This window comes from Oryx dammah, unplaced genomic scaffold (genome assembly GCF_014754425.2).
Source record: "Oryx dammah isolate SB20612 unplaced genomic scaffold, SCBI_Odam_1.1 HiC_scaffold_12, whole genome shotgun sequence".
Classification (NCBI taxonomy): domain Eukaryota; kingdom Metazoa; phylum Chordata; class Mammalia; order Artiodactyla; family Bovidae; genus Oryx; species Oryx dammah.
This window is the reverse complement of record NW_024070196.1, coordinates 55,055,186-55,177,081: the sequence shown is the minus strand read 5'-3', so window position 1 is coordinate 55,177,081 and position 121,896 is coordinate 55,055,186. Positions and strand designations below refer to the sequence as shown.

Sequence of the window (121,896 nt, the reverse complement as noted above, 5' to 3'; positions counted from 1 at the left end):
AGGCAGAAATTGGCAGCTTGGCAAAGCAACCAGCAAAGCAAGATCAGGTATATCCTGCCTTCAAGAAACTCACTTCAAGTGCAGGGTCATAGGTTAAATTAAAAGGATGAAAAAATATATACAAACAATTTTTTAAAGACAGAAATGACTGTAGTATCAGAAAACGTAGGCCTCAGAGCAAAGAAAATTACTAAAAACAAAGACATTACATAATGAGAAAAGAGTTCATCAGGAAGACCTAACAGTTTTAACTATGTACACATCAAACAGTAGAACCTCACGATACATGAGAGGAGAAATAGAAAAAACCACAACTGAAGTTAGGACTTCAACATCTTCCTCTCGGCAATAGAATTACTAAAAGAAAATCAGCAAGGATACAGAAAATCTGGACCACGTGGTCATGCAACAGGATTTAATTGACATATATAAAAGACTCCAACAACAGTAAAATAAACACATTTTTTTCCTAGTGCTCATGGAATACTGACCAAGGTAGATTATATTCTGGTCCATAAGACAAACTCAGCAAAAAATGTTAAATTGTAAAATGGTCAAGGATATAAGAGACAATTGAAGAACTATTCCAGATTGAAGGGACATGATAACAAAATTCAGTGCCTGTTCTAGATGCAGTCAGGACCTACCTATTGGGACAGGGAGCAGCCTTTGAACAGGATCTGTAGGTGAGAAGGCAGTGTTGCATCAAGGTTATATGGGGATTACATAGGAGAGTGTTCTTGTTTGGAGATAATACAGGAGAATTTAGAGGGGATAAAGCAACACATCTGTAGTTTATATTCAGGTGGTTCCTAAAAACTAATGATAATGAGTTTGCACACACATACAGACATTATAGAAAGAGAAAGAGAATAATGAATTAATGCAGTGAAATGTTAAAAGGTTGAGAATCTGAGTAAAGGAGATACGGATGTTGTTTTTGCTGTTCTTCCAACTTTTTCATAACTTTGAGATTATTTCAACATAAATTATTTTGAAACAGTGAAAGTTAAATATATATATATTAGCAAAAGCTGGAGAATTCCATTCACTAAAAGAAACACAAAGTAGATTCTTCAGACAAGACTCATGTAGTTATAGATATTTCAACAATCCAGTACTTCTGCAAGGAGAAATTAGTAGGCCAACCAGTGGAACAGACCCACATGTATTTAGATATTTAACTCATGACAAATTATCAACAGTGCTGTGTTAATCAGATATTTACATGGAGAAAGAATATTGGCCCCTTCTCACCCCATTCACTGCATATCCCATTTTCACAAAGGATGCCATGAGATTTAGATTCACAGTCAGGAGATAGACAGCATCCTCCCCACTTCTTTACTGATCAGAGGTTACCATTGTAGCACTTCAAGCTGTGGGCAGGATTAAGAAATTGTACCTTTGGCATGGAAATCAGGGTTTCAGGATAGGACCAGCAACAATGGGCTACCCCCAGATGGCTGCACAGCAGAGTACCAGAGCTAATGGGTTCAAACACAGGAGACTCGACATAGTGACTGAAGCTGGCAGACCTACCTGCAAGCTTATGTGACACACCACCAGAGTCTGCCACACTGGAATGGAGGATCCCTCGCCATAATCTGGAAGTTCTGGGTACGTGGGTAGAGGCAAGGGCCAGTTGGCTCTTCCTGTTCCAGTGACTCCAGTTGAATTCACAGGAACACAAACCGATGAGCTCCCCTTGGTCTGGGTTAGGTCTTATCTATTACTACCTCCATATCGCCAGTGCCTGGCATAGGGTAAGTGTATTGACTCAGGCTGCTGTAACAAAGTACCGTAGACTGAGAGGTTTAAGCACAGGAATCTGTCTTCTCATAATTCCAGAGGCTGGAATTCCTTTGTTGGTGGGGTTGGTTTCTTCTGAGGTTTTCCTCCTTGACGTGTAGATGACCATCTTCTCCTTGTGTTTCTACCTGGTCTTCCCTCTGTGTGTCTGTGTCCAGATTTCCTCCTTTCATTAGGACACCAGTCATACTGGGTTAGGGCCCACCCTAATGACCTTAATCATCTCTTTGAAGACCCTGTCTCTAAATACCATCCCATTCTGTAGTCCTGGGGGTTAGGACTTCGACATATGAATTTGTTGGGGGCAAGGCACAAAGCAGCCCATAATAGTAGCCATTTGAGACTCTATGCTAACTAAATAAATGAATGAGTGTCTCTGTCTCTTCTGTGAGAGAAGGTTTCAAGCCCAGTTGCCTGAACTGAGAGCATGTGGGCATTTATGACTGTCCTGGACCCTTCCTGTTCAACCAGTGAGACAAAGTAGAGGGTGCAGCTGTCCCCAATGGGACACCAGGGAGCCAAGCTACGTGCTGATACAATCTACTTGTTAGGGCTACTGCCTTGATGTCTTCAACTTTGCAGCACTAAACGTTGAGGCTAATTTTCTAAGTGCCAAGGAGGCTTCCAGGGGTCAAGTTAAGTCACCTTTGGAAATTAACCCTTACTATTCCCCAAATTCTGTAGAAAACATTTAGACACACACAAAAACCACGCTAATAAAGACTTTCATTGTCAAGATATGTGGTAGAACAAGCTGACCTATAGCCATTATTTTTATTTATTTATTTACTTTTTATTGAAGGATAATTTCCATGTCAATACAACCATTATGGCGAGTATCCTAATTTCAAATACACAATTCAGTTGTCTTCACATATATCCTTGCAGTCATGGGAGCACATGCCCAAATTTTGGTAACTGAGAAAACTGTGGTAAAGAACCTGGAGAGTAAAATACTAAACCTGGTCCTACTCACCACCTGTAAATATGCATGCTTTGAAGTTAGTCATCTCACCCGTCCCTTCAAGTCTTAAGGTTGCTTGTCTCTAGATACCCTTCAGTTCAGTTCAGTCGTTCAGTCGTGTCTGACTCTTTGCGACCCCATGAATTGCAGCACGCCAGGCCTCCTGTCTGTCCATCACCAACTCCCGGAGTTCACTCAGACTCATATCCATCAAGTCGGTGATGCCATCCAGCCATCTCATCCTCTGTCGTCTCCTTCTCCTCCTGCCCCCAATCCCTCCCAGCATCAAAGTCTTTTCCAGTGAGTCAACTCTTCGCATGAGGTGTCCAAAGTACTGGAGCTTCAGCTTTAGCATCATTCCTTCCAAAGAAATCCCAGGGTTGATCTCCTTCAGAATGGACTGGTTGGATCTCCTTGCAGTCCAAGGAACCCTCAAGAGTCTTCTCCAACACCACAGTTCAAATGCATCAATTCTTTGGCGCTCAGCCTTCTTCACAGTCCAACTCTCACATCCATACATGACCACAGGAAAAACCATAGCCTTGACTAGGCGGACCTTAGTCGGCAAAGTAATGTCTCTACTTTTGAATATACTATCTAGGTTGGTCATAACTTTTCTTCCAAGGAGTAAGCGTCTTTTAATTTCATGACTACAGTCACCATCTGCAGTGATTTTGGAGCCCCCAAAAATAAAGTCTGACACTGTTTCTACTGTTTCCCCATCTATTTCCCATGAAGTGATGGGACCAGATGCCATGATCTTCATTTTCTGAATGTTGAGCTTTAAGCCAACTATTTCACTCTCCTCTTTCACTTTCATCAAGAGGCTTTTTAGCTCCTCTTCACTTTCTGCCATAAGGGTGGTGTCATCTGCATATCTGAGGTTATTGGTATTTCTCCTGACAATCTTGATTCCAGCTTGTGCTTCATCGAGCTGAGCATTTCTCATGATGTACTCTGCATATAAGTTAAATAAGCAGGATGACAATATACAGCCTTGACGTACTCCTTTTCCTATTTGGAACCAGTCTGTTGTTCCATGTCCAGTTCTAACTGTTGCTTCCTGACCTGCATACAGGTTTCTCAAGAGGCAGGTTAGGTGGTCTGGTACTCCCATCTCTTTCAGAATTTTCCACAGTTTCTTGTGATCCACACAGTCAAAGGCTTTGGCATAGTCAATAAAGCAGAAATAGATGTTTTTCTGGAACTCTCTTGCTTTTTCCATGATCCAGCGGATGTTGGCAATTTGATCTCTGGCTCCTCTGCCTTTTCTAAAACCAGCTTTAACATCAGGGAGTTCATGGTTCACATATTGCTAAAGCCTGGCTTGGAGAATTTTGAGCATTACTTCACTAGCATGTGAGATGAGTGCAATTGTGCGGTAGTTTGAGCATTCTTTTGCATTGTCTTTCTTTGGAATTGGAATGAAAACTGACCTTTTCCAGTCCTTTGGTCACTGCTGAGTTTTCCAAACTTGCTGGCATATTGAGTGCAGCACTTTCACAGCATCATCTTCCAGGATTTAAAATAGCTCAACTGGAATTCCATCACCTCCACTGGTTTTGTTCATAGTGATGCTTTCTAAGGCCCACTTGACTTCACATTCCAAGATCTCTGGCTCTAGATTAGTGATCACATCATCATGATTATCTGGGTCATGAAGATCTCTTTTGTACAGTTCTTCCGTGTATTCTTGCCACCTCTTCTTAATATCTTCTGCTTCTGTTAGGTCCAGACCATTTCTGTCCTTTATCGAGCCCATGTTTGCATGAAATATTCCCTTGGTATCTCTAATTTTCTTGAAGAAATCTCTAGTCTTTCCCATTCTGTTGTTTTCCTCTATTTCTTTGCATTGGTCGCTGAAGAAGGCTTTCTTATCTCTTCTTGCTGTTCTTTGGAACTCTGATACCCTTGCTCCTTTATATTTAAAAAAAATCATGGCTTTTATACTCATTTATCGCTTCATATTTTAATCATTTATTATTTTGACCAAGATTTATTCATTCAGTATTCTTTCATCTGATCAGTATTACTGATTGTTTACTATGTGCTAAGCATTGTTCTAGACCTCATGTACAGCAGTGAAAGGAGGTTTCTGCTACCATGAAGCTTATGTATTAGTGGGGAAGATAGATGCTAAGTAAATAATAGCAATAATAATTGAAAAAGTGTAATTGAAAACCATGTGAGGATCAGAGATACAATCCAGCTGAAGGGAACAGAATATGCAAAAGCCCTGAGGTAAGAACAAGAGTGAAAGGATATTTGTTCTTGTAAACAAGTAACTTCTCCATTATTCCTTTCATGAGTTTAGACTTGGATCATGGCTACTCTTAAGCTTCATCCTCTAACTTGAAGCATCTCAAGTCCTCTTGATAAAAATAACTTTGTCTTTTTTGAATTCCCAGTACTTAACACTTATCATGCGTCAGGTACCCTGCTAGGCACTTTATATGCATTTCCTCCTTTAATCCCTACAGCAACCTTGTTAGGGATGGTACCATTTTACAGGCAAGAAAACAGGTTCAGAAAGACTAGATGACTCACCCGAGATCACTCAAGAAGGAAGTGAGAGACAGGGATTTGACTCATCCAGGCATGTGCCATGCCACTTCTGGCTACACTCTGTTGGCTACAACCATTATCCACCATCTGAGGTACATGACCCTTGACCTAAAACAGTGCCTAAATTCAGGGAGGCTCTGAGGGAGTCCTCAGGCTCTTCTAAGGAACCTTTCAGTTCTGCCAGTTTATTGGTTCCAAATGCCTTTTGGGACCAGAGCCAGGTTGACTTCATCTGCATCTGAAGGGAGGATTTTTTTTTTAATAGAGGTGCTAAGGTTTGAACCCCAAGGCTGAAAAATCATTTGCTTCTTTAGGAAATCTCCCTCAGGTGAGCAGCCAGGAAAAGGTTAGGTTTATCCAGCCTGACCTTCCTGATGTAAGCAGTCTGTGCTTACAGGTAACTTTCAGAAAGTGGAGAATTCATCACACATTATTTTGCTAGTCCTAGTATTGGGGAACCTTCTTTCTTCTTTGCCTGAATTCTGCTCTTCCCAAACTTTGGTCACCTGAAGAAAGTCATCCGGTGTCAACCAATACTATATGGCTGAAAATTCTTATAGCTGATAATTTCACATCCATTTCCTGGAACCGTGCTTCTTTGTCTGGTTTTTGTAAGGGAAATAAAAGCACAAGCAGAGCACCTTAGAGTACAAATCATAAAACTGTTTTTGTGTGTGCGCCTCATTATCTTCAAAACTCTGTGTGCCTCATTATATTCACTTTGCAAAAAGATCAAAGGCACAGAAAGAGAAAAATGGAAAGAGGAACAGGGGAGGAAGCATCTGATAGAGACAGAAAGAGAAAGAAGAAAGATTAGGTCAAATATGGGCTCTACTGACTGTGGTTCTGAATTTTTAAAACCCACTTTCACTCTTGCTCAAAAGAACCATAGAGAAAATTTTCCCTTACCAAGGGCAGTTTGTACCTTCATTGGCCCAAAAGATCCAGGGAAGTTTTAATCCTTAATGCACAAAAATTCCCCAAGAGCCCAAGAAAAGCTTTTTTGCTGGATTGTGATAGAAAACCCACTCCTTTATGTATAATTGAAGACATTTAGGGCAGCATTACAACCCTTGCTGCTTATACACCGCCTCCAAACCCTTGCTAAAGTGCAGCTTTCCCAGGAAGCTCTCTTAAGCAATTAAAAATGGTTATTCTACTGCCTAGAAAGAGTCTGAGCTCATCCCAGCCTTTGCAATTTCAACAACACATTAAGGAGTCATTCACTTCACTTGTACTCATTCTACAAACTTTTCTCAAACTGTGCTTGCTGAACATGGAGATGAGGCACATTACATTTTTTTCCCAAGATAAATAGTGAAATGATTATTTTTGATAATTTCCTCTTAGTTTCTCCAGTTGATTTCTAATTTGCCAAATGTAGGAGGTAAAGTTGTGTGTGGTCTCTACCCACCTCAGGAAAAATTTGCTTCTGAAATTTAATACTGGAATCTGCATCTTCCACATAGAAGATTTAATTTCATTCATAGCAAATGTTGTCCTGAAAGGGGTGTTAATTTGCATTTCATCTCTGATAAGCACAATTCTCCAAAAATGGAAGGAAACGATGGTTAGACTTTGTAGTTCAGAGCAGTTTTATTCAATGTGTGATCTACAAACCAGAAGCACCAGAAGGGCCTAATATTTTATAGAAATAAAAAAGCACTGCTTCAGAGCAGTGATAACCCAGTTAAAGGAATTTTTGCCTCCCAGAAAGCACTGAAGATATTTCTGGTTGTCACCATTGGAAGTGAGGATCCTATTGGCTTCTAGTGGGTAGAAGCCAGGAATGCTTCTCAACATTCTTTATGGCACAGGACAGTCCCCACAACTAAAGAAATATCTGACTCAAAATGTCAATAGTGCTGCCCTTGAGAAACCCTTAATTGGGATAGTAAATTGGAAATAGTGGGGTGGGAGTGAGGAGAGTAAAAAGAAAGTGTTTCAAGATGATAAACAATAGAAGTAAAAGAGAAAGAAAAATATTGGCAAGAGAGTCATGGAACTTGGGCTGTGATCATGGGGGCTGCATGCCCTTAAGGAAGTCATTTACTCTCTGTTTCATTTTACACATTTTATAAATGAAGGGAAAGATTGAACCAAAAGAATGGGATTCTTATCCCTAAGATTCTTTTCAGAATAAATGCATTATAACTTAGGCAGTATTTCTCAGCTAAAGTTATCCAAAGATCACCTCACTATGTTTGCTGTCTCTGGCATCTTTGCACTTAAAATTTTTACTTTAATGTATTTTTCTATTTTTAAGATATATTTTTAAAGGCAGTGTTATGTCACTGGTCATTAATTTATAGCCACTCCTGCTTGTCTTAACTGGAAGTAGGCACCATTAAAAGAAATTCTGGCAAACTAGAACATCTTTTCACGTTAAGCAATTATATTTCTTTTGTGGGTTGTCATGTCTTCTGCTCTTATGTATTGGGGTCTGATGAATTTGTATGAGCTTGTTATATATTAAAGATATTAACCTGTTAAAAAAAATTAAAGCAATGTTATTAAAGTCTAGCTAGACTGAGAGGCTTGAAGCCAGCCCTGGCAGAAGAATAAATGATGTTTAAGAAAAAGAGAGAAAATGTCTACAACCAATGTGACTAACTATAGAGAAAATACAAGATAGATAAATTATTAGAGCCAGTAAGAAAGTTCAGCAAGATTATTGTGTAAAATAACAACATACAAATAGCAGTAAAATTTCAACATCCCAAGAGCTACCAGTGAGAAAATGCATTAGGAAAAAATATATCCTATTCAGATAGCAACAAAAAATGTACTGTGCCTAGAAATAGACCTTTATAAGAAAAAAAGTGTAAAATATTAGATACCCAAAAAAGATCCTAGATAAAATATAAACTAGAGAAGACTTAGAAATGTTATCGTTTTTTGTTCCTGTCCATGTAATATATATGTATGTGTTTCAGAAGACATTAAAAGTGATTATGAATTTTCTAAGCCAGTTTTACAAATAAAAATTATGAGGAGGGTTTACCATATTTTATCACATCATACAAACTCATAGCATTAAAAACCTGAAGTACTAGTTTAGAAACTTGCTATCAAACAAACCTTCAATCATAAATGATTTGGGGAAACTAGCTCATTATTTGGAGAAAGCAATGGCACCCCACTCCATTACTCTTGCCTGGAAAATCCCATGGACGGAGGACCCTGGTAGGCTGCCATCTATGGGGTCACACAGAGTCGGACACGACTGAAGCAACTTAGCAGCAGCAGCAGCAGCAGCAGCATGAGAAAAGTCATGGCCTATAAATAAATGAATGTGTGTGGTTGTGTTTCAATAAAACTTTATTAACAAAATAAACAGTGAGCCATATATCCTCAGGCTGGATGTAAAACACTCCAAATAATCTACCAGGTCAGAAAATAGGGTGGGAAAATGTGAGGAGGGTCTCTAGAGTTCAACAGAATGTATCCAGCATCTCTTCTCCAACCACCCCATCAAAAATATGAAGCACCCCACTCCCCTCAGAGATACAGAGAAGAAGCTAGTGGTTACCAATGGGAAGAGTGGCACAATGGAGGTAGAGAATGAAGAGGTACAAAGCACTGTCCATAAAATAAATACGCTACAAGGATAGATTGTGGTCTTCCCTCATAGCTCAGTTGGTAAAGAATTTGCCTGCAGTGCAGGAGACCTGGGTTCAATTTCTGGGTCGGGAAGATCCCCTGGAGAAGGAAATGGCAACCCACTCTAGTATTCTTGCCTGGAGAATCCCAGGGACAGAGGAGCTTGGCAGGCTACAGTCCATGGGGTCACAAGAGTCGGACACGACTTAGTGACTAAACCACCACAAGGATATATTGTACCAAACAGGAATATAGCCAATATTTATAATAACTCTAAATGGAGTATTATCTGTAAATATTTTGTATCTCTGTTGCACACCTGAAACTAAAATAACATTGTAAATCAACTGTACTTCAATATAATATAGAGGGTAAGAGGCAGTGGGAAGGCTCTAGTAAACAGTCCCATGACTTGTCATTGGCTGAGTCCTTGCCAGGAAAGAAGAGGGATCTTTCTTCTTCCTGTTGGGCTCTATTATCTTCACAGGGCATGAGAGCTACTGCTTCTGGCCCCCCACCTCTGTTTAATTGAAAAGTAAAGTGAAAGTTTTTGTCGCTCAGTCGTGTCCAGCTCTTTGTGACCCCATAGACTGTAGCCCACCAGGCTTCTCTGTCCATGGGATTCTCCAGGCAAGAATACTAGAGTGGGTAGAGCCATTCCCTTCTCCAGAGGATCTTCCCAACCCAGGGATCAAACCCAGGTCTCCTGCATTGCAGGCAGATGCTTTACCATCTGAGTCACCAGGGAGCCTTATTTTCAGAAACTATTTAATTGAAGTTTCTGATTATTTTTTATAGCAGGTTCATCCATGAGTTGCAGAGTATAGTCCAAAACAGAGCATTCTTATATATTATCAGGATATATATGTCATCCAATCAGCAAGGAAAATGATGGGATAGATACAGTTCTCTGGTACGATGGAGGATGAATGGGAAAAGGATTGTATTTTAAGTCAGAGAGTTTGTGTTTTATCCCCCTCCGTCGTCATGTGGCTTTACAAATTAACAGTCCATAATCTCTCTCCCCCTCATATTCCCTCTCCCACGTTTTGCTCGTTTTTGCCCCCTTGTAAGAGGATCAAAACTGTTGGAAATTTGAAAGGTAAATGATTTTCTAATCATATTAGCCAAAAAGACACAGTTCTTTTGTAGCAAACTCCTGAGACCACAGCAGTTACTTTATGGCTAAAGCAGGGTAGTTGAGACTAATGCAAAATTTGGCAGCAAGCACACTGGACTTCTTACCCATTCCTAAGATCTGGAACCTTTCCCTTGCATTGTCACAGATCAGCAGATTCTCAGTCAACATCTCTTTCTTTCTTTCTCTACCCCCCGCCTTACTCTCTCCCTCCCCTTACTCTCTCCCTCTCTCCTCCTCTCTCTCTCTCCTGTTTCTCTCCCTCTCACCTCCCTCCCTTTCTCTCTCTCTCTTCCTTTCACCTTGCTTCCCTCCTTCTATAATATTATGGAATCCTAGTTCTTGCCTGGAGAATCCCAGGGACGGGGGAGCCTGGTGGGCTGCCGTCTTTGGAGGTCGCACAGAGTCGGACACGACTGAAGTGACTTAGCAGCAGCAGTAGCAGCAGACATAACTAAGACCAGAAAGCATACATTCAGCATCACCCTCATTGAGTATTGTAGTTCTGGGGATCTGTCTAGCATTGAGAAGTTGTTCTTTGAATACATCTCATTTCATCTAATTTGAATCATCTCATTTCTGTAGTCCATTTAATCTGTGATTGTTTCCTTGGGCTAAACTTTAATTTTACCTTTGGTACATATCTTATACTGTAATTTCTGAGCCAGCAAGTCTGAGTTTTCTCTGCCTTTCAAAGACAGGTATCTACCCTATAAGGTCATGAGTCATAAAGAAAATGCATAAATGCAGTTTAACTCTCTGATTTAAAATGCAAAGACAAGCATCTACCCTATAAGGTCATGAGTCATAGTCACAAATGCTGGTCACTGGGTACAGAAAATGTCCGTGACAGCATTTTCCATGTTTTGTTTAGTAACAGAAACCCACTAAAAATAACATAAATACCTGATTATCAGGAAATGGTTACCTAAGTAGTAATCCATCTAATAGAAAATGATGCAGACTATGAAAATACCTGCAAAGAATGTTAAGAGTGATATAAAATACATGCATGTAGAAAGAGAATTAGAAGGTAATAATCCCTTATTTCCATGGTGGTTAACATTGGATGGTAGGATACAGGTGATATTTCTCTTATTTATGCTTCCATTCATTTCCCAACTTTTCTAGAAAGAATATATATTACTTTTACATTTGGAAAATAAAACTTTTTTTCTGAAGTCAAAAAGGGTAAGTTGCTACATTGGGGTCCAGAAGGCTAGAGTGAGTTCTTTCCCTCTTCTAGACTGGCCACTAGGAAGTCACTTTCTTCTCTCCTTTTAAAAAAGAGGAGGTATTGCTACATTATTAAGCAATCAGCCAGTAAGGTTCAAGAGTAATAAATTGACCTCTCAAGAGAAAATTAGTGAAGCTCAGGAAATATGAGCTAGAAACCCCTACTGAGTGGTCTAATGCATCCCTCAAGAATCAAGGCCATATACATTACACTTTCTGGTATGGGCACTTTCTTTTCAATCTAATTGTAAATATTTGAAGTGATTGCAGTTTCACTGCTACATTTTAGACCAGTCAACAAGCTATTAATCCATCTTCCCTGAATAGCATATTATAACTCTAGCAAACTATAGAGATGTCCAACTACCTCTATGACCTGGACAAGCTTGCTGAACAAGTATCCTAGACATGGTTCAAATCCTGGCCTGGAGGCCTGACCTCCACTCAGCTATAACGCCTTTCACAAGACCCTTTACCCGTCTGTTCTTAGGTTTCCTCAGCTTTAAGAAAAAGAAATCTCTCAACCTAATTTATAAATGGAACTGTAGGGATTAAGTGAGATGATGCATCTAGGGAATGCATTGAATGCGCACAGTAGGAAATGTTTGGTGACTCCAGAGTGTTGGACCAGTGTTGAGCAGTTGTTTTCTTGACAGAGGAGATGGGCTATTCTGAGTCAACAACCAACAATCTTTTTTTGTGTATTTTCCAGGATGACACAAGTGGGTTGGAGTGGATGGTGCAGTTCATGACCTTGAAGCAGCAAAATTCCATGTGGTGCCCGATCCTTGGGCTTTGTTATTCAGTCGCTAAGTCGAGTCCGACTATTTGCAACCCCATGAACTGCAGCAGGGGCTTCGTCACACCCACTAAATTCACCAGCCTCACTTCACAAATACAGCTCATACAGCCCCCACTGGAGCTTTTTCATTGTTGATAAGAGCTGTAACTGGAACAGTGGCCATGGGGATGGAAAAAGAGGATGGGGTGAAGAGTTGTGTTTGAGATGGAGCCAGTAGGGTATGATGAATTGTTCGTGTAGAGGCTGAAGGAAAGAAAAGAATTATGCTTTCAAGTTCCTAATGTGGATGACCGCATGCACAGTTTGTTGAGTGAGTATCTGTCGAGCACCTACTTAGGGCCAGGAGCAAGGCCTAGGAGACACCACAGTGAACCAAATGAAAAAAGAAAAAAAATCTCTGCTCTTGTGAGTTTGCCTTCTACTGGGGGAAACACAATAAATAGCAGACAAATAAGACAGTCTCTGGTTGTGATACCTGTGATGAAGGAAATAAACAGGGTAATAGGATGGTGAATAAGACTGTGGAAGTCTGCTTTATTTTTTGTTATTGTTGCTGTTTTATTAATGAAGTATAATTGCTTTACGATGTTGTGTTAGTTTCTGCTGTTGAACAAAGTGGATCAGCTACATGTATACATATATCCCCTCCCTCTTGAGCCTCCCTCCTATGCACACCCGTTCCACCCCTCTAGGTCATCACAGGGCACCTGACTGAGCTCACTGTGCTACAGCAGCTGCCCTCTAGCTAGCCGCTCTGCACATGGTCGGGTATGGATGTCGGTGCTCCTCTCCCAGTCTGTCCTACCCTCCTGCCCACCCTCCCCGTGTTCACGTGTCCATTCTGTGTGCCTGCGTCTCTGTTCCTGCCTTGTAAATAGGTCCATCTGTACCATTTCTATATTCCACATATATGCATTAATATATGATATTTGTTTTTCTGACTTCACTCTATGAGAGACCCTCGGTCCATCCACATCACTATGAATGATCCAAGCTCATTCATTTCCATGGCTGAGTAATTTTCCATTGTATATATGCACTGCATCTTTTTAATCCATTCATCTGTTGGTGGACATGGAAGCTGTGGAAACATGATTTAGGTAAGACGGTCAGGGAAGGACTCTTTCAGAAGATAATGGGTGATGGGTCCTGAAAATGAAAAGGAGCCAACAGATGAAAGGGAGGAAGGGACGCATTCCTGGCAGGAGGATCAAGTCGAAGACCTTGGGTTAGAAAAAGGCTAGATGTACTCCTTGAGAAGAGGGGGGGGAAAGTCCTGTGTAACTGGGCAATGAGGAGAAGATTGACTACAGAGGAGGTTAGAGAAATGGGCGGGACCCATTAGCCACAGACCAAGCCTTGAGACGTAGGTTCTTAGGGAGGACACTTTAATCTTTGATAGGCTGAATATGAGGCACCAGAGGGGACCTAAAAAAGAAAGATCCAGGCCTACATCCTGAGAGCTAGAGATGGTATTGGGATTTGAGAAAATGTTCAGTTCCATCAAAATTACTTGGGATTGTTCTAAAAATACAGATTTCCCAGGCATTCTAAATATAGATTTCTGGGGTACCACTCTGAGAAATTCTAATTCAAGTAGATCTTGATCAAGATCTGGAAATCATTTTTCAACACTCATAGGTAATTCTGATCCATTCATTCAAGAACTATTTCTTGCATCCCTAGTATGTGCCAGGACAATTCTAAGTTCTGGAGATACAGCCCTGAACAGGTTACAGAGCTTATAGTCTCAAGAAAGAGTAGACAGCAAGTAAGTACACAAATAAATTACAGTAGGAGAAGGCAATGGCACCCCACTCCAGTACTCTTGCCTGGAAAATCCATGGACGGAGGAGCCTGGTAGGCTGCAGTCCATGGGGTCGCAAAGAGTCGGACAGGACTGAGCGACTTCACTTTCACTTTTTACTTTCATGCATTAGAGAAGGAAATGGCAACCCACTCCAGTGTTCTTGCCTGGAGAATCCCAGGGACAGGGAGGCCTGGTGGGCTGCCGTCATGGGGTCACACAGAGTCGGACACGACTGAAGTGACTTAGCAGCAGCAGCAGCAGCAGTGATAAATGTCACCCCCCCCCCGCAAAAAAAAAAATCTAATATATAATAATTATGGGGGCCTACACTAGATGAATGTAAAGAGAAACTCTGTCTCTTTGAGGAAGTGACATTTCAGTTGACAGATAAGAAATAAGGAGGAGCACCCATGTGACAGTCTCAAGGAAAAGCATTCCAGGCAAAGGTTTGGTTGAGAACTCAGTAGGTGACTCTAATTCTCTGGCTTATTCCTACTTGATTAACCATCCAAAATGGGGGAGAAGACATGGTGGGAAAGATACTGTGGTATTTTCCCTTTTTTAAAAAATTGTAGTATAGTTAATTTACAGTGTTGTTTCAGGTATACAGCAAAGTGAATCAGATAGATATAGATACTCCTTTTCAGTATCCATTATAAGTTAATGTGATATTGAATATAGTTCCCTGTGCTTATACAGTAGGCTTTTGTTACATTTATCTGTTTTATATATAGTAGTTTGTATATGTTAATCCCAAACTCCTAATTTATCTCTCCCCCAGCAATGGGATCTCCCGCTATCCCCTTTGGGAACCATATAAGTTTGTTTTCTATGTCTGTGAATCTGTTTCTGTTTTGTAAATAAGTTCATTTGTATCATTTTTTTCTTAAGATTCCCCATGTAAGTGATGTGTGATCTTCATATGTTCACCCAGAAAGCTATGCTAAGCACATCTTTATTACAAAATATAGATATGTGCCAAGTGTTGACACAAAGATGAGCAAGGCAGTTCCCTCTCTCACTGCCATCCAGTGAGGGAGGTAGATATTCAAATCAGAGAGGGCCACGCAATGAATGAGAGCATCTGAGACCATCAATGAGTTCATGTTCTGAGACGGTGAATGCATACTGCTTCCTCATCTCATTTTTCCATGTGATAATGTGAGCAACTGCTTTTGAGACTGTGCACACTAAAATTATTTGCATTTCTTTGTGGTCCTGCCAACTCAGACTAGTTGAATTTTTCATGAATTGTTTACAGCAAGAGATACTGGGTTTGCGATACTAAACCTGTCTGTGCTCAGTCGCTTCAGTCATGTCTTTGAGACCCCATGAACTGTAGCCCACCAGGCTCCTCTGTCCATGGGATTCTCCAGGCAAGAATACTGGAGTGGGTTGCCATTTCCTCCTCCAGGGGGTCTTCCCAACCCAGGGATTGAACCTGTGTCTCCTGCATTGGCAGGTGGGTTCTTTACCACTAGCACCACCTGAAAAGCCCTATAATAACTATATTTGGGGGAAATATCCTAATAATAGGTAAAATTTATTGAACACTTAGAATCTCCTGACTTGACATGCAGTCTCATAGTCTTTAACAATATCTGTGATGAGGCAGGGACTCTCATTATTCCACTATCATCATTATTTCTTTTGGACGAAAACATTGGCGGTCAGCAAGGTGAGGGAATTTTTCTGAGGTCATTCAACTCAGAGATGATGATTTCCCCACTGCATCTGGTTTGGAACCCCAGTTCTGGTCCATACCATCTTTCATGAATTGCTCAGACTGCTGATCTATCTCAGCTACCCTCACTCCAGTTCCCAAAGTGGATCCCTCTCTCTCCTTTCCATCCCAGGTAACCACTTGTGTTTGCACAAGTTAGATCTACCTGCTTCTCTCTCCTCCAAGTGGAAAAGTGGAGAGGAGAAGGACTCCTTGACGGCACACTTGGGAGTAAGTAGAGGGTACCAGGATAGGCCCTGCCTGGTTGGTGCCCGCTGCCTGTTGACACACCAGTCTCCAGAGGCCCCCTCAGTGATGTTAGGTGCCCCAAACTGAGCACCTTGCTCCCTGCCTATCTGTTGGGGAAGATAAATCAGTGAGGCTCAGTGTTCAAACTCTTAGAAGAAGGATCATAGAGCAGGGAAAGCAAATCATTAAAGTCAAGAGGAAGTAGTAAGTCTGCTACCTCCTGGGTAGGGCTGGGTGCTCAACTGGATAGAGTTGGGTCACCTCCTGTGATGCTGAATGAACTCATATTCAACTGCTTTAAAAGAGGAGCTGGTCATCTTCAGCCTTAGGTCAGTTAGTCTGCCATGTAAAGGGTCTTCCCTTTCCCTTCCCTGTAAGACTCCTAACCTGTAAGTCTTTGTGTCTGCTTGTTGGCCCCCGAGTGTATCCTCAAGGGGTGCCTTTCCCCTCTTTCCCTGGCTGGCTCCCTCTCTCCTCCCCCGGTGCCTACCCGAAGCCCTCACTCGCTCCCTCCCTCCAGTGCCGGAGGCTCTTGGCTCGGGTCCCTGAGCCCAGGCAGGTGCAAGTGGAAGTCGCAGAAGGGGTGAGATTACGTTTCCCTGGAGTCCTGCGCCACTGGCTTTTCAGCGACTCGCCAGGAGCCTGCGGCCAAAGCCCCAGACCACACCGACTGTGCGCTCTTGCGCCTCCCCGCACCGCCGACCTCGCCCATGTCTCAGTACGCTCCCAGCTCGGACTTCAAGAGGGCTTTGGACAGCAGTCCCGAGGCCAACACCGACGATGACAAGACCGAGGAGGACGTGCCCAAGCCCCAAAACTACTTGTGGCTTGCCATCGTCGCCTGTTTTTGCCCCGCGTACCCCATCAACATCGTGGCTTTAGTCTTCTCCATCATGGTGAGTAAATTAGGACCCGCAGCAGCCAGGCACAGAAGACCCTAGCGGCAGGACCCCCTCGTGGGGACTCCTCACACTCTCCGCTTTTCACCGCTCTCTTCCTCACTGCCTGGGGCACCGGGGCTTTTCTACCCTCTGCTCACCTTTCTCAGCCTCTCCACACTCTCCCTCCAACCATCAGCGCCTCCTTTGTGCTCCCGGTGGCGCTCAGAACCCTGAACAAGCCTCCCCCGGGCGGCTTTCCACTTCTAGCAGTGCTGTGCCTTCTCTCCAAACCAAGCAAGTTCTTCCTTGGACTTTCCGTTTTCCCTTCCGCCTCCTCCGACATTCTTGGGCACCCATCCACTTCTCAACCTTTTTTTTCTGGAGCCTCAAAGCACACCACTCTAACAGCAACAGCGCTCCCGTTCTCTGAGCGTGCAGACTCTGCGCCCTCCTTGCTTATCCCTTGCCCCGGGTCTCAAGAGGCAGCACCGTCTCTATTTTTTAGCACATACTCTTGTCTTTGCTGCGCCTGGGGCGCCACCTGGGCCACTCTCTGAGGGTCCCTAAGCGCTTCCCAATGTCTTCTAGACCCCTGGTCCCACATTTGAGCGCGCCCTCTCTGGGACACCAGTTCCTTTGCGCTTCTTCCTCCGCCAGCTGACCCTTCCTCACTCTCTTCCGCACCTCTTGGTCCCTTTATTCCAGTGAGCTTGCTCCCTCTCCAGGCATTTCTTCCGTGCACCCTGTGCCGCTCTGTCCTCTCTTACCCCAGCACGTAGTTGTTCATCTCTCACTTGCTGCACAGGGACCCTATCTGCACCTCTCTTTAGTTCAGTCTCTCAGTCGTGTCAGACTCTTTGCGGCTCTCTGAGCCTCTCCTGCCATCCCCCAAAGACTCCCGGGCGCCCCTCCAGACCTGGGAATGCACTGGGGAACTCCTGCACTCCGTGCAGCTCGCCCTTTGTGCTGACCTCTGCCAACTCTGTGGCTCTCTCTGTAGTAGAAGCAGCTGGTGCTACTTCCTGAGCTCACTTCCACTACCGTCTTCAGCTGCCCAGGTAGGAGCTCTGTGAGAACCCAGGGGGGTGAGGAGCTCTGGCGAGGTCCTAACCTTATTGACTGGGGCAGCTGGCCCAGGACAACCCTGCAGCGAGCTCCCTCCCCCACCCACCCGCCTCGCCAGACCCAGCTCCACAGCCGCAGACCAGGAGAGTCCCAGTAAACTCCGTAAAGATCAAGAGCCTCTACCCGCTTCCCCTCTGCAAGTCCGCCCACAGTTGCCCATGCCTGGCACTGTGCTGGCTTCCTGGGTGCACACAGAGGCCTCATTTGCAGTCACAGCTTGCCCTCTCTCATACCCCGTTTGCAGGCTGTCTGCACCAACATTCAAGCGTTCAGCCGCTGAACTTCAGACTGCCTGAGTTCAAGTCCTAATGATCTCCAGAAATCACTGCATCTCTCTCCACCTCAGCCTCTTTGTCTGTGAAGTGGGGATAACCACAGCGATATTTCTCAGGGTTGTTGTATTAATGAGATAAAGTGGGAACCTCTTGGCACAGGGCCCAGCATGGTGGTGCTTTTAGATCTTTATTCATATGTCACTTGCTGAGAGCTTCTCTGATCACTGTTTTAAAATCAACCTCCCTACCCCCCACACACACACTCACAAGCTCTGTTCTCCCCTCCCTGTAATTTTTTGCTCAGAGTACTTGTTTCTGTGTAATATATTATTCCATGTATTGATATGCTTATTGTCTGTGTCCCCTCATTAGAATATAAGCTCAATGAGGGCGGGGGTATTTGTTTGTTGTCTGTTTTTTTGTTGGTGTAGCTTCACCTAGAAGAAAATCTGGCTGGTGGTAGATGCCCAATAAATATTATGAAGTGAATGAATGAATGAATGAATGTATGAATGGTGTTAATGGGTCACAATGTCTGTTCTCCTTCTGCTGCTTTATCCCATGCTGGAACCCCGGAACCACCATATCAGTTTCCTTAGGACCAACCAGTCAGTTTCCTCTCTTCCTTCCTCTCCTGAGATATCCGGTCCTGGATGGTTCTTTGCAGCAAAGCAGGAAGGGGAGATTGTAGCAGCCAAATTCTCTAGGCAGTAGCAGAGAACTGACTGGTGTCGGTGCCCACACGCTATCCTGGTTTATTAATGAATCAACAGCCAATTTACTCCTTTCCCAGTGCCAAGTAGAAAAGTGCCTGCAGAGGCTCCCCCTTCCCCCCATCCCACATTCATCTGAGATGAGCTGGAACTCCAGCTGGTGGTGACAGGTTGGATGCTAATGATGCCACTTGGTGTGTCCTGGGGGATTAGACTTCTATGTGCTTTGAATAGAAACCTTTTTCTGGCCCTCCTATCTCCATTCCCTCCCGCAAGACTTTTTCTCACTAGATTTACAGCAAGAGACCATCCTGTTGTCAGAAAATAGATATTGGAATCAGAAAGTTGACTGGCTGAATTTCATACCTTTTTTTTTTTTTTTTTTTTTGCTGAAGTATAATTGCTTTATAGTGTTATATTAGTTTGTACTGTACAACGAAGTGGATCAGCTTTATGTATACCCTTTTAAAGTGTTGGCTTCTTCATCTAGAAAATGGGAATGTAAAAAGCATTTTAAGAGGTGGCAAAAATGTAAGGATAAAAGAGAGTAAAAGTGTGTTAAGCTACCAGTGTTGCACTTGATACAGGCAATAACTGTCAGACAGATGGATAGATTTGGAGCCTGGAAACATCATATGTCATGTATGAAAACAAATAGAACGTCAAACTAAGCTTCCTACACCCTCCAAACGGTGCTCCCTCTAAGGTACTGGAAGCATTTTCCCTTTGAAACAGTGCAGAACTCATTTTGACAGGTTTCATAATAAAGACTCTAAAGGATAAAGAAGCAGCAGAAGGGTTCATGGGAGGAGAATGGCTGACCAACTGCCAGGTGTATGCTTTCCCTGGGGAATCTGGTGATGTTCAGTCCTGGCTATTTTCAAATCTCAGTCATCTGTAATTTGTGATCAGTTGGGGCACTAAATAGTGGTGCCATTCCTCTGGAGGTGCTTGGAACTATGTGGGAAATATCTGTGTATATCAGTGATTTGGGGCACCACATGCATTTGGGAGGGAAGGGCTAAGAATATTAATATCCTACAATGCTGGAGACTGTCCTCCTAATGAAGAACTGACCCACCCCAAACATCAATAGCACTCCAGTCAAGAAACACAGGGAGATAATGCAAACTGACATAAATATTGACAAAGCTCAATATAATTCATTCCCAGAACTGTAAAAAGAGCCAGGAATCTCAAAACAATCAATATCTTTATTTATTAAATCAAGTCTGAAAAGCCTTCTATCAAATTACAAAGTTGAAGTAGGTGCTAGGGAATCATAAAGCCTCTTTGAAAAATACACATTTGAGAAGAGTGTTCTTCAAGCTGTTGGCACCTGCGGTCTTTCCACCATCCCGGGCAGAACTAAGGGAGTACTGGGGGTTGTGAGGAGTTCACCACTGAAGAGAATTGGTATAGTATGGCTTGTCGTGTCAGAATATTGGTGGGTCAAGCATTGCCAAAGGCAGGGACATGGAAATCTTTGCTTCCCCAAGTATTAAAAGTCTATTTGTTGAAAGTGCACTTAGGGACTTCCCTGGTGGTCCCAGTGGTTTCACCTTCCACTGTAGGGGGTGCAGGTTCCATCCCTGGTCAGGGAGCCTCAGAGCCAAAAAAATCAAAACATGAAACAGAAGCAATGTTGTAGCAAATTTTAAAAATGGTCCACATCAAAAAAAAAAAAAAAAAAAGGAAAAAAAAGTACACTTAACCTATACTCAGTTTCAGGGACATATATCTCGTGAATTTCCTGCAGGCTGGATCACTCCTAGCCCATATTACACATGTGAATTTGAAAAGAGCACCCCTCCTCCATACAGATAGGGTACATGACTTGAGAAGTAGAGCCCAGAGTGGTTTTAAGGTCTCATTCGTTGTACTCCTGCCCATTCCAGGCTATCTGTTTATTCCATATGAAAGATGGAATGTGGAAACTGTCCATATGACTTTTACCCTGGAGAAAGATGGGTTGTTCATTCAACAAATATATATTGAGCACTGTTACTAAATGCCAGGCTCTTCCACACTTCCTGGGCTTTCCTGGTTTCTCAGAAAGTAAAGAATCTGCCTGCAATATAGGAGATGTGGGTTCAATCCCTGGGTCAGGAAGAGCCCCTGGAAAAGGAATGGCTACTCACTCCAGTATTCTTAACTAGAGAATTCAGAATTCCATGGACAGAGGACCCTGGCAGGCTACAGTCCATGGGGTTGCAAAGAGTTGGACACAACTGAGCAGCTAACACTCCAGGCATTGGTATACTCCTTTACCTTTATCAAGTGATAAATAAGATCAGCAAGGTCTCTCCCTTCCTGGATCTGCAAGAAAAAACTTGCGAGAGTGTTGGCAAATTTCGGTTGAGATCTCCATCTATTAATATTAGTTTTGTAGCTGGAATTTGCTACCTGGTTCAAGAGACCAAAAGCAAGTCCATGCCAAGTCTCCATTTTTATGATATGATACAATCTTTTGCATAGGTGAGCCAATTTGGTCACTCTAAGTATGAATATATAATAGCTAGTGAATTTTAATTAGGTGAATTATAAACCTTCTTTCAATAGAATTTCTTCCTCACACCCACAGAATCTGTCCAGGTACCAGACAGTGAGGTTCAAAGCCTTTTGTGCTTTTTGCTACATCTGTAACCTCATGCAACTGTTTCAGTCTTTCTGAGGCTTGATTTCTTAATCCTGTAAAACAAGGCTTGCGAGGGTACCAAGTCAGGTACTATTGTGGAAATTAAATAGTAAAGTTTAAATGATTTCATGGCATTATCTAAAACCCAGCTAGAATTTAGTATTAAAGATGATGTATGCATATATTTCAGGGATACAAGCCATTACCTTTTCCAGTAGCTTTTTCTATTTTTATTGAGACTAGCGAATTTGATTAAAAAATAAAAGCAATGACAAGCATTTACAGATGTGTCACTGGAATAAATAACTGCTGTGATCTAATGGTAAACATTAATTACAGCCATTCAAGATCTCAAAAAGAAATCTGACATATACCTTTTCTTATAAAGCTATGGGAGGGTGTGCTCCCCTAATACAAGGAAGTAAATCAGGGAACATAAAGACAACAGATCAAGGAAACAGCTCCAACACACCAAAAAAAAAGGCAAAGAGAAATCCTCAAAACAAGGCAGCAGGTTTCATAAACCAGCAGAAGATGCAGTTGATAATGGATGATCAATCTGAAGCCATCGTCATAATCCGTTATCTGGTCATGGGCTGACACAGTAAGCCACAGCCCTGCCCAGAACCTGACCACACCTGCTCTATAAGACAAAGTCTGTGGTCAAAAAGAAAGTAAATATCCACAGAATGAAAGACCAAACTGGATATTCTTTCCATCTGACCCAGGCTCCACTAGGGCTTGTCCATTGAAACTGGGTTTCAACTGGATTTTCATAGGTTCAGAGGAGAGCTATTACTTGTGTGGGGTTTGGGGGTTTTGTTTGTTTGTTTTCAGTAATTAAGGCAGAGTTTGGAAATAACAGATCCTGGTTCAAGTAGCTTACTCAGGATGCTTGCCATCACTTATAAGTTGAAACTAAGTATTATAGTTCATTGGGTCCTCAGTTGATTTTTTCGTTCTGTGGCTCTTTCTACATTATTGTCAGCTAAGAAATAGAATATCAATATTATGGACACCTGTGACTTATTCCTTATGAATTCCTCCACTTGAAGCTCTGAAGAATGTTAAGATGGTTTCAGATGACAAAGACCTTGCCTGAAGCATGTTAGCTTTGTTGGACAGCTTTGTTATAGATACCCATAGATTTTAGATATGCACATGGCCCAGGCAACCCCTACCTTGATGGCTGCTTTCATAAGTTTCCCCAGTATGTGGCAGAGGGTGGCCACTGACATTTGGAATTTGGGAATATAGATTTTAAACTGCTATTGGGGTCCTTTCAATAGATCCTTTCAATCTAATAAGTCCTAGATTATTAGAGGAACAAGATGTTAATCTGTGTGTTCCTAGAAAAGAAAACACATTTTGAATGTCATTTTAATTTACTGATAAAATTTTATAATGACTTTCTCATAACGTAATATGGGAGCTATAAAAACAAGATTGGCCACTAATGGATGGTTGTTGAAGCTGGCTTATGGGAACATGGAGATTTGTTGTATTGTTCTGTTGATTTTTAATATGCTTGAAAATTTACATAGTAAAGGTGTTTTTGTTGTTGTTGTTAAAAATATAAAAAAGAAAGAAAAGTCCCTCCTAGAGTTGTTAAACATTGCCCAGGTAACAAAACAGCAGCTGTTAAATAAGTTGGCGAAACGTGCCATGGCTGAGATGCAGTTTGTCATGAATTTATAAGCAAACTGCATCTGATTTATAATGAATTTTAATGGTGACTTTGGAGGACACCTTTAAATAGTCCTCAAGAGAAGGCCAGGTAGGAGGTCTCATATCCTAGAACAGTGCTTTTCAAAATTTAACCACTTGAGGTGCTTGTTAAAATGCAGGTTTCACTCCTCTTTCAAAGTTTAGCTGGAAAACCGCCTCCTTTGTAAAGTCCTTCTTGATTACCCTCTTGCCCCCACCCTAAGCTGTGTCCCCTCAACCTACACTTTGAGTAGATTTCTCTCAGGGTACTTTTCCTTCTCTGCACCAGTTTGTGTCCATGAGCCTCTTGAAGCTGCACTGTTGGCTGCAGCACTTAGCACAGTGCTGAGCACGTGGTTAGTAAGTAACGTATATTTAACGGATGGATGGATGAATGAGTGAATGGCCCCAGAGGCCTAAATGTGTTCCTACCTTTATCTCTGAGGATTGCCTTCCCTTCCCCTCTGTGTTCTGCATTTCTGCCAAAACTTTTTTGAAAAACATCCAGGAAAGTCAGGCTAATGCCAAGGGTTGCTGAGAAGTTAGCCAAGGCTTGCTTCCCAAGGATAGTTTTCCTGGCTCATCTGGCACCCACCAACATCCCCAGACCACAGGCCAATGGACCCACCTTTGGAAATTGGTTTCTGCTCTCAACTGATTTTCTTCCATTCAAAGCTGTTTTTCCAGAAATATGATGCTTTCAGTGCAGGAACCTGAATATACCTGAAGTTTCCATTTTTGCAAGTTCAAGAATTAAACCAGATTTTCTGAAACCATGCTTTTCAAACAATCGATTCTGCCCAGTATTAACAAGTTTATTTTTTAAAAAGGAGTAAGGCATGTGGGAGGGGTGGATTGAGAACACAGATACTAAGTTAAGCGAAAGTGTACTATTTCCTTTCCTTGGGAGTCTCCTGAAACCTTTGACCAACCACTGTTTCTTGTGGCTCTTGGTCAGAAAAATGTAGCATGGTGCATTTACTAAGCATGTTGCCAAGCATCTTTTGATTTTAAGGACACATGTTTTGTGTTCCACAGAACACAAAAATACTGTTCTTGGTGATACAGTGGTTCTCCTTTTAATGAGTTGACCCACTATTGATAGAACAAGAATGGTGTTCCCTCACTAACGTTCTTGTCTAGAGACCCACCTCTCCACCTTTTTCCCAGCAAAATTGGGGTTTTTTTCCCGATCAGATCTTGTCCTTTTATTTTTTTTTTTGTTGTGGTATAATTTTTTTTTAATTAATTTATTTATTTATTTTTAATTTTTACTTTACAATTCTGTATTGGTTTTGGCATAATTGATTTATAAAGTTTCAGGTATACAGCAAAGTGATTCAGTTTTATGTTTGTGTATATATATGTGTATGTCTGTTTGTGTATATATGTATATATTCTTTCTCAGACTTTTTTCCATTATAGGTTGTTACAACATGCTGAATATAGTTCCATGTACAATATAATAGGTCTTTGTTTATCTTGTTTATACATAGTTCACTTCAGTTGCTCAGTCGTGTCTGACTCTTTACAACCCCATGGACGGCAGCACACCAGGCCTCTCTGTCCATCACCAGCTCCCGGAGGTTACTCAAACTCATGTCCATCGAGTTGGTGATGCCATCCAACCATCTCTTCCTCTGTTGTCCCCTTCTCCTGCCTTCAGTCTTTCCCAGCATCAGGGTCTTTTCCAGTGAGTCAGTTCTTCGCATCAAGTGGCTAAAGTATTGGAGTTTCAGCTTCAGCATCAGTCCTTCCAATGAATGTTCAGGGTTGATCTCCTTTAGGATAGACTGGTTTGATCTCCTTGCAGTCCAAGGGACTCTCAAGAGTCTTCTCCAACACCACAGTTGAAAAGCATCAATTCTTTGGCGCTCAGCTTTCTTTATAGTCCAACTCTCACATCCATACATGACTACTGGAGAAACCATAGCCTTGACTAGATGGACCTTTGTTGGCAAAGTAATATCTCTGCTTTTTAATATGCTGTCCAAGTTGGTCATAGCTTTTCTTGCAAGGAGCAACCAAGTCTTTTAATTTCATGGCTGCAGTCACCATCTGCAGTGATTTTGGAACCCAAGAAATAACGTCTGTCACTGTTTCCATTGTTTCCCCATCTATTTGCCATGAATTGATGGGACCAGATGCCACGATCTTAGTTTTCTGAATGTTGTATTTTAAACCAACTTTTTCACTCTCTTTCACTTTCATCAAGAGGCTCTTTAGTTCTTGTTTACTTTCTGCCATAAGAGGGGTGTCATCTGTGTATCTGAGGTTATTGATATTTCTCCTGGCAGTCTTGATTCCAGCTTGTGTTTCTTCCTGCATGGCATTTCGTGTGATGTACTCTGCATGTAAGTTAAATAAGCAGGGTGACAATATACAGCCTTGACGTACTCTTTTACCGATTTGGAAGCAGTCTGTTGTTCCATGTCCAGTTCTAACTGTTGCTTCTTGACCTGCGTACAGGTTTCTCACGAGGCAGGTCAGGTGGTCTGGTATTCCCATCTCTTTCAGAGTTTTCCACAGTTTGTTGTGATCCACATAGTCAAAGGCTTTGGCGTAGTCAGTAAAGCAGAAATAGATGTTTTTCTGGAACTCTCTCGCTTTTTTGATGATCCAGCGGTTGTTGGCAATTTGATCTCTGGTTCCTCTGCCATTTCTAAATCCACCTTGAACATCTGGAAGTTCACGGTTCACGTACTGTTTAAGTCTGGCTTGGAGCATTACTTTGCTAGTGTGTGAGATGAGTACAATTGTGTGGTAATTTGAACATTCTTTGGCATTGCCTTTCTTTGGGATTGGAATGAAACCTAACATTTTCTAGTCCTGTGGCCACTGCTGAGTTTTCCAAATTTGCTGACATATTGAGTGCAGCACTTTCACAACATCATCTTTTAGGATTTGAAATAGCTCAACTGAAATTCTATCACCTCCACTAGCTTTGTAGTGATGCTTCCTAAGGCTAACTTAACTTCACATTTCAGGATGTCTGGCTCTAGGTGAGTGGTCACACCATCATGGTTATCTGGGTCATGAAGATCTTTTTTGTATAGTGCTTCTGTGTATTATATATAGTAGTGTGCATCTGTTAAACCCAGATTCCCAATTTTCCTCTTTTTCCCCTTTTGTAGCTGTAAGTTTGTTTTCTGTCTGTGAGTCTCTTTCTATTTTGTATGTAAGTTCGCTTGTATCATTTTTCAAAACTCCTACACATAAGTAATAAACGGTCTTTCTCTGACTTCAGATACCAGTATGATCATCTCTAGGTCCATCGATACTGCTGCAGATGGCACTATTTCATTCTTTTTTATGGCTCAGTAATATTTTATTCCATTATATCTATACTTCTGTGTGTGTGTGTGTGTGCACGTGCGTGTGCACACACCACATCTTTACCCATTCATCTGTTGATGGACATTTAGGTTTCTTCCATGTCTTGGCTGTTGTAAGTAGTGCTGCTATGAACACTGAGATGCATGTATCTTTTTGAATTAGAGTTTTCATCTTTTCCAGATATATGCCCGGGAGTGTGGTTGCTGGATCATATGGTAGTTCTAGTTTTAATTTTTTAAGGAACCTCCATACTCTTCTCCATAGTGGTTGCACCAGTTTACGTTCCCACCAACAGTGTAAGAACATTCCCTTTTCTCCACACTCTCCAGAATTTATTATTTGTAGACCTTTTGATGATGGCCATTCTGAGTGGTATGAGATTATACCTCATTGTAGTTTTGATTTGGCATTTCTACAGTAATTAGCAATGTTGAGCAACTTTTCATGTGCCTCTTCACCATTTGTATGAAAGAAATATCTATTTAGATGTTCTCATTTTTTGATTTTTTTATATTGTGCTCAACATATTTGTAATGGATCTCACTAACCAGACTTTTGCTGATGGTCTTCCTCCCTCATTATCTTTTTTCCTACAAATGGAATTCAGAAACTTGACTCTCTTGTTTCTTTTATCCCTTATCTCATGGGTTCTATTCCCTGAACTAAAGGACACCCTCTATAGTTACCTCCCTCTTCTGATAATTTCATTTGTTCTTTGTTCTAGATAATTTTGACACTGTGGTATTGCCATTATTATTATTATTACATTTGTCCAAAAGTATTTACTTCTCAAAGCATTTTCACATGGATACAATTGTATGTGTTTCTCAAAATTCCAGGGAGATACACAAGAAAGCTATTATTTCCACTTATCCATGAAGAAACAAGTCTTGAAAAGGTGACCCTAGTGGACAAAAGTCAAACATGACGGTCATCACCACCATAAAATTCACATTCTGGCCTCTTGAAGCATTAAAATCAGATAGCTAGGTTTGCCCTTTGATAGGAACACAGCTTTGATGTCCTGAGAGCTTTTTCTTTGAATAGACTTGCCCCATCCATATAAGAAGCATTTGTATAATACTCTCAATCAAGCCTGGCAGAATTTCTCTCTACTTTTATTTTAGTGATAGGCAAAAGGACAATTCTTCACTTGTCCATGAAGATATTTATGAAGAGCAACAGCCCAGAAGCCCAAGAAGATGACAGACCATCTTGAATGGATGAATGGTGATGATGAGGAAACATGCCTTATGATCTAAAAGTCTAGTCTTTGAATCCCCAGCACTACCTTTAGGCGAAGAAACTTAGGAACAAGCAAAATCAAAACAAATTCCAGAGCCCTCTGAAAACTCAAGCATTATTACTAAAAATGTTTACTGAATGCCCATATCCATCAAACTGTTTTGATGGAACATTATATCTAGGAGTCTGGAATCTAAGACAATATTGATCTGTGTAAAGTGAATTGTTACACCTGGACATTTAAGTATCTCAGATTATGTTTAGGCATTGATGTTAAGTTTGCACAGGTATGAGTGTGTATGTATGTGTGTGTGAAAGAGAAGAGGGAGGGAGGAACAGAGAGGCAGAGAGACTGAAAGGGAGAAAACCTTACTTACTTAGCATTGGCCAAATATGTACCAGAGATAAAAGGATAGTGAAGATGAGGCTGGTTTTGAAAGAGGGAATAGATGTTTTAAAGAAAAGAAAACACATTCTAAAGTTAGGATTTCAGTATCGGTGACTCAGTAGATCAAAATACTGGCATAGTCACAAATAGCAAATAAAATGTTAAATACCAGAAATAAACATAGGAAATAAGCAAGACCTATACAAAGAAAGCTTCACCAAGAGATTAAAATTTTAAAAAATTAAATGGAGAGGCATAACATTATATATTAGATGTTCATCTGAGCATTAGTGATGAAATGAATTATAAAGCGAGTTAATAAACATGAATCATGGTGCCTGGCTCAGGGTAATTGCTCAATTAATATTTGTCACTGTTGTGGTTTAAATGTGAAAAATTGAAGATGGAGATAAATAGTGATTCCAACAGAGGAGTATGACTAAGTAAATTATAATACATTCATTTAAAACATAGAATATTTTATTAGAATCATGTTTGTGAAGAATTTTTATGATACAGGGGAATGTTGAAAGTAAAAGATGAAGTGGGGGAGACTATAAAGTAGTACACACAATAAGATTATGCTATCTTTATCAATTAAAAGTGTTCACACATCTACATGTATAGTATGGCTGTGTCCCTTCGCTGTTCACCTGAAACGACCACAACATTGTTTATCCCTATCCGTTCTCTGTGCTTAGTTACTCAGTTGTATCCAACTCTTTGCGACCTCATGGACTGTAGCCTGCCAGGCCCTTCTGTCCATGGGATTCTCCAGGCAAGAAGACTGAAATGGATTGCTCTCTCTTCTCCAGGGGATCTTCCCAACCCAGGTCTCCCGCATTGCAGGCAGATTCTTGACCATCTTTTTTTTTTTTTTTAATTTATTTTAATTGGAGGCTAATTACTTTACAGTATTGTAGTGGTTTTTGCCATACACTGACACGGATCAGCCATAGGTGTACATGTGTTCCCCATCCTGAACCCCCTCCCGCTTTGCTTCCCCAGAGTCTTGACCATCTTGAGCCACCAGGGAGGCCCTAATATTTGCAGGATACCTGGTAAATCTTGGTAACCTTTGGCTATTATAACTTCAGATTTTACTATAATAAGTTTTTACTCTGTTTCCAATTTTTCTATAATGTTTAGATCTTATTTCTAGTCTGAAATAAGGATTTTCCTAAAGATACTGCAAATCTTTAGCAAGAAGAGGGAAGGTGTGATAGTAAGTGAATTCTTTTCCACCTTGAAAGGTGGTTCTACTTCTAAATCATTTGTTCTTATCAAGCTGAAACTGTCAACTCCATTGTTCACGTAAGACAAATTTTTTTTATTCTGATGTGTTCTAGTCTTGAAAATCTCTAAGGATAGAGAAATCACAGCTTAGCACAGTTTCTGCCCAAAGGAAATGATTGGAAAATATCAGCAGTTTAGTTATTTTGGTTCTGAGTTTTACTAGGTTTTTACCTAAGCAAAAGCTCGCCTCCACTAATGTAAGCCTACTTAAAAAAATTTTTTTTGAGATCTAGTTGGCGTGTAATTTTGTGGAACTTTGAAGTGTGTATTACTCTGATATGATACATTTCTGTATTGCAATGTGATGCCATTGTAGCATTAGTTAACACCTCTATTATGTCACATAATTTTCTTTTCTCATGGTGGGAATAATTAAGATCTGGTCTCTTAAATCTTAGATATTTAGAGTCTGATGTTTACACTACAATATTGTCTATAATCTCTATGCTGTGATTAGGTCCCCAGGACTTAGTTGTCTACCAGTTGCAAGTTTGTACACTTAACGTCTCCCCTGTTCCTCAACTCCAGCCCCTAGTAACCACCACTCTACCCTCTGTTTTTGTGACTTTGCCTTTTTAGATTCCACATGTAAGTGATATCATGAAGTATTTGTCTTTCTTTGCTTGACTTATCTCACTTAGCATAATGCCCTCAAGATCCATCTGTATTGTTGCAAATGGCAGGATTTCCTTCTTTCTCGGAGCCGAATAGTGTTCCGTTGTATGTGTATATGTACCACATCTTCCTTCCCCATTCATCAATTGCTGGTCTCTTAGGTTGCTTCCATGTCTTGGCTTTTGTGACTAAAGTGAAAGTGAAGTCGCTTAGTGGTGTCTGACTCTTTGGACTGTAGCCTACCAGGCTCTTCTGTCCATGGGATTTTCCAGGCAATAGTACTGGACTGGATTGCCATTTCCTTCTCCAGGGGATCTTCCCAACCCAGGGATTGAACCCCGGTCTCCCGCATTGTAGACTGACGCTTTACTGTCTGAGCCACCAGGGAAGTCCTTTGGAGAAGCTTTTGTGACTAACGCTGCTATAAAGATGAGAGTGCAGATGTCTCTTCAGGATTCTGTTTTCATTCCCTTTGGATATATACCCACAAGTGGAATTATTGTACCAGGTAGTAGTTCTTTTTCCTAGTATGCTGTGCAGTGTTGTGCTTAGTTGCTCGGTCGTGTCCGACTCTGCTACCCCATGGACTGTAGCCCACCAGGCCCCGCTGTCCATGGGGATTCTCCAGGCAAAAACACTGGAGTGGGTTGCCATGCCCTCCTCCAAGGGATCTTCCCAATCCAGGGGTCGAACCAGGGTCTCCTGCATTGTAGGCAAATTCTTTACCAGCTGAGCTACCAGGGTGATACAGAATGTTTTAACATTTTTATTCATGTATTTGATAAATACTTTTATTTATTCATTTTTAGCTGTGCTGGATTTCCATTGCTGCACGGGCTTTTCTCTTTGCGGCAAGCGGAGGCTACTGTCTGGTTGCAGTGTGCAGGCTTTCATAGTGGCAGCATCTCTTGTTGTGGAGCACAGGCTCTAGGGTGCACAGGCTTCAGCAGCTGTGGCGCATGGGTTCAGTAGCGGCAGTTTCCCGGCTCTTGAGCATAGGCTCAATAGTTGTGGCACACGGGCTTAGCTGCTCCAAGGCATATGGGATCTTCCCGGACCAGGGATAGAACCCGTGTCTCCTGCATGAGCAGGTGGACTCTTCCCCACTGAGCCACCAGGAAAGCCCTCATGTAGTAGTTCTGTTTTTAATTTTTTTTGAGAACCTCCATACTGGTTTCCATAGCTAAGTCCACCTGTTTGTTCTCTTACCCATGTAGTGAGGGCACCTGATGCTCCTGAGATGAGTCTTTCATGCTTTTGAAGAACACGTGATCTGTAATATTTTTCCACACTGTCTCTTCAGTAAGGATCTATCAAGAGAAGGAAATAGCAGACACCAGAGAGGATGGCTCTGTTAGGTTGTTAGAATAGGAAACAGGAGTCCAGAATGGCAGTGGCTAAAAGACAATGAAGGGAAAAGCCTGCAAAAAATAGATCAAAGGAAGGTCCAAGGACCGGAGTGAGGACCTCAGTAGGAACAAACAGCACTCCTGACTAGCCCAGTTTACATAGGGCAGGCCTAGGGGGAGAAAAAAAACATATAAAAAGAGGAGCCAAAGAGCCAGGGGTCTCTCTCTCTCCCGCCCGCGCACACACTCCCTCGCGCTCTCTCCATGTCTTTTGGGTTGGCATGCCCTCAACCCTCGAGGATGTATTTTCCTTTTTTTCTGAATAAAACTGATCTGTCTGAGAACTATTAACATGGTCTGTCTGAGAGCTGTGACGCGCCGAGGGCTTTAACATCCATCGCTTCAGATTTTTGTTGTGATGAGACAGAAACGAGATTATACTCCCCTGACAGCTCCATCCCTCAGATATCCCACAAGCCCCCAAAAATCTCTTCCACATTTGTGTGTGATTGTGGCAAAGTCTAAGATCCATTATCAATGAGAATGGAAACAGGAGGTAGGAATGTGGCGAATAGATTATCTGCAAGGCCAGAGACAGAGGCAGCCCGGGCCACCAGCCTTCTCCTCTGATTCTGGCTGTTCCTCACCTCTGCCTTCCACAGCAGGAAGCCAGATGCATGGCAGTCAGCTCTGAAGTTCAAAGAGAAAGGCTGGGAGAAGATGAGGGAGGAGAGCTTCAAGTCAACACAAAGAAACATCACTTGAGTGTGTTTGGCACCCTCAGAGAAGGAGCCATAGGACCTGGGAAATTCTCAGCCACCGCTTCTCAAGGGTGGAACGCAGGGGACAGGGATCCTCACAGTTCATTCATTCAACAATGTTTGTGCACTTACTATGTGCAGACACAGTGGTGACCAGGTAGATACATGCTAGCTTTATACAGCTGACGTTCTGGACATCTCTGAGCTAATAGGTTCTCAGTGAACACTGTTCTTGTCCTTGAGAATTCTGAACCAGTTAAGAAATAAGACACAGAAAACAGACAAGTCGTTTGGAGCATGTCACTTCAAATCCACAATCAAAGGGGTCTACTCTGCCCCTAAATTGGACAGGTTATCCAGTCTCCATGAGAACCACAGGACAACCACAGCCATCCCTTGCTTGTCAGATGAGACGGTTGAGGTCTCAGCTCTCTGGCAACTTAACGTATAATTTGGGGAAGACAGCCCATACCAAGTTAGCACATAAACAAAGTCATTTTGGAGTGATAGACACTGTGAAGAGAATAAATAGGGAAGTATGAGAGAGGAGGATTAGTGGGGGCAGGTGGTGAAGACAATCTACTTTAGGAAGGGTGATGGGCAAAGGCTAAAAGGATGAAAGCTAGCCAGCCATAGAAAGACCTGGACAGAGCCAGGAAGTGCAAAGGCCCTGGGGTGGAATAAGCTTTGTGTGTTCCAGGGATGTATGCTATAACATATATGTCATCCACTTAAAATGGATTTAACTCCCCCAGGAAGGAACCCCAGAATAGGCCACAAAATAGAAAGGTCAGGCTCTGTTAGCCAGTGGAATGTCACATGCGAGCTCTTAACAGACCATTACTTTGCTTTGCTCTCATGCCACCCCACTGCCAGACTTAGCATCAATTCTTGGTTTACTCTTCCTTCAGCCCTCATTGCAAACTAGAGCAATTACTCAAAGCTAATTTTGTCCCTGAACTAAGATCTATTTTTGTCTGGATCCCAGTTTTTCTGGGCATAAATGACCTGTGCATTTAAATGGGGCTTACATTAATGTACAGTAGCCCAGGTTTCTCTGGCTTTTTATCCCTCCCTGCTAAATCAACTCCGCAGAATTCCTCTCTGTATTTTCAGATGTTTCTCACATGAAAGTCTAATCTTCTGTTAACATGTGCGAGCCCGGCTTCTGCTTCCAGTGGACTCTAGGATAACTACCAGGCACCCCCATGCTGATTCTAAACCCCACCACCATCTCTTGCCAGATCCCACCAGTTTCTCTAAGCCCCGTCATCAATCCCCTAGAGCCCTCAATGCACAAAAGCTCTGTCCCTAGGTCTTGTTTCTTTAAAAACAATGCAGTGTTCAACTTAGTGATCTTCAGTATATTCACAAGGTTATACAATCATCACCACTATTTAATTCCAATAAATTCTCACCACCCCTAGAAGAAATCCCACACCTATTAGCAGTCACTTCCCAAACCCTTTTCCTCTCAGATCCTGGCAACCACTAATCTATTTTCTGAGTCTATGAGTTATTGTTGGCAACAGCTAATCTATTTTCCGGGTCTGTCAGTTTCTCTTGAGAAATCTGTGTGCAGGTCAGGAAGCAACAGATACAACCAGACACGGAACAACAGACTGGTTCCAAATAGGAAAAGGAGTACGTCAAGGCTGTATAGTCACCCTGCTTATTTAACTTATATGCAGAGTACATCATGAGAAACGCCGGGCTAGATGAAGCACAAGCTGGAATCAAGCTTGCCGGGAGAAATATCAATAACCTCAGATATGCAGGTGACACCACCCTTATGGCAGAAAGTGAAGAACTAAAGAGCCTCTTGATGAAAGTGAAAGAGGAGAGTGAAAAAGTTGGCTTAAAGCTCAACATTCAGAAAACTAAAATCATGGCATCCAGCCCTATCACTTCATGGCAGATAGATGGAGAAACAGTGTCAGACTTTATTTTGGGGGGCTCCAAAATCACTGCACATGGTGACTGCAGCCATGAAATTAAAAGACGCTTACTCCTTGGAAGAAAAGTTATGACCAACCTAGACAGCATATTAAAAAGCAGAGACATTACTTTGCCAACAAAGGTCTGTCTAGACAAGGCTATGGTTTTTCCAGTAGTCATGTATGGATGTGAGAGTTGGACTATAAAGAAAGCTGAGCGCTGAAGAATTGATGCTTTTGAACTGTGGTGTTGGAGAAGACTCTTGAGAGTCCCTTGGACAGCAAGGAGATCCAACCAGTCCATCCTGAAGGAGATCAGTCCTGGGTGTTCATTGGAAGGTCTGATGTTGAAGCTGAAACTCCAATACTTTGGCCACCTGATGCAAAGAACTGACTCATTTGAAAAGACCCTGATGCTGGGAAAGATTGACGGCAGGAGGAGAAGAGGACGACAGAGGATGAGATGGTTTGAGAGCATCACCAACTCGATGGACGTGAGTTTGGGTAAACTCCGGGAGATGGTGATGGACAGGAAGGCCTGGCGTGCTGCAGTCCATGGGGTTGCAAAGAGTCAGACACAGCTGGGCAACTGAACTGATCAGTTGCTGTGGTTATTTCACATAAATGGAATCATACAATTGGTGATCTTTCATGTTTGGCTTTGTCAGGGAGGGGAAATTTTCCCCCTCTATCCCTCTTGAGTTCTTGTGGCTCGCCTAATAATAAAATTGACACAAGTTAAAAAGAGACAAACAACTTTTAATTTGTGTGCACAGAGGTCTTTAGAAGGGGAACCAAAGAAGTGGCCAAAGCAGGCAGCTTTTATATCAGACGAACAGTGAATTTGTGAGACCACAACAGGACAAAGAAACCGTAGTTTTGGGTGCTTAGTTAGTGAAGAATCTGAACAGGATTTTGGCCTGGGTGGTAAATTTTAAAAGTAACAAAGTTTGTTTATACAAGCTTCTCAGCCTGAATTCCCTGTATCTGTCAATAAGGGGTCTTTCTACCTCCAAATGGAGAGCCTGCACCTTTCAGGTGAGAGATTTATTTCCTGCTTCCAGGGAGACAGAAAGGAGGGTCAAAGGGTCCCTCTTGCATTGAGCATTTCTTTAGTAACTTTAATTCAAAAATAATCATTATGCCATTAAAGCATGTTTTAAGGTGACCTGCCCTGGGCCCCAGCAGCTTCTTTCACTTAGTGCAATGTTCTCAAGGTTCATCCACATTGTAGCTTATGTCAGCACTTCCTTCTTTTTAATACCGAATAATATTCTGTTGTATGAATATACCACATTTGGGGTTTTAATTCACTTTGTTGTTGAACATTTGGGTTGATTCCATTTTGGAGGCTATTGTGAATAATGCTGCTATGAATATTCATGTACAGCTTTTATGTGAACATAGGCTTTCCATTTCTTGGGCATATACCTAAGAGTGGAATTGCTGGGTTGTATAGTAATTCTGTTTAACTTTTTTAAGAATCTGCCAGCCTGTTTCTAAAGCCATGGCATCACTTTCCTTTCCCACCAGCAGTGTCTGAAGGTTCCAGTTTCTCTCCATCCTCAATAATACTTGCCACTACCTGTCTTCACCATTCTGGCCATCCTAGTAGGTATCTTGTTGTGATTTCAGATTTGCAGATTCATTTCCCTAAAGACTGATGAGACTGAGCATCTTTTCTTATGCTTATTGGCTGTTTGTATATCTTATTTGGAGAACTGTTTATTCACATTCTTTGCCCATTTTTAATTGTCTTTTTATTGCTGAGTTGTAAGAGTTCTTGGTGTATTTTGCATATGAGTCCCTTATCAGCTCTTTAACTTGCAAATATTTTCTCCTCTTTGGTAGGTAGTCTGGGCCTTGCTTCTTTCACTTGCTTTGTGAACCTTGTTGCAAGGAACTAACTGTGTGTTCCAAAGTTTTTAGGAAAACCCTTCGGTTTTTTTTTTGCTTGTAGCCTCTCTTTCCTTTAGTTTGCCATTTGAACCCTAGGCTGGCAGTGGGTTTCAAAGGCAGGTGCTGAGTAGGTCCAGACTCTGCACTCAACTCCTGGATTCTAATGTTGGCTCCATTCCTTCACCTAACTTCTCTGGGCCTAGGTTTCCCCACCTCTCCAACAGGAATGTTAATGCAGACCTCTCTACATTGTTCTCAGAATTGCATGAGATCTCAATAAAGCCCCACCAGCAACCTGGGTTGTAGATACTAACATCCCCATTTTACAAAGGAGGAAAACAGATTCAGATTAATCCCTCCAAAGCTTTTTTCTCCCTTTGGGTTCATGGCATCCCACTCCAGTATTCTTGCCTAGAGAATTTCACGGACAGAGGAGCCTGGTGGGCTATGGTCCATGGGATCACAAAGAGTTGAACAAGACTGAGCGACTAACACTTACTTAGTTTAGTTCAGTCACTCAGTCATGTCCAGCTCCCTGCAACCCCATGAACTGCAGCACGACAGACCTCCCTGTCCATCACCAACTCCCGGAGTTTACTCATACTCATGTCCATTGAGTCGGTTGTCTCATCCTGTGTCGTCCCCTTCTCCTCCTGCCCTCAATCTTTCCCAGCATCAGGGTCTTTTCAAATGAGTCAGCTCTTTGCATCAGGTGGCCAAAGTATTGGAGTTTCAGCTTCAACATCAGTCCTTCCAATGAACACCCAGGACTGATCTCCTTCAGGATGGACTGGTTGGATCTCCTTGCTGTCCGGGGGACTCTCAAGAGTCTTCTCCAACACCACAGTTCAAAAGCATCAATTCTTCGGCACTCAGCTTTCTTTATAGTCCAACTCTCACATCCATACATGACTACTGGAAAAACCATAGCCTTGTTTCTAGACAGACCTTTGTTGGCAAAGTAATGTCTCTGCTTTTTAATATGCTGTCCAGGTTGGTCATAACTTTCCTTCCAAGGAGTCTTTTACTCATTTACTTACTGCCATATTGAATATCCATCTATCTGTTGTATAACATCTGTAGTAAAATCGGGCTGAGCACAGTTCACATACACACAAATACTGGGAGGGTGGGTTCCATTTAAGTGAAAAATTGTCAGTGACTCTGACTTATGAAGTAAAGGCTAGAGGACTAAAATTCCTTCACAGGTGTTGACCTCAAGCTGAAAATTTCTTGTTCTGGTCATTCAGACAGGAAACCTGTGTCTGCCATTCTAGGGTAGAAGCCCACCCTTCAGAACTCTGACATGGAAAGTTAGATGACTCAGTTTACCCTTTGTTCTGCCAGCACCAAAATAACAGGTTGCCTTGGTTGGTCATAAAATTATGCCGGTCGATTGTTTTGTTTTGGTGTCTGTTTTGCTTTGCTGGTGAAGTTGTTTGGTTTTTTGACCCCATCAAAGAGAATTAAAGGAGTACTAAGTGTCCTCCATTAGGCACTTGAAATGGAGTGGTGAGTAAAGAGAGACATGATGTCTGCCCTCGTGGAGCTCACGGTTACAAATATTCAACACGTCTATAAGCAAGCGAGTGAGTAAGCCTGAGCCACACCAAGAACTGTGTGCTAATAAGAAAAGAATTCATTGTGATGTTAGGAACTGCAATTCAGGAGACACAGATTCAGACGAAACCGGAAGAGTGTTCCAGGGAAGAGAAAGACTCAGGGGCTTGTAAAGGCAAAAGCAGCAAGGTTGTTAAGTGGTCTGGCAGGAGTTACGATTGATTCTGACACAGAGAAGGAAATATCTTTTCCAGAAAGGATGGACTGACATGAATTATTTTAGGGTAAGGGCCTGATGAGTATCTAGAGTTTCTGGAACAGCAGGGAGATGAAAAAAAATGAGCCATTAAATACACTTTGGTAGGGTTCCCATTCCCTTGCCCAACTTTTCTCCTTCATGCTTTTGCCCAGCATTAAGAAAAAAAGACCTCAGTAAAAACCAAAAGTGCTGCTGTTAAGTCCCCTTCTTCCTTGGTACGGCATAGAAGGTACATTTCTGTTACCTGGGACTGGTAACCAAGTGGAGCCTTAGCTGTCACGCTGACGCCTTAGTGGGAAGTTGCTCTTCTGGAAAGCTCCTGATGTCTGATAGTGGTCTGTGATCAGAGGGCATAAATCATGTGTGGGGGATGGGACCAGAAGCCCCTGAGTGGGCCCCACCCCCCATCATTGACGCCCCTTGCCTTCCAAGGGATAGACTTTGTGGCCTTCCGTGGCCTTCAAGGTCTGGCCCTGGACAAGGTTCTCCAGAAGGCCTCCTCCCTGTTCACCTCCCCCCACCCTACCCCCTGCCACCTTTCCCGGCCCGCATCCTCGTCTAGGTCATTTCCTCTGCTTGGAACCCTCTCCTCTGTCCGTCTCATGTGGCCAGTGACTTCTCATTCTTCCTGTCTCAGCTTACATGTCAACTTCCTTAGGGCAGCCTTCTCAGGTCACCCCATCCTAAGTAAGTCCCCTGACCTAGGTTCTGACTCAGCCCTGGTCTGTTTCCTTCAGGGCTCCAGAAAAGGATGATCAAAATGGAGTTGGTATTGCTAAGAAAGCTCTCGAAAATGAAACCAGGGGAGCCACTGAGGAACTGTGACTTCTGCATGTCTCAGCCTGGATGGAATCTAAACTTTGACCACTTATTGTGAAGTTGCAATTATATGGTGCACAGAAGGTGATTAGGTCAGGGCCTGGCACAGTATAGGCATTCCATAAATATTAACTATTTTATTTTAGCTATTTAGTTGAATAAAATTAACTATTTTATTTATATTAACTAATTTATTTTAGCATGATAGTTCATTCTTATAACTATACAGTTATAATAACTATATATTATTTTATAAATATATAAATAACTATATATTATTATTATAACATTCATTTTATAACATAGTCCATGGCTTCACCTCCAACTTTATCTCATATTCCCCTTCCTCTCTCCCTTCCCCTAGTTTTCATGCCTACATTTCAGTCACATCGAATTTTCTTTAGTACCTTGAGCAGAAAAATTATTTCCCTCTCACATTTGCTGTTTTCTCTGCTGGCATCTTCTTCCCCCTTTTTGCAGATCTGGCTCCTTCTCAGGTCTTCAGGTCTTGACACCTGCCACAACTTGAGGGAGAACTTCCTCCCACCATCCCATTTTTCTTGCCTTAGTAAAATTCTGTATTCTTGTTTACTTGCATGTTTTGTTGTTGTTCAGTCACTTAGTCGTGCCTGACTCTGTGACCCCTGGATTGCTGCACACCAGGCTTCCCTGTCCTTCATTATCTCCCAGAGTTTGCTCAAACTCATGTCCATTGAGTCGATGATCCCATCCAACTATCTCATCCTCTATCACCTGCTTCTCCTCCTGCCCTCAATCTTTCCCAGCATCAGGGTCTTTTCCAATGTGTCAGCTCTTCACATCAGGTAGCCAGTGTATTGGAGCTTCAGCATCAGTCCTTCCAGTGAATATTCAGGATTGATTTCCTTTAGAATTGACTGGTTTGATCTCCTTGCTCCCCAAGGGACTCTCAAGAGTCTTCTCCAGCACCACAGTTCTAAAGCATCAGCTCTTTGGTGCTCAGCCGTCTTTATGGTCCAACTCTCACATCCATACATGACCACTGGAAAAACTGTAACTTAGACTATACAGACCTTTGTTGGCAAGATGATTTCTCTACTTTTTAATATATTGTATAGGTTTATCATAGCTTTTCTTTCAAGGAACAAGCATCTTTTAATTTCATGGCTGCAGTCACCATCCACAGTGATTTTGGAGCCCAAGAAAATTACATGTTTAAGTATTTAATTTTCAGTCTTTACCAAAATGTAAGCTCCATGTGGGCAGGAAACAGTGCCTGGCACATAGTTGATGCTTAATAAATAGTTTTGAATGAGTGAATGGCTGGATGAATGAATGAATGGCCGTCCATCCAGGACAGTGGTTCTCAATTCTTCTCAGAATGACCCGAGAAGCTTTTTGAAAAATACCGATGCTGGAGTCTCATCCCCAGAGATCCTAATTCATTTGATCTGGGGTGGGGCTTGGGCACAGGAATTTTCATGGGCATTTTGGGGACATAGGTGATTCTAAGGTAGGGCCACCAGTACAAAGAATGTTAAACATATCCATTTAGAGAGTTTCATCTCAGATCTTCACCTGACAGCCACCCCGTAGGTGATGCTGTCTCATCCAGTATCACGTGGGATGCAGCAAGAGCTCTGCTCTAAAGACCAGAGGGAATGGACAAAGTACTCTCCATATTTTCCTGGCTCAGGACAAGAGATCAACTTTGTCATTGATATAAAGTGTCACAAAGTCCCAGAACATTGCACCCATTGATGTTCAATGCCAATTATTAAAATTTGTGGAATTTTTCTGGATGTCTCCTTCTTGGAAATGTGGCTTCCAGCAAGTACCTGTACCTTCTGACAGATGGCCAGGAGGCTTGGCTGCATGCCCTCACAGCATAGTCATGCTGGTCCCTGCTGCAGCCTTCTTGCGGTTGGGCATAGAGACAATCATCCTCATTTCTGGCTCCCAAACAACTTTCCTGCCAGAGTATTTGCATATCCTGTGTCCATCCAGGGAGGGGACGTATAAACAAGCTTGAAATTACCAGATGCAGTGAGCATGACGTCACTAGTATTTACTACAAGAGAAAGGAACTTGGCCACTTTTCTGTTCCCAAGCGTGCCCTTTGCTGGTTCAAGGCAGCTGACCAAGACCTGAAAGCTCTTTTTAGGTTTTGTAATGACTGTTACATTTTGCCAGCATAAGCCCAGCCTCACAGAAAAGGGAAGAACCACTGCTGGGGACTCTTGAGGCCTTATAAAATATTTGAGGACAACCATTTTTTCTACATGCTGACAAATATTCATTTGACTTACAATGGAAGATAAGAGCTGGAAAGAATCTAAAGGTCTTTCTTTTTAACCTACTTTGCGTGGTGAACGGAGACAGCAGATTGCTATTTAGCACCTTAAAGTAAAGCTACTTGGTTTATGAAATTATGAGGAAGTGTCACAACTTGGAAGTGGACTCTGGTCAATATCCAAATGCCACAAATCTAAATTAAGGGACAACAGACTTGGACATGAGAAAGGGTGTGACTTACAAAGCGTAACATGAGAGAATATCTTCTTTTTTAAATTGAAATATAGTTGATTTAAAATGTTATGTTAATTTCTGCTGTTCAGCACAGTGATTCAGTTATATATATTTATATATATATGTACATTCTTTTAAAATATTCTTTTCCATATGGCTTATCATAGGATATTGAATATAGTTCCCTTTGCAGTAGGACCTTGCTATTTATCCATTTTGTATATAAAAGTTTACATGTGCTAACCCTAAACTCCCACCCCATCCCTCCCCCAGTCACCACCTCCTTGGCAACCTGTTCTCTTTGTCCATAAGTCTTTGTTTCATCAGTCAATTCAGTTCAGTCACTCAGTCGTGTCCGACTCTTTGCAACCCCATGAATCGCAGCACGCCAGGCCTCCCTGTCCATCACCAACTCCCGGAGTTCACTCAGACTCACATCCATCGAGTCGGTGATGCCATCCAGCCATCTCATCCTCTGTCGTCCCCTTCTCCTCCTGCCCCCAACCCCTCCCAGCATCAGAGTCTTTTCCAGTGAGTCAGCTCTTCTCATGAGGTGGCCAAAGTACTGGAGTTTCAGCTTTAGCATCAGTCCTTCCAGTGAACACCCAGGACTGGTCTCCTTCAGAATGGACTGGTTGGATCTCCTTGCAGTCCAAGGGACCCTCAAGAGTCTTCTCCAACACCACAGTTCAAAAGCATCAATTCTTTGGCACTCAGCTTTCTTCATAGTCCAACTCTCACATCCATACATGACCACTGGAAAAACTATAGCCTTGACTAGACCTAGGACCTTTGTTAACAAAGTAATGTCTCTGCTTTTCAATATGCTATCTAGGTTGGTCATAACTTTCCTTCCAAGGAGTAAGAGTCTTAATTTCATGGCTGCAGTCACCATCTGCAGTGATTTTGGAGCCCAAAAAGATAAAGTCTGACACTGTTTCCACTGTTTCCCCATCTATTTCCCATGAAGTGATGGGACCAGATGCCATGATCTTCATTTTCTGAATGTTGAGCTTTAAGCCAAATGTTTCACTCTCCTCTTTCACTTTCATCAAGAGGCTCTTTAGTTCCTCTTCACTTTCTGCCATAAGGGTGGTGTCATCTGCATATCTGAGGTTATTGATATTTCTTCCAGCAATCTTGATTCCAGCTGGTGCTTCCTCCAGCCCAACGTTTCTCATGATGTACTCTGCATATAAGTTAAATAAGCAGGGTGACAATATACAGCCTTGACGTACTCCTTTTCCTATTTGGAACCAGTCTGTTGTTCCATGTCCAGTTCTAGCTGTTGCTTCCTGACCTGCATATAGGTTTCTCAAGAGGCAGGTCAGGTGGTCTGTATTCCCATCTCTTTCAGAATTGTCCACAGTTTATTGTGATCCACGCAGTCAAAGGCTTTGGCATAGTCAAGAAAGCAGAAATAGATGTTTTTCTGGAACTCTCTTGCTTTTTCCATGATCCAGCGGATGTTGGCAACTTGATCTCTGGCTCCTCTGCCTTTTCTAAAACCAGCTTGAACATCTGGAAGTTCCTGGTTCATGTATTGCTGAAGCCTGGCTTGGAGAATTTTGAGCATTACTAGCATGTGAGATGAGTGCAATTGTGCGGTAGTTTGAGCATTCTTTGCCATTGCCTTTCTTTGGGATTGGAATGAAAACTGACCTTTTCCAGTCCTGTGGCCACTGCTGAGTTTTCCAAATTTGCTGGCATGTTGAGTGCAGCACTTTCACAGCATCATCTTCCAGGATTTGAAACAGCTCAACTGGAATTCCATCACCTCTACTAGCTTTGTTCGTGATACTTTCTAAGGCCCATTTGACTTCACATTCCAGGATGTCTGGCTTTAGGTGAGTGATCACACCATCATGTATCTGGGTCATGAAGCTCTTTTTTTGTACAGTTCTTCCATGTATTCTTGCCACCTCTTCTTAATATCTTCTGCTTCTGTTAGGTTCATACCATTACTGTCCTTTATCGAGCCCATCTTTGCATGAAATATTCCCTTGGTATCTCTAATTTTCTTGAAGAGATCTCTAGTCTTTCCCATTCTGTTGTTTTCCTCTGTTTCTTTGCATTGATCGCTGAAGAAGGCTTTCTTATCTCTTCTTGCTATTCTTTGGAACTCTGCATTCAGATGCTTATATCTTTCCTTTTCTCCTTTGCTTTTCACTTCTCTTCTTTTCAGAGCTATTTGTAAGGCCTCCCCAGACAGCCATTTTGCTTTTTTGCATTTCTTTTCCATGGGGATGGTCTTGATCCCTGTCTCCTGTACAATGTCACGAACCTCATTCCATAGTTCATCACGCACTCTATCTATCAGATCTAGTCCCTTAAATCTATTTATCACTTCCACTGTATAATCATAAGGGATTTGATGTAGGTCATACCTGAATGGTCTAGCAGTTTTCCCTACTTTCTTCCATTTAAGTCTGAATTTGGCAATGAGGAGCTCGTGATCTGAGCCACAGTCAGCTCCTGGAGAGGTTCATTTGTGTCATATTTCAGATTCCACGTATAAATGGTTTACTTGTTGTGACTTACCTCACTTAGTATGATAATCCTAGTTGTACTCTTGTTATTGCAGATGGCATTATTTTGTTCTTTTTATGGCTGAGTAGTATTCCATTGTATATAAATGTGCTGCATCTTTATCCGTTCATCTGTTGAGGGACATTTAGGTTGTTTCCATGTCTTGGCTATTGTGACTAGTGCTGCTATGAACATAGGGGTGCATGTATCTTTTTGGAATTACAGTTTTGTCCGGATATATGCCCAGGAGTGGGATTGCTGGATGGTATGGCAATTCCATTTTTTGTTTTCTGAGGAACCTCCATATTGTTTTCCATAGTGGCTCCACCAACTTACCTTTCCACCAGCCTGTAGGAGGGTTCCCTTTTCTCTATACCCTCCATGAAAGAATTTCTTTGTGGCAATAGTCACTCCAACCTGCAGGTGACAAAATTTCATAGAGCTATATACATACCAAAAAAACAAAACAACAACAAAAAAAAAGAGTGCATGTGGAACCTGGTAAAATCTGAATAAGGTCTATAACTGAGTTAATAATATCAATCAACGTCAATTTCCTGGTTTTGACCAAGTACTGTGGTTACTTAAGATATCATCACTAGCCAAAGCTTGGTGAAAGGTACAAGGGAACTCTTAGTACTATATTTGTAACTTTTTGTGAACCATAAACTATATCAAAATAAAATTTATAATTTAGGGGGAAAAGACAATGGGCCAGGAGGTACTGGGAGAGAATTTTGCAACATACATAATAGATTAATGTATATTATTTTCTGTGCTATTCTTAGAGTTGCCACATGTGACTATTGAGTATTTGAAATAGCACCACAGATTTTAATGATAAAAGTTTGGACATGTTGGGTTAAATAAAATATATATTATTAAAGTTAGTTTTACCTCTTTAATGTGGGTACTAGAAAAAATTTTTTATTTTACTGCCCTGGGTCTCTGTTGCTGCATGCAGGCTCTCTCCAGTTGTGGAGGGTGGGGGCAACTCTAGTTGCAGAGCATGGGCTATAGGGCACTCGGGCTTCAGCATTTGCAGCACATGGACCCTGTAGTTGCAGCTCACAGACTCCAGTACATGGGTTTGGTTGCCTTTTGAATTAGGTATGTGGTCTCCATTATATTTCTATTGCGCGGTATTGACTTATAATATGTAAAAAGTTTCTGCAAACATATAATTATCAGACAAATTAATAGACAACTAGACAAAAAGATATAAGTATAAAACTCATTAAGAAGAAATACATTTGGGACTTCCTTGGTGGCTCAGTGGTAAAGAATCCACCTGCCAATGCAGGAGACATGGGTTCGATCCCTGATCTGGGAAGATGTCACATGCCACAGAATGACTGAGCTTGGGTGCCACAACTATTGAGCCTGTGCTCTAGATCCCAGGAGCTGCAACTCCTGAGCCCACACACTGCGACTACAGAAACCTGTGTGCCCTAGAGCCCATGCTCCACAAAAAGAGAAGTCTTCACAGTGAGAAGCCATGCACTGCGACGAAGAGTGGCCTGCACGCAGCACAGCTGGAGGAAAGCCCATGCAGCAGCAAGACCCAGCACAGTCAAAATACGTAAATAAAGGTATTAGAGAAGACATACCCTTGACAAACATTTGTCTGTACATATGTTTGTTAATTCAACATGTATTTATTGATCTCCAGGCATTGTATTTTGGGCAAGTTTTAAATAAACTGAGAAGGCCTCTCTCAGAAGGTGCTGTTGGAGTGGAAATCTGAATAATTTCATCATTAATAAAGAAATGTTGGTTTGAGATTCTTTTTCGCCTGTTAAAACAGTAAAAATAGATTAATAGCATACAGTGTTGGCAAGGTTGTGGAGGAAAGGACACATAAATACTGTTAGTGGGAATGTAAATTTTGTACAGATTTGCTGCAATGCAATTTTACTCTATCTCCAAATATAAATATACCTTTTGACTCTGTAATCCCATTCCTAGGAATCCATCCCAAGAAGACACTCAAATGTGTACAAAAATATATGAATGAGGGTGTGTGTTGCAGCATATTATGTAATTGCCACAAACTTTAAATAGCTGAAATGTTAGTGAGGTGTGACCATTTAAGTGACTAGTACAAAGACATTAAAAAGAGTGAGACAACTATACTTGGAACTTTTCTGTAAGTTTGAAGTTGTTTGAAAATAGAAAGTTACCTACCAAAAGTGAATCATGACAAATTAAGGTTTTTCCCCAAGAATCAAGGACAGTGCAACATTAGGGAGTTTATCAATGTACTTTAAATCATGGCTGGAGAAAGAAAACAGCAGGGAGACAGACCCAGAAGCATGAGTGTGGAAAGCCACCCCCACCCTATAACAAGTGGCAAAAAGCAAGTTACAGAACACAAGTAGTATGCTGCTACTCACATTTTTAACTAAGAGGAAAAGAAAAAACCTCTGAGAGAGAGAATCAAACTAGTTATGTATCTTCAGGCAAATTATTTTAACTTCCCTGTGACTCAGTTTTCCCATCAGTAAAATGGAAACAAAGCATCCGCCTCACAGGGTTGTTATGAAGACTGATGAAATAATCCTTGACAAGTGTCTGGCCCATAACAAATACTCAGTATATGTTATCTATTATCATTATGATTTTTGTCAAAGAAAAACTCAGAGGCCAAAACAATTAGAAAAGAAAAAATTTTACTTGAAATACAAGGAAGTCCAGTCTCAAAATGACCAGCCAGCCAAATACAAACCACAGTATTTAAAGGAAATGAATACAAAATTTCCAAGATTACCAGGTTTTCCGTTAATCTGTTCCTGATTTTAAAAAAAAAAAAAAAAGCAAAACAGTATCTTTCTCAAAAGATTACATATCCACTGAGGAAGGGACCTATGTTTAGGTATCCATGTCACAAAAGGCAAAGATGAAATTGTCTTTGCAAAGCCTTATGGGAAATACTCAAAGGTTTCAATATTGGAAGGATGCAGGCTAAACAGACTAACCTGTTGTTCCTGGTTTATCTCAGTATACAAATTGCTATTTCTCATGACCTGTGGTACATGATGTGCTTAGTCATAATGAAACGAGGAGAAAGTGTCAGTTTTCCTTTCATATTATTCATGGGAAAAAAAAATCTAGAAGCAAACGTACTACCCTGTTATCTTTGGGAAATAGAAGTGAGAAGAGCTTACTACCTACAGTGTACGTTTCTATAGCATTCAAATACTTCACATGTTCACGAATTGCATTCAGAATTGGTGAAAGAACTAAGACGATCATGTAAATTTAAGTATCAAAGTCATCCCTTGTTTCTTTATAGTTCTTCCACAGCAGATGGAATAGTTTGCTTTTTAAGCCCTTCAGAAAAAGATTTATAAACCATGCGTTTTCTCTAAAACCCATTTCTACTGCTTCAATCTGTAGCATCTGCCAACAGACCTATATTAATACGCAGTTCCAGTTGGGAGAGAAAAGAACTCCAGCCAATGAACTGAGGAGGGGGGGATTAATCCCTTCCTGCTCTGTTGTTGGATGATAACCCTGAAGCCAGAGCCCCTCACCAGTGAAGTCCTTTAAAGTGAAATATGAGAGTTCTAAATTACCCCACCTTCATCCCGTCCCCCAATTCCTTACGTTTACCCAGCAGATTTACCCATGGGAAGCCCCTTCTCCAAGAACCGGAGGAAGAAAGGGATTCATAAGAGGACTCTTGGGAAGAAAAGAGTCTACAACTAATATTGAAAGAAGCTTTTCACCTGTTTTTCAAGCTAACCATGGATCCATTCCTGGGATGACTCAACATCTCCTTTATGAGCTCCAGAGGGATTGTGAATTGCAAAGAAAAGGGTTACATACAAGATGCCAGACTGCTAACAGGTGATGAAGGTTGGACAGGATTCGCCCATGTCTTGCACCCCCATGCCCCTTAGCCAGGTCGCCAGCGTGGCTCTGCTGATCTGCAGCAGACAAGTGGCCTGGGTAGCCCCCATCCCCCCTGCGCTCATGGGCAATGCACAGATGTAGATGAACCCTTCAACATGGCACACACTGGCTGCTCTTCCCACTGTCGTTGTCACTGCTGCTGAGAACATGAAACTGGGTTTTCATCCAAACAGCCAGGGGTTGACAATGTTTGGGGAGAGATTGGCAAGGAGTGTCTCATGGTTTTCTTTGTTTTATTTTTCCTGGTTACAGCAGTGCAAGTATATCGCCATGACTAATCTCAGAACTGGGTTTTTGAAGGTAGCATGATAGAATAATGATCAATTTAGGAGGGTCTGAATCTATATAATCTTAAACTGATTATGAACTCACAGTTCAGGGTTCTAGGATTCTATGCAGTGACTTTACTTGTGAAGCCTCTAAAACGTTTCCCGAACTTGGATCCCCAGATTCTATTCTAGCAAGGAGTAGAGATTGATCGCCTATAATTCTCATAGGTAGCCCAGAAGATTCTGTTTCACCCCAAGGACCTCAGCTTTAGAAGAGGAATAAAACAGGCAGTGGCAATTCATAGTAAAAGCTAATTTATTGAGCATAAATTATGTTCTGGACTAATGCTAACCACTTTGCATTCATCAACTCATTGGCTCCTCCAGTATGAAGGAGGTGTTATTACTGTTGTCCTCAATTTACAGATGAGGACTCTGAGGCTTAGAAAGCTTGATAGCTTGCTGTAATTCTCACAGCTGATAAGACATGAAATCTGAACTCAGATCTCTCTGCATTTTAGAGCCCATGCTCCATGACACATTTTCTTGGGTTAAATCTTAAGATGGTGAACATCTTGACCTTGCTCAATGTTAAAGATAGTTGTCTAGACCAAAGGTTTTTGACCTTGAGAAGGTTTTTTAAAAAATACTCTGGCAGTAACCCAAGCAATCCATCAATGAATGAGTGGGTAAACAAAATGTGGCCTATCCATAAAATGAAATATTATTCAGCCTCAAAAAGGAAAGAAGCTCTGACACATGCTACAACATAGATGAACCTTGAGGACATTATGCTCATCGAGATGAGCCGGTCATAGAAGACAACCATTGTGTGAGTCAACTCATATAAAATCCCCAGAGTAGTCAAATCCATAGGGGCAGGACACAGAATGGTGATTGCCAGGGGCTGGGGATGGGGAGGAGAGGTGGGAAGAATGAGGAGTGAGTGTTTAATGAAAACAGAGTTTCAGTTTGAGATGATTAATAACATGATATTTGTACAACGTGAATGTACTTAGTGCCATTGAATTGTACACTCAACAGTGGTAAATTTTATGTCAGGCACATTTTACCACAATTTCTACTTTAAAAAACTGGTGTCTGGCTCCTACACCAGTTAAATTGAAGTCTCTCCAGAATAGGGCTGAACCTTTGGCATTTATTTTTAATACTATCCAAGTGTTTCTGATGGGCACACAGGGTTAAGAACTCCAGAATTAAGGATGCAAGGTTCTGGAGTTCTCCCTGCCGGCAGCCCCTGGCATCATTTCAAGCTCTCACTCTCCCATTCACACAAGAGGCCCAAATAGCAAGACTCGCTGGGGAGGCAAGTCTCCCAGCCTGTTGCTGACTAAGATGGCCCAGATCCAAGAATTAATGGAAGGTTCCGGAAGCAGAAAGCTCTGTGGTTTACTGGGAGTTTCTCTGGCTTGTAATTGTCTGCATATGCCTCATTCCCCTTCATAGTCCACGAAGAAGGGTGATTATTACTGGAGTGCTGTGCTTTCAGAGTCAAGAATAGAGGTTCCCACGGAAACCTGCAATTCATGGCATGGATCGAATCATTCTGTCCCTAACTTACAAATGCAGATTTCCAGTCTTCTTTGGGCTGCAGGGCAGCTTTTGGGGAAGTCTCAGCAGTGGGAGTTATGATAAAGAGGGCTTATAATAAGAGAGAAGGATAGCATCTGACCTTCAGCTCAGCAGCAAGGACTCTCTGAGCACCTCTCCTTTGCCTGGGGCTCCAGGATGCCATCAGTGAACTCATATTCTGTAGGAAAACTGATGTGTTCATCACCCATTCAGCCAATACAGATTTCTTGAGTTCCTACAATGGACCAGACATCTCTCCAAAGGGCACAGAAGATTCTGTGCCTCTGCACAAGGATACCATCTTGAGCCTAGTGATACCCTGCACCATGGAGATGTCTAGAGAAACTCAGAGGAGAGAGCAGGATGGCTGGGAAATTGGGAAGTGGCAGCTGCTACTTAACAATCAGTACAGAAGTTTCCCAATATTCTAACAGCTGTGGAAGCTGTATGAGTAGGTGCTAGGTGAATGACAGTTTGGTTTCAGCAAAAGAGTGAACAGGTCAACCAGGGTCCCTGACCTTCTAGCATAAGGAGCAGACAATCTTTTTCTGTCATAGACCAAATAATAAATATTTTAGGATTTGTAAGCAATACGCTGTCTGTCCCAGCTAATCATTTCTATTGTTATAACATAAAAGCAGCTACAGACAGTAGTAAACAAATGATTGTGACTGTGTTCCCTACAAACTTTGTTTACAAAAATAACAGGCTGGATTTGGCCTATGGGCCATAGCTTGCAGACCCCTGTTCTAATGGATGAGACAGATGTACCCCTTCATCCTTTCAGCATACAGGTATTTACTGCATACCATCTACATGACAGTTATTGCATTGGACAGTGGTATGCTGTGCTAAACAAGGAGATAATGGTCCCTGTTCGCATAACACTTACACTCTAATGGGAGAGGCCAAATCTTTCTTTTCAATATGCTATGGTAAATATTAAGATGAAAGTAATCAGGAGCTACAGAAGAGGAAGTTAACTCAGACTGGGAGTTCAGGGAAGACTTCCTGGAGGAGGTGGTAACCATGCCGCTGGCTCAGATCAGCCTGGGAAGCCATGTCTTTCCTTGTGGGTTGTCATCACCAGCTCTTCCCTTGTGTCCCCCAGGCTCAGAACAGCTATGAGGATGGAGACATTGAAGGATCCAAGCGGCTTGGGAGGAATGCCAAGTGGGTGGCTGTTGCCTCCATCGTTATTGGCCTTCTCGTCATTGCTATTTCTTGTACAGTTCACTTCACTTGGAAGTAGGTAAGCTTTTCTGTTTTTTTTTTTTAATATTTATTTCTATTTGTTTGGCTGCACCAGGTCTGAGTTACGGCACGTGGAATCCATCTGTGTTGCAGAATGCAGGATCTTTAGTTGCAGCATGCAAGCTCTTAGCTGTGGCATGTGGGACGTTTAGTTGCAGCATGCAGAATCTAGTTGTGGCAAGAGGGATCTTTAGTTGTGGCGTGTGGGATCTGGCTACCCGACCAGGGATCAGACTCAGGCCCCCTGTATTGGGAGTGCAGAGTCTTTGTCACTGGACCTCCAGGGAAGTCCTCTAAGGTGCCTTTTCTTGAAAAGCCCACTGGAAACTGCTAGGATAGGTTAGATTGTGCTCCAGTAACAGTCTCAAACAAAAGGGTTTTCATTTTTCCTCACTGCTATTCCATAGGCCACATGGGTTTGTGGAAAGTCTCTCTTCCACACAGTCCCTCAGGGTCCAGACTATACCATCTTGTAGCTGCTCTGTCTGAAACAGGAGTCAACAAACTTCTCCTGTAAAGGGCCAGATGATAAATATTTTAGGCCACTATTAGCATCTCAGTTGCAACTACTTAACTCTGCATTTTAGCACAGAAGCAGCCATATCCAATCTGTAAATGCATTAATGTGGCTGTGTGTGATAAAGCTTTATTTATAAAAACAGGGAGCTGGCCCATGGCGCATAGTTTTCCAGCCTCTAATCTAGAACATGAGGGCTTCTCAGGCTAAGACAGGAGAGAGGAAAAGCCAGAGAATCCTACATGGGTTTTCACTGCCTCAGCCCTAGAGCGATACTTGTCACTTAGGCTCATATTTGATTGACTGACACCAGTCACATAGTTCCACCTAACTGTTAGAGAGTGGGAAATGTATGACAATAAGTGAAACTTTAAGGTAATCACTTGCTCTGCCTTAGCATCTAATCTGCTAAATGATTTCCTGCATGACACTGCATCCAACTTGCCTGACTGTTCTTAGTTTAAGAACAGAAGGGTCTCTACCTATGTTTGGTATTTTCAGTGAGCTCCCATCTCACAAAGAGATGATGTTTCTCTCTGGATCTGAACAAATTTATTCTGATTTCTCCAGCCAGCGGAGATGGGCTCCATCCGCTAGAACCAATGATACTTTCCATCAGAGTTTTGCCAAAGGGCAAAGTGGTTTGATGGACAACCAGGATCTGGGAATGACAAGCCCAGATTCATCTCTGTCTCATTGTGTAACTGCTGGCCAAACAGATAAGAATTCAGAAATCTTTCCACTCTTCTCTCATAGCAGCACTGTTCCTCCAACACCATTTCCCTCAATTTGGGAAGATCAGTCTTTTTGACTTGGTTTCAGGAAGGGGCCCATTGGGTGGGTATGGGAGGGAGGGGGCACCTTTTAGATCAGCCAAGCCCACCTTGGCAACCAAGAGGGTAGTGGATGTCCCAGTGGGTCGATATCCTATCAGACAAGCCAGATCCATGAGCAATCAGGGGCCATTGGATGGAGGAGGAGATATCAAAATAGGAAGTGTCATAAAGGAAAAAATTGATGGTTTTGACCAAGAGAGAGAAGAAAAAGGCACTAAGATGTCAAAAGCACCTCAAAGTGTCTTGCCTACAAGATGGCAAACTGATGATGCTGGCCTATGACGGAGAAGGCAGTTGAAAGATAGATGAGAACATACCCGACTTTCCTCTTTAATAGAAGCATAATGTGCTTGCCTTTGTGAGCATGGGGCCATGGGGTGGAGGGTAACATGATGCAGATTTGGGACCAGACTTCCTGGGCACAAGTACCCCCCTTTACCACTTACTTACTGTGAGACCTTCCGCCAACTGCTTGCCTCCCTCAACTCCAGTTTCTTCCTCTGTAAACTGGGGTTTATAGTTGTACCCATTTAATAAACCTGTTGTGAAGGTTAATAAGATGATGCACAAAATGTGTGTAGGTTGGCATCTGTTCCTTCTCAGTGCATAAAGAAATACAAACCATTTGTTAATTATTACTATGATTATCAACATGACTGGAGGAAGAACCTCAAAGAGTTCAAGATGCTATTGAACTGAGTTCAAGGCTTTGAATAGATGAGCCAAACTCGAAGGACGGTGTTCCAGGTAAATAAGGCCAAGTCCTCGTGTAACTCCCGGGGACTTGTGAAAACACATACTGCCCAGATCAGTGTTTGAGCTAAGTGGTTATAATAATAGCAGCTGACACTGACCTAGAACTCACCATATGCCAGGTAGTGTTCCACGCCCTCACATGAATTAAATCTCACTGAGTCCTCACAACAATCCCAGGAAGTAGGTGACATTATCCCCATTTTTTGCAGATGAAGAAACGGAGGCTCAGAGAAATGAGGCGACTTGCCTGATATCTCGCAATTAATTAGTAGAAAAGACGGAGGGTAAGCCCAGGGTAACCTGGCTCTGGAAAATGTTTGTTGTTGTTGTTGTTTGTTTGTTTGTTTGTTTGCTGGACCAGGTCTTAGCTGAGGCGCGCAGAATCTTCGGTTTTTGTTGCAGCATGCAAGATTTTCTTTTAGTTGTGGCATAAGAAATCTAGTTTCCTGACCAGGTATTGAACCCAGGCCCCTTGCATTGGGAGCACAGGGTCTCAGCCACTGAATTGCCAGAGAAGTTCCTGGAAGCTGTTGTTAACCACACCACCTCACAGCCTCTAAGCCAGCACATCCTTTCTAGTACATGCACTAACAAAGGCCAGTAGATGGCTCTTACTTTGTGGTTAACTCTAGAATTATTTCTATAATGCTGGTGCCTTGAGGTTCCAACCTGCCAGAAGGACATGGTGAGTTCAGGCCAAGGGTAAGAAAATCAGAGGGCTGCAGGAGTGAGGCGGGGAACATATTATACATGCATGAAGCAGGTTGGTCGGGAACAGTGGGGACTGTGGTGACAAGAGGAGCACAGTTTAAAGGGAGCAGCCACCACTCTGCTCCTGCTGGTTGTCACCATTTAGAACACAGACCTCATGGGCCCATTTTCCAGAAAACATTGGAAAGCTGGGTCTTTATTTTAAAATCTCCGATTTTTAGATGTTGACAACCAATTCACACAGTTTAAACACATGATGAGGGCCCCAAGTTAAGTTAAGTCGCTTCAGTCGTGTCTGACTCTGTGCGACCCCATAGACGGCGGCCTACCAGGCTCCTCTGTCCCTGGGATTCTCCAGGCAAGAATACTGGAGTGCGTTGCCATTTCCTTCTCCAGGGGATCTTCCCAACCCAGGGATCGAACCCAGGTCTCCCATATTAGAGGCAGACGCTTTAACCTCTGAGCCACCAGGGAAGCCCAACAAAACAAAAACATACAAAAATCACGCCGGCAACCTGGACATTATCTACTTTATAGAGTTTCTGGTGGACAATTTGGCTTTCAAAGTTCAGTTTGCCTATTAGCTTCCAGGCAAGAAGTTTCACTGGGGACCCAGAAGTCTTTCTCAATAAGAATGTTTCTGTGTGCAGGTGAAGCACTGATGTTTGTATCCTGGTGACTGAGGTTTCGTTAGTAATAGTAATGAAGGCTAGGAGAGGAGGTCACCTCTCCATTGCTTCTCCCTGATGGGAAGTGTTTCACAGTGGTTAGAGCCTGGCCCTTAGCACTCGTTTCGCCAGGACTCAAATCCTAGCTCTACCACCCAGACCACTCTGGCATTTTTTTTAATATTTACTTTTATCTTACCTGTCTATTTGGCTGCACCAGGTGTTTGTCGCAGCACACAGGATCTTCAGTCTTCATTGCTGCATGTGGGGTATTTAGTTGTGGTGTGCAGGATTTTTTTTTTTAAGTTGTGGCAAGCAGCATCTTCTAGTTGTGGCACACAGTATCTTTAGTTGTGACATATGAACTCTTAGTTGTGGCATGTGAAATCTAATTCCCTGGCCAGGGATCGAACCCAGGCCCCCTGCATTCGGAGTGCAGAGTCTTAGCCACCTGACCATCAGGGAAGTCCCATCCTGTTAAGTTAGGAAGCTTCCTGTGCCTCAATTTGCCTCTCTATAAAGTGAGGATAGAATTGTTTCCCCATCTGTATGGTCAGGTTCCCTTTAGCTACTTTTCCTTCTGTGGGATCAAAAAAAGCAAAAATGTTTTCCAGAGTTAGAATTCCATGGAGAAACTAAAATTTAAAAGCTTTATCATGTATGTGTGTGTGCATGTGTATAAGAGACAGTAAGAAACTAGACCTCAGTGAATGAAATCAGTTCTGTTTTCCATTAAAACAAAGAACAAGACCCGATTTCTCAGTAATCCTTTGAAATAAATTTCCCAGCCTGGCTTACTGGAGGAATTGAATCACACTGTGGAATTACTGAAGTAGAGCTTCCCAAAATTTGGGCTGCAGAAGACTTACTGGGGAGTTTTAAAAGAGTTAGACATCTGAGCCCGACCTCAGAGGATTCGAACTCACTGAGTCATAAGCGAGGACTAAGAATCTGCATTTTCAAGCTCCCCACTCCCTCCCAAAGACGCTGCTGCAGGTGATTAGAACACTCTGCCAGACTTCTTTCCTCCCAAATCGAAAAGGAAGAACACACTAATAGCACCAGCCATTAACAGAGTGGTCAGTTTTCATTTACATCAGCAAACTCGTCATCCTAACATGTTATATCAAACTCAAGGCCAAGGACAGGAATCATTTTACCACCCAGGAGGTGTACCATAGAGAGACGCTTTTATAACAGTCGAAACAAGGACCTCCGTAGAGGGGCTGGGAAAATCTGACTTTAGAGAAGGCCTAGCCTAGAGGCAACACCAAAAGCTTTGAGTATGTCAGTTTTCTGTATTTCATTTAAAAAAAAAAATGTATGAAATCTCCTACTATCTTTTAAAACTTGTGAAGTCCTGCCTTTTTAAAAAGGGCTTCCCGTGTGGCTCAGTGGTAAAGAATCCGCCTGCAATGCAGGAGACGCAGGTTCAATCCCTAGGTCGGGGAGATCCCCGGGAAGAGGAAATAACACCCCACTCCAGTGTTCCTGCTGGGATAATCCCATAGACAGAGGACCCTGGTGGGCTACAGTCCGCGGGTCACAAAGAGTTGGACATGACTGAGCACATGTGCCTTTATGTGTGTGTATATATGTATATGTGTGTGTGTGTATATATATATTCCTTACCCTTATTAAGAAAACTGTAACCAATCTCTTCTCTCTCAAATGATTGAAATCTCTGGTAGTTCACTTTCTTGGAACAGATTCAGGTCATGATAGTCTTCACCCAAGCTCATATGAAAGTCTCATTCATCCTAACTTTTTTTCCTTCCAGCTTTATCGAGATTTCATTGACATACAGCACTATATAAGTTTAAGGTGTGCAGCACAATGAGTTGACTTACATACACCATGAAATGATTATCACAGTAAGCTTAGTGAACATGTATCAGCTCGTATAGATACAGAAAGAAACAGAAATTTTTTCCTTGTGATGACAACTCTCAGAATTTGCTCTTTTAGACCACTTTCATATATAACACACAGCAGCGTTTATTATATTTATTGCATTATATATTACATCCCTAGTATTTATAACTCAAGTTTGTAGCTTTTGACCCCCACCATCCAGTTATCCCTCCCCTCAGAACCTGCCTCCAGTAACCACAAATATGATCTCTTTTTGTATCACCTATCCTAATTTTACAGGATATCTCTGTAAGTCATGTAGTGGTTGGAGCAAAGAAAACTAAGTTTGATGACATCAAATCTGTTAGAACTGGGAATTACTGAACTCAAATTTATTCAACAGTTTGGGATAGAATGCTGAGCTGGCAGGAGAGAAGTGCTCTGTTCGTATGGAATCAGAAACTTGCAGTCTCTTGGATTTATCAAATTCTCTGTTCACAGGTTGCTAGGGAAAGTAGAGAAATGAATCACAGAGGTGAAACATTTAAATACTGCAGCCATCTGTTTATTGATCCTGAGTTTTCGCACCCTCAGCCAAAAACAACAAGTCTGCAGACTTTTACTTTCTGCTGGCATCTGAAGATTCAAGCAAGGTTAGGTTATTCTTGTCATGTTCCACAAAGCACAGGTCTCACCTGTGACAGATCCAGCGGGGATGCTTGTGAAAATACAGATTCCCAGACCCACGATCAAAGCTCCGAATGGCCCTGAAACATGCATTATCACAGCATTCAGTTTAGTTCAGTCGTTCAGTCGTGTCCGACTTTGCGACCCCATGATTCGTAGCATGCCAGGCCTCCCTGTCCATCACCATCTCCTGGAGTTCACTCAAACTCATGTCCATTGAGTCGGTGATGCCACCCAGCCATCTCATCCTCGGTCGTCCCCTTTTCCTCCTGCCCCCAATCCCTCCCAGCATCAGAGTCTTTTCCAATGGGTCAAATCTTTGCATGAGGTGGCCAAAGTACTGGAGTTTCAGCTTTAGCATCATCCCTTCCAAAGAACACCCAGGGCTGATCTCCTTTAGAATGGACTGGTTGGATCTCCTTGAAGTCCAAGGGACTCTTCAAGAGTCTTCTCCAACACCACAGTTCAAAAGCATCAATTCTTCAGTACTCAGCTTCCTTCACAGTCCAACTCTTGCATCCATACATGACTACTGGAAAAACCATAGCCTTGACTAGACTGACCTTTGTTGGCAAAGTACTATCTGCTTTTCAATATGCTATCTAGGTTGGTCATAACTTTGCTTCCAAGGAGTAAGAGTCTTTTAATTTCATGGCTGCAGCCACCATCTGCAGTGATTTTGGAGCCCAAAAAGATAAAGTCTGACACTGTTTCCACTGTTTCCCCATCTATTTCCCATGAATTGATGGGACCATATGCCATGATCTTCGTTTTCTGAATGTTGAGCTTTAAGCCAACTTTTTCATTCTCCTCTTTCACTTTCATCAAGAGGCTTTTTAGTTCCTCTTCACTTTCTGCCATAAGGGTGGTGTCATCTGCATATCTGAAGTTATTGATATTTCTCCCAGCAATCTTGATTCCAGCTGGTGCTTCCTCCAGCCCAACATTTCTCATGATGTACTCTGCATATAAATTAAATAAGCAGGGTGGCAATATACAGCCTTGACGTACTCCTTTCCCTATTTGGAACCAGTCTGTTTTTCCATATCCAGTTCTAACTGTTGCTTCCTGACCTGCATACAAGTTTCCCAAGAGGCAGGTCACAGCATTGCTAACCCCCAAAACCTAGTTCTAAGTATTCTAATGTTGTAAAAACACTATACTAAAGCTTTGCCTCCAATGGAGAACATTCTTTTTTTTTTTTTTTAATAATTTGACTGTGCCAGATCTTAGTTCTGGCACTTAAGATCTTTTCTTCTTTGCAGCAACAGGGCCCTTTAGTTATGGCATGCAAATTCTTAGTTGTAGCATGTGGGATCTAGTTCTCTGTCCAGGGAGCAAACCCCCCTGCATTGGGAGTATGGAGTCTTAACCACTGGACCACCAGAAAAGTCCCTAATGGAGAGTAGTCTTATGTATTAATAGGTAGATGTAGGCTGCAAAGTAAGACTTTTTCACATTCCTAAGCCACCTGAAAGAAGCTTCAGGGATTGCTACTTCCCCTGCCCTACCTCCTAGAAAGCTTACACATGTCCCAAGTCTCCTCCTTCTTCTCTCCTGTGATCATGCTCATGGTCACGTGTCTGACACTTGGTTGAATTCAGTGGAACTCCTTTAGCACAAAATCAGTTGACCAAACCTGGGTGTGAGGGAGACCAGTGTTGTCTGCCACAAATACAATAAATGACAACCAGTGGAGCTGCTTCTTACTCGGGGGTAAAGTTATAATGTCGGGGCATAAGGTGAGCTTTGAATAATCAAAATTAATCTTGGACGTATCTATAGGAGGGTGCCCTCCTTGAGAGTCACACAGAGTCTCCTGATCAGCCCAATATAGCCAATGTTCCCTCCAGTGTGGGGACGGATGGTGTCCCTTGGGTCGAACACCAGCTGAGGTTGTTGGCTGTTTAGGCCTCGTGTCATATGTTCAAACACTGGAACCACATTCTGAGCTCAAGAGGAGTCCTATACCCATTCATACTCATAAGCATCAAGCAGCCTGGTGGCCAGTATCTCCATTTCAACAGTTGCTTTTTTCTCTTTGAAAAATATGAATAGTTTATTTCTGTAAGTTAAATACACATACATTGTACTTTCACTGACTTTACATCCCTAGGTGGCCTTGTAGGTACCTAAACAGCCAAGCACACTCCCACCACGTATTAAAAATGCTTGCTTGTCATCCTTAGCAATAAGAGACATCATGTTCCAAAGTTCCATTAAGGAAGAACTTCACTTCTAAGGTTAAGGATCCCATGACTACCTCCTATTAGCAGGTTCAGAGTTAGCAGATATGAACCCATTCTGTACTGGTAAAGCTTCTATATTATAAGGAGACTGAAAAGAGTTCTTCCTGACCTCAGCATATCCTCCCTTTGCATTAGAAGGGAAGTAAGAATAAATATCATGAGGGATAAGAAGTAAGAAGCTGCTCTTACAAAAGCATAAGAGCAAATCTCTCTTATTCTTTGTATTATTGGCTGATGTAAGGCTTCCTTCCTGGCAGTTGTTTTGCACAGATGTGTCTTCAGAGAATTTTTGTGATTCCATGATGAAAAATGGGAAACATTACCTGTTTCCAGATCAAAAAGGCCTTTCTTTGTTGGTTCAGATAAGTTGCGATAAAGATAAGTCAGACCTAAGTCATCAACAATGGAACGAATTTTGCTTTGAAAAGGATGTAAGATGGTGGGATATTGATGAAGAAGAATATTGATGAAGAATAAACATGAAAAAAATGTTCAAAAAAAAGAAAGAAAAAGTTTGATGGAAGACTGAAGAAGTTTTTTAAAAAGTAAACAAAAAAGAGATGTTCAGTCTCTCCAGTAGCCAGATAACTCAACGTAACAATGAAATACTAGATGGCCACACACACACACACACACACACACACACACACACACACACGATAATATCAAGGTTGGTGATAGTGTGAAAACCGGGATACCACACTGTTGGTGTGGAACAGTACATTGGGACAGTCTTTCAGAAGGTCATTTTCTAAAATCTGTGTGCCTACTTGCCCAGCATCTACTTCTCAGTGTCACAAAAAGGCATTTAAAACAGTAGTTCTCCTCCCTACACATGAAAATCCCCAATGCCCAGGGCCCACCCTGGACCAGCTAAAATAGAATCTCCAGTGATAGGGCAGGGCATCAATAGGTTTTAGGGCCCTCCAGATGATTCAAATGTGAAGCCCAGGGATGAGAAGCAAGGATGTGCGATGATGCTCATGGCAGCTCCACTTGAAATAGGGAAAAACTTGAAACAGCCTAAATGTCCAAGAGTGGGAGAACAGTTAAATACACACTGGTTCATTCATAGGGTGGAATACGATACTGCAATTTAAATGTGAAAATACCTCCCTTACTATGGCTTTATAAGGCCCCAAAGGATCTGGTTGTTGCTTCTCCATCCACATCTCCCAGCCCTTGCTCCCTCCCTCCTCCGCTTCAACTGCACTGAATTCCTTCTCTTTGAGCAATACAAGCATGCCATGGGGGCCTTTGCACTTGCTGGTCCCTCTTCCTGGAATTGTATTCCTCCTGATATTTGCATGGCTTGTTCCCATCTCTCCTTGAGATGCTCCTATCTAACTACAGCCGTGATTTAAATATAGAGGAAATGCCTGGAGGGTGCACCCCAAATGTTAACAGTGCTGCTAACCCTTGAGGAGGAGAATAAGATTCAGAAAGCCTCGGGGGCCATGATTGTGCCTACATCTGTATCATTTGGATTTTTGCATGTGCAACATGTAAAACATATGTTTCCAAGTAAGATATATTTTTCAAAAAGAAGCCAGTGCTTAGACTCAAAAGTGTGCAGAGCTGCTAGTCCATGTCAGCACTGGGTGAATTAGAGTACTAGCTGTTGAAGAGGAAAGCCCTTGCTGAAGAGGCTCTATGCTCTCTTCTCTCTCTCTCTCTTTCTCTTCTTTCTCTCTCTCTCTCCCCTGCCATCCCCCTTCCCCCCTCCATCTGTTTGTCTGTCTCTCTCACTCTCACTCACTCTGTCTCTTGTACACACAGAGCCTGAACAGCCAGCAGTCACCTACGAGCATGGAGGATGGACCTCATCCACACACACCCCAGAGGAGTTTTTGAGGAATGGATCCTTGACTTCAGACTGTGAGGATCTTTTCCTCCAGGACTCTCCAGAGGCAGGTCCCTGGCAAATGAACTAAAATCAGAAAGAAGAACAGGCAACAACAAAAAAAAGTCCAAAATTTAGGAAACCCAGGCAGCAAAGCCAGATGAGCTGAAGCCATTGATTTTTTTTTTTTCTTTAAGAAAATCAAGCCTCACTGTCTCAGTATATCAAAAGCCGTTGTGTCCATGTGTGCATTCCTCTTCTCCAGAGATGAGCCTCAGAAAATTTCGCTGCTTTTAACGAGGGAAGAAGTCCAGATCCGGGAGGAGAGGGACGTTTTGGGGAGAGTAAAGGATGCTGGTTTGCAGCCTGGAGGACGTTTGCAGCATGTTTAAAGTCATCGAATAGAGCTGACTTTGTGCCTTGTTTGCTTTCATTTTTACATGTTGTAGCTTCACTTTGGCCTTCAATAGCTCCTCCTCCATCAGCTCCATTCCATCATCAAAGATGGAGATGAAGGAGCTTTCTGGTCTTGCGCCTCAGTCTCGCCTGACTCCCTCCCACCAACCCCTTGCTTGCATCCCCCATGGCTCAACTTGACCACAAGCTCATTTGTCACCTCAGACAGATTCAGACTCTGAGAATGTACTTAGTGGTCAGTCACAGGTACATGGGCATCCTTCCCATCCCAGTTTTGAGAATATACTGCCTGTGTTTAATGAACTTACTTCAGTCTCTCTCTCTCTTTAGCAAGTCTCAGGCAAGATCTTTGATTTTCCTGGATGCAACCTGGAAATGCCACCCACTGTATTTATTTTTCTGTCAAGTGTAAACCCTGTAGGTGTGACTACTGGTTTAACAATGCCACCATTATTCTGCCTGCCAGAACACGCTAACCCCGTGTGCAAGGTGGTACACAAAGATAACTTTTAAGTCATCTGCAGCCACAAGATTACGTGTCACTAAATCACAAAGAACATTGGCATTTTTCTTTTTCAATCCTGATTACATTTCAGAGAAAGTCTCTGTTTAGTGCTCATGGGTCCTCAACACCTTTCTGATTCTTTCGTTTGCTTCCCTTCTTAATAAAGAGCAGACCTCAGATTCAAAGTCTTCTGTTTAGACAAAATTTAATAACTTAGTGGGTTTTATTTTCAGTCTGTGTATTTTATTGCTTTCCATTTATGAGTCTCCACTTAGGAATATAATTTTCTTGTCAAATGCATTTACTTACAAAAAGAAGTGGACTCAAAGAAAATATTAAGTGCTTAATACAAAAGGTGATAAGGGGGTATATGTTAAAAATAACTTTAAAAACTAGTACTAGAAATCATGAAAATAACCTTCCTAAGCAAAAGAAAAGGCAGCTTATTCTAAGTGAATGAACAAGTGTCTAAATCAAAACACCTGAGTTTCAATGCCTTCTTTGCCACTATCTATCTATGCAAGCCAGTTTTAGGCAAGTTTCTTAGCCTTCTGTGCCTCAGATTTCTTCATCTGGAAAATGGAGATAAGAACACCTGCCTACTTATCTCAGAATGGTCAGTATGATAATTAATCACCATGACAGATACGATTGCCCCAGAGGGAGAATTCTAAGTGTTACACAAATACAAATCATCGTTCTTAGATTATTGTGGATCCCAGGCATTTGTTAAAAACCCTGGACCCTCACAAAAAATCAACACGGGTGGACACCAGATTCTCCTTGTCACTTCACCCAGACGTCTGTCATGAGCCAGCACTTGTCCCAGGAGGACATGAACCAGGAATACCAGTTCTCAGCACACAGAGATCCCAGCATCATTCCAGTATATGGATCTTGATTTCTGTTCCACACACCTTGTTTTCTGTTTGTTTGTATTCAAGTTCCTGATCTTTTATCCAAATCAAATGATGTGTTGCTGAGAGGCAGAATAAAAATGGTTTTAAGAAAGCTGGTTTGCCATGGTGCGTACATTGTATTTCCTTGGGGTTCCCAACCTTCTTGACACTCCCATAACCATAACGGGCTCATTCATCCCAGCCTCAGGGAAGACCACAGAGAGGCTGAGGGTTGGACTAAAGAAAAGTGAAAGTGAAGTTGCTCAGTCGTGTCTGACTCTTTGTGACCCCATGGACTGTAGCCTACCAGGTTCCTCCGTCCATGGGATTTTCTAGGCAAGAATACTGGAGTGGGATGTCATTTCCTTCTCCAGATCTTCCCGACCCAGGGATTGAACTCTGGTCTCCTGCATTGTAGGCAGATGCTTTACTCTCTGAGCCACCAGGGAAGTTCAAGGGTTGCACTAGCAAGGTATCAACTCATATCTAGCTTATGGCCTGAAGTGCCCTTCTAGGTGGCACTGAAAGTGTTGGCCCCACTAAAGTCAGAGAGCTCTGGGCTCAAGATGAGGGACTGATTTTTTTTTTTTCCGGGCCCCCAAGTCCTGGCAGAGAGTTTTGATATTGACAGAGTGAGGTGATGGTCTTTTCCTGCAGGGCTCAGATCACTCCTGCTTCACTCCAGAAAGCACAGTTAGAAAATGGATTGGCCAAGAGCCAGGGGACTATTTCGGCAGCCAGTGGACAAAAAAAAAAAAGTCTACAGCAAAGAGTTTACTTGTTCATATAGCTGAAAATAAAAATTTCAGAGATAACTTCAAATATGGCTGGATCTGGTGCTCAGTATTGTTAAGAACATCTCCCTTACCTACTTCTCAACTTCCTGAGCACATTTTGGTTTCACAGAGGCACAGTGTCTGCCAGCATCTTCAGATTTCTTCCTACCAGCTAAGCAATGTCTATGGAAATAAAGTAACTCTGCCATAATAGCTACGACGAGAAAAAGTTTCAATTTGAAGTAATGCAGGATTGATTTGGAGCAGGAACCAAACCATTAGAATGAATACTAGCCATTAACCCACAGGTGTGGCCACCCTTTCGGACACAGAGTGACACAGTGTCCAAGGCTGTGTGGCGCCCTCTCTGGCAGGAAATGAGTCAGGATTCAGCCGGCGAAATGGAGGGTGAAGTCAGCTCCACCCAAACTTTACAGATTGAGAGTGTGGGAAGGGTAGTTTCCCAAAGGAAAACCAAAGTGCTTTTTACCAGAAGAAAGAGACAGATGCTGAACAGAAAAAAACCCCAAACAACCACTCTCTGCTTTAAGTCGGCTGCTTCTTGCTATGCCTGTCACAAGCAGGGTGAAAGACATCTGCTGGCCTTCTGGACAATTTCCCCACTGTGCTGTCCCTCGCCTCCATTTCCTCATCAGATCTTTATTGACAGAGCACCTGTTCAACCATAGAGACTGTGCTAGACTTTGGAGATTCCAATAGGATAGAGACCCTTGAGTACAGTTATCGGGCTAGTGGGGAGCAGGCACATAGAGAAACAGAAGGACATGTGAGAGTGCCAAGGCAGAGGCAAGGAACGGTGTCATGCAGTCCCTTGGCAGGAGGGAGCACTGACTGTCTCCGCGGGTAAAGCCTCAGGGAGGGAATGTCCCCGACCCGCTGATCTGTGCTTTGCTAAGGGTGATATGGCTACAGCCTTTGAAGTGGCCATGTCTTTACCCTCAAGTTACGGGCAGAAGCAGATGCAGACATAAAATCGCTGGCCTCAGCTCCTGGATCAGCAAATTATCTCTGGCCCACACCATGACAGCTGCATTCAGCAAAATAGCGTTGTGCGTGTATCTTGATATGTAACCCTAGATCCAGGCTTCTAAATATAAGGGACTGTCTTGGGTTGCTGATTTAAAAAAGAAAAAGAGCATTCTAAGACAGTGTCCACATTCATTAGTTACTGCAAATCCTTAAAAAAATTATTCATGGATGTTGAATATTTGAGCCTGGAGAGTTACTCTATTAAAAATAGGTCCCTGGATCAAGACACTTTGAATTCCAATTTGACAAATACAAAGATGCTTGATACCCAGGCATCACCCATCCATCCCTAGAGAAGGCCACAGAAAGAAGAAATTCCCTTTCCAACAGATTTATTGATTATTTATTCCAACAGAGATTCATTTATTGAAGGTCAGGAGAGGGAAGTACAAAGTTGACTCGGTGCTTGTGTGTGTGTGTGTCAGGTAAACCTGAGTTTCATCTTGTGTACCTGTTCTAGACCTCAGATGAGTGGTCAGGTCAGATCTGTGATGGTCCAGTCAAAGTGTCACAGCCATACGCTGGTTCACCAAGGTGCCCTGCCCTTTAGTTTTCCCAAGCCATCCGCTCCTGGCACCACCGCCAAGTGTTGATTCCACTGGGTGACATGGAATCCCATGTATGGGGACTGCTTGTGCTCTGGAGCGAGGATATTGACAGGAACTCAGGAGTGGCCAAGTCCTGCTTCTGTAAAGGTGATAGGTAGCCTAACGGCCAGCGCTGAAAGAGGACCTAAGACAGATCCCAGCATTTAGTAGGTAAGGTAAATATTTCTTAAGCCATTACCAAAGCTCGTCTGAATGATGACAGTGGTCTTCTTAGAGGTCTTCCTGTGTGTTTATCTCTGATTGATGCTGTAACAAAGACTATACAAACTTGGTGACCTAAAAACAATCCACATTTATTTCTTATTTATTTATTTTTATTTATTTGGCTTCCCTGGTGGCTCAGATGTTAAAGAATCTGCCTGTAATGCAGGAGACCCAGGTTCAATCCCTGGGTTGGGAAGATTCCCTGGAGAAGGGAATGGCAACCTACTCCAGTATTCTTGCCTGTTGGGCTCCAGTCCATAGGGTTGCAAAGAGTCAGACACAACTGAGCAACTAAGCACACACACACATTGGTTCACTGGGTCTTAGTTGTGGCATATGGAATCTTCAGTTGCAGCCTGCAGGCTCTTTTCTTAATTTAATTAATGATTTATTTATTTTTGGCTGCGTCGGGTCTTCGTTGCTGGCTTTCTCTGGTTCTGGTGAGCAGGGGCTACGCTGTTGCAGTGCACGGTCTTCTCACTGCAGTGACTTCTCTTGTTGCAGAGCTTGGGCTCTAGGGCACTCAAGCTTCAGTGTTTGTGGTGCACCAGCTTGGTTGCCCTTTGGCATTAGACCTTAATCTAGTCCTGCATTGGCAGGCGGATCCTTAACCACTGGACCACAAGGAAAGTCCTAGCATCTGGGCTCTTAGTTGCAGCGTGTCAGATCTAGTTCCCTGACCAGGGCTGGAACCCAGGCCCCCTGCATTGGGAGCGTGGAGTCTTGGACCACCAGGGAAGTCCCACAGTCCACATTTATTATCTTACTGTTTTGGAGGTTAAACATCTGCAGCAGATCTCACTGGGCGAAAATCAAGCTGCTGGCAGACTGGCATTCCTTCCTGCAGGCTCTCAGGGAAAATCCCTTTGCTTGACTTTTCCACCCCCTGGAGGCCACCCTCATTTCTTGCTTCCTGGCCTCCTCCCATCTTCAAAATCAGCAAAGGCCACTAGAATGTTTCTCAAGTCATCTCTTTGGTTCTGACTCCTTTGCCCTCCTCTTCCCCATCTAAGGACCCTTATGATAACATTGGACCCACCCAGATAATCCCGGATAATCTCTGTAATTTAAAGGCAGCTGGTTAGCAACCTTCATTCCATCTGCCACTTAAATTCCTTTGTTGTGTTCCTGCTTAGCTCAGTTGGTGAAGAGCCTGCCTGCAATGCTGGAGACCTCGGTTCAATTCCTGGGTTGGGAAGATCCCCTGGAAAAGGAAATGGCAACCCACTCCATTTACTTGGAAAATCCCATGGACAGAGGAGCCTGGCAGGCTACAGTCCATAGGTCGCAAGAGTTGGACACAATTTAGCAATCTTTCTTTCTTTTCTGCTGTGTAACCTAACACAGGTTACTGGGATGTCTTTGGAGGTTCCTTATTCTGCCTGCCACGCCCTGCTTTCACATTCGTCCTCCTCCAGCATCAGCACTTCACTTCAGATCAGAGCAATCTCAAAACCTAAATGGGACCACATTCCTCTGCTGAAACCCAACCCATCCACCCAACGGCCTTCTGTGCAATTAAAACCCAAACTTTTACCAAGGCCTCCAAAATCAGACCTTTGCTGCTGCTTAGATGTCATCTCCTTGTTCAGTCGCTCAGTCATGTCCGACTCTTTGCAACCCCACAGGCTGCAGCACACCAGGCCTCTCTGTCCATCACCAGCTCCCGGAGGTCACTCAAACTCATGTCCATCGAGTGAGTGATGCTATCCAACCATCTCATCCTCTGTCATCCCCCTTCTCCTCCTGCCTTCAGTTTCTCCCAGTATCAGGGTCTTTTCCAGTGAGTCAGCTCTTTGCTTCAGATGGCCAAAGTATTGGAGCTTCAACATCAGTCCTTCCAATGAATATTCTGGATTGATCTCCTTTAGGATTGACTGGTTTGATCTCCTTGCAGTCCAAGGGACTCTCAAGAGTCTTCTCCAATACCACAGTTCTAAGGGGTTCTCAAGGCAAGAATGCTGAAGTGGTTTGCCATTCCCTTCTCCAGTGGACCACATTTTGTCAGAACTCTCAACCATGACCCATCTGTCTTGGGTGGCCCTACACGGCATAGCTCAGTTTCACTGAGTTAGAACAAGGCTGTGATCTAGCAGATGTCATTGCCTACCACTATCCTTACCTCCCTCTGCTATAGCCACTCACTGGCCAACTGGTTGTTCCCCAAACATGCCAAGATCATTCCTGCTACAGGGCCTTTATATGTGCTATTTCCTCTGCCCATAATACTATTTCCCAGCTTTTCATAAGACTGGCTCTTCCTCTTCCTCCAGGTCTCAGCTTCTCAGAAAGAGATGAGCTAACCCCTGTCAAAGGCAGCCAGCTACTTCTAGTCCCTCATTAGCATATCACCCTTTTATTTCCTCCACACCTAGAAAAAGATGAAGTCCACAACAGATAACCTACAAATATTGTTGAATGAGTAAACCATTCTTCTTCCCGTGTCCCCTTCCTCTAGCTATTGTCCACTCCTTTGCCTCAGGGTAGGTTCTTGTATTCAAGGAAGCCTCGCGAATGCCAGTTTTTCTTTGCCTGCTCATGCAGCCTGCAGTTTTACTTTGAGGTCTTATCATGGTGGTAAATACAATAATCAATTATGTAATGATCATTTTTTTTAAAAAATTGTCTTTCCCAGCAGACTATCAGCCCCTAAGAGAGCAGGAACCGTGTTAATCTTTTTCACCTCTGCCTTCTTGGTGCCTAGCGTTTGGAAGGTCTTTTGTAATTATTTGTTGTCTGTAAGAATGAATAAATAAATAATGAATGAGGGAGAAAGGGGGAAAGAGAAAAGAGCCAAAATTTACCCCATCGTCTTTTACTTTGTTATAAGATTTAAATTTGATTTGGGTTGCGTTTTTTAACTTTATTTATTTATTTGGCTGTGCTGGGTCTTAGTTGTGGCACACAGGATCTTTAGTTGCAGCATGCAAACTCTTAGTTGTAGCATATGGTCTAGTTCCCTGACCAAGGATCAAACCCAGATCCCCTGCATTGGGACCACGGAGTCTCAGCCACCGGACCAGGAGGGAAGTCCCATAAACCTGATTTCAGAAGGAAGATGGGATTCACCACGGAATTGGTTCAAAGTCCTGTCCTCAAACATTCTCCCTAATTCCTTGATCACTTATTATGCTGGTTTAGAAAACAGAAGTTATGAAAATCCATGTACACCCAGAAGTTACTTCACTAAGTTGTGAACCCAAATGAAGCCCGACTTGTGTGGGCGGCTCGTGAGGCTTCCTTTGAGTCTCGACTGCCCCCTCGTGGAAACAGTGGACAAGGCTGGTTCTATTGTTCACCTTTAATGAGTGGCATGTTTCTGTTGCCTTTTATAACCCTACGTGTCTCTGCAATGGGCTCCAGAAACAAGCTGGAGGGAAACTGCACAGCTCCAACAGAAAAGAAGCATCAGGTTCTTGAATAACTGCCTTTCAACCAAACAGAAATGGAGCGGATGCTTTTTAAGGGCTTACATTATGCCAGACACTGTTCTAAGCACTCTGTGCCATATATTCATCACAAGAGCCAACTGAGGAATTTATTGTCCACCAACAAGGAAACTGAGGTGTGGGAAGGTTAAGTAACTTGCCTAAGGACCCGTAAGGAGAAAAGTGGTAGAGGTAGGATTTGAACTTGCATGGTTGGGGCTTCCCTGGTACCTCAGGTGGTAAAGAATCTGCCTGCCAATGCAGGAGACACAGGTTTGATTCTTGGGTTGGGAAGATTCCCCTGGAGAAGGGAATGGCAACCCACTCCAGTATTCTTGCCTGAAGAATCCAGTGGACGGAGGAGCCTGGTAGGCTATGGTCCATGGGGCCGCAAAGAGTTGGACACGACTGAGCAACTAACACTTTTCACGCTTTTAGCCTGGTTCCAAAGCTCCAGCTCCCAACATGACTACTTGCCACTAGCCACTAGTCCAAAGCACTAAATTACAGTCTGTTGCCTTTAAACAGACTTATTGGCTGATTTCCAGGGTTATTTTCAAGATAACTCACACCAGGACTCAGTTCTGGCCTCAAAGTTCTCGAAAGGAGTGTAGCATCTCTTTTCCTTGGAAACTGCAAAAGTGTATGTGTGTGTGTGTGTGTGTGTGTGCACACGCTTAGTTGTGTCCAACTCTTTGGGACCCCAGAAAAGTGAAAGTGAAGTCACTCAGTCGTGTCCGACTCTTTGCGACCCCATGGACTATAGCCTACCAGGCTTCTCCATCCATGGGATTTTCCAGGCAAGAGTACTGGAGTGGGTTGCTATTTCCTTCTTCGGGGGATCTTCCCGACCCAGGAATCGAACCCGGGTTTCCTGCATTGCAGGCAGACGCTTTACCCTCTGAGCCACCAGGGAAGCCCCCAGAGAAGACAGTAAAACCTCAGTGACTGAGAAGGACAGCATCTGGCTAAATAGGGTTTGTTCTTCAGTCTCTCCATATTCTTCAATTCTCAAAACAGCTCTTTTGCCACCAAAGAAGTTGTTTAACCATTAAAAGAAAAAATAGAGTATAATAATAATATAATAATAATATAACATATTATTAATATAATATAATAATATAATATATTATATTATTAATATAATATAATAATAATATAATAGTACAATAATAATAGTATTATGGCTCACTATCTGCCAAGTCAGATGCCTAGAGCCAGACATCCTGGAGTCCAAAGTCAAGTGGGCCTTAAGAAGCATCACTTCGAACAAACCCAGTGGAGGTGATGGACTTCCAGTTGAGCTATTTCAAATCCAAAAAGATGATGCTGTTAAAGTGCTGCATTCAATATGCCAGCAAGTTTGGAAAACTCAGCAGTGGCCATAGGACTAGAAAAGGTCAGTTTTCATTCTAATCCCAAAGAAAAGCAATGCCAAAGAATGTTCAAACTACCACACAATTGCACTCATGTCACATGCTAGCAAAGTAATGCTCAAAATTCTCCAGGTGAGGCTTCAACAGTATGTGTACTGAGAACTTCCAGGTGTTCAAGCTGGATTTAGAAAAGGCAGAGGAACCAGACATCAAATTGCCAACATCCATTGGATCATAGAAAAAGCAAGAGAGTTCCAGAAAAATATCTACTTCTGCTTTATTGACTACATCAAAGCCTTTGACTATGTGGATCACAACAAACTGTGGAAAATTCTTCAAGAGACCAGCTTCCCTGCCTCTTGAGAAATCTGTATGCAAGTCAAGAAGCAACAGTTAGAACTGAACATGGAACAATGGACTGGTTCCAAATTGGGAAAGGAGTACATCAAGGCTGTATACTGTCACCCTGTTTATTTAACTTATATGCAGAATACATCATGTAAAATGCTGGGCTGGATGAAGCTGGAATCAAGATTGCTGGGAGAAATATCAATAACCTCAGATATGCAGAGGACACCACCTTTATGGCAGAAAGTGAAGAAGAACTAAAGAGCCTCTTGATGAAAGTCAAAGAGGAGAGTGAAAAAGCTGGCTTAAAGCTCAACATTCAGAAAACTAAGATCATGGCGTCTGGTCCCGTCACTTCATGGCAAATGATGGAGAAACAATGGAAACAGTGACAGACTTTATTTTCTTGGGTTCCACAGTCACTGCAGATGATGACCACAGCCATGAAGTTAAAAGACACTTGCTCCTTGGGAAAAAAGCTATGACCAACCTGGACAGCATATTAAAAAGCAGAGACATTACTTTGCCAACAAAGATCTGTCTAGTCAAGTCTATGGTTTTTGCAGTAGTCATGTATGGATGTGAGAGTTGGACTATAAAGAAAGCTGAGCACTGAAGAATTGATGCTTTTGAACTATAGTGTTGGAGAAGACTCTTGAGAGTCCCTTGGACTGCAAGGAGATCCAACAAGTCCATCCTAAAGAAAATCAACCCTAAATATTCACTGGAAGGACTGATGCTGAAGCTGAAACTCCAGTACTTTGGCCACCTGATGTGAAGAACTGACTCATTTGAAAAGACCCTGATGCTGGGAAAGATTGAAGGCTGGAGGAGAAGGGGACAACAGAGGATGAGATGGTTGGATGGCATCACAGACTCAACGGACATGAGTTTGAGCAAGCTCTGGGAGTTGGTGATGGACAGGGAAGCCTGGTGTGCTGCCATCCATGGGGTTGCAAAGAGTCAGACCCGACTGAGTGACTGAACTGAACTGATCTGCCACGTATTGCACTAAACCCTTAAAATGTACTTTCACTCAGATGCCACTGACAACTGTAAACATAACTACTGTTATTAATTGATCTTTGCCTTTGTGGGAACTGAGGCTCAGAGAAGTTAAGTAACTTGTTCAAGATCACACAACTGCAAAGTGTTAGGATTTGAGCCCAGCCAGTTTGATTCTGATATGCATGTTCTTAATCGTGTCATTAAACTAACTCCCATAAATCATAAATCGACTCTCATCTTTTAGTTCATAACTAAGAAAAAATAACAACGCTACTTATTACACATAACAGAATGAAATGACTTAATTACCTCTTTCCCATCTTCTCTAATTAGTTGCAAGTTTGACATAAATTTGTGTGGGCTGAACTTTTAGAACAGATTTGTGGTAACTACAACACATTTTTTTCCTCTGGGATCTTATCAAATATTTAAAAAGCTCTGAGGTCTCACTTTCATGTCTAAAATTTATTTTCTGTGTTCAATAATTGATATCCATAGAAGAAAAACTTACTGCATTCCTAATGTTTAAAAATAGGGTCTTCCCTAATGGTCTAAGACTCCATGCTCCCAATGCAGAGGGCCCAGGTTTGATCCCTAGTCAGGGAACTAAATCCCACATGCTGCAACTAAAGATCCTGCCTGTTGCAGTGAAGACTGAAAATCGTGCATGCTGCAATTAAGAATACGGACTTCCCGGGCGGTCCAGTGGTTAAGACTCTGCTTTTCCACTGCAGGGAGCACAGCTTTAATCCCTGGTTGGGGAACTAAGATCCTGCATGACATGGCCCAGAGAAAAGAATAGGAGCTAATTTGAGTGTATGTTTTAGAATGCCTTTTGGTTGTAAGCAACAGAAAATCCAATTGATTTAAACAGCAAGAGAAGTTACTGGTTCTCATAATGGAGAAGTTCAGACAGAGGACAAACTTCAAGGTTAATTTGATTCAGAATATCAATGAAGTCAGCACAGTAAGGCTCTGATTCTCTTTGATTCTCTCCGTTCTGTTCTCTTTTGTGTATAATTCATTGTCCTCAAACTTCTGTTATGAGAGGAGCATCTCGAACTAAGAAGTTCCTCATCAATGTCCTGAGAGAAGGAAGGCCTCTCTACCCAAACCAGCAGACAAATACCCGACTCTTCTTTCTCACAGTAACATGTCATAGGGTCGTGTGAGAATCCAGTTAGCATAGGTCTGGCTTACAAGCACATCCCTGGGGTAAATGTTTTAGCAAGAGGGGAGGGATTATCTATAGGACTTGCCTCTGGAGTTGTTCAGTAAACATTAGCTTTTATTAATTTTACTATTTTAATAAATGAGTTTTTTTTAACCTAGGTAAAGTATAAGTTGTTGTTGTCACTAAGTTGTGTCCAACCTTTTGCACCCCATGGACCTGCGCCTCCCAGGCTCCTCTGTCCATGGGATTTCCCAGGCAAGAGTACTGGAGTGGGTTGCCGTTCCCTTCGCCAGGGGATCTTCCCGACCCAGGGGTCTAACCCACGTCTCCTGCATTGCAGGTGGGTTCTTTACAGCTGAGCCACCAGGGAAGCCCCAAAGTATGCGTGAGCATTAATGGAAAGTTGGTCTAATTCACAGATCAACAAATATATAGCAAAACAATGAGATACCATTTTTACTGATGAGACTGTGAAAAAAATTTTAATGTGATAATGTTCAGTTTGGGTTTTTTGCTTGTTTGCTTTTAATTTTTGGATGTGCTAGGTCTTGGTTGCTGTGCGGGCTTCTCTCCAGTTGTGGAGAGCAGGGACTACTCTCTACCTGTGGTGTGCATGCTTCTCCTTGTGGTGAAAGTGAAGTTCGCTCAGTCATGTCCATCTCTTTGCGACCCCATGGACTATACAGTCCATGGAATTCTCCAGGCTAGAATACTGGAGTGGGTAGTCTTTCCCTTCTCCAGGGGATCTTCCCAACTCAGGGATTGAACCCAGGTCTCCTGCATTGCAGCCGGATTCTTTCCCAGCTGAGCCACCAGGGAAGCCCTCTCATTGTGCTGGCTTCTCTTGTTGCGGAGCACAGGCTCTAAGACATGCGGGCTCAGTAGTTGCCACTCACCGGCTCTCGAATACAGGCTCAGTAGTTATGGTGCACAGGCTTAGTTGTCACGGCATGTGGGATCTTCCTGGCCCAGAAATCGAACTCATGTCTCCTACATTTGCAGGCGGATTCTTTGCCACTGAGCCATCAGGGAGGCCTTGATAATACTCAGTTTTGAAGAGGTTGTGATAAAGTAATCCCAAATGTAATTGCTTCAGTTGTGTCCAACTCTTTGAGACCCTATGGACTGTAGCCCACCAGGCTCCTCTGTCCATAGGATTCTCCAGGCAAGAATAATACTGGAGTGGGTTGCCATGCCCTCCTCCAGAGGATCTTCCCGACTCAGAGATAGAACCTGCATCTCCTGAATTGTAGGTGGAGTCTTTACCGATGAGCCACTGGGAAAGCCCAAGTTCTATGGATATACGATAGCAATTTTATTTGTGAAAGCCCAAGATGCAAAACAAAAATGTTAAGACAATTAGATACCCTTGTGCCAAAGAATGAACCTCAACCCATGCCTCATACCATACATATATATTACTAAAAATGGGTTATATCTAGATGTAAAACCTAAAACAATAAAACTTTTGAAGAAAATATAGGAGAATGTGGAGAAGTTAGAAGTATAGTACACTGTGATAGCAATAGAAACTGGTGCAGCCCTTATGAAAGCAGTATGGCAGTTCCTCTGAAATAAATAAAAATGGAATTACCATATGACCCAACAATCCCACTTCCAGGTATATGCCAAAAAGAATTGAAATCAGGGTCTCAAAAAGGTATTTGTAAACCAGTGTTCATTGTAGCATTATTTATAATAGCCGAAAGATAGAAATAACCCAAGTATCCATCAATGGATGAGTAGATAATCAAAATGTAGTATACACCTTCAGTTCAGTTCAGTTCAGTTCAGTCACTCAGTCATGTCTGACTCTTTGCGACCCCATGAATCGCAGCACGCCTGGCCTCCCTGTCCATCACTAACTCCCGGAGTTCACTCAGACTCACGTCCATCGAGTCAGTGATGCCATCCAGCCATCTCATCCTCTGTTGTCCCCTTCTCCTCCTGCCCCCAATCCCTCCCAGCATCAGAGTCTTTTCCAATGAGTCAACTCTTCACATGAGGTGGCCAGAGTACTGGAGCTTCAGCATCATTCCCTCCAAAGAAATCCCAGGGCTGATCTCCTTCAGAATGGACTGGTTGGATCTCCTTGTAGTCCAAGGGACTCTCAAGGGTCTTCTCCAACACCACAGTTCAAAAGCATCAGTTCTTCGGTACTCAGCTTTCTTCACAGTCCAACATGACCACTGGAAAAACCATAGCCTTGACTAGACGGACCTTTGTTGGCAAAGTAATGTCTCTGCTTTTCAATATGCTATCTAGGTTGGTCATAACTTTGCTTCCAAGGAGTAAGTGTCTTTTAATTTCATGGCTGCAGCCACCATCTGCAGTGATTTTGGAGCCCCCAAAAATAAAGTCTGACACTGTTTCCCCATCTATTTCCCATGAAGTGATGGGACCTGATGCCATGATCTTCATTTTCTGAATGTTGAGCTTTAAGCCAACTTTTTCACTCTCCTCTTTCACTTTCATCAAGAGGCTTTTTAGTTCCTCTTCACTTTCTGCCATAAGTGTGGTGTCATCTGCATATCTGAGGTTATTGATATTTCTCCCAGCAATCTTGATTCCAGCTTGTGCTTCATCCAGCCCAGCGTTTCTCATGATGTACTCTGCATATAAGTTAAATAAGCATACACCTAATAAGTATACACCTAATGGAATATTATTCAGCCTCAAAAAGAAAGGAAATTCTGGCACATACTACAACATGGATGAACCTTGAAGACATTATGTTTAAGTGAAATAAACTGGTCACAAAGGATAACTATTGTGATTCCACTCATATGGAGGTACTTAAGTAGTCAAATTCATACAGACAGAAAGTAGAATAGTAGTTGCCAGGGGCTTCAGGAAAGAGGGAACAGGGAGTTTACAGGTACAGAGTTTATTTTGCAAGACGAAAAGAGTTCTGGAGATGGATGGTTGTGATGATTGCACAACGTGAATGTATTTAATGCCACTTAAATGGTTTAATGGAGAAGGAAATGGCAACCCACTCCAGTGTTCTTGCCTGGAGAATCCCAGGGACGGGGGAGCCTGGTGGGCTGCCGTCTATGGTGTCCCACAGAGTAGGACACGACTGAAGCAACTTAGCAGCAGCAGCAGCACAGGTTTAATGGAGAAGGGAATGGCAACCCACTCCAGTATTCTTGCCTGGAGAATCCCACGGACAGAGGAGCCTGAAAGGCTATACAGTCCTTGGGGTCGCAAGAGTCGGATATGACTTAGCGACTAGATCGCCATCATCAAAACGGTCTAAATGGTAGGTTTTATTTCTGAATATGTATTAATCATTTTTAATTGTGTACATTTTATGACATCTTGGGGCCAGAGACCAGGGAGACACTTCCCCTCCCAACTAATTGCTAGTGATGGTAAATGACTTGCCTAGAATATACAAGTCATTTAGGCAAGTGACTAAATGCCTAAATGACTTGCATATTAAACCAGCAGCTCCAAAGCCCACATTCTGAACTACTTCTTTTCTCTGGCTTTTACACTCCAGGAGGCAAAATTCCTTTGCCCTGACCATCCCAGGGCCAAGTACAAATAGGGACCAGCCCTATAGGCCAGAGCCCACCAAAATTATTCCAAGTGTCCAATCCTAGACCTGCTCAGCAGCTTACCTTACCTCACCCATTCCTTCTCTGAGAAATCTCAATAAGGACTTTCTGCACATGCTTTCCCCTCACCCTCTCTGCCTGTGGCCACCCTCAGGGTTCCCTGTCTTGGCTGTGTGTGGCATAGCACACCTCCCACCCCTTCCTCTTGGGAACTGAGAGTAACAAGCTATCTTTTCCATGGCATTCCTCTCCTGATCTGTTGGCCTCATCAAACATGAATAAAGCCAAGATCCCAGGTACATTTTACAACAATATATTTTAGCACAATTTGGAAAAAATTATAATTTTTTAAAGAGCCTTCAGAAAATAAAGATAAAATCAATTATGATATATTTATGCTATGGTAGTTCAGCATGGTCATTAAGAGTGTAGACTTGGGAGTCAAATTTCCTGCATCTAAATTCTGGCCCACTGGCTCTGTGATGTTGGGCAGGTTACTTATCCACTTGTGTCTTAGTTTCCTCATATGTAAAGTGGGGATGATGATAATAGAATGTATCTCTTAGGATTTTGTGACGATTAAATGGGTTAAAACAAGGACAGTGCTTAGGACACTGCCAGGTATAGAGTAAGCACTCTGCAAATGTTAACTATTACTGTTACGGATCCTGCAGCCCAAAGTGAGGGAGCTCAGTATGTGCTGACATGGAAGGATACACTAAGGGGAGAAAGTTCCAAGTGCGTCATTTGTTTTAATGGAGAGTGATATAAGCAAATATCTTTTCTGGAAAAAAAATTGCAGTTAAAATAAAAGCCTCCTAAAAGTAGATTTTAAAAAAACCTTCAACCCGTTAATTTTGAGAAGAAAAAAGGAGGGATTTAAGGGAAAGTGTGAGGGGGACTTTTGGTTTTTTTTATTCAAGACCTCTTGTACTAGAAATTTTTATCATGTTCATTCATACTTAAAAATACAGACATGCAGTTTTCTGGGAAGACTGGTAGCATGCCTCGCTCCTCTTTATCGCCACCTAGGAGTTGCCGGAGGTATTGCGCTCATGATCACTGCCCTTGGTGTTCTCCTTACTAATAAGTGATGCACCTTCTTGATTTAGTGTGTTATATCAAGCATTTCATAGCCTCCAACTTCCACATGTTGATGAGTTTGGTAACAGTAAGAAATATGGGCCCAGTGTTATCAGAAGTCGAAGAATAAAACAGAAACAGAAAAGCATCTAGTTTGATCTCCTTCACCGAATGACCATTTCAGCTTTATATTTAAAATTTTGAGTATCCTGAGCCATTGGTCCACCTAAGGTGATCTGTTACCCACTGGCCTATCCATGAGGCCTAAATTTTTATATTGGTCTGGTTGCCCACGTCTGAGTAAACCACTGGTTCCACGGTTTCCTTGCTCTGTGACCTTAAGTAAGCCACTTGACCTCTCTGAGCTTCAGTTTCTTTATAAAATACAAGTGATAACAGTAGTAGATACTTCAAAGGACTTTTGGGAGTTATGAGTTGAAATAGCAAGCACAATGACAGGCACGTAATAGGGTTTAATAGACAGTTTTCACTACTAACACCTACAGTGTTCAAATCATGACCTAATTGTCACTTCCTCCAGGAAGCCTTCCTTGACCTCCTGGCTCGGTCACATCCCTCTCACTAGATCACAGTTATCCTTCCTAGCATTTGTCACAGACAACGACTGGATGATTGTTTGATTAATGTTTCTCTTCCCTACTGGATCATAAGCTCTGTGAGCATGGAGCCTGGGTCTGGTTTGGTCAATCACTTTATCACCAGCATCTACCCCAGTGACTGGCAGATAGTAGTTGTGCCATGCTGGTGCTGCTGCTGGACACGCTTCAGTCGTGTCCGACTCTGTGTGACCCCATAGATGGCAGCCCATTAGGCTCCCCCGTCCCTGGGATTCTCCAGGCAAGATCACTGGAGTGGGTTGCCATTTCCTTCTCCAGTGCATGAAAATGAAAAGTGAAAGTGAAGTCACTCAGTCGTATCTGACTCTTAGCAACCCCATGGACTGCAGCCTACCAGGCTCCTCTGCCCATGGGATTTTCCAGGCAAGAGTACTGGAGTGGGGTGCCATCACCTTCTCCGAGTTGTGCCATAAGTAGTTACTAATAAATTAATTAATGAAGTTAGAAAGCTGTAGGCCTAGATGTTACCTAGAATGAGTGTCATGATTAGGATCTGCTGTACTAAGCCACCCAAGTTCTGAGGCACAGCAGTAGAGCCTGGGATGGAGGTGTTATCCTGCAAGATAGTTAAAAGGATAAACTGTACACCTCTACCATTTGTCCTAGGACCAATCCTAGCAGTTATTTTTCAATTGAGGTGAAAATCACATAACATAAAATTACCCATTTTAAAGCATACAATTCAGTGGCATTTAGAACATTTTCAATGTCATGCAGCCCATCTACACCGAGTTCCAAAATGTTTTCAAAACCCCAAAGGAAAACACCGTGCATATAAAGCAGTCACTCCCCCATTCCCTCTACCATCCAGCTCCTGGAAACCACCAATCTGCCTTCTTCTTTAATGGATTTGTCTATTCTGGACATTTCCTACCAATGGAATCATACAATATGGAGTCTTTTTTCTCTGACTTCCTGCACTTAGCATGATGTTTTCAGGGTTCATCTGTGTTGGGTATATCAGTACTTCATTCCTTTCAGTGGCTGAATAATACTCCGTTCCATAGATATACCACAATGTTTTTATTTATTCATTACTTGATGGAAATTTGCATTATTTCCACCTTCTGACTATTATGAATGATGCTATCCAATTTTAAAAAATATTAATTTATTCACTTATTTATGTGGATGTCCTGGGTGTTAGCTGCAGCACACAGGATCTTTGATCTTCACCGTGGCATGTGAACTCTTTAGCTGCAGCATGTGGGATCTAGTTCCCCAACCAGGGATCAAACCTGGGTCCCTGCATTGGGAGTGTGGAGTCTTAGTCACTGGACCACCAAGGAAGTCCCCAGTTTTGTTTTTCTAAGCATCCACAGTAGCAGTAAAGAACCTACCTGCCAATGCAGGGGACATAAGAGAGGTGGGTTCCATCCCTGGGTTGGGAAGATCCCTTGGAGGAGGAAATGGCAACTCTCTCCAGTGTTCTTGCCTGGAAAATCCCACAGACAGAGGAGCCTGGGGGGCTACAGTCCATACGGTTGCAAAGAGTTGCACGTGACTGAAGTGACGTAGCACACACGCAAGGTATGTCAGCTCATGAAGAGTGAACTGTCACAATGCCCTGGACCAGAAACCAGGACACGGGTCACAATGCCCTGGACCAGAAACCAGGACACGGGGTCCTTACAATGATGGCAACCATTGACGTCTTGTATCTCTTGGCACGCCATTTCACCTCCTCAGCAATAACCGAAGAGGTCAAACTAGGATTTTTGTGTGGGTAGTTTATTTGGAAGGTGATTCCAAGTATTTATTTGGGAGATGACCCTAAGAAGTGATAAAGAAAGGAAGAAAACCAGCAGATATACAGCTAATGATCAAGTCACTGCTGTCAGCATCTAGGATTCAGCTCCACTGGGGGCCTCTGACACACTGTATAGAATACATCTTTGGTTTGTCCCACCCAAGGAGCAAGGGAACTGGGGTATCTATCTACCAACTCCTTTCTGTCACTGGCTGAGGACTGCTCACACACTGTCCACTCTCTGGCCTTCCCCCCTGTATGGGCCAGGAATGTTCCAGAAGGCTCTCAGACACAGTCACATGCTCGGCGTAGGAGACTTTGGGCATACACAGGAGGATGCGTGTCCGTGGGGTATAGTGATCTTCAGCTGTAGTTAGTGAAAGTCAAAGTCGCTCAGTCATGTCCGACTCTTTGCGACCCCATGGACTGTACAGTCCATGGAATCCTCCAGGCCAGAATACTGGAGTGGGTAGCCTTTCCCTTCTCCAGGGGATCTTCCCAACCCAGGGATCAAACCTAAGTCTCCCACATTGCAGAGGGATTATCAAACGCTGATCCCCTAGCTCACATTTTAAAGAGATGAGGATATAGGTGTCTTTTTATTTTTTTCATTCCCCATTGAATCATCGCCTGAAAACTGCCTTAGTTTGTCAGTCATCCTGTTGGGAAGTGGGAAAGGTGGACTCCTTCTCTTTACTCCTTCACATCTTCTTGAAAGAGCATAGAATTAATTCAGGACCAACTTTATTAAGAAAAATGTGTTACCTCAAGCCAGCCACTTCTCCTCTCTAGGCCCCAGTTTACTCTGTGACTGAAGCTTTTTCTTTTTTTAAAAAATGTAATATTTATTTATTTTTGGCTGTTCTGAGTCTTCGCTGCTGTGCGGGCTTTTCTCTAATTGCTGGAAGAGGAGGCTTCTCTCTCCAGCTGCGGTGCGCAGGCCTGTCCTTGCCGACTTCTGTTGTGGAGCACGGGCCCTAGGGTGCATGTGTTTCAGGAGCTGGAGCACATGGGCGCAGCAGCTGCAACTCCCAGGTTCTAGAGCACGTGGGTGCAGTAGCTGCGACTCCCAGGTTCTAGAGCACGTGGGCGCAGTAGCTGCGACTCCCGGGTTCTAGAACACGTGGGCGCAGTAGCTGTTGCCCACGGGCCCAGCTTCTCTGCTGCAAGTGGGATACTCCTGGGATCAAACTCTGTCTTCTGCATTGTTTAGTGGAATCTTTGTCACTGAGCCACCAGGGAAGTCCTGAAGTTTTTTCTTAAAAAAGAAAAAAAGAAATTATTTTCATTGAGAGTAAAACAAAGATAGAGGAAACCACACAAAAGAAATGTGTGGCTTAGTGAATTATTATAAGGCAAATGCTTTAATAATTACCACCCAGGTCAAGCAGTAGAACTTGCCAGAAGCCCCACAAGTCACAAAAAGAGGCTATTTGCCAAGTAAGGTCTCTTCCAGGGGAGTTTTGACTCCTGAAATTTAGAAATCTTTTTTTATAATGGGCTGACTTCTTAGATTTAGCCAGTCCTCAAAAAATTCTATGATATTGTAAAATGTATATCCATCATCACATGACTCAGATAACATTACTCCGAAACATAAACTCTCCCATGAAATACCTGGAATAATACCCAGAATGTTCACTGTGACCAATGAAGGTCAAAAGGATCAAGCTTTTCCTCCTGTCCGCCAGTACATGCCAAATGCTCAGTCGTGTCTGACTTTTTGCAACCCCATGGACTATACAGTCCACGGAATTCTCCAAGTCAGAATACTGGAGTGGGTGGCCTTTTTCCAGGGGATCTTCCCAACCCAGGGATCGAACTCAGGTCTCCTGCATTGCAGGCAGATTCTTTACCAGCTGAGCCACAAGGTTGCCTCTATATTTTGGTAGCAGGTAAAGCTCATACTTACTCCAGGGCCTTTGCACTTGCATTTTTCCTCTCCTTGAAATGGTCCTCCCAAACTCTTCTCCCATCTGACATTTTCCTGTCATTGAGCTTTCAACTGTCACTTCCTCAGGGAGGTCCTCCTTGACCATCTCATTTAAAGTAGTACCCTGTCCTCCTCTCACATTATTCCATTTTGTCTCCTTCATAGTAGCAGTCACTCTGAAATTATCTGGCTTGTTTGCCTGTTTATAAATCTGCCTGCCACCAGGGGCCATTCAGCTTTGCAAAGAGAGAAACATTGTCAGTCATCTTATTCTTTATTCCAGAACCGAAAACAAAACCAAGCACATTTTGGTTCTCCATAAATATCCGTGGACTGGATACTGAGCTCCATTTACTTCTCTGCCAATGACTGTCTCTCTGTCACAATGACAGTTGCATCTCAGTGGGGAGAGAATACAGGGATGCCTAGTAAGAAAAGATGGACACATCTGCCAAACACTGTCAGTGTTATTTACATTGCCTAGATGAATTTCAGAAAGCCTAGTAGATTCCAAGGAGGCCAACTAAAAGCAAGCTTATAATTCTGTCCCAATGGTTCACGCACATCGTAGTCCGTCTCAGTCAGCTCAGACTGCCACAAAAAAGTATCACAAACTGGGTGGCTGAAACAACAGAAATTTATTTTTCCGTAGTTCTGGAGGCTGGAAAGTCCAAGAACAAAGTTCCATCAGGGTTTGGTTTCTGCTGAGAAGCTCTCCTCCTGGTTTGCAGATGGCTGCTTCATTGTCGCACAGTCTTTCCTGAGTGTGGGTGGAGAGAAGGGAAGGCGGGGGAGGGGTGTGTGTGTGTGTGAACTGGCATCCTTCCCACTCCTTTTAAGGACACTAATTATATCAGATCAGGGCCCTACCTTTATGACCTCCCTAATCTTAATCACTTCCTAAAGAGCCTGTCTCCCAACACAGTCACAGAGGGGTCATGAATTTGGGGGGAACACCAGCATTCAGTCCATAACAAAAGATGCTTTTCTCCCCCAGATCTCTTCAAGCTCTAAACTCCATACCACCTAGTTCACTGAGTCCAAAATCTCAGACCCCAAATGGCCAATAGTCAAGGGATTGGACTGGAAGTTTCCATAGTTACTAAATACATGCCCCTGCCCAGGAGACCTTGTAAGGTTATCATCTTGCAGTCATGGCTTGAGTCAGATGAATTTTCCTAGAAGGAATATGAGGAAAGAGGGTGGGGCTCTTAATAGTTAACATCCACCTGGCACTAAATTCAAAAAGTATAAAATGGAATAAAGTGAAAAGTCTCCCAGAAGCCCAGTTGCCTTCCTCAGAAGCAAACAATAGTGTCAGTTTCCCATATATATTCATATATATTCTTCAGATTTCCTGTACTTTTACTGGCAAATATATGTGTGTATTTTTTCTCCCTCCCCTCTTAAATGTTACATATTTTGATGCCCTGTTCTGCACCTTAGTTGTTTTTCCTTCTTATTGATGGATATACCTTGGATATCTATCCATGTCAACATGTAGCATTTTCTCATTTTTAAGGCTGCATAACTTGCCATTACATAGATATGTCATGATTTATTTAACCAGTTTTCTACTGGTGGACACATAGGCTGTGTCCAGTATTTTTCTCTTGCAAATATTCAAATATTGCAATGGATGACTTTGTTCATCATTTTGCAGGTGTATGAGTGTATCTGTAGGATAAGTTCCTATAAGTTCTTATATTGATGTATATTTAGATTTATTAAAAGTTTCCACTTTTGTTTTTTAATATTTTTTTTATTTATTAATTTAATTTTTGCTCTGCCACATCTTAGTTGCAGCACTTAGGATCTTTAGTTGTGACATGTAAACTCTTAGTTGCAGCATGCGAGATTTAGTTCCCTGACCAGGGATTGAACCCAGGCCCCCTGCATTGGGAGCACGGAGTTTTAGCCACTGAACCATCAGGGAAGTCCCTAAAAAATGTTTTTAAATTACAGAAGTAGTACATCCTTACAGTAGAAGCATTTTCAAACAGTAATCTAAAAAGTGAAAATCCCATTTTTGTCTGCTTATGTTTCCAATCCAAGTTCTCTCCCAAGAGGGACCAGTATTAACAACATGTTGTAAATCTTCCCAGAACTTTCCATTTGCAAGCATAGTGATACTAATAAAAGTGCTAATGTTTACCGGTTGGTTACTAAGAGTCAGGTGCTCTGCAAAGCACTTTTCCTGCATGTTCTCAGTTAATCCACAAGGCAAACCTATAAGATAAGGTGTTGTTTTTATTCCTCATTTCGCAAAAGAGGAAACCAGGTGGCAGCTCCTAGTGGCAAAGCCACATTTCCTTATTTCATCAAATCGAAGATTCCACTGACTGTAAGACACGTTTTATAGAGATTAAAATGTAAAATAAAATGGGGATCTTGGAATTAATGTTTTATAGCATTAGAAAGAATGCTTCAGATGAACTTGCTTGCATATAATCTTAACATGTGTTTTTCTGTAGACATTTCCTAGAAGTAAAATTGTGTACCAAAATGAAGGTACATATTTTATTTATTTTTATTATTATTTATTTGATTGCATCAGGTCTTAGTTGTGGCACACAGGATCTTCCTTGTGGCACACAGGATCTTCCTTGTGACTGGCAGGATCCTTTTGTTGTGGCAAACGACTCTCTAGTTGTGGTGCACAGGCTCCAAGGTGAGCAAGTTTAATAGTTGCTCCATGGCATGTGGGATCTTAGTTCTCAGACCCAGGGAGTGAACCCTAGTCTCCTGCACATTGCAAGGCGCATTCTTAACCACTGGACCACCAAGGAATTCCGTTTGTTTTTTTAGATACTGCCAAATTCTCCATATCTTAGTCATTTGTGTCTCCCATTTAACTTCATACAATGTCCGGCACTATGTAGGTACTACATGTTCAGTGGACAAAGTGCATGCTCAGGCCCAGAAAATGCAAAGCATTTTGAGATACTCACATGCAAAAACAATACAACATACACAAACAATCTACCACCACCACCACCATAAATCCTAACAGTGACTAACAAGTGAGAAGATTAGAATATTTTAGTCCCACATATGTACACTCTTCTTGCTGAAGCACCGGCCATAATAAAAGACAAACATTAATAAATAAATGCATTTTATGCAGAATGATGTTCAAAGTGATTTTAAAATAGCTTGCAGAATTACCTGTCAAAAGGCTGTGCACTCAATGTTTTGAAAATACACTAATAATTCCAGGATTTTACAACTCTCAAGCTACTGGGAGTTGAAAAACGTGAAAATTTTCCAGGGAGCTGAACGGTCTGGCGTTTTCTCAAACACCTACAAGACTATCTGCATCAGAATCACCTAGAGTGCTTATTAAAATGCAGACCCCACGCCAGAGCTTCCGAATCATAATTTGAGATTAGGGCCATGTGAATATGCATTTTGAACAGGCACTCCACATGATTCTAAGGCACTCAAAGGCATGAGAGCTAGCGCATTAAAGGGCTTTAAGGAGTCTTTTAATTAGATTTGCTCTTTAGGACGATCCCTTTGGCTGTAAAGTGTAGAATCAACTGGAAGTGAGCAAAGATAACCAAGGTAACACTGTCACTCATGCCAGCGCGGGACCGAAGCCCAGATGACCTGCGCGCTTCTGCGCCCCCTGCCGGCCTTCAGCAGCTTCGTCCCGCGCTGGCCTGAGCGGCCGACTGCGACTGCGCTCTCCGAAGCCCGCGGGACCGTCTAGGGAGCTTGCCAGCGCGCGGACCTGGACCGGAAGCGGAAGTGAGGTCGAGTTGGCCTCGCGGGCTTCTCCAGCCTCAGCCACCCCCAACTCTGTGGGTCGGGTCCCTTTGCGCAAGTGCCGGAAGCGGAAGTTTCTAAGAGGTTGGAGAGTTGTGTGGTGAGTGTCGGGTTATCTTTTGTAGGTGGGTTCACATCGCCGGCTGTCTGAGCAGGTGAAGCGCCTTTGCGAGAACTCTTCAATCTTGCCGTCCCGGCTCAGTCAGGATCCCGACCCCGAACCTTAGCCTGCGGGCTCTGGTACCTAGTGATCTGACTTTTCCCTAGGGTCCTGGTGGAGATCCTGGGTGTCCCTTGTCCCTCCCCTGGAGTGAGGCCCCTTTGGCGTCCCAGTGTCCCCGTAGACCCTCGCCATGGGCAACACGAGCAGCGAGCGCGCTGCGCTGGACCGGCAAGGCGGCCACAAGACACCCCGAAGGGACAGCTCCGGGGGCTCCAAGGATGGAGACAGGCCCAAGATCCTGATGGACAGTCCCGAAGACGCCGACCTCTTTCACCCTGAGGAAATCAAGGTAATGGCCAGTGGGACAATCTGATTCCCCTTAACTGTTGTTGAAATCTACTAGATCCCACACCCCCACCCCGCGCCCTATTCCTTCTAATTAAGAAGTGGAAGAGCCCTCTTAGCTCAGTAACTTGTGTCTAATTACCGATGTGAGAAAGTCTCCCCGAGGGGGAAGGAATTCACTTCGTTTAACATCATTAAGGAAAAGGCAGCGCTGAGACAGGCTCAAATTTTTGATTAATTAAGATCGTGGCACTAGCAGTAATTGAGCCCGTCTCTGCTTTTCTCTTAGGTATAATTAATTTCACAGCTCTCAGGAATCTTCCACCACTTTTAAGTAGGTTGACGGAGCCTTTTGTTGTAGTTTTACAGTTTCTTTTCCGTTTTGGAGAACACGTGTAAAATAAACATAAGAGTTGAATAGCTGACTGTAGCTGCCCAGAGGTCTTTAGTTATGCGGAAAATTTGTGGTTCACCCTTGAGAGCAGGCACAGAAGAGTAATTTGACTTCTGGAGGTCAGTAAGTAAGTGAAACATCAGTTTAAAGGAGGCAGCCAGCTGCTACTCAGCTTCTCTCTCCTTTTGTTTATATATGACTTAATATTTTAAACAGGCCAAAGCAAACATTTTTACAGGCCAAACTTAGATGTCCTGCTGCAGTCTGCTTTAACTCATGATAAACTGAAGATAATTCTCGATTTAGCTCTAGCTGCTCTCCTGCTAACCACCTCATGTGGTCTGTTTCTAGGGGCAGAGCCCAGTCCAAGAATACTCAGTGATTCTGGCAGCTGATATGTATGTGGTATAGCCTAAAGAAATGAACTAAATGCTTAAGGGACAGTCAGTTAAGGGAAGATGACAAGTACCGCTCCTCCCCCAAGGTCCTGTTAGTTTCTGGTTGCCTGCTGATAATCACTGTCCATTAGGCTAACTGGCAGGCCATTCCGGTTGTGCTCGTGTTTCCTCAGATGCTGGAATGGGTGACCGTGTCATTATCTTATTTCCTCACCTGAATCTTAGCTTTGGGCTAACTATGAAGAGTCTGCTTTTCCTTCACCCTCCAGCCTGTCATTTCAACTTGCTTCCGAGTTTGCCGCATTCCTGAGGTTGTGTGCAAAGTGAACTTTGAAATCCTTTTTCCAACAGTTTGATATCTCTTCCCCAGGAAATAATTTTGGCCCAAAGGTGGCTGTTTAAGACGTCATAAGAATCAAACTATTAAACTACTTTCTTTAAGAAGTATCTGTTCTTTTGCCACATTAAAACTCTTTACAAGAAATATTTAAAGTCATGGATTCTTTTTAACTGTACTCTCTGCTAAGTCGCTTCAGTCATGTCTGACTCTGTGTGACCCCATAGACGGCAGCCCACCAGGCTCCCCTGTCCCTGGGATTCTCCAGGCAAGAACACTGGAGTGGGTTGCCATTTCCTTCTCCAATTCATGAAAGTGAAAAGTGAAAGTGAAGTCTCTCAGTCATGTCCAACTCTTCACAACCCCATGGACGGCAGCCTACCAAGCTCCTCTGTCCATGGGATTTTCCAGGCAAGAGTACTGGAGTGGGGTGCCATCGCCTTCTCCGTAGGTCAGTGTTTTGACTGTGGTTAGTTATCACACCCTCAGTGGAAAATAATACCAGTCTGTGATTCTTTAATCTGTTAGTTCAGTTCAGTCGCTCAGTCGTGTCCGACTCTTTGTGACCCCATGAATAGCAGCACGCCAGGCCTCCCTGTCCATCACCAACTCCCGGAGTTCAGTCAGATTCATGTCCATTAAGTCAGTGATGCCATCCAGCCATCTCATCCTCTGTCGTCCCCTTCTCCTCCTGCCCCCAATCCCTCCCAGCATCACTCTTCCAATGAGTCAACTCTTCGCATGAGGTGGCCAAAGTACTGGAGTTTCAGCTTTAGCATCATTCCTTCTAAAGAAATCCCAGGGCTGGTCTCCTTTAGAATGGACTGGTTGATCTCCTTGCAGTCCAAGGGATTCTCAAGGGTCTTCTCCAACACCACAGTTCAAAAGCATCAATTCTTCGGCGCTCAGCCTTCTTCACAGTCCGACTCTCACATCCATACATGACCACTGGAAAAACCATAGCCTTGACTAGACGGACCTTTGTTGGCAAAGTAACGTCTCTGCTTTTCAATATGCTGTCTAGGTTGGTCATAACTTTTCTTCCAAGGAGTAAGCATCTTAATTTCATGGCTGCAGCCACCATCTGCAGTGATTTTGGAGCCCCCCAAAATAAAGTCTGACACTGTTTCCACTGTTTCCCCATCTATTTCCCATGAAGTGATGGGACCTGATGCCGTGATCTTTGTTTTCTGAATGTTGAGCTTTAAGCCAACTTTTTCATTCTCCTCTTTCACTTTCATCAAGAGGCTTTTTAGTTCCTCTTCACTTTCTGCCATAAGGGTGGTGTCATCTATATATCTGAGGTTATTGATATTTCTCCCGACAATCTTGATTCCAGCTTGTGTTTCTTCCAGTCCAGTGTTTCTCATGATAGGATACTCTGCACAGAAGTTAAATAAGCAGGGTGACAATATACAGCCTTGACATACTCCTTTCCCTATTTGGAACCAGTCTGTTGTTCCATGTCCAGTTCTAACTGGCATGTTGCTTCCTGACCTGCATACAGATTTCTCAAGAGGTAATCTGTAGCTTTTGTTAAAGCTCAAAGAATGCAGGTATCTTTTAAATGAGCTCAGGTCAATATTTGAAATGAAGGTGCTAGAAGCTTGCGCTAGACCTTTTAAGAGTCTGTCACAGCCTATCCTACTCTGGCTTCTGACTAGGAAAGAATGTAAGAGATCCAAAACCACATATCTTTCACAGAGAGTCAAACGTGTTTATTTCTCTCACCCCAGGATACCTCCGTTACACAACACTGCCCACACAAGAAGTTACCATTTAATGAGGGTCAGTCTTTGTCTTTTCTTACCTTTTTCTCCGTGGTGCCTGGATGGCACTCAGTGAGTAGCTTTTCCCTTACTCAGCACCTGGATTTGCCAGTTGTCAAGTTGAAAGCTCTGGCATTGTCCCTAATAAATTTTCATATACTTCAAATCTTGCTTAATTAAGGGAAGAAAATGATATTTATTAAGCTAGTCTCAAATTCATTGCTGCCTTCTTCTGAGTTTTATAATTTCTCAAGTTTTGATGTAGACCCCTTGAATAACAGCAATAACAATAGCTATTAATTATGAAGCACCTACCCTGGGTCTGACTCTATGCAGAGCATTTTACATGGACTATCTCAGCCTTCACAACCTTAAGAATTACTTTTATTCTCTCCATTTTGCAAGTGGGAAAACTGACGCACAGCTGGTGAGTTAATGGGCTAGAATATAAACCTGGGTAGTGACAGCTGCCTCTTCAGAATGAATTGTCAGTGTTAAGGTAACGGTCTCTCACTGTTCCTGTTCCTGAGTAAACTGCTCTGTTTCTAGGCTCCAGAGAAGGAGGAGTTCCTGGCCTGGCAGCACGATCTGGAAGTGAACGACAAAGCTCCCGCCCAGGCTCGGCCAACTGTTTTTCGATGGACAGGGGGTGGAAAGGAAGTTTACTTGTCTGGGTCCTTTAACAACTGGAGTAAACTTCCCCTCACAAGAAGGTATTTGCGTGGACGTGTTCACATACTTGTCTTAACCCAGGGATCCTCTGGTTTCTGAATGATCTCTGTGGGTGAATAGAAGAGGATGTTTTTATTAAAGTAGATGCTGAATGGAAAAATAGTCATGCTTAATAATTCACAGGGTTAAAATCTCACACCCAAAAGACACACTTAGAAGAAAACATCACTCGGTTATGAGTATTTCTGTTACACACAGAACCAGGCTGGGCCTGGTTCTTGACAGGGAACTGCCTGCTTTTCCAGGAATCCAGTTGGTGTAGGAGGGAGCCACTCAGCCCAGTTATAAGTCATACACATCAAGGGAAGAAAACAATCAAATGAGAGAGGTTTTCCTGGAACCTTTTTTTGTTGGTAGTTACACAAGTTTCTGTAGGGAACTTTGTACATCCTGTGAAATTGATCCCCTGTCCTGCGGGAGGCAAACTGACAAAGGGTAAAACTTGGCCGGCAGCTTGCTGCTTATCTTGTGTTGCTGTCCTCCTTGGCTTCCAGACTGCCAGGTGTTACTTTGCACATAGCGAGAGAACAGATTCCTCTTTGTTGAGTTTTTGATGGTAGGAATGTAGATTCGTGGTATTTGGGCAAAGCGAGTTTTCCAGGAAACCTCTTATGTTGCTACTTCCTGGTAGCTTTTCTGGATTGAGATCATTGTAATGAATTGTCTCAGTTGGTTAAAAAATGTTTATTTCTCCTGTGGCTGAACTCTTGATTTTAAGTGGAAGCTTTGTTTTGTTCCATGGCTGGTTTTGCAAGTCAGCTCAGAGTGCAGCTCACCCTACTGACACCCTCTGCTTCCTTTTTCTCTTGCAGCCACAATAACTTTGTAGCCATCCTGGATCTGCCGGAAGGAGAGCATCAGTACAAGTTCTTTGTGGATGGTCAGTGGACACACGACCCTTCTGAGGTACTCTTCTTCCCGCCCCGGGTCCTCTGGCTGCCCACATGATTCAAGCCCAGGGCCTACCCTCAGAGACAGTTGCCAGGTCCCTCTGACCTGCTGGTAGAAGTCCCCATGTGTGACCGAGCTAGATAGCAGTGCTCATTGTCAGCCTATTGGCATCCTTGACTTGGATGAGCCGGTTGGCGTGCCAGGAGATGAAGCCTTCCCACCAGGAATGCTAAATCCTCTAAAGAATACCTTTGGAGACCCTCCGCATTATGATTTCTACCTGTCTGTCTCTTCCCAGCCAGTAGTCACCAGCCAGCTTGGCACAGTCAACAACATCATTCAGGTGAAGAAAACTGACTTTGAAGTCTTTGATGCTTTAATGGTGGATTCCCAAAAGTGCTCCGACGTGTCTGGTATGAACAGTTATTTTATACCACATGTGTGCAGGTGGGGGCCGTGTCATTTCGAATTACGCTTATTTCCCCTTGCCTCTCCCTCTTGAGCGGGAGCCACCCAATCAGTGGATGTGAATATCTCCCCAAAGAGCCACAAAACTAATTTCTAACTCTGTGTTCGGTCAGCTTGCTGAAATCTAGCTCCGAGGGAGCAGTAAGTCATTTGGGGGCAGGGGGTGGGGGCTCCATCTCTAGGATTTAGTAGGCCTGCTTGGCCACAGAGAGCAGACACTGGAAATGGAACCAGAGTTTGCTCTCGTACCAGGGACCAGGCCCATAAGGTCCCAGAGAGGAGCATTGAGTCAGTGAGGGGCCAGCACTGGGGGCGCCTGCCCACTTGGGGCTCCTAGAGAGTTTTAGCCTGCCAGGTGATAAATGGACCCCTCAGTGACCTTGGCTGTCACCTGCACATTCCATTTGCACCTTGTCAGAATCCCTTCGGAGGAGGAGGCTCACCAAGAGACAGGCTGCACAACACAGCCTGCTAGGTTAGGGTCCTAGTATAACGTGCCCTTCTTCCAAGAGTCATCCAATCGTCAGTCATTCAGTAAGTTGCTTTCCATCCAAACCCAGAGGAAGAAACTGCTTGGAAACAGCACGTGCAAGGCAGGGAGAACAACGTGTTGGCACGTTCAGTGTCCCCACCAGATGCTTTGCCCCCTCAGGCAGGGCTTTACACAGTTCCAGGACCCCTGTGGGAGGTGGGGCAGAGATCACCCACGAGTGGGCCTGACTGTCTAAGGAAACAGATTCAGTTCAGTTTGAAGACTGAGTCTTCCCTTACCTGCCTGGGCCCAGAGGTTTGCCCCGGGATCTCTTACTGTTTATCAGCTCGGAACTCTCACCAGCAGGTGGACCACGTGGCTGACAAGTAAGGTCATTGAACAGGACTCAGACATCACAAAATAGTCTTCCACTCTCCATAGCTAATTGATCTTTGAGAGAAGTCATTTCTTACTCAGATAAGTGGGAATTGGGGGAATGCCCAGATACCTTTACTTGCTGATAAGTGAAATTTTAGGCCACATATACAGAAGCTTTTAGTCAAGGTTCTGTAGCAGAGGTCACCTGCGGAAAGCAAGCTGGTAAACCAGCTTCAGACTCCCCATGCTCTTCTCATACTCAGACACTCCCTTCCTCAAAATACATATTAGTTCCCAGTGGCTCGGTTTCCTGCCCTCGGTGCCTTTGTTTCCTGCTGTGGTGAGCCCAGGTTGTGTGAAGGGAGTCTGTCCCCTGCAAAGTGACGAGAAAGGAGTTGGCGGAGCCAGGCCATCTCAGCTTCACGTGGACAGCATGAGTCTCAGGCGGCCACATGCGTCCCCAGTGTCCTTTGGATCACAGCTCAGTGCCTGCAAGCTGGCCAGAGATCACTAAGTGAGCGGCTTCTGAGTTTTCACAGTGCCACACTGCTAGAAGCTTAATATATCTGTGTAAGTGATATACTCGAGCATGAGTTTGAAAAGAACCTGAGAGCCGTAGAAGCAGAGAGCCTTTAGAGGTCAGGTTTTCAACTTCTTGTTTTAGTTTTGAAATATGCCCTTGCCCCTGTGTCAACAGGTTGCCTGTTTTTGTTTTTATTCTGGCTGGCAGTGCTCCTAACTTGGGCCTAACCATGTAAGCCTCACTAGAAGCCTTGAGCTTCTCTGAGGTGTTTGCTGGCCCTGCCTGCAGCAAGGAGGAAGTGTTAGCCTGTGTGGCTGTCGATCGGGTCACTGCAAACAACTTCCTGTGGCTCTGACCCAGAACTCCAGTTTCTCAAGTAAGTGTCCTACGGCCATCTTCCCCCAGAGTTGTCCAGTTCCCCGCCGGGACCCTACCATCAGGAGCCCTACGTCTCGAAACCAGAGGAGCGGTTTAAAGCGCCTCCCATCCTCCCACCACATCTCCTCCAAGTCATCCTAAACAAGGACACGGGCATTTCCGTGAGTATTATCCAAACATTTCCCAGACCGTCCTCCGTGGTTACGTTCCGCTGCTCCCCTCAGGCCACCTCTGGCAAAGCAGCTGGTGAAAGTGGTCAGTGTCACCCATCAGTGCTTCTGCCGGGTATACCTCTGATACGGGAAAGGGCTGCTCGCAAGGTGCCCCCAGAGCAGACGCCGCCTCCCCGTCCCATGCTGCCTTTTTGAGCTCTTCCTCTTGTGTTCCACCCCCATCCAGCCTGAGCCCCATTCCTTTTTAATTTCATGACAAAATATGTAACCTCCTCTTCTCAGTAAGCTACTTGATGATAGAATTCTTCCTCCAGCCCTCAAGTTTTAGAATCTCATTTTAATCATTGAATTGCCTTCAGAAGCATCATTGCTTCTGGATCAAAATTTGGGGTCTGTGGGTAATGCACATTGCCCCTGGTAATTGATGTTACTGCTGAAAAGAAGCGTGCCTTCCCCTGGATCCTGAAGAGCACTTTGTTAAAGTTAAGAGCACCTTAACTTTCCATCCCGTTTAACCTGAACTGCCCGGTTCCCCCAGCTCTGGACTGAGCCATAATTCTTGGGGATCTAGATGTTCTTCCCCTTGGTCCAAGCCATCACCTAAAACACACACGCCTGCTAGGTGATAAGGTAATCATGCTGCTGTTCTGGGCGCCACACACAGGTGGGTGAACGTGTGCTGAGGTGCAGGGCTGGAGGCCCACATGTGCCAGCATCTGCTGCAGCAGTCGTGTGTTCCCCGGGGGGTTAATTTTCCCTGGGCACCAGGTCCCAACCCTCCCCTGTGTGGAGAGCAGCCCCGTGCACATTCCTGATAGCTGAGCCAGCTTTTGTCAAGTGCTTTAGCATTTATAAAACTGGGGAGTGTACACTGCAAATACCCTGGATTCTGACTTCTCTTTAAAAATAGGAAGATGTGGCAACATTTTGGGTCTAATACATGAGCTTGTGTGAAGCAATACTGCCTCTTCCCCGCCCCCAGTCATCCAGTGCTTTCTTTAGGCTCACCATCTGAGTCTCAGAGACTTGCCATCCAGTGCTCAGGAGCCTGGAGCATAGTTTTTTGTGTTTTTTTTTTTCCCAGCTTTCTTTAAAAGCACCTGCAGTGCAGTTTTCTTTCTGCTCCTCCAATAAGAGGGCAGAGCCATGGCCCACGCTCTAGAGACCAAGATGAAGCCTGATCGGAGACGCACGTTGGTGTGCCCAGCAGACAGCCCAAGAGCTCCGCTTAGTCACCAGGCACGACCCTTCACCTCCCCTGTGATCATGGACAAGCCCTTTCACTGCCTGACTTAGGAAGAAAGGGGCCTGAGAGCCTGCCTCCTTTCCTTTGAAATCCAGTCCCATGAAACACGGGAGAATCTTCGTGATTTCTAGATCCTAAGCATACACGTCTGCTTTTGTTCCCCCGCAGTGTGATCCAGCTTTGCTCCCTGAGCCCAACCACGTCATGCTGAACCACCTCTATGCACTCTCCATCAAGGTAAGGCCCTGTTTGTTACTCTCTGAGCCGTGTTTCTTGCCCTCAGGCAACCTCCCCACCCCAGTGCTGAAACAGCCTGAAGTCCTTACCTGGAGGGCAGCTTCCAGGCCCAGGCCCAGGGACTTGTGTTTATGCCGCCCTCTTGATGATTCTCATGTTGCCTAAAATCTGTGCATCCTGACTTAGCCCTGCCCTTGATGATTTCCACCCTCTTCCTCAGGATGGAGTGATGGTGCTCAGTGCGACCCACCGGTACAAGAAAAAATACGTCACCACCTTGTTATACAAACCCATATGAAGAGGTGGGAGCTGCCGGGGCCCAGGCGCAGCGTGCACCTCCAGGCTCCACGCATGCATGCTCTTCGCTAGACGGAACGGACTGTAAACTCCCCATTTCACACTCAGTAAGGCATTTCATACCCGCCCTACACCCACCTGAGGGTTTGTTCCAGACACAGCAGCTCCTGGAGCGCCTTGGTCTGTAACAGCGCCCTCAGCACCTGGTGGCTGTGAGCCCCGGGGCTCCTCGAGGCCGAGGGTGGAGTAGGACGGCCTGTAGCCCCCACCCTGCAGTGTGAAGGATGGTGCAGGCCTAAATTTAAATCCCATGAACATGGAGATTTTTATTAAGCCAAAAATGAACACTAGCCAATGAGAGCTGTGCTAGTGAAAATCTGGGGAGCGGGTCCCAAGGCTACACAGACTCTCATCATTGGTGTGCTGATGTTGACGCGTCCCTGCCGAGGCCTGCCTGCAGACCCGCCAGCGAGTGGGTGCTGGTCCTGCCTATCCCCTGAAATCAAGCAACAGGTCGTCCTCCGCTCCCTGCTGCGGGAAGGTGTGATTTCTGTAGAAATTAGAGCTTGTCTGATTTCCAGATGAAGTTTTACAGTTGTTTCTTACGCTTATGTACATCAAGTGGTTTTTGTTTTTTTAAACCAGCAGTGGCTGACTATACAGCCTTAGGGCAATTTTTAAATCACCCCAACTAGACTCAATCATGTGACCTGTGCTCAGCAATAATCTGCTCTCAGAACAGACTCGGAAAACCGTGGCCGGATTCCTCCTTTAAGCTGGGTGGTCCTGCAGACTGACCACTGCTAGCCAGAAGGGTGTCGGCTTTTTTGGAGAACTGTAACGAGGTGGCCCTGCCACCCAGCAGATTGTGGAGAGGCGCCCTGCCCTACTCCAGCCACCTTGCTTGGGACCTCTGGTCCCTACTCAGCAAAGAAGGCTGCAGCAACTGGTGGTGCTTATTCTGGAAGGAAGTTAGAAATTGTGGCCGCCTTCTGAATTTGTATCAGGAAGACATCCTTTGGACCAAAGTGAACCTCTCCACACAGCCGGAGATGTGCCTGTTCCCGAGGTTCCTGTCCCCGGGTCAGCAGAAGCTGTCATCCTGCCCTGGGTTCCTGCTGGGAGATGGAGGAACCAGCTCCCCGGTGTCCAGTGTTTGTGCTCTTCTTTGTTACTGTTTTCAAAACACTGACTAACTGTCCCCTGAGGTACAGGTTGCAGTAAAGCTCTGTGAGGATGATGGACACGCACGTGGGGGAAGCGCTGGTTTCACACGGTCATCTGGGGGAGACTGCGTCTGCTAGTCTTATGGTATCAAATGGCTCTCCCTGAGGTCTGTTCAGTGCAGCACTGTTCAGTCTTTTTCCCGCCCTGGCACATGTTGAAAATGGTACCGTCCTTTTGGCATTCTGGGATGAGAGGACAGGGCAGCTTGGCTGTCTGCAGGGCTGGGGGCCTTTCTCTCACCCACCTGTTCTGCACACAGATTAGAAGGCAATTAAGAGGCTATAAAATATTTTGAGCCCCTTGGAGCTGCTCACAGCGGGAGCTGAGTAGAGGCAGTAGTGAAAGTCCCTGGCTTGCCCAAGTTGGCAGCATCCCCTGGTCAGAGGACTTGCTCATTAACAAGCACCACAGGGGAGCCTGGGATCATGACCCTCTGCTGGGAAGACCACAGGATGTTCTGGAGTCAGCTATTCTCACCAGCTAAAAGGGCCTCTGTCCCTTCTCCCAAAAAGATGGAAGGTTACAGTGTCTCTAATAAGCCTTTTCTTCCCAGCCATCAGGAAACATGGAAGTAAATTTAGGAGATAAGGGAACCCCCGAGGTCATCTGGTCACTGGAAGTGGACAGTAGCTTACAAAACATCCCTACCTGGGTAATTAGCCATCTCACCCTGAATATCCAAGTGATGTGGGAACCCCAGATTTAGGGACTGGAGGGGTTATATAAGTAGACTGAGGAAATAATGCAAAAATCCTCTTTCCAAAACTGAATTTTTTTTAAAATTATTGAAAGTGAAAGTCATTCAGCTGTGTCTGACTCTCTGACCTCATGGTCTATACAGTCCATTGAATTCTCCAGGCCAGAATACTGCAGCGGGTAGCCTTTCCCTTCTCCAGGGGATGTTCCCAATCCAGGGATTGAACCCAGGTCTTCCCGTATTGTGGGCAGATTCTTCACCAGCTGAGCCACAAGGGAAGCCCAAGAATTCTGGAATGGGTAGCCTATACCTTCTCCAGCAGATCTTCCTGACCCAGGAATCAAACCAGGATCTCCTGCATTGCAGATGGATTCTTTACCAACTGAGCTATCAGGGAAGCCCCATTTAAGTATCGTTGATTTTATAGGCTTCCCAAGTGGCTCAGCAGTAAAGAATCCTCCTGCCAATACAGGAGACACAAGAGATTTGGGTTCGATCCCTGGGTCGGGAAGATCCCCTGGAATAGGAAAAGGCAATCCACTCCGGTATTCTTGCCTGGACAATCTCATGGACAGAGGAGCCTGGCTAGTTACAGTCCATAGGGTCACCATAGGGTCACAAAGAGTTGGGCATGACTGAGCACGGACACACCGTTGCTTTTCCAGTGTTGTGTTTCAGGTCTACAATATATTTTCAGTATTCTTGTGGATTGTATTTTATTGGATATTATTATAAGATACTGGGTATAATTCCCCATCCTATGCAGTAAATACCTGTTGCTTATCTATTTTATGTATAGCAGTTTGTATCTGTTAATCCTATACCCCTAGTTTGTCTGCTCCCTTTCTTCTTTGGTGATCATAATTTTGTTTTCTGGGTCTGAGTCTGTTTTCTGTTTTGTCTGTACATTCATTTGCATTATTTTTAGATTCCACAGAGCCTATAGTACTTGTGTTTCTGACTTATTTCACTAAGCATAAGAATCTCCCATCCCTGTTGCTGCAAATGACTATTTCATTTGTTTTTGTTTTAGTATATTCCACTGGAGATAGACACACACACAGACACACAGACACAGACACAGACAGACACACACACTCGTCTTAAGTCAGTCATCTATTGGTGGACACTTGGGTTGCTTCCATGTCGTGGCTATTTTAAATAGTGCTACTATGAACATGGGTATGTGTATCTTTTCTAATTAGTGTTTTTGTCTTTTTCTGGATATATACCCAGGAGTGGAATTGCTGGATCATGTGGTAGCTTAATTTTTTTTTTTTAATGAACCCCATACTGTTCTCCGTACTGGCTGTACCAGTTTACATTCCCATCAGCAGCGTTGGAAGGTTCCCGTTTCCGCCCACCCTCTGGAGCGTGTGTTATTTTTACTGATGATGGCCCTTCTGACTTGTGCGAGGTGATGCCTCATTATGGTTTGGATTTGCATTTCTCTGATAATTAGCCATGTTGAGCATCTTTGCATATGTCATCTTTGAAAAAAAATCTCTTCAAGTCATCTGCCTGTTTTTTGACTAGGTTGTTTCTTTTTTTGATATTGGGTTGTATGGGCTGTTTGTATATTTTGGAAATTAACTCATTCGTTATGTCATTTGCAAATATTTTCTCCCATTCTGCCAGTTGTCTTTTTGTTTTGTTGATGGTTTCCTTTGCTGGGCAAAAAGCTTAAGTTTAGTTCGGTCCCATTTGTCTATATTTGCTTTTATTTATTTTGCCTTGGAAGACTGACCTAAGGAAATATTGCTATGATTTATGTCAGAGTGTTTCACCTCTGTTGTCTTCTAGTTTTATGGTATCAAATGGCTTACATTTGGGTCTTTGATCCATTTTGATTTATTTTTATGGATCACATATCATTGAAATATAATTGGAAATACATAGCTAAGCTTAACAGCTATAGCATGGACATGCTGAAGCACCGGAACTGAGGAAGCTGTTGCTGTGTTGGTGAGCTGTTGGTGGTGATGGGGGAAAGTGGGTGGCGGGAGGCAGGACCCGGCCCTAGGCCTCCAGGATCGGGGTTCGACACTCACACCTGGAAAGGAAGCTCACTGCCTGAGTTGGCCCAGAAAAGCACCGCCTTTTCCATAAGAAGGGTTAGAGCATCTGGTTGCTACCCTGAGTTAGAGGTCAGAGGGAGCCGTCAGCCCCAGGCTGCAGAAGGAAACATCATGTTGAAAAATCTAGCCCACAAATCAGCTCTAATCACAAAGTTCAGAAGACACCAAGCTGAAAATCCAACGGAAAAACTAATTCAGAGCCCGTAAACCCAGTAAGACTCAACCTGCAACCCCAGGGGACCCCCAGAGGAATTGACTGTTCAGGTGGGGGAATGTAGGCAAAACTGCAAACAGTGGGAAGTGGGTGTCAGCATTCCCCAGAGCTGCTTGTCTAAAATATTCCATTTTCTTTAAAAAGCAACACAAAAGGAAGCCCCGCGGTGGTCCAGAAGACTGCCCACAGACCCAGATGAAAGTTTTTACACCCAAGAAGCTAAAAGTAATGGAGACTGTTTAATGGAGATGGAACAGGAGACCCTGCTTTATCCAAATCACAGGAGCAAAGCCACAGTGAGGTGTCCTGTGACCCAGGTAACACGTTCTCTGTTAGGGGTGACGACTGGTTACATGGTTAAAGCGTAACTCCAGTTGCTTTTGAATGAAGATATATTTCTCCCACCGGAAATGTATATACAAAGGAAGTTACAGAGCCAAGGGTAAAGTCTTTAAATGCATAATGTGTTAAGTGGTATTTCAAGGTAAATAGAACCAGCCATATGTCGACATACTGAAACCAAAGATCAAGGGATCCAGGCAAGGTCTTTTCCTTCCCTCTGGTTCCACTTAAAGGTGTAGATGATTGCTCCAAGACCAGGTCGAAGCCTGGCTTCACCTTGGAGTCGGCCCTTCCTCCACCGTCCCCTCCCGGAGTGTGGACACTGGACTGAGAATAGGGGTGTTGATCCAGTTCAGTGCCTGACTAACTGTGTGACCTTGGGTGATCATATGACCTCTCTTAACCCAATTTCCTCTCCTGAAAAATAGGAGTTGGACAGACATTAGGTGATCCCTAGGGCTCCTTTCATTTCACACTGGGAGCCACAAAGCCTTTTACAACATGAATGGGTTATGGCCACAAACAGGAAAGAAGTCAGGGGGTCAGAAAAAAAGTACCAGCACCATGAGCTCAATTAGGAAACCTCCAAGATGCCAAGGGACAAGTTGCAAAACCCAGAACATCAAAGTGATTCCATACATGGCTGAGGTCAGAGGCTCAACTATTTGGGGGAAAAGCACAATTTTATTTTGTTTAACTCAGTTACTTCTAGATGAGCATGATTTCATTTCTGAGCCTGAACTCAGTTCTCCTGAAACATGACCCTCCTCCAGTGTTTACAAACGGTTTGAGGGAATTGATGAAGACCCAAGTCTCTGGACCACTCAGCCCTCCATCCAGCTCTTCAGCACCTCACTTGATCAGATTAGTGAAGAAAAGAAGCTAGAGCCATCTGCTCTGGAATGCCAGTTATAATCGTCTTCAGGAGGAAATAGGAAGCTCTGAATATATATACTAGTCATTCCAGTTAATGGTGAAAACATCCAGAAGGGCCCTTCTAAGAGTTGTCGCTACTGTGAGTCAGAGCCTCGGGGAACCAGTACCCCGTCTCCGGGATCAGCCACTGAGCTCAGCTCCCACAACTACCTCATCTTTTTCTGTCCTGAAGACAGAGGGGGCCCAAGCCTGGGTGAGGATGCCAGCTGTCTCTACCTGCCAGGAGTGAGTTCACCCATGTCATCTGTGAGACTCAACAGCAAGTGGGAACAAGAGACAGCTCCAGTTGTGTGTGCCGAGACCAACTGTGCATTCCTTCTGTGGTTCTCTGAAAGCACACGCCAAGTTGTATACAGCAGTAAAGTCATTTCCAGAGTTCTTTCCTCTCTCAGCCCCTCCAGGGCCAACAGGAGTTCCATTAATCATTGACAGCCTGGAGAGAGAGTCAAGTCGTATGTGCGGGTCCAGATTCCCACTGCTCAGCCCTCCCAGCCTCGGAAGATGAAAGCCTCGGTGTTTGACTAGGCAAGTGATAAAACACAGAGCCACAGTCTCCATGCTTTAGACGTCACGAGCAATATTTAAACTGCCAAGAAAGAAATCGGGCCAGAACAGGCTAATCTTCCTCAACCATGGCACTAATTGATATGTTAGGCCTGATAAGTCTTGGTGGAAGTTGGGCACGTGGGCCACCGTGTGCCTTGTAGGTTACTTAGCAGCATCTCTGGCCTCTGCCCACAAGGCGCCAGAAGTAACCCCAGTTGTGACAACCAACTCTACAGATACTGTCAGGTGTCCTCTAGGGAGGGGGCTAAGTTGCCCCTAGTTTAGAACCGCTGGATCAGGCCAGTTTGTAAAGCTTAGCCAGTCCCACCCCCATAGGCCTAGCACTATTGCTTTAGACTTAAATCTGCATGAATGTTTGCTAAAGCAAGTCACACTCATGAGGCCCAATTCTAAAGACAAACTAAGCTGGTCCGTCCTTGGTCCGTCTCTTTTTGGCATAAGTCTCCAGATCCTTAAAATTTCATAGTTAGAAAATTTGCTTTGCAAGGAGCTTCTTTATTCTCATGAAAATTAAGTTGTAAGAGTAGAAAACGTGACGTCTAATTTTGTGTTTAAGCAGGAACCGCAACATGGACAGCTGAGCCTCAGTTTGTGGTGTGGCTGAGTAATCTGCTGGTGGTTTCTCTGAGGTCCTTGCTTAGGGTCCAGAGAACCTTTAATGGCACATTTCTTTTGGAACTACACCACCATTTACCTTATGTTTTTCAAGTGTTACTTGGCTGCCAAGAATCCTCAGGACAGTGACGAAAATGGTTGTTTGGTATTCAGTGGACTTCTTCTCATTTTATAAGGGAGGATAGGTTCCAACATTTTACTTGTTCATCTTCTGAATTTTCATTCTTAGAGGTGCCAGGTTTTTATCCCCAGTGGTAAAACAGAAAGGAGGAAAAGAATAGAATTCCAAGTCCAGCTCCTGTTGCAGGGCATGTCAGCCACAACCCTGCAAGTCAGAATTTGACTATGGTCAGATTACTTCATTGGAAAATAAAAGTTGAAGACTCAAAGCAACAGGAACCATGAGAAAAGTACCATTTGCCAAAACCAATGCTTGTCTAGCTCAACAAATTTTATACTAACAAAACATCTTAGAAAAATTTACCTTGTAGACTGTAAAACTTCACATAGTTAAAAGAATTTACATTTTAAATTACCTTGATTTGAATTCCTCCCTCCAAGGAAATCCCTGTGACTTTATCCTAATGGATAAGAGGAACTGAAATGAAAGGTGACCTGTTGGGTTTTTTTTAATTGCATTATAGGAGAGCCGGGTAATCCATTACCCAGTAATCCTTTCAAAGTGGCCTGGCTGCCTTAAGGAGCTTTCCAGTTCCGCAGTCCTATGCTGTCACCTTAATAGCCAGTTCATGACTCACTGCAAGTAATGCTCACACACACACTTCTTGAAGAGAACTTCGCCTGTGTCTCAATTCCAGGAGTGCGGTCTGCTCTAACCCTGTGTGGCTCTCCACACACACCACCCCCCAGCCCCTGAAGAAGCATCCTCGAAGGACGGCCCCATGCCATGCTCACAAGCTCAGGCTGACAGTGGCGATACTTTGGAGTAAATTTTACGCACTGTCTTTAAGAAAAGAAGAGGTCGTGCACTAAAGCAAACATTTTAGATCATTGCTTTATTTGACTATTTGTTCAACAGAGTTCATTCCTCTCAAGATGGATCTTGTGATCTTTTCCTCTTTCTGAATAAAAAAGGTAATGAAGAAAAAGCCTGTACTTTTGGAGACCTAGAATCTTACTTATGCTAATAAGCTTTTGACTGCAATTTCGTTTTAACGATATTTCCTGCTGGCATCTCGGTGGTCACACGGAGCTCCCCACCCTCCAGTGAAGATGGCTGTCCACAACTACCACCGTTGAAACCGAAAGTAAGAGTTGAAAAATGCACCTTTTACAATAAAAAAGTAGAAACCAATTCAATTTCCTTTTTTTTTTTACGAATATAAAGTTTCTTGTAAATATGTACAGTCTTTGAGCTAGTTCTATAGCAGGAAGCATTTCACAAATGAGACACACGATATACACTTTGAGGGCTAAGAAGCCCATTTCTCATGGAGATCCTAAATGAAATGCCAAGACTGAACACCATTTCCAGTGACCTCTCCAAATACTTGTGGACCAAGAGACAAAAAAAACTTCAGCAAACATTCAGTCAGATCTGCCCTGGAAAAGGGAAGGGATGCAACCTGACCCCGAAGACAAAGCAACACGCAGAGCACGACAGTGTGACGCTGGCCAAGGATGCGACAACGTGGAGGAAGAGCCGTGGGCATTTCAGACAAGAAAGCACTTCGGTTAAGGGACGAGCAGGAAGGAGCCGGGGCTTGGGCTGGGTTGCAATCTGGAAAGTGAGCTGAACCATGGACGGGGGATTGAAACGCGGTCATGTTCACTGGCTGCAGTGGGAACAGGTCTACCTGTCAGCCTACCTAGGATGTGCCTTGGTAGTTTGAGGCGTGGAGAAGCAAGAGAGGCCTGGTGGGAGATTAAAGGCAGAAATAAGGCCGCTAGTTAGCTTACCAACAGCGAAGCCTCTGGTAGGTTCTTTAACCAGTTGCCAGGAACCTCACACTGCCAGAGGAGAGAAAAGGGGCACCTAAGGGGGGGGTTTCCCTGCCCAGCTGGGATGGGAGAGTTGAGGGCGGTTTCCTTCTCCAACTTCCTGGTTTTAGTCTAGCCCTAGGGAGAGGCTTGTTTGGGGAGTCACAGTTTTCGTGGGGTAGAACCTGCTGGGTTGTGTGTGAACAGAGTCATTCGCGAGGGAGTTGGCAGGGAGACGTGGAAGTGTGAGGTGTGGTTTGCTGAAATCCTTCTCTGGTCGTAAGGCTTGAGCGTTTGGTTTTCGTTTGTTCAGTGCTACAGACTGCAGCTTGTGGCCGGTGAGTTGGCAAGTCCCAGAGGGTCTCGGTTCGGCGGGAGCTATGGGATGGACCTAGTGCATTGGCAGAGCAACCCAAGGGGGGCAGTCAGGGCGGGGGCAGCGCATGCAGTGAACTGCCATGCAGAGCTCCGGCATCTCTGCCCACCCCAGGGAGGGGGCACAGCACACCGTCGTGACAGGATGTGCGTGCCCTTGGCCCCAGGGCCCTCTCAGGGCTGGGCTCAGAGCAAATCCAGTGCATGCTTTCCTGGCCAAAGCGACGTGGAAAGCGGGGACAGCAGGCCAGGGGTGACGCTGAGGGATGGGGAGGGAAAACTCCTCGAGGTCCCTTGGCCCCAAGTCACTGCCTCCGAGCGAGGCCTCATGGCCTCTGTACATTCTCAGCTGGTGGGAGGAGGGGAAGTCATCAAGGCCATAAAGGCAATGAGTCGGACAGTAAACATTTGGCTAAGATGTCGCCCCGGGTGAGACAGGGCCACCTGTGAGGACGGACTGGATGGGGATGGGCTGAGGTGAGCACGGGAGGTTAGCCGACAGCAGGGGCTCATCTACGTACATTTCAGTAGCAGAGACCCGATGGTGTGACCTCGCTACAAGTGATTACAACAGGAAATACGGTGCTATTCAAATCTATTAAGAAGTCTGTTGTCTTTAAAAAAAAAAAAGAAAACAAAAATAGCCAACCAACCCTAGGATCTAAAGTAGCTATTAATTAGGATTCTAACCACGCTGTAGTTGTAGTTAGCCCCAGGTTGGTTTCCTGTGATGAACTGGTACAGGCTAGAGCTAGGTACAAAAGTTCATGAATGCTCTGAAAGAGTAACAAAGTGCAAAGAGGGCGGCTGCAGGGAGGTGCCGGCAGCTCCCAGGAGCCCCAGCCCCCTGCCCCTCCTGGCTGCAGGGGGTCCGTGCTGAGGCGGGCCTGGGTCCAGCTGCGCCGGGGGCTGGCTGAGCAGATGCGCGCTGGGGTCCCCTTCAGCAGAGTTCCATAGTGTGTTTGGTGTTTTCCTGCAGATCAACATGAGGAGTTGGTTTTTCTGGCTGAGATTTATACTGAAGACTGGTCCCAGACCTGAGAGCAAAAGGAGGAGGGGATTTAGCCATCAGAAGCCGGAAATCCCCATGCTCAGTTTGTCAGGAAGCCCACACTGGGAGCCTGCAGGAGCACCTGGTCTCTCCTTCCTGTGGTTAACAGTGAGGGACGGGCAGAGGCTCCCCTCAGAGCTTGGTTTACACATACCATTTTATCCAGAAATCAGAGGAGGTAAGGCTTCCCTGGTGGCTCAGCTGGTAAAGAATCTGCCTACAATGCCGGAGGCCTGGACTCGATCCCTGGATTGGGAACAAGGTCCCCTGGAGAAGGGAACGGCTCCCCAGTCCAGCATGCTGTCTTGGAGAATTCCATGGACTATAGTCCATGGGATCACAAAGAGTTGGACACAACTAAGCAACTTTCGCTTTCAAGGAAAAAGTTAAACAGCGTTCCCTCCTCTCTGTAGATGGCATTAGGAGAGCACGGTCAAGAAAGCCAGCACCTAGAACTGGCTGGCCTGCCGAGGTGTCCGCAAGCTTCCGAGCCCCACCCCCACTCGAGGGCCCCTGGTTATCAGCACGTCCCTCCAGCTCCTCAGTTGGTAACATGCAAGCTACACAGGTAGTAAATGCACATGATTTTAAAATTTCAAAAGGTGCAGAGTTCTTCTAGGAGGCAACCACTGTTACCTGATTTCAGTGTAGCCTTGCAGAGAAATTCTTGATGTATGTGTCTTTGTACACATATATGTTTGAAAAAAGTAACCTTTTGAATGGCATGTTTTGTGTGTTTAAGAATTTGCTTCTCTGCACAGATCTCTCTAGAAACAGCGAACACTGGTTGCATTTGGGGAAGGGAATGCTGTATACCCTTGGTGGCTCTTAGTTTGAGGGCCACACATGATGCATTTGTACAGGAAACCCTTTCTCAAGCTATTTTCTTCCTAAACCTCTTACAAATCCCACAAAACCCTAATTACAGTTGTGGAGCCTCTTCCTTACAGCCGTGGCTCTTCGGGGCTGAGAAGGGCACCTCCCTTACCTTGTTGACCTGGGACAGCGGCGTCCTCACGGCCCCCACGGGCAGCCGGCCCCTGCTGCTGTCCTCAAACAGCCGCCCGGGGGAGCGCTCCCTCCGCGTGCTCAGCATCCGGCCGGGGGACTTCTCGCGCTCCAGGGGGCGGCCCGGAGACTTGTCCCTGCGCAGCTCGGTCCGCCCCTCGCGGTAGCGGTGGGGTGTGCTTGGCTCTCGAGGGTGGCTGGGGCCTTCGGGAGGCGCCGGGCTTGAGGCCACGCGCTTGGTGATGTGCTCGTTGTACGTCGGCGGGCCGCGCTTGTTGGGGCTATGACAACAGGAGAGGAAGGTGGGGAGCCGAGCCACCCCCATGCCCATCTCACCACAGGTTATCAGAAACAGACCCCCAGCTGGAGTCCTTCAGGCTTCAAGAGTGAGGACAGAAAGAAGGCAGAGCTAACAGCAAAGAGAAGTCAAGTTACCTAGTCTCAGGGCAGGCTTTTGGCTGAGCACCTGCCATGTCAGGCACTGTGTAAGCTCATCAGATCATCCTAACAGCTCGGCATGCCAGGAACAGGTGACCCTCACAGTACAGACAAGAGGACGGAGATGCAAAGAGGCCAGGACTCCAGTACAGGTCAGTTTGACATCGTAATTTGCATACTCCACCACCCTGACCTAGTAATTTCCAGAGCCTAGAGTTCATAGGAAGTCTTCCTTTAGGGGTTAAGCCTGTACTCATGACTATCAGTTGCCAAATCTGTCCCACTTTTGGCCTCTGTTGGTCACCTCTCTAGGTGGCTTTCCAAGAGCCTTTGTGCCAGAGGTGTAGAAATCAAACCTGATCCAATTAGGAGACAGAGCAGAGCCAATGCAAACAGCAGACCAGGCTCAAGAAACATATGAGCAGTTGAAAGCAGTGGGACCTTTTCTTACGAACGATCTAACCCTCCGCCCAGCCCTGGCCTGCCTTGCAGAGAAATTTTCATGTTTCAAATGAAGATCTCACCAGGTGTGGCCCTTACCACCCCTCTGAAGAAGCAAGATCCAGAAACACAGAACTGACACACAGCCTTCAAAGTCAGTTCCTTCCCACCCTCGAGCAGAAAAGGTACCGGGGCCCTCATTATCTGAGCATAATTAGTGCTGGAAAAAGGCAGCCTACTTAAAATGGGAACACCATTTCACAGAGACTATTACTTGAAGACATATTTGATTGCTTGGGGCTTTATCTTAGAAAAATAAAAGTAGAAATCAGGAAAATATATTTTATCCTAGATATTTTAAAAATCTAAATTACAATTGTAATTACATGGTGAGAATGAACCAAGTATGAATCACATACTGATTTATTATGCTCTAATTTTCTCAAGAAAATTGTATGCTAACATGCTGGGTGACATCCTCCACCAGCAATGTTGGATTTTGTGCCGTGAAATCGTAAAGTCATTTGAATATTTGACAGTGTCACCAGAGACCTCTCTTAACCCTTTGATATTTAAATCTTTCCCTTTGGAAGGGACCAAACTTGATTTTCTTTAATTATTGGCCTAACTCTAGGGAACCTCTTCTGTCAGCGCCCATTACAGAAAGCAATTGAGCAGCAAAGACGCTGACCCAGTTCAGGAGAGGAAACTCTAGAGCAAGCTTGAGGGCCAAATCTAGACAGATGCCTGTTTTTATAAAGTTTCATTGGAGCGTGGCCACGCCCACCTGGCGATGCACTGTGGTTGCTTTCATGGTCTAACAACAGGGACCATATGGCCTGCAAACCCTCCAATACTATCTGGACCTTTAGAGAAAAACAAATTGGTAAACAGAACAGAAATAACTCTAAAGTGATCAGTCAGTCTATTGTAGTTTCATATTTTCTCCCCTATGCAGCTCAAACTGTGGCAACCAGTGCTCAGAAAGCCACACTTTCTTGTGCTGTGTTTGCAGCAGTGAAATTTAGGGTGACTTTTGTTTCAAACATCTTGAAGTCAAGGTTTCTTTTCATCTCTAGCCATGTGGCTTTGTGATATGGAAGACAAAAAAATTCAAGAGAATTATATTAAGCCTATTGTAATGGAAGAGAAATTATAAAATGTGCCCATCATAAAACAAGTGAGAGGGTGCTCACTGCCCAGAGGAAGAAAAGTGGCTCAAGGACGGCCATTTGAGAAGTCGGCTGAGATTAAGGGGATGAAGAACACGCTCGTTACTGCAGGTTGAGCTGGCCATCTTCCATCTCCATATCTGTTAATAACCAATGATCTACCACAGCAGTTTTATGTTTCTTGCATAGAGTTACAATTCCTGCTCTGCTAAAGAGACCAGGGTGGTGTGGCCTGCAGTGAATCAGTCTCCCAGGCTGGCCTTCTACATTCTGGACCTGCCCAAGGCAGTCAGCTGCAAAAAGACGGTTTTATAAGCCAAGAGATAAAGCCTAGCAGCTGGCTTTCCAGAGCAGCAGGAACTGGAACCATTTTCACCACAGAGTAAGTCACTTCTCACAGACACACCACGTCATCTCAAAAGGAAGGTGCCTGAACATCTAACTAGTGAGGCAGTGAAGGGAAAAAAAACCTAGTTACAGTACTTGGGTTTCTTCTTGCAAGACCTAGAGGGTAAATAAAATCTATATGTTTTCAGGAGGGGACTACAGCCCTTTGAGCAGTCATCCCTGAAGCAGAGGCCAAAAGAGTGAGGAACAGCTGACTGTTTAGCACTTCCAGTTTTCCAGCAAGTTCCTGGAATAGAAATCACACTGACAGACATTTCTGACCAAGACTTGTATTTTAACAAAAGAGAGACTCTTCATTAGGACATAGTCTCAGAATATTAAGTTGACAACTTTCTTTTCTAAGCCCTAAGTATTCCACCAAACTGAGTCCCTTGAGGATAAAAACTGTCTTCATTTGTGTATCCCCAACCCTGGGTCTGGCACATGGTAGGGGCCCCACAGAACTGTATAGGGTAAATATGTGGGCTTTGTAAACCAGTCCACAAAAAGTAAAATCCTAGGTCAATTAAATATTCCTTTAGGTTGAGAAAGCTCATCTCCTTTGTAAGCCAATGTCTTAAAATTAATACGTCTCAAATCCACACATGCAACTGAATCTGGCTCCTCGCCCTGGGGGTCAAGACAAAGCCCATCCCCCTTCCACCCACTGCTGGTGGAATAACAGAAGAGTACATCCTCCAGGGAGGAAAACTCAGGGACATCTATCGCAATCACCAACAATTCCTTTTCTAGGAATTCAGCCTCCAGGTAGACTGCAAGCATTCCGAGTGAAGATATACCAAGTCCTTTACTACAGCAACAAACTGGAAACACCCAAACATCCACTGATAAAGGAGCAGTTAAATAAGGTATAGTCATGTGAAGGCATGCTATGCAGGCATTAAAAAGAGAGAGAGAGATTGTGTGCCCACACGAAGTAGCTTCCAAGATACAGATGTGTGCACGGTATGCCGTCACTTGTAAATAAAGAAGGGGATGTGTGCTTGGGGACCAGCAGGGTAAGGACGCCCGAAAACGGGTTTCTCCTTAAAAACAAGCACACTGGTAGCCACTGCAGGGAGCACCTTGGGCTTGGAGCACCCTGGCCTCAGAAAATTATCACTATCTGATCTGTCTCGGTCCTCCTGGGGAAAGACTAGAGTTTAAATACTTAGCTTTATTTCATAATCATAATAATTTGGGGTGACGGGCCCACGGAGAACCTAAGATTCCTTATTAGCATCTCAAGAAGACGTGGCCCCAGCCTTCAAGACAAGGAGAGAAGCAGCTTTCCCAGACTCAATACCAGTAGACTTTCTTGTGTCTCCGAGTCCCCTGGATCCCCAACCATATGTTCTTCACTGAAGCAAAAATCTGATAAGGAACTAACAGGGTAACTTCCTTTGTGTTGAGAGGCTGTGGGTGTCCAGTTCAGCCTGCTTCCATGGAGGGAGCTGACAGCAATCATACACAGAATGAGCATCCTATCTGCACTGTACAAAGAAGGGCCAAGAGCCACATGGGAATCCTCATCCGACGCTGTTACTTTCCTTCTCATTTTCTCTCTCTCCTGCTCTTCCTTCCTTCTCCGGGCTTGTTTTTAATTGACCTGATGCAGGTCTTGCACAACAGAAGTGCTTGATCTCTGGACGGTTACGGAAAAACAAACAGTGGTGACTGTTTCATGTGGCAAATGTCTGAGGCAGTGAAACCGAGCTGGGGAACACGAGAGGCTAGCCAGAACACTCACAAGTCCTCCGGCATGTTCCCAGGGATCTGTAAGGCCACACGAATGAGTAAGCCTGTACCCAGACCCAGAAAGAACTTAGGAGGGCCTCAGTCTCGGCAGCTGACTCTTGAGTGCTGAAGGTGTGCCCCAAACTCCAAGCACACACACCATTTAAGGAAATCCTCTCTATTCATCTGCCTACTACCCTAACCAAGCAGAAACTTCAGTGGCCGCACATAACAAAGAATGCAGACTATATAATTAGTCCCGAGAGTCACTCAACAAATAGCAGTAACACACCCTGGCAGGGGAAGGGGTGTCTGATTTTCAGACTCATCACATGGTATTAATTGAAATGTTTGGTTTTCAACAATAAAGTATAGCTTGTACTCAAGGCCTCATTTCTTCTGGGAAATCCTTCTTAGCCCCCAAGTCCAAGCTGGGAACCCTCCTCTGAGCTTCTGCAGTGCTTTAAACCACCCAAGTATGAACCCCATTCTCCTTGCCTATGCTGTCATTACGTGAGTGCTTGTCTCACCCACTGGGCCTCCTCAGGGAGGGGCAAGATTCCAACTTATTCAGGTCTCCCTGAGCAAGCCCAGTGAGCACAGCACACTATCAGCTAAAGCAATGAATGCATTGCAAACACAGCCCCAGGAAACAGCCGCCAGAGAAAAGGCCAGACATTCCCTTCCACCTTTTCCACGGGGGCACTAAAAATTCTCCTGTTGCTTATAAAGGACTGTCATTTAAATGCTGTTGGTTTCAAAGAAATAAGTGGCTTGGCTTGAAGATGGGGAAACTGCCAACCAGTTCAGCCAGATTTCCTCCTGCTTTGCCCCCTGATGAGGAAGAGGAGAAGGCTGTTACCTGCGGGAGGTGGACGGGCCACGGTGGTGGTCAGTGCCGGTCTCCTTCACCAGGTTTCCTTTACAGCAAATGACCCTTAACTTATCCTGATATGAGGACGCCAGGTAGATGGCTCCTGAGGAGATTGCAGGGCCCAGGTAGCGTGGGTTGGGGATTTCCAAATATGCTCGGGCGGGGGTCCTGTAGAGTTCCAGATGAGAGTTTGCACAGCTGGTTATCTCCACTGTTAGGACCCGGCCCCGACACCCAGCCGCTGAACTTTTCACAGCTGTTCAGTCGCTAAGTCGTGTCCAACTCTGCGACCCCATGGACTGTAGCCCACCAGGCTCCTCTGTCCATCCAGGCCAGAATACTAGAGTGGGTTGCCATGCCCGCCTCCAGGGGATCTTCCCAACCCAGGGATTGAACCCAGGTCTCCTGCACTGCAGGCAGATTCTTTATACCGCCACCAGGGAAGCCCACCAGGATGGAGTGGGTATCGTATCCCTTCTCCAGGGGATCTTCCCAACCCAGGGATCAAACCCACATTTCCTGCATTGGCAGGGAGTTCTTTACCACTGAGCCACCAAGGAAACCCAATTCTTACCCCAGCGAGGAGCGGGCCTGGATCTCAATTACTTCAAGTGAGTTGAAGTGAGTCACAAACAGATAGGGTTCTCTGTAGGCTGCGTGGCCACCACGGAGGAAGAGCATGGGGCAAGGAAGGGTTAAGAGACAGAAAATCAAAACCTGGCTGCAGTGCAACCCTGGACCCAGCAGTCCTACCTCGTGTATCCTACACGTGCACCCACGAGCCTGTATAATGAGGCATGTTTAAGTTTATCCCCTGCCACTGTTGTTGGGGCAGACGCTGGGAGCCCACTCAGGAACATCGTGCGGGATCAGTTATATAAATGACGGTGCAGCTACGGGAGTCTGCAGAGCCGTGAGGATGCACGAAGCAGTGCTCTCTCTGCTGGCGCGGGAAACACCCAAGGTGCACAGTGTGGCGCGCACAGCAGCTTAGAATGCATGTCAACTGTGCTGCCTCACTGGTCCTTTAAAAGGGAGGGGGATGAAGAAAGTTTATGTGCCCGTGTTTGCATAAGGCACTGACTGGAAGGATAAGAAACGCAGAACCAAGTCTTTTTTTCCCTTAGGGGAGTAGGGATGAAGAGATTTGGGAGACAAGTAACATGGGCAAGACTTTCATTGTAACCTTTTAAAACTGCTTAATCAGATAGATTCTCCAAAAAGTTTAATAAAAAATGACTGGGTTCATAGACAATCAAGTATTTCTGGTCCTAATACTGTGTATTTCTCTATCACAGTGTCAGACTCTAGGATATAATGTGATCTGGTTTTGGTCTGAAAGGAAAACAGATTATCACTGTTACTCCTTGTGCTGAACTATTATTTCAGTATTAGTCACACCTCCTACTACTCAGGCCCCCATGGACTCTCTCTGCCTGGAATCCCGGCTAAGCCGGCAGGATGGGGTGGAAGCGAGAAGGCCTGGGCGCCTCTGCTTTTGCACTCGTAGATGCAGCCCTGGTGCGGAGGGTGAGACCTCCAGCCGCTGGCCCCTGCTAAGCCCCCACCTGACAGCCAGTCTAACTGACAGCCACTCTGTGAAGCATTTTGGATGTCCCGGTGCCTCTGCTGACACCACGTGAAGCAAAGCTGTCCAGTCAAGCCCCAGTCTCAGGCAATAATAAGCAGTTGTTCTAAGTCACTAGGTTTTGGAACGTTATGGAGCAACAGATAAATGAAATAGCCTTGAAGGGTATTTTGGCTGTAATGGTATTTCAGAACATTCACATAGTCATCGTGTATGTGTATTTACCCTTGACACAGCAGCTCCACTGTTAGAATTTCTGAGCTGGGGATATTACTTAATCAGTGTGCAAATACCATAAGTTCATCACAGCGTTGTTCACACTTGAGCCTGTTTAGAACTGGTTAAATTGACGGGTGATCAGCTGTGTCGTGAGACGCTATGCAGCCTGGTGACATGATTTAAACAAACTCACAAGGAGTGATCTCCTTTCTGTCACGAGAGGCTGGTGGGTTTGGTTTATGCATCATGCCCCAGGATCTCTGTCCTGGGCACTTACATGGGAGATGCTGCATGTGGCGCCTGGTGTCTAAGGGAGGCCCCAAGCACAGTGCGTAATCCAAAAGGAATTGCACCAGCAGTTCCTACCAGGGACACCAAGTACTAATCCCCACACCCTGCCTCACCTACCAAAGGCCAGAGGTAAGCGACTCCACTTGAGATCATCTGTGCGGCTGCGTCTTCCGTAAGAATCCACGAACACCCCGAATTCTGGAAGGAGGCAGAGTCCAGGGCTTGAGCATGTCCAAAGACGGAGTATCAAGACACACACTGACAGAAGAGTGGGGAAGCCAGCCTGGGGGACGTAGGTCGTAAAAACCCTCAGCTCTGCTGAGCCACATTTCTTGGGATTATTTATTAAAGAAGAGGGTTCGAGTGAGAGTGGAGAGACAGGAAGTGGGTGATGGAGGAAGAGTCAGGGGGAGGAGGGAGAAACAGACCCAGAGATTTAGGGAGAGGAAAGGGGAAAGGAGAAGAGTGAGGGACAAAGAAGGACAGAGCAGACCGGTCTGGAAGAGACTGTGAATGGACCTGGCTACAGCCTAGTGGGGGCGCCCCAAGGGTGCTGATGGAGCAAGACCAATGTCCCCTGTACTCCAGCAGCAGCACCCCCGCCCCGCCGCGAGGCCCCTGTCTGGGGCTGTGGGTGCCCTGAGCACCCCCACCAGCCACCGGTGGACTCACCGTGGAAACAGAGCAGGAACTCCTCCCGCTGCCCCGCGCTGTTCACCTGCATGATGGACACGGGGAAACTGTTGGAGGAGGAGGCAAACACGGCAGGCGCCAAGGAATGGTCGTTCTTATCCAGGAATTCTGTAAAGGCAGGCGAGACGTGGGGCCTCAGGACCAAAGAGGAGCCCGGGGTGGCGGCGGGGCCAGAAACGCGCCAGCAGGGGGTGCGCCCGGGCCCTACCCTCCAGCGTGTACTGCTTCATGTCGATTTCATAGAATTTATTGGTTCCGATGAGGATACTGTAGTTGGTGAAGTGGATACAGCTGCAGGGCTCCGAGGTCTCGATCTCCTAGGACGGGGGGGTGGGGGGCAGCAGAGAGGAGGATGTGAGCGTTGACTTGGAGCAGCTCCTGCTCTCCAACCAGGCCACGTAGGGTTCGCCACCCAACTTTCCCTATGGTCTTCACACCAAGCAAGTCCCTTCACGTTCTTCATAAGGACCCATGGTCCCTTTGCTACCTTTGGGTTCTTTGCAACCACAGACTAAAAAGGTCAAATTGCAACCAAAAAAGTCAAACACCATTTTAAGAAAGAGGGGTAGCGTTCAAAGAGAGCTTTAAAAATACAACATTCTAATCAGAAGGAAAAGCCTGGAGGAATACACCATCAGTGGTGGCTGGAGGAAGTGGTTTTAGTTTCCTTCCTTTTCCAAGCTTCTCAGTTTCTATCTGGAATCTGCATTATGTACTTCATTACTGTCATCATTGCTGTTCTCATCGTCTGAATTATCGGCTTCCTAATTACTTCCACTTGTTTACGGGCCAACCCTAAGGAAAGGCTGCAAAAAACCTAGTTATGTTTTACTCCAGATGGTGGCCAGGAATTATAAATAAAGAACGATTTCTGAGAATTTTCCTGAAGCTAACAGTGCAAACTTTAATCAGCGTTATCCTGACCATTAAGTATTTACTGATCACTAAGTATGAGGAAACTGCATGGCAGGGGAAACATAGTGAGATGGTGGGGAAAGCCAGACTTCAGTTTTGGTCTCAACTTTGTAACCTAGGATCTTGGCCAACCTTAGTCACCTTATCTGAGAAGTGGGGATGGCCATTCCTGCTTCTCACAACTGTTGTGAAAAGTGTGTGAAACAGCCAGCCCAATCTGTTTAGAACAGGTGCTCAATTGAAACACTAACAACAGCCCGCCCCAGATAAGACAGTTTCTCTAACAGGTAGTGACCCTTATACATTCATCCCTCCTTCTACTTTTGAGACCAACCATAAAAGCACCTGCAATACATCAGGCTCACAATGGGTGGAACATTCCTGTCTAGGGACAAGAGATGGCTTTCTCGGGAAGGAAAGCAAACACGGTGATCCAGCAGATGCCTGTCTGCACCCCAGGCAACATCACAACACACTCTGCTCCAAGGAGAACCAGCTCCCCAAACGGGATATCAAAACAGCCAGCGCTGGCTTTTCTAAAGGTAATTACTAGACACTTCTGTGATCTGAGAAAGATTCTGGTAGGGGCCTCCAGGGCTGCTTGCTCCTCAGAGCTTCCTATTTTCTGCCGTTTCAAAAGAGGAGTCTCCTCCATCAGCCACTTTCCTCTCTCCCCTCACAAAGAGCTGAATTTGCAGGGCTGGCTAGAGAGGCTGCTCACGCCCGGGAGGAGGAAAGGCAGGGAGAAAACTGATGGCCACTCTGGAGTGCCCTCCAGGGAGCAGGGCACCCTCTTGTTCCCTCTCTAAGGAGGCCACCCAGGATGAAGGGAACAGACACAGGCACCTTCCCACCAGCTCGCCAGGAAAGCAGGCCCAGCGAGGCCCAGGACTTACTTTCCGAATGCAGTACTTGCTGAGGTTTTCATTGTAGCGGAGAATGACAACTTTGCTGGGCATGGCTGCACAGATGCAGAGCCCGCTCTCAATCTGAAAAGAAGTTGGGGTGGAGGGTGGGAGAAGAGCATCACCAGTGAGTGTACCAGCTCCATGAAAGCTGGTTAGGAGCAGGATCTCTCAAGCTGCCACCATGGACATAAGATCAGGTTGTCCCCCATGGGGAGGGGCCGTGCCGTGCACCACTGGGTGTTCAGGAGCAACCCTGGCTCTGCTCATGTGATGCCAATGGCACCATTACCAATTGTGTTGAAAAGAAGCAACAGAAATTTAACCCAGTTTAAGGACAGGGTTTTCAAGGTCAAACTGTTAAGCAGAGGAGCCACAACAACTCCCAGAAGAGTCGCCAGCTGGGACCCAGAGGACCACTTACCTTGCCAGCAGCAAACAAGTGGCAGCCCTTGACCGCTTCAAAGATGTTGGGCGAGATGTCCGGTTGGGCGGGGAGGTGAGACTGCGCGAGGGACTGCTTCACCTTCTTCACATCCACGAGACACAGGGCCCGCTCCTCTCCTGAGGGGACCGGGGACAGCAGAGCACAATGGCGGGTCTCATTCTAACCTTGAGTAAAAGCTACTCCAGGCCACACAGATGCATGAATTTCCACAAATCCCCATTAACACAGGTTAGGGCCAAGTGTTAGATCTAAAAGGAAAATATCTAGCCTCTTGGTCAAGACTGTGGGAGGAAACAAAAATTCCACAGACAAAAAATCGGAGAATGTGAACTGAACGTTCAAATGTGTTCCCCACCAAAGTCAAGAACGTTTGTGTTGTGAGACAGCGAGGGACTTTTATAATATAAAACAGTGGACATGGGAGTTCCGTGGCAGTCCAGTGGTTAGGACTCTGCACTATGACTGCAGAGACAAAGGTTCAATCCCTGGTCAGGGAACTAAGATCCCACATGCCATGTGACTAAAGGAAAGAAAAAAATATACCATGTGAAACTATTCTGTATGATGTTATAGTGGCAGATATATTTGTTACACGTTCGTCCAAACCCACAGAATGTCTAGGAGTGAACCCAAATGTAAACTGTGGACTTGGCATGACAGTGACCTGTCAGTGCAGGGCCACTGCATGCCCCACCCAGGTGCTGATGACAGAGGAGGCCGTGCGTGTGTGACGGCAGAGGTATACAGGAATTCTCTCTCCCTTCTGCTATGAACCTAAAACTGCGCCCAGGGAAAATGCTAAGATGGAAGTGGGGAAAAAGAAAGGAAAGCAAGCGAGAAAACAAGCCTACAGAGGAGAAGCACCGAGACATCAAGGAAAGCTAGTTCCTGACCATATGGATCCAGCCGGCCAAGCCTGAGTTAAGATTTGACTGTGAATGTTTTGAACATGGAGCCAATGCATTATCGTCTTCCTTTAAAACAAAAATATTACCAATAACGAGAGGAGAATAAAGCCTTTCTGCCCTGGGTATGTAAGAGAATGCCCTTGTTCTTAGCTGACTGGCTGAAGAATCTGGAGTCAGAGCTGCAACTGACTCTCACATGGTTCAGAATAAGTGAGAAAGAGTGTGTGTGTGTGTGTAGGAAGAAAGAAATAAATATGTGTCAAACTGTTAGTGAGTGCTGCATGCAAACAAAGGGTCTGAGACCAGGGAGAACGGGGATGCACACAGCAGGGCCGGGCAGGCTCTCAGAGCACAGGGGCTCGGGCCCCTTCAGAGACCCAGAGGGAAGAGCCCCTCCTGCTCCAGCCTGCCCCCGAGTTTGACAAACATGACATGTGAGTTTCAAATCGTTTCCCTTACAAGTGAAGGCAAAGTGCCGTGTCCTTGGCCTCCCACCTGCGATCATGAGGAGCTTCTCCAGGTCCTTGATGATGTAAATCTGGAAGACTGCCCCGATTCCTGGGACGTGGGTGAGGGAGTTCTTCAAGACATTCAACGCGTACAGCCCTTCCTCGGTGCCCACCAGCACCACCTGCCAGGGTGCAAGTCCCCAGGAAGAGCATGAGCGGGGCCATGTCCCCATTACCACCCCTTGACACGGTCCTGTAACGCGTGTACCTATGGCCAGATCCCAGCAGATGTCCCAAAAAAAGCATCGTCACCTGGTCACTGAAGGGCAGTGTGCAATTCATGTCCAGACGGTCATCACCTTCCAGTTTCAGCAGAGAGTTTCCGAGCAATTTCTTTTCACATGTGAAAGAGAAGAGAGAAAAAAGGAGGCCACAGTGAGGCTGAACTGTTCGTGACTGGACTGTCCAGAGAGACAAGAACAGAGGAAAGTTTAATGCCAGGGAGAAGGGCAAGTTACTCCTGCAGACACTCAGAAGCACACACCTGCTCCTGACTTGCCCCCTACTTTGATCTGAGCTCAAAAAGGCAGGACCTAAATGTTATTGGTGTCTCTGAGTGGTGGTTAATTAGCATCGGGGCCATAACTTGGTTTAGATGCAGAACTAAATGAGCACAGGAGACATAGATTCTGTCACACAAAACAAGCCAAAGCTGAAGGGTGTCACTGCAAAGGGTTAATAAGCCACGTGGACGCTCCTGTCCCTCCAGGCGGCGGCACAAGTGCAAAGCCCAGTGTCAGCGGCAAACCAACCCGCTCCTGAGTCTCTTTACCTGATCCCACGCGGGAAGAGGCTCGTAGGAAGTACAGTCATGGCCCTATTGTACACACATGGATGGGGCGTTCAGTTAAAGGCTCACACGTGGGAGATGGGTCATCAACACAGGGCTTTCTCGTGAGAGGGAGGCTGGTGGCTAAGGACTTCCGACTGCTAACACTTAAAGTGTTTATTAGGAGCTAAGTGTTTGAAAAGAGCTGTTGGGGCTTTGGTGGTGGAAATGCCAGTGCGTGATGAGCACTGTTTGTATCCTGGAACGTTCCAGGAGGAGTGATGGCAATCAAGGCCCACCCACATCTCTAATATCTTCAGAAGTAGGATTTCAGACCTGCCTTCGGAAGAGCACATCACGTAAAAGCAATTGAGCAGGTTATGAAAAAGTTTCCTGAAGGAGACATGGCTTTCGGCAGCCCTTTGTGCTACTTGTAACACAAGCCTTTGAACCACGTAAAAGCATCTGGGTAAAGGAGAAAGAGTATTTCCTTGTAAATAATTTGCAGCTGTGCTGCCAGAACTGAGATCTAGTATGCCCTGAAGGGCTGGCTAATGGTGGCAAATCCCTCATTCTAGAGGGTTCAGGCGGGGGGACCTGTGAGGCCAGACCCTACCTGGAAGCCTGGATCTCTAGGGGCACAGAATCCCATCACCCTTCAGAGGGGGAGGCCTAAGGGACCCCCACCCAGTCAGCCCCCTCTACAAACACAAGCTCTGGCCCGCATGCATACTCACAGCATCGGCTTCCGCCTTTTCCCTAGACACTCTCCCACCTGCCACAACTGACTCTAAGGCGGTGACCCAGCGCTGCTTGTCAGGAAAGCTAGGAGCCAGCAAGTAGAGGGTCCTCCCAGGCCAGCAGGTGGTATGGGGGTGAGACTCCATCTTCAGGACATAGGGGACATCTAGGAGATTGGGCAGAGAGCGCAGGGTGGAGTTCGCCACCCCCACCAGGAGGGAGGGCCAAGCCACCTGCGTCCCAGTTACTTAGCAGAAGTGGAGGTGAGGGGCGGAGGAGCCTCCTTTGCAGGCTGATCCTGCACAGGGGCCCCTCCTACCCACGCTGAAGGCTGCAGCCCAGCCCACCTCCCGGGGGGGCCTGCCGCCCCTCACCTGCTTTGGCTGTATTTGCAAGTTCAGAAGCACCAACGGCGCCATGAATAGACACGTCCCCGTCGGGAAGGCACAGCTCAAATTCTTCCACCGGCCTCTGTCCAGCTTGGTGCAAAGAGGAAGGGCAGAAAGAAAAACAAAAGAACAGGAACAAGAACAAGGGGAGACGAGAGGAAGAGAGAGAGACGGAGTATGCGTGGAAAGAGAGGCGCACGAGAACAGAGGAGGGAGGAGATGTGCGGAGAAGGCGGAGAGGGAAGATAAAAACAAAAGTAAATCGTGTCAGATGAAGAGCACAGTCAAATTTCGGATGACGATGCAGATTTAGGGGTTAGTTGGCTGAGGCGGAAGTTCTCGGAAGGTGTATTAGCAGGTGGAATCTTCAGGGCAGCACCCTGCAGGGTCTTCAGAGGGGAGACCTATAGACGTGAGTATCGTACCAATAACCTTTAGCGGAGTCACTTGGGTTTTAATTTTCAAAAATGGAAAATTCGTAGAAGGCTTGCAACGCAGTCCGGAAAACAGAGCCTTCACGCCAAGACTAGGAGACCTGGGCCAACTGCGTGCAACGAGATTCCCCGACTCATTAATTTACCTTCTCTGGCTTCGTTGTCGTAAATGAGGACTTTGGAGCCCTCCAGGACGATGTACTTCCTGTCCCAGCCTTGCTGTCCTCGCTTGTTATTCCTGGGAAGACAGACGTGAGAAAGAACTGTTTGAACTTGGAAGAATCAGGTGGGAGGCAAGAGTTGGGAGGAGAGGAAATCCCAGTAAAGTTGCTTCCCTGGAAAACAACAGGAATGACATGCTGGGGTGGGGAGGGAAAGCTTCCTTCTACCCTCTGGCTTATGGGGCTGGCCCTGAATTCAACTGATGTTAAGACATGTGAACAGGAGAGATGCGCACACACGTTTAATTTTGTGTGTACGTGGGAGTCTCCACAAGCAAATAAAGCCCCCAAAGCAGATGGGCCCAAGTGCTTATATCCTAAGTCAAACGAAGAACAGTTAACTGTGGAAAACTAACACGGTCTGTGCGCATAGGTTTCTCCCCGCTGGCCTTGCCCCTGCTCTGAAGATAAGAATGCTCCTTTCCTCCTGCTGCAGGAAGAACAGCTTTGACATGGAAATGTTATATCCTACTTTCCAGGAGAAATCGGGGAGGTCAGAGTGTCCCTCTTGCACCCGCTGTTTTCTAAGTGCCTTTAGCTCAAAACAATCCGTTACCCCAAAGTGGCCTTTTCCAGACCGGCACATCCTGCTGCCCTTCACCAAGCCACCGTTTGCCCACCCACTGCCAGAACAAACCTCCCTGCAGCAATACCTGGGCACCTTCATCCACCCTTCCAGGTGCAAGCTGCTGCTGGGTTCCTTGGACTGCAGACCCGGAGAGTTCATTTTGTCGCGGCAGAAGGCCTCGGTGAAGTGTGTGGCGTATTCGGCTGGCAGGCCACAGGTGGCTGGCAAGCACGTGGAGCACTTGGGATGGCACATGACCTGACATTCTAGGGAAAAGCAGTGGAGGCTGAAAACACACCCAACTGCAGGGACCTTCCCTGCCTCCGCCAGCCAGCCCCCGAGCTCCACCCTGCCTGGCCCTGCCACTCAGGGCACCCCTCAGCCCTCCCAGGCCCCAGACCCCTGTGGAGACAGCCAAGCTCTCTCAATCCAGTCTTCCTGGCTTCTCCCAGGCTGCCACAGACAGCAGTGCAAAGGACACATCTGCACATCTCCCTTGAAGCCAGGACACAGCTTAAAGGTGAGGAGAGACCAGCCTGAGGGAAAGGAGGCTAGAAGTTCACAAAGCCCAAGGCATTTTGCACAGGCGATTGGAGACATGGGCTGAAAATGCGTATAAATCCCTCCTTGAACACGGGGAAAACAGTGTCCTCCCCGTAAGACTAAACATGTGAGAATGAATGCACTATATATGATGGGCCTTCCCGGTGGCTCAGCTGGTCAAGAATCTGCCTGCAAAGCAGGAGACCCGGGTTCGATTCCTGCGTTGGGAAGATCCCCTGGAGAAGGGCAAGGCTACCCACTCCAGTATTCTGGCCTAGAGAATTCCATGGACTGCATAGTCCACGGGGTTGCAAACAGTCGGACATGACTGAGCAACTGTATGAGGAGTGTTAAAAAAAAAAAAACAAAAAAAAACCGTTGGACAGAACTTTAGTGGAGACCCACAGGGGCCCTACCCCAAATGCACAGCGGCTGCTTTTACCGAGACACTTGGATGCCTGGCGTCCGAAGTGCACGGTATCCAGACACACGGCGCACTTCGTGGCTCGCATGTTCAGTCCCACGTTGAACCGGTGAGGGATGTTGTGGTGCATGCGCTCCTTAAGACGCCGGCTGAATTCTGGAGGGAAATTTTATTTTAAAAAATCACAGTGCTGCAAAATAATACCATCAAGAAAGTGAAAAGACACCCACAGGATGGGAGAAACATTTGCAAATCATCTCTCTGGCAAGGAGCCTGTAGATAGGATGCAGAAAGAACTCTTATGATGCAATAATAACAAGACAACCCAATTAAAAAGTGGGCAAAGGATGTGAACAAATGTCTCTCTGAAGAAGATAAATAAATGGCCAAGATGCACAGGAAAAGATGCTTGATGTCATTCTTCATTAGGGAAACACAAACGACCACCACAGTGAGAGGTTAGTTCACGGTCACTGAATTATCTAGACTCAAAAATACGGGAAATGGGTGTTGATGAAGATGTGGAGAAATGAAGGTCCTCATGCACTGCTGGTGGAAAAGCCAACGGTGCAGCCACTGTGGAGCCCAGAATTACCAGA

General features: G+C 44.5%; 3 protein-coding genes across 12 annotated transcripts in view; 2 read left to right on the top strand and 1 right to left on the bottom strand.

The window, feature by feature from the left end:
• The first annotated feature begins 16,521 nt into the window (after window positions 1–16,521).
• Window positions 16,522–62,835, top strand: TMEM233 (transmembrane protein 233). 3 transcript variants are annotated; one of them, XR_005722955.1, is made up of 4 exons: window positions 16,522–16,798; window positions 50,634–50,774; window positions 53,095–53,169; window positions 60,834–60,922. XR_005722955.1 is itself a non-coding variant. In XM_040250792.1 (3 exons), the coding sequence occupies exons 1-2, from the start codon at window positions 16,613–16,615 to the stop codon at window positions 50,772–50,774; spliced, it is 327 nt and encodes a 108-aa protein (XP_040106726.1). In that variant the 5' UTR covers window positions 16,522–16,612; the 3' UTR covers window positions 60,834–62,835. The 3 variants fall into 3 exon arrangements, 2 of the variants coding, with proteins under 2 accessions (XP_040106726.1, XP_040106725.1); XM_040250792.1 differs by lacking the exon at window positions 53,095–53,169 and having other exon boundaries at window positions 60,834–62,835; XM_040250791.1 differs by lacking the exon at window positions 53,095–53,169 and having other exon boundaries at window positions 16,523–16,798; window positions 50,634–50,770; window positions 60,834–62,835.
• Window positions 62,836–84,051: 21,216 nt separating this feature from the next.
• On the top strand, window positions 84,052–95,876 carry PRKAB1 (protein kinase AMP-activated non-catalytic subunit beta 1). Of its 3 annotated transcripts, none has more exons than XM_040250790.1 (8): window positions 85,407–85,531; window positions 85,765–85,943; window positions 89,387–89,550; window positions 90,382–90,475; window positions 90,759–90,873; window positions 92,707–92,840; window positions 94,267–94,335; window positions 94,556–95,876. In XM_040250790.1, exons 2-8 carry the CDS (start codon window positions 85,785–85,787, stop codon window positions 94,631–94,633), a joined length of 813 nt encoding a protein of 270 aa, XP_040106724.1. In that variant the 5' UTR covers window positions 85,407–85,531; window positions 85,765–85,784; the 3' UTR covers window positions 94,634–95,876. The 3 variants fall into 3 exon arrangements, with proteins under 3 accessions (XP_040106722.1, XP_040106724.1, XP_040106723.1); XM_040250789.1 differs by having other exon boundaries at window positions 85,408–85,531; window positions 85,699–85,943; XM_040250788.1 differs by having other exon boundaries at window positions 84,052–85,943.
• A 6,429-nt stretch (window positions 95,877–102,305) lies between these two features.
• CIT (citron rho-interacting serine/threonine kinase) overlaps window positions 102,306–121,896 on the bottom strand; it is a 171,882-nt gene continuing 152,291 nt past the window's right edge. For 4 of the 6 annotated variants that reach the window (XM_040250781.1, XM_040250782.1, XM_040250786.1 and 1 more), the window contains 17 exons: window positions 121,316–121,453; window positions 120,416–120,596; window positions 119,688–119,779; window positions 119,093–119,197; window positions 118,715–118,884; window positions 117,981–118,025; window positions 117,461–117,541; window positions 117,195–117,330; window positions 115,768–115,907; window positions 115,335–115,427; window positions 113,732–113,840; window positions 113,503–113,631; window positions 112,948–113,028; window positions 111,307–111,385; window positions 110,721–110,900; window positions 105,664–105,964; window positions 102,306–104,661 (listed from right to left, as the gene is read on the bottom strand). In XM_040250781.1, coding sequence (XP_040106715.1) covers window positions 104,638–104,661; window positions 105,664–105,964; window positions 110,721–110,900; window positions 111,307–111,385; window positions 112,948–113,028; window positions 113,503–113,631; window positions 113,732–113,840; window positions 115,335–115,427; window positions 115,768–115,907; window positions 117,195–117,330; window positions 117,461–117,541; window positions 117,981–118,025; window positions 118,715–118,884; window positions 119,093–119,197; window positions 119,688–119,779; window positions 120,416–120,596; window positions 121,316–121,453 — 2,084 coding nt within the window. In that variant the 3' untranslated portion in view covers window positions 102,306–104,637. The remainder of the gene's footprint in view (window positions 104,662–105,663; window positions 105,965–110,720; window positions 110,901–111,306; window positions 111,386–112,947; window positions 113,029–113,502; window positions 113,632–113,731; window positions 113,841–115,334; window positions 115,428–115,767; window positions 115,908–117,194; window positions 117,331–117,460; window positions 117,542–117,980; window positions 118,026–118,714; window positions 118,885–119,092; window positions 119,198–119,687; window positions 119,780–120,415; window positions 120,597–121,315; window positions 121,454–121,896) is intronic. The other 2 variants (XM_040250783.1, XM_040250784.1) reach the window with 1 other exon arrangement.

Excerpts from the sequence above, each read along its gene's own strand:
- TMEM233 (XM_040250791.1), top strand. The coding sequence starts at position 16,613 with ATGTCTCAGTACGCTCCCAGCTCGGACTTCAAGAGGGCTTTGGACAGC. Across the intron at positions 16,799-50,633 it reads CTTTAGTCTTCTCCATCATG|GCTCAGAACAGCTATGAGGA; the intron begins GTGAGTAAATTA and ends TGTGTCCCCCAG.
- PRKAB1 (XM_040250788.1), top strand. The coding sequence starts at position 85,785 with ATGGGCAACACGAGCAGCGAGCGCGCTGCGCTGGACCGGCAAGGCGGC. Across the intron at positions 90,874-92,706 it reads AAAGTGCTCCGACGTGTCTG|AGTTGTCCAGTTCCCCGCCG; the intron begins GTATGAACAGTT and ends ATCTTCCCCCAG. Across the intron at positions 92,841-94,266 it reads ACAAGGACACGGGCATTTCC|TGTGATCCAGCTTTGCTCCC; the intron begins GTGAGTATTATC and ends GTTCCCCCGCAG.